General features: G+C 35.8%; 1 protein-coding gene across 1 annotated transcript; it reads right to left on the reverse strand.

Annotated features, from left to right (window-relative positions):
• Nucleotides 1-957: 957 nt before the first annotated feature.
• SYT10 (synaptotagmin 10) lies at nucleotides 958-70,401 on the reverse strand. Its single transcript, XM_001503215.4, has 7 exons — nucleotides 69,526-70,401; nucleotides 52,275-52,632; nucleotides 36,654-37,221; nucleotides 16,344-16,464; nucleotides 13,288-13,459; nucleotides 10,133-10,262; nucleotides 958-7,268 (listed from the first exon to the last, which is right to left on the reverse strand). Exons 1-7 carry the CDS (start codon nucleotides 69,674-69,676, stop codon nucleotides 7,197-7,199), a joined length of 1,572 nt encoding a protein of 523 aa, XP_001503265.1. The 5' UTR covers nucleotides 69,677-70,401; the 3' UTR covers nucleotides 958-7,196.
• Nucleotides 70,402-144,179: the final 73,778 nt, after the last annotated feature.

The raw sequence follows: 144,179 nt of genomic DNA on the forward strand, positions 1-144,179 counted from the left end.
AAATCCAAATTGCCAATCAATATATGAAAAGTGATCAAGACCACTAGATGAAAAAAATTAAAACATTCATAAGATAGCATTTTTTGTAACGTTCAAAATGGCAAAGATTCCAATAATCACGATGCCAAGCGTCAGCTAGGGTACTTGAAAACTCTCATATATTGTACCCGGGAATAATAAATTTTAAACCAGTGTGAATATAAATATGAACACTTTCTGGGGAGATATTTGGAAATACAAATAAAACATCTTTAAAGGTACCATTTCACTGCTTTTTTTCAGAAGCAACTTAGATTTCATTCAGGCTTCCCACACTTTTAGGATGTGGGGACTTAGAAAAGGCCAAAAGAGTCAAATCATCGACTTCTCTTTATCCTGCATTCTATGCAGAGGCATAGACTTATTTACTGGCTGTTTCTTCTGAGTTGTATTTTTTTTAAACAATGACTCTAGGTACAGACATCTGGTTTGTCAATGATTGTGATTTCCTTTGAGTCAGTGCGGTGTTGACTGCCTAAAACTAGTTGCTACACTTACACTCCTCATGAAAATCTTTTTGAAAATTTGAGGCAAATCAGAAAGAAACAAAATAACTGGCCTATCCCAACCACTGAATGACCCGCTAAGGTATTTACAGGGACCTTTTGCAGATGAAACAAATGTGGTTAATATGTGTAAGTGGCACTTTCCTCTTTTAACACTTGACTAATGATTGTTTCATTATTCCTTAGTGGGAGTAATCCAGGACCTTAAATTGATAATTTTGTGAAAAAAAGGTATGCATTAAATGCGGTTTTTAAGATATATTCAGTTGCTCGAATTATTGAATTGTTGATAAATAAATTACCCTGCTCTCTAATGAGTGCCATAAATAACGACTATTAAAGAAAAACTTCACAACATAAAGTTCTCAAAATTAAATCTGTAAAAGCTATTGTCTTCAAAGACAGACAAAAGTAATTTATAATCACTTTATTTATTTTTCAAAATACATATGAAACAGTAAAATTATATTTCAAGTGCTTTTCCATTTTCTTTTACAAAAGTAATCATAAACTGTACACTTCATAACAGCATTGAGGTTTCATTGTTACATAATTCATCTGAACCTGACAAATATGTTCACACGTTCTAAAGAAGACATTGTAAAAATACTGAAATGTGTAACATCTTTTAAAGGTGGCTGCAAAACATTTGTTCTAAGTAATACAATTATATGCTGTCAAGTTTCACAAATGGCTGGTTACCATGTACAAAAGCCAGAAACACGAATTTCAAAAGATTGTAAAACTTTTGTTCTATAATACGGAAGTCAAAGATATTGATTTGAACAATGGCTATGTATTACATCACAAACTTCATTCAAAAAGTCACCTTATGAACAATGACCGAAGGATACAAAAGAAGATCGAATATGATGGATCCAAATTATTCAATATCATGTATGAAATGAAAAATTTTGGTGGTTTCTGCCAGTTTAGAACAATTGGCAAATATCTTGGACTACTTGTTAGCGGAATCACCACATTTACAGTGTGAGGCTGTTCTTTTCTATCTTGTCTTCTTCATTCTGAAATGAAAGTCTTGCTTCATGGTGTCCATAATTTATCCACATTTTGCAGGTGGACCCGATCACTTCTCTCAGTTGGAAGGGTCAATAAGAAGTTAATGTGAATGACTTGAACTTGGATTGGACTTTTGGTTTTTAAAAAACTATAAATCAAATATTTTGTATATTAGAGTTGGTATACCTGCTTCTTTCTTATAATTTATGAAGCTATTCACACTGGAGATTACTGTGTTTTTTACATGAGAGGCTTAAATGGCCTTTCCAAAGAAAAAATAAAAAAATAATAAAACCCACAAAACAATCTATATAGACATAAATAGAATAAACCATGCAATTTTTATAGAGAATGATTCTGTGACCATTTTGTATACAGCCTTAGGGATTTTAGCTTTTTATTTTGGTTCACAAACTTTATTCTACAGCAAAATCATAACCAGACATAATTCCCTGTGTTGATGTTCAGACTGGGAAAATAAAAACCAATTTTGAAAGAGATAACAAAAACAAAAATCCACTGCATTAAGCTTCCAACATTGAGACTTAACTTCTCTTAATTTTTGACCCATTTTTATAATATGCATTGTTATCCAATAAATTGTTCTTGAGGGAACAAAAACATGAAATTGAATAATTGAAGTCCACCACCCTGTACAGTAAATGAGGATTCTGTGCACAGCAGATGCAAATCACAACAAAATTTCCAAAGAAATGGCCAATTTTTACCCTTTCATGACAAGATCAGGCATGATTTTCTCTCTGGAGAGGGCTCTCATGACACAAGTGAGCTTAGAAAAAATTATTGCCAGTTTGAGATGGAAACATTTCCATATAAATACCTTCTGCATCGCTAGCTCTATCAATAGCAAGTCATTTCCGGTGTCTCAGTATAGACAAAAAATAGGATTATCAATTCTTCCCTGCAGGAGTTTATTTAAATCATTTCAGGCATGAAGCAGCTTATCTTTTCTCTTAAACATCTTATTTTTTCAATCACCATTTCTAGCATTCAAAATGTTTGCATTCAATAAATCCTTAAGTCCCACCTCAGCTCTTAATTTAGAGCTTTCTTTTTGAAGTCTCTATAACATGATAGAGACTTTTTAGGTCATCAAGTCAAACCCTGCTTACCTAGCTTCATGATGAACAGGGTGAAAAGGAAAACAAGGTTTTACTTTGATGAGAAAACACTTGAACTGAATATTAGTTAACTGCCACTGTTCAAATATACATCTTTTTGTTTAACTGTTAATGGCAGATGACAAATATTACCAAGGCATCTTTTATTAAATTACCATTCACTTTAATTAACACAAGATGGAATCAAAGTAGGAAAAGTCTTCTAATGAAATAGGAAATTCTTACCTTAAAGAGTTCACTGAATAACACATTGGAAACAGCATTTAGTTTAATTAGCTCTATTTCCCATGTAAAATATAAACTCACTATTTTCTTTTAAATAATGGGTTTTAATAGGTTCAGATGAATCTTATCCTGAGCCATGTCATTGGGTAAGTACTAAAATGCTGTGTCATGGGTTCTTTATTAGAGAATTTAGTTTCCACTAAAAGTTAAAACACAAAGGAGTTCTTTTTAAATTTTGCATCCAATATCTGTATTTCCATATGTTTTAACATCTCTTTTTGACTACCATTTAGTTACGTAGATTCTTACTTTAAATTATTTTACTTTTCTGTGTTTTTGTATCATTTCTTATTGGCAGCAATAAATTCTTAGCCTAAAAGCTATAGAAGTTTAGATCAATTTAAGTACATCAGGACAACCAGAGTTGCTTTAAGACCAAATTGTGAAGGAAACAGGTCTCCAAATTTTCTTTAGATTTAGTAGAAGTTGAATGACTTTCTTAAATCCTTATCAACTTTAGCTTTTTTTTTTTTTAAATAATCAAGTAATTAAATTACCTGGTCTTAATTGCAACTAAGGTGGCAAGAAATATCAGCTGGAGCTCCCTGAAAACAGACGTTCTGAGATAATATCAAGTGTTCTTTTTAAAGGAGTAAAGAAATGCTCATACGTTCGATGTTGAGATTTTGTGTCCTTTTATTTGTAATAGTCTTTGGCTCTTTTGCTAACTCATTCTGAAATACGTTACATTTTGTTTTATGAATGGTGAAAGTTGAGAAAGGAGTGGAAGTTTGGCTTTTTCATTTTTGAAGTGATTAATCATTAAATAAAAGCCTTATGAAATGGATACTCCTTTATGGAGTCTGCAAAGTTTAAAATAATAAATATTTTAGGAGAATAAACACAGGTGAAAATGTCAGTTAAATATCACAACCAAACAGGTTCAAATATATTTGCTTTTATCGAAAACCTGAGCGAGTATTGATGGGTCTGGTCTCCCTGCAGTAACTGGAACACACACACGCTCCCCAAAACTGTGTGGGGAAGGGTGCGCTCGCCTCTGGGTGCCCATCTCTAGTTCCCTGACATAGTCCTCATGATATCTTTTACGGGACTGTGAAAATCACGAGTTTTGCATGTAAAGTTAAGTACCAGAAACAGGGCTGGCCTGACAAAGAAAATTAAAATGGTCAAGAAAAATACTAGTCAGAAACCAGTGTAAAAACAGCATCAACCGTTCAGATTTTTGTGAGAAGATGATATACTTCACAAACACAAATGTTCTTTCTAAATTCAGTTTCCTCATTCCCCTGATTACTTAGAGAATCGTGTAAAATAAAAATGTTAATTAATTAATTAATTAAAAAACCCAAAAGAACACCAGTGTTATTATGCTAATGAGTCAACACTGGCTCCTTTTTCCTAGACTAATGTTTGGCAAGTCCCTGGATAAGTCCCTGAAATTAGGTATTCACTAGATACCTAAGCTGCGACTTCATGATGTGCCAGTGCTGTCATTAAAATGTGGTGTCCCACACAATGAATGGAGGAGATCTATAACATTAAACCTTATTTTAAAGACTGAAGTAAAAACATTCCACCTTCAATCACAAGTAGAAAGAGGATCAGTCATGCTTGTATGGATGTGTGGCTGTGTAGAGTGAGGGTGTGTTGTACTGAAAGTGGTAGGATTCCCTTTTTATAACATGAACTATTGTTTTAAATCATCATGCTTTATCAATATGAAGGTAAATGTCCCTCATGTATTGCATGAAAGATGAGTGGTGGTGAATTTTCTCTCCTTGATCTCTCTCACAGGATTAACAAATACTCTTGTGTAATGAGTTTATTCTAATCCCTAGGAAACTTTTTTTTTTTTTGAGGAAGATTAGCCCTGAGCTAACATCTGCTGCCAGTCTTCCTCTTTTTGCTGAGGAAGACTGGCCCTGAGCTTATATCCCTGCCCATCTTCCTCTACTTTATATGTGGGACACCTGCCACAGCATGGCATGCCTAGTGGTGCAATGTCCACACCCGGGATCAGAATCGGCGACCCCTGGGCCGCTGAATCGGAACATGTGAAGTCAACTGCTGTGCCACCGGTCAGGCCCCCCTGGGAAACATTTTTAAAAAATTACCTTAAAAACTTACTTTAATCTACAATCCCCGTATTAAAATCTCCTGGCTGGCTAGTCATTGCATTTTTTCATCACATATTGGCTTTTTCTCCATAGGAGGCAAAGAAAACACGAGGTTCTAAGAATGAATAAAAAGTCCTTAAAATATGTTTTCAGGTGAAAATAATTATTATACTCACTTAGGAAACATAGTTGCTAATGAAATATAACCTGCAGCTATATCTACTAATAAAACAATTGACTCCAATAATGCCATTTTATTAAGAGTATAACTTTTGTCTTCCCATTTGACAATTTTTATTTCCCAGTAAAACAAAGAATTCCAAAATAGAAGTGTTATCTGAAGTCACTCTGTCTACAGTAAATGGTTCTTCTAGGCTTGATAAGGTAGCCAGGTATTTTCAAACAGTTTTCTTCTATTATTTTTAAATTAGAAAATGTTAGCTAGAAATACTTGTTTTCATTAGGATGGTACAAGCATTTTTGAAAAATTTTAGGGAATTGTGTTGCTTTTAAAATATTAATGTGGAAAATATTTACATCTTAATTAACAGTAATGCCATCATTATGAGAGAGGCCAGCAAACTAAATGTCAAGGCTTTTAAAACGTTTTTTTTTAATATTTAGAAATAAGAGATATTACTAAAATCAAAATTTTATAATTGTTGATAAAATTTTCTCATTCTGATGAATGTGTTTTTATAGTCTAAGTGCATATTTTCTTGCCTTTCTTTGGTTCTTTTAACCTCTTATCTTGGAATAAGCTTGAAATATGCACTATCCATAATACACATCTCAAAAGTAAGGTTGGGGTCATTCAATATAGTTTAGATATAGATATAGGGCCCGGAAATGAGACAATAAAAAGTTCACCTGATTTAAAAGAAAGTTCCGTCATGTAAAAACATTTGCATAGTTTTTAGGACTAGCGGCCTGATCCTTGATCCTTATGAAGGGAAATGCCTTTCATGAAAGGACTGTGGGTCTGGGCCTTTAGAATTCTTTGTTTATTTTTATTAAATGTTGAAGTTATATTATTTATGGTATATTTCTATAATTTGCTGAAAAATAAGTCATCCTTTCTTGAAGAAAATACCTAATTCTAATGATTAACTTCTGATTTGGTTTAAAGGTCACCATTACTGTGTACAATCTAAATGACAATGAGCACAGACATTTATTGTACCTTTGGTGTCTATTAGTATCATCTATCAGAAATACAAGATCTACGTCATAGCTTCATGTCACAAAATATATGCCACAGTACTTAACCTTACGAACACTTAAAAAAATGAATGACTTCTGACTCTATTCTTTCAGGAATACTAATGCTACATTTGAGATTAAGATTATTAGAATTTTAAAAATGTCAGTAAAACAGTGCAACAGATGTTTGAACTAATGTAACATTAAGACAGTATAAAATGGTAGCCCAAATGGCTCAACCTCCATTTTCCAGCTACTAAATATTACTTCTTAAATTTATATTCAAAATGGTTCTTTAAATTATAGTTCCATCTGTATGTTTTAAAGAACAAGCTTGAGAGACAAAGTTTTGAGTTTGGCAGAGCCAAGCCTTACCAAGAAAAGAATTTGCTGAGAATGAAAGAATATATTATCAGATGGGTAACATTAATTTGATAGCACAAATATTTTAATGTTGTGTAAGTTAAGTCTGAAATTTCTGTTAAAGTTTTTATAGAACCATGTGCACACCTAGAAATAAACATCATTGTAACAAAATCAAAACCATACATATGTGACATGTGCCCCTGTATACAATAGCAGCATACACTATATTCAATTTCAGATTAGTATGGGTTCTTTCTAAAAAACATATTTCTTTGCTTATGAAAACAATTACAACTTATTAAAACACTCTGTGCTAATAGGCATATGACACGAAGAATAAAATGCCTTCTATAAGTAAGGACTATTTGTATTCAAGTAAAATATATCAAGATGTCCAAAGTTAATAAACAGACAAAAAAAGTAAATGAAAATTGCACAAGTTTGTTCATTATCAAGATGTATTTTAAATGAGGAAATCAAACCGTCCACTTTTTTTCTGATCTGATGAGCACATGATCCTGGGTCCTGATTATAATGGTCTTATTTTGGAGGCATTATGGTGTGGGAGGTGGTTTGGGAGATGGACAGGATCCTTGACTATCAAAACTGGTCGCCCGGCCAGGTAGCTGAAAGACAGTAATTTCATAACGTATGATCTAGTGTAAAAAAAATAATAAAGAAGGTAATTGTTCCTACTTTTTACTAGTGAATATTCACCCACAATATGTAAGTCTCTGAAGAAAAGATAAATGTAACTCTTCCTGCCCTTCAAAACTCACCTTCTTAGGTAGCATGAGGGGGCACAGACATGTCGGCAGAGCACGGTACACAGATGGCATGCAGAGCGGCACTGTACAGGTAACGATTCATGACTGCAGATTCATGTCACATTGTAGGAGAGGCTTTAGTTCTTACCATAGTGGGAGGAATTACTTGGTAAAGGCAATAAGAGGTTCTAGACACAAGAGAACGCATTCCACTTACTCTAAGACAGGAGGTGATTTTTATAGGAGCAATTAATGAGACGAGAGGGGCTGAATTTGGCAAATGGGAGCCAGAAATGATGAAGAATAATTTCTCACAGTCCCTAAATATTATTAGTATTTAAAAAATTTAATTACAACAGAATAAACTTTTGATTATTTAGGTAGAAGTAATAAGATTTTCTAAATGATGCTTCAGTCTCTGTCCCACTAATTTACCCAGCTCTTGAATAATTGTTCCCTTCTCATTTTAATCCCTTCTCTGGCAACAAAACACATAATTACACACCCATCACTTTCCTACAATGCAAACTCCACCCAGTTCTTAGGTCTCCAGTCCACATGTTCCGTTTGACCAACGAGTGTAGGTGCAAGAGTTGGAAAAAAGGAGCTATTTGCTGAGGAAAGCACATTTACATAATCTTTTAGTCCCACTTGTCCTCAGATACCTAGCTGCTAGAAAAATACCTGTAATCTTCTTCTGACATTCATATTGTAGCTTATTCTTCCTTTAGATCCTATAATGACTGAAAAATGTTCACATATTCTCAGACACAAACACATGGCTATTCTAACGCTTCCTTTTATCAGATAAATGTGTAACTGCTTATTAAACAGAGTCATAAGTATTTATAATATGGTTTGGGTCATATAACCCTTGCCCTTTCATTAGTTACAAGTCCTAGCACACATTGTCTCATTTTCCCCTATATATCACTCCTATATATCCCTATATATCACGCATTTCTATTTTCATTAAATATGGACAAATGTAGCTATAGACAGAGTAAGTGGTCTGCCCAGGATTAGACAGCCAGAGGAGCAAGAATTAGAACCCACGTCTCCCTTCAGTGTGGTTCTCTGCCCAGCAAACTTTACTCTCATTTTCTAGATTCTTAGAATTAATATTCACTTTTCAAAGTTTAAAGAAAAACAAAGATGAGAACCAGGAAAAGGATAGTAATTGATTAATAGGCAGTAGAGTATACTTCATAATTCAGACAATACACACTATTGAAATGAAAGACAACCTTCCCAAGGCTCGTTGAACTGTTTAGAGAATACACCTGTCTATACTGCTGAAGCACTCGAGGGGGAAGTGCTGTGTGAATGTGCATTGCGTATGTGTCTGTCTTTTATGATCCACAGTAAATGATGAAGTGAGGTAAAGATTTGGAACATGAATATATATATACACACACATATGTGTATATGTGTGTGCATATATATATACAAGCAGATATCTTCTCTCTGATGACAGTTCATCTCTGTTGTCTGAGCATGCAATATTTATCCAATGTTCACCAAATTTTCCCTGTAACATTCTGAGTAACACAGACAGGTCACATTTTTGTCACTAAGCTAAGATTAGAACCTGGGCCCACTAACATTTAGTTATTTACACTGTACCGTGTCTTCCACTCAACCCAGTGCCTGGTGCCAGAACAAGAAGGAGATCTTACCCGTGGAGAGACAGCAATGTATCATCACTTACTATGTGGTTATCTTAACTATTTTTTTATTGCATTGCATCCTCTACTACACATCCTTTTGTCAACCCGCATTACCTCTCAATTAGTCAAGTCCTATGAATGATCTACTTTGTGACTCTTCAAGGGGCTCCAGCAATTGTCTTTGGGAAAGAACTCATTCCATCTAGCAACATTCAGTGTATCGAGTAGACTACAACTACATCATGGCTAAAAATGCTGATAGAAACTGGTATTGATGCTTCTTCTGGTTACTACAAGCATTAATATTAGTTTAATGAGAGCTAACATTGTGCCACACTCTGTGCTAAGCACTTAATATTCAGCACTTTATTTAGTTTTACTCTATGGGTTTACTCTGAATACAGAGTAATAGCAGACATTTAGAGAGATGAAAGCAACCTGCGCAAGGGTCTCCACTATGTAGTCAGATGGCAGAGCCAGGCTTCAAACTCAGGCAAGCTGATGCCGCAATATTTTAAAAATCTGTGAGCACTGTACTTCCTGACCAGAGTTGGGGGAGATTCACTTGTCCCCTTACATAGATGAGTTATATTAGGTGACAGTGCCTCTATTTAGATATTCTGGGGAACTTCAGGTGATGTGGCTGTTTTCACAAAAGACAGGCATCAAAATTTAGTTTCCAGTTAGTAGTAGATTTGCTCAATTTCTCCAGCACCCATTGATGTACGTTTTCAGGCTATGCAAAGAAAATAATAGACTTGCAGTTTTTATGGGCTTATTGTCCATAAAATCCATTTCCCTAAAATTGTCTGGGTGACAAATGCTCAATGGTATCTACCAGAAACCCAGAAAGTTTATGGGTTTTTAAAATCTAACAAGGCACACAGAACTTTGAATACTGGGTGACAGAATCTGCGGGACAAAACCAAGAGAAATGTCTGTCTTAAAAAAATAGGTGAACACGTAAAACGCCAGAGAAATGTTAGCAGACAAATAGCATCTAACCAAAAGAGATAAAAAAGAGAGCAGATGTCAGGGAACCACAGAGCTTACCTCCAGCAAGGGGTGCCAGTGTGTTATTGGTTTTCGGTGGTAGGCCAGCATTTCATTCCAGTGGTCTCGCCCAAGACCCTCAGCATCCAGGCCTGTTCTACACACTCCAATGACCTCATTGTGTCCTACCCTATGATTAGGAGAATATTATACTTTCATTCCACCATTCAAAGAAAAATGGGGTTTCACGCATCTTAGCAGAACTTTAAGCATATGATTAAAACACTAGACTTTGTGACAGGTTCGAGATGATCCTGCAGATTCAACTACTTCAGGTCAAATGAAAAACCTTAGTAAACTAAGATTTATTAAACAGGAGCAGCATTCAAAAATGAATCTGTAAAAGGAGCACACACAAAACATTTCAGTGCTCTGTCACTTGAGCACATTTCACAATCATAAGAATAGTGTGAATGAGAAATGACCTATATGATGAGTTTCTTTCTTGGAAGCAGTCTTAAGTTTAAGTGATGTAAATCCAATCTTGTTCTTTCCACAGGGCTTCATGTTTTATAGTGATGCTCACATTTCTCACCAAGAGCTCAATACCCACTTTCTTGTATAAATGACCACATTTAATTGACTCTAAATGGTACGTCAGTGAACATTACTTCTTGCACTGCAATTAAACCGGGGAGGGCTATGTTCAGTACCTTGGCATCTGATTTATTATCGCATAGCACCAGAGTACACTGAACAACATTCCCATTTTCTCTTCATGGCCTGTTTTCACAGCAACAAATCAAAATAATAATGATAGTTAATATTTTTGAGAGCTTATCATCTACCAGACAGTGTTCTAACTAATTTAAATGTATTGAGTCACGTAATCCTCACACCATGACCATGAGCATCATTATCATCTCATTTTACAGATAAAGAATTTAAACACCCAAAAGTTAAGGGACCCGCCTGCCTTGATACGCTTAATAAGAAGCTGAAGCAGGATTTGAATCAAGACAGCTGACTAAAACGCACATGTGGTAAATTGCTTCTGAAAAAGGAAATGTAATTTAAAGGCATTTCTATAGGTTATTTTGATAGACATCTCTAAGGAGACTTTTGAGGTGATTTTGGGACATTTCATTACTTTCTTCCTGTCACTGATGTAGATATGTATGTTTAGTATCATTTTTCTCTATATGAAGTTTCCCAAACAAGCATATTTTTAGAAATAAGTGGGGCATTTTTTGTTGCTTATTTGTACCTTCCTGTTTTATATATTATCAGAATCCATTTCCCTAAAATTGTCTGGGTGACAAATGCTCAATGGTATCTCCCAGTCACTCATGGGAGAAATCAACAGGAGTAATTTTTGGCAAAGACAACAAGGGCTTCTGATGAAAACATTACAACAGTTTTAGAGTTTGAAATTTGAACTAATTTACCATTTCTTTCTCTCTGGACAGCGACAGCTTTTTTTTTTTTTTTTTAAATTGTGATATACACTAATTTCAAATAGATGGTACAAATCACTTTATTTTTTACTGCTTCATTTTGCTAGCTCTGAGCCAGAGGATAGCATATTAATTTCTCTAGGTTATACAATCCTGGTTACTACCACTCTATGATACTATAAAATGGACACTCTTTGATTATTTGTATATGTATGTTCTGTACCACTTGTATTACCACTAGAACAAAAAATGTGGTAAGGCACTGTTGACTTTGTTGACAATTTTGCAGGTTAAACATACAGTATTCCTTTCCAAAAAGTTTATAAATATAAAAAGCAAAAACTAACAAGAAGAGTTTAGCAAGGATCAAATAAGAGATATGAACCTTTAGCAGGACAAGAGTTCAGATGAAGAGGTTGGTTAGCTGAGAAAGACACAGAGTGTTAACTTGAGCAGGGCTGTAAAGCATGGTTGGGATGAGATACACAGAGCAGGCAGACAGCGTGACAGACAAGGGAAGAGTGGGAGGGTACAGGTAGGAGCTGCAGCAGTAAGAACTTTCCAAGCTGCACTTGGGAGCTGGCAATTAATTTTATGAAAGAAGTGATTCAAAGTGTGTGCGCTGGAAGAACAATCCACAAAGCAATGTTTAAAGATCGATGTGAAAGCATAAAGGCTGCGTCCCTACGGCCACTATTCACCTTCCACTCTTAACACTCAACTGTTCACAGTTCCATATCATGTCAGTATTTTACCAATGGGAAAAGCGAATCCCAAAAAGATTACATACCTTGCCCTTTCACACAGCTAGTTGATGACAGAGCTTGGATAAGAATCATGGTATCATATTCTATCCCAGTTGGGAAAACAAACTCTGTTGATTGTAATTTCAGTTGTTACTCTAAAGACTTCACAGTAGTGCTTTCTCTAATACATTCCATACTACTTCTGCACCCATCCTTTTACCATCCCCAGGGGTCCTGTCCTTCAACTTAAGAATGACTTCTTGGGGCTGGCTTGGTGGCACAAAGGTTAAGTGCGCACATTCCGCTTTGGCGGCCCCGGGGTTTGCCAGTTTGGATCCCTGGTGTGGACATGACATCACTTGGCAAGCCATGCTGTGGTAGGCGTCCCACATATAAAGCAGAGGAAGATGGGCATGGATGTTAGCTCAGGGCCAGTCTTCCTCAGCAAAAAAGAGGAGGACTGGCAGTAGTTAGCTCAGGGCTAATCTTCCTCCAAAAAAAGAGGAGGATTGGCAGCAGTTAGCTCAGGGCTAATCTTCCTCAGGAGAGAAAAAAAAAAGAATGACTTCTTTTGGAAAATAAATAATAAATATTATCACATGGAAAAAAATGAATTTTGAACGAATAATTCTTCCCTCTTATAATTCACTCTTTTTTTCTTTTTGCAGGGGAAGATTTGCCCTAAGCTAACATCTATGGCCAATCTTCCTCCTTTTTTCTCCTTTCTCCCCCAAATCCCCAGTACGTAGTTGTGTGTAAGTTCTTCTGGGTCTTCTCTGTGAACTACTGCCACAGCACGACTACTGACAGACAAGTGGTGTGGTTTTGTGCCCAGGAACTGAATCCATGCCGTTGGAGTGGAGTGTGCTGAACTTTAACCACTAGGCCATCAGGTCTGGCTCTTCCCTCTTCTGATTTAAATTGCTGTAGCAGTAAACAACCTAAAAAGCTAAATTTGGTCTGCAAATGACTAAACATGGCTGCTCTTCAGTGAGTAGAGAGATACACATACCTATCATAATCCATGACGGCAATGGAGAGGCTGACCTGGTCCACATTCTCCGGAGGGATGTCAAAAATAATGGCCTCATTGTACACAGGGTTTAGAGTGTTTTTCTTTGTAGTTGTTTTCCTCTTTTTTAATCTTCGACCCTCACACATCAGAGACACTTTGACATAAGGATCTAGGAGCGGGAAGGTAATTTATTCAAATGAAAGCAACAGTAAAAAGCATAAACAAAACTGTAGTGAATTGTTACTAAGTAAGAAAAGCGGTATATTAAGCCCTTTAGTAGTACCAGTTTTAAATTCAAATGACTTATCTGAGGGAATAGACTGTCTAAGACTTCTCGCTTTAAAAGGAAGCACTTACCTTCAAGGAACTAGACAGGAATTAACTTGATCCCACTGTTTTTAATACAACGGAGAAAACTCACTAGTTTATCATGAGCCAGTCCAGAACTATAATGTGTCTTTTAGTCACAGCTATTTGAGGACACATTTTGTTAGAAGTGATTTCTAGGGAATGTCAACCCAACAAGCCAGAATAATTGTACTAAAGTTAATTTCTTTCAAAATGATTTAGAATAAGAAGACTAAAACTTGTGAAAGAGCAACACCGAATATGAACAAGTATACATAACCACAGTGAGTAGAAATTAGAAAGCAAAAACTATGCTAGAATTTTCTTCAGTTGTTGGAAAGGTACCAAATGAGATGTTTCATTTTATAGTCACAGCATCAGCATTGATTCTCGATCAAGAGCTCAGACTAAAGAAATGATCACTACAAATAATTTATTAAACGCTCAACAGTATACAATAAAAAAGGCAATATTTGGCTTAAAGATGGCCACAAAGAAGTTTCCTGATATGACACTGTCTATATGATGCCAATGGAAAGAGAAAATTTAGTTGGGCTATATTTTCATGGGTAAAAGGGATCAAGTAATTGTGAACAAGTTCTGCCCCACCTGACTGATCTCTACTGCCTTAAGTAGGAAAAGTGTTAGAGTATTACAGAAAATTACATAGTATTATACAAAAGTTTCTTAAAGCCTTATTTTTTGTACCTTTATTAAAAAGGAGGCATAGCTTTGGGAGGGGGTGTTAGCATTGGGGTGAGTATGGTAGACGGTTAAAACAATCAGTGTCTGCTCCATCCTCATTCATTTTTTTTTTTTCTCATTCTGGTCACCCTCCAACTCTAGCACCACTCCCTCTTTCTCTCTCTTTCCATTGATGTAGTAATAAATCTATTTCTTTAGAATAAGCCAAAATCATGGCAATATTGATTTCTTTGAGCAAATGAATGCTTTTTAAGCTCTAGAAAAATGTATCTGTATATTTCATGAGCATTTCCACCAAGGGGCAAAAACATATTTTGTGGGTAGGAAGAGGGTATGGACAGGAAAACAAGGTGAAAAGGCAATGTGCAATGGCTGTTTCTCATTTATTTTTCAATTTTTTAAGAATAGAAAGTATGTTCTAAGGAAGAAGCTCACTTTTGTGATCCATCTTTGTGTATGAGCCCCAGGTCTAGGTCCCTTATTAACAATGGGAATGAGGCCTGCTTTATCCTTTGCTGCCCCCATCTTGTCTCTCAGGACATCTCTCTTCTCGTGACAAGGATAATTTACGAGCCTGTTGTGAGAATTAATGAGGCAGTGTTCTCAAAGCATGCACTCCTCTGATGAAAAGTTTGATATAAATAAAAAGTAATCTTGCACTTAATTACAACTTTGATGCTGTTTCCTTGTCTCAAAATCTGATCTCTTTTGGTACATGGTAGGAAGAGTAGAATAAACAATAATTTGCAGAGTACACTGTTTATCTTAATTTCTTCAACATTGTTGACCCAAGACTTTTTCACCAACATAAATGTGGAATTTACTTGCTTTCTTTCCACCTTTATATATCAACTATGTATTGCAAATTTTAAAAAAATGAATTGGTAAAACATGACAGAGTTCAAGAATTGAGATGGTAAAGATGTAGAATGAGAAGTCTCCCTCCCATCTGTTCCTATACTGCTCCACTCTTTAGTTTTTGCATATCACTCCAGTATTTCTTTATGCGAATATTAGCAACATAAACACGTATTCTAAAAATCCCCATTCTTACACAGAAGGGAACATGATATCTATACTTATTTTTGTACCGCATTTTCTTGTTCATTTAGTATATCCTGAAGCTCTCTCCACACTGGAACTTAGAGTTGTCTGATGTTTTTTGTAATACAAATTTAGTTTATTATTTTTTTTGTTCCAAAGAACCACAAAATTACAGATGGTAGCCATGTCATCCTTTACTATACCTCCACTATTTCTTATTTCTGTTTAATTCAACAAATGTTTACTGACCTCTTGACTCTGCCCTCATCATTTTTTCTTCCACAGAGCTACGCCAAAGTGCACATACTAAGTTATAATCATTCAGAACTGTAGTGATTTAAATGAAGGGCTAAAAGAGCATGATGTGGCTTTATCTCTTTATCAAAGTTAGCACAAGAGGAATTTCCTTCGAGAATGTCTTTAAGAAACTTTAGGAAGCATTCATTTACTTTATTATTTCTTTCAGTCCCTAGAGTTGGCCCAATGAAAGGTGGCAAGAATGTAAGTGCAAATGGTGATGTTAGAACATGGATGGTTCTCTGCAGATTAGGTGAGAAAAATAAATTCAGTCTAAATATATCTTCATACGGCCCTCACACGTAGAGTAATGCAAGTTTGAAGTGAATGGCTTAAAGTCCAAAAATCTTCCTTTATAAGCAACAGACTACATAGCAATAGAGAAGTGGATGGAAAATTATACATTTTTGAGAAAGAAAGAAATCTGTAGAGAAAGAAAGAAAAACCCAAGTTCAGAGTCAATCTATTTGACACATTACATGATAATGTAAATAAAAGAGGTGATCTAAAGAACTTCAGTTGGCAATCTCTTTTTCTACTTTTATTGTACCCCACTACAGACAAATGAACTCAAGAATTCAGTAGCCAAATAATCTTGGAGACATGGAATATTTTATTTGGGAATGTATTCTTGACACACTAGCGAATTGTGCACATACCTGATGAGCCAGTAATATCCATAGCCTTCAGATTTCTGCACTTGATGACTGTCAAGGTCATACGTCCAGCAGTTGGCAAATAACAAAGGGAAAACATGATTTCACCCAGGTCTATGCTTTCCTAGAAAGGCAATTGGTAATTTAGTAATTTCAAGTATCAGATAGTTAAAACAAAATATAATTGAAGATGAGTGAAAAAATCACTTTAATAGAGTATTTGAATGTCATTTTTAAATTGTTTTATTGAGGATAAAGATAATGTTGCAAGAAAGCTGTTCTAAACAGAGTAAGAAAAAGAGAATATATCCCAGCTGCTTATTTGACGTCTCCACTTGTATTTCTAACAAGAATCTCAAACTTAATATAAGCACCAGACTGCTGATTCCACTCATTCCCCATCATCTTCCAAAACCAATTCCTTTGTCAGTCTTTCCAAAATCAGCAAATGGTATCATAATTCACTCAGAGGATGGAGCAAAAACCTAGCAGTCACTTTTACTCTTCTCTTGCCCTCACCCCTACATTGAACCCTTATTTTGTCTATACTCTCTACGAAATATATCCCAACTTAGTCACCTTCTCTTTAGCTCTATTATTATCATTCAAGCCACTATCATCTCCTGCCAAGATTTCTTCATTAGCCTCTAAAAATGATCTCCCATCTCAGAAGCAGCCAAAGTGATGGTTTATGAAATGCAGATCAAGTTATTTCATTCTCCTGCTTAAAACCATCTAAGGGCTCACAATTATACTGGAATAAAATGCAAACTTTTTACCCTGGCCTATAAGTGGGGTAACTATAAATTCTGGTGTATCTGGAAAATTCCAGATTTATATCTATTGTCCTGGTGAATTACTAAGAACATTTCCTTCCATTCTTAAATATGTCCTTTGGACAACACATTACAAGGTTGTACATATAAGACCCCACATGATCTTGACCCTACCTATTTCTCTAACTTTATGTCTTGCCTCTCCCCTTCAGCTCATCAGATGCAGACACAAAAAAGCCTTTTTTCTGTTATTCAAACAAGTGAAATTTGTTCTTGCGTTTGGCCTTTGCATTTTCTTTCTTCTCTTATCTCTTTACATGGCTGACTCCTTGTCACCATGCAGCACTCAGCTAAAACAGTACTTCCTCAGTGACGCCTTCCCCCGTCCTATCTTACTCCACTTACAGAGCCTTCACATTTTTTCATAGGACTTATCATTGTCAGAAATTATCTTTCAAATTTATTTTTTGCTTCCCTGACTCCCATATATAAGGCCCAGAAGAGCAGGCTTTTTGTCTTATTTTTACATCCTCCTGAAGTGTCTGGTACATAGCTGGCTCTCAGCGCATATTTTTTAAGGAACAAAAAGATTATTAATTAATCTGAATAAAAGCTGACCTGATTTGATTCACTTGTAAAGTTGAACCCTTCATAGTGCCCTGATATAGATATACTTGCTGTCATTGGCTCCATAGATGGTAGACAAATGAAAATAACTGTGAACAAGGCAGATTTAAAATGCTTCTCAAAGAGTTGTTTACAGGATTCAATCAAATCATTCCTGGTAAGACAATCTGTGGTAGATTTAATTTGGGGGGAAATAAGTTGAAGTCTGTAGGACTAGATTCTTAAAAATTCTTCATAACGAACTAACATTTATTGGACTTACTCTTACAACTCATATTCCGATTATGTAATTCCCCTTTCTTGATTGATGGTCTAAAAGTAATAGAGCCTGGTAATTCAGAGTACAAACTTTAGAGCCAGTTAGGCTTGGCTTTGACTACTGTTTTCTACTCACTAGCTATGAGATCCTAGGAAATTTAATTAAGCTTTGAATCTCTCAAACTTTATTATCAAGTTGAGGAAAATAGCCACTTCACAGGAGTTGTAAGTAAGCATTAAGTGAGATAACGTAAATAAATCCCAAGGCACTTAACACAGTGTCGGGCATACGATAAAGGATGCTGTTTTGTTCATTGCTGTATTCTAGCACATGGAGCAGTGGCTTACACATATCAGGTGCTCAGTAAGTACTGGATAAATGAAAAAAGCAATCAAGGGAAGCAATTACTATTTTTCAAGAAAATTTAGAAAAAAATAAATATTTTAGAACAAATGTACATCCAACTGAGTCTCCTCTGGGTTACCGGATTGCTGCAGACACAAAATAGTGAGCAAGATTCAACAAGAGAGGCCAGAGGAAAAACAGGAAGAGCACAAACTCCTACTAAGGATTCCTTCTTTTCCCTACCACACAATTATTGAGTATTATTTGCTGGGTGCGGTGGTAGTACTGCAGACCTGGGGGTAGACATGGCATGAGTCTGCCTTTGAAGATCTAGGTTGAGAAGGAAGATAGTAGGCTGTCAAGAGCTAAGAAAGTAAGTCTGAATCCCACATTTATTGATGATTTTTTCCTTGTTTCTCTTTCTATCACTTTTTCCAAGTGCTTCTTTAGGCTCAGTCTATGAGCTGAAGTTTTCTGTCTGGCAGCCATCCCCCATTCCCTCACGGGGAGCTATCAATAAGAGTATGTGTATTTTGATGCCAGCTGGTAAAAATTAAGAAATCCTTGGGGCCGGCCCAGTGGTGTTGCGGTTAAGTTTGTGCACTCTGCTTCAGTGGCCTGAGGTTCACCAGTTTGGATCCCGGGCGTGGACCTACACACTGCTTATCAAACCGTGCTGTGGCAGGCATCCCACATATAAAATAGAAGATGATGGGCACAGATGTTAGCTCAGGGACATTCTTCCTTAGCAAAAAGAGCAGGATTGGTGGCAGATGTTAACTCAGGGCTAATCTTTCTCAAAAAAAAAAAATTAAGAAATCCTTTTATGAACGTAGAACAAGATACCAAGTTCCACCAAGAAACATAGTAGGGGTGGTGATGGAGAAGGTAGGGAAAAGATAGGAGACAGCATTTCAGGCATGAAATGCTTAGAATCCAACAGGAACTGCAACACATGCAAACAAAAAAAGTACACAAACAGGCAGGTAAAGGGATTAGGCAATAAAACATACTTTCGTTTGTCTGACTAATATGGTTTTACTTCACACATCAAGAATCTCTGGAAGGAATTTTTCTGCTTCTCTAAACACATCACACGCTTCCTGGCTGGGACAAAGAAAGCTTCCTGTTTGGTCCCATCTCTCAAAGACCCTTTCTGCGGATCCAGTTGCAACATAATTTTGACCATCTGTTATTAATATTTACTGGTAAATATAAAGAGGCTAAACTGAGGAGTTAACTAAAGTGCTAGATCAAATAAAACTGAAAGCAAAGAACATGTTTAAAGGACATTTCGGAGCAGCTCTGAATGACACGCTAGTTGCCATAGGCTTTTTGCCTATTGCAGCAGTAAAAAAATCTACTTAAATATTCACACTCTGTGTAGTCAGGAATTTTAAGGAAACGGGAAGAACTAGGGGGTGAAAATAATGTATAGTATGCATGCGTAATAACCGCACAAAAGTTTGATTCTTCATTAGACTAAATTTTTCCTTTAGGCAGTACGAATGTGAAAGAATTAAAACTGCCTACATACTGAAAAGGGCAGGATACTCTCTAAGGTAAATACCAATATTCTTCAACTTTTTAAATCTGGAAGCGATCTAAGAGATAGCCATGAGAAATGAACTTAATGAAGGTAAATGGCTGTATGACCTTAAAATAGGTCCTATAACAGATGTAACAGCAGAACTCTAGGTTTTGGCTGCGATGCTCTGTGCGACATTGTACACTAATTCTCGTTACCCACCACGGAGTCTGTCCCTGTATTGATGGCCCAACTCCAGGGGGCAGGTTGAGTTTTAATTGCTGCCTCTTCTCTGTCTGCCCCAGACCACTGCAGTTTATAAGACCACACTCAGCCTCCATAATCTGAACTCTCTGGTGCCCGTGAAAGAACCAGGAAATAAGCTGAAAGGTCTCTGGACATCCAGAATAAATATTAAAAGTCATGCAGTAAAATTCTCTTATATAAGGAGACTACATCATATCTTATTAACACCCATTTACTATTATTTTAGACAAAATTCTAACAAGAATATTTACTTGGTACATCAATCTACAGCAGGTCGAGACTCACACATGACATGTGGAGATGGGGAAACTGACAGCAGCAGATCTAGTGAAGGCTCTAATAAACGATAGCTGCAAAGACACGACATACGAAAAAGAAGCAAATATTCTAAAAAGGACAGCAGTCTAGAACCTTTCTGTACTAAGAGGAACTGACACTAATAATGTCTCAGTAACTTAAAAACTTATTTTATTACGGACTTGAACAGTAATTAATATTCTTTTTTTTTTCTGCTTTATCTCCCCAAACCCCGCCTGTACATAGTTGTATATCCTAGTTGCAGGTCTAATTAATATTCAAAATGATGACTCTGAGTCATCAAGATAAGGAAAAATATCCTGTATGTTCTTTTTAAGAAGGTAGAGAAGCGTACACTATGTTTTAGAGTTATTTTCATTCAAAATACTTACAATGTTTGAAGTGGTAATTTTGGCTTAAAATGAGAATGGCTTTGAGTTTTTGAAAATTTTATTGATTTTCAGAGACTGCACATTTGATTTCTTCATCCTGGCTCCACTGACAGAGTTGGATAGATAAAGATCATTTTCTGATGACTGGGTATTGTCAACAGTTATAAAGTTTTTTCCAGGTATTGTTTCTCCAAAATAAAAATAAAAGTCCTTGGAAAGATAAATTGATATGCATTAGTTGCATAGCACATTCTATTTCAGGACTAACTGAACCAGTAGTAAATCAAGCCATAGAAACTGAGTGTAAGCGATGGAGAGGAGGCAGATTAGAGGTTCTATAACTAGAGGGTAGGATAACCAAGGGAAGGACTCCTGGATGAAATAATCATTACATTGGGGCTTGAAGGACTAAAGAAACGTGATTTCACAGGGAAGAAGAGGAATAACACAAGTGAGCACTATGATTAATACTCAGATATAAGAATGAGCAGTTTATGTTGAGAAATATGGAGCTGGTGACTGTTGGAGGAGGTTTAAGGCCAAGTGTAGTTTTTTTGGCGGCTTCTATGGGCAATAGGGATCCAAAGGTGTTGGTGACATGAAGAGTGGAAGCTTGGCAGAGTGCCAAGGGCATAGGTTTCTGGATCAGAAAAATCGGAGTTAAAATCCTAAATCTTCCATGTACTAGTTCCCAAGTACATGGCAAAGATATGTGATCTCCTTGAACTTCAATTTAATCACAAGTAAAATGGAGATAACCACAGCTACTTTGCAAGGTAAGTATCATGCATGTAAAGTGCCTGGCCTAATCAGATATTCAAATAATGATAATGATGGCAATGAAAAGAATATTTGAAAAACATTTCTTTATTTTGAGTAGGCTAGATAAGCATGGAATAAAAAGAAGAAAGAGACCAATGAAGTAAACAGGTGTGGGAAGGTGTTGGCTGAAGAAAGGTTTGAATTCAGAGATACATTAGGAAGTAAGAATCATTAAGACTTATTGAAAAAAAATTTAAACAAACAATTGGTTGCCATGGTGACAGCAGTCATCACATCCACTTCACACCCTAAAGGCAGCCCGTATTCCACATTTCCTGGTTGGTAAGAAAACGGATGGTTCTCCTCACACTGTTAAAAGACGTGTTACTCGATCCAATGATTTTCTTCATCAAGTTACTAGTCTTTCATCCATCTGTTCACAAAACAAAGCTACAGTGAAATGCAGACCCAGAGTGGGTCTACTAGATTCAAATTGTCATAAAATGTTTATTTTTCTCTAACCCATACCTCCCATTCAGCTGAGAAAATCATGGAATGTAACCTTGAGCAATCCACTTAACCTCAATGGGCCTCAGTTTCTTTGATATAACATGAGGGTGTTCAAAGAGATGAACTAGTTTATTTTCTAGCTCTAAAGTTTTGTAATTTTAAGCACCAATAAAATGAGGACTAAATACTATGCATAGTTCAGGCATGTTCAGGAATGGATGGACAGGCTCTTTTAGGCCTTGTTTGCTACAGAGCTGGCAGAGCTTCATTGGAAAGACCACAAAAGATCAATTGGTGCCAATAGCTCCATTTCAGGTTCGAGAACAAGTGGTCTTAAAAGATGGCTATCACTTAAATTTCCAGACAATGTGCTAGGTGAGGAAGGATGCAATCCTTAAGGCAGAGAGCATCAAGGTTGATCTGTTGGGGATTCATGAGGAAAGACCATATAGGATGATGAACGTGCATTGTCATTTCTATTGTCCCCTGGATCTGCTAAAAATCTCAAGGTGATTGTGTTTGACTCTCTGATACATGTTGGACACACGGGGCCTAAAATATAGACTCCATACTCCTCAACATGACACATATGGTCCCTAAAAATCTGGTTCCTAAATTTTGTCCTGCTTTCATCTTACAAATTTCTCGTTATCCTCCCACAACCCTAACGCTCTGCACTCCAGCTGTATTAAATACCTTGTCAATCTCTAAATGGTCATTCACTTGTTAGCATGCTCGTGCTTACTGAAAACATCCCAAATGCCAGGCCCTCTACTGGTCACTGGGGCAACACTGATGACTAAGACAAAATTTTTCTTCTCATAGGACTTATATGTGATTTTGGACAAGTCACCCAACCTCTCAGATCATCACACTATTAATTAGGAGACAAGCTGGAATACAAACATAGGTCTGCATAATTTTAAAGCACATGCTCATTTTTTTGGATCCAGTGTTGTAAATGCTTTCTAGAGGGAATCTTGGGTTTTAATTGTAGGAATAGAGAAGAAAAGTACCTTATTCTTCCCAGGAGGGTTTAGAGGACTTCAGAGATGTGTGACATTTAATCTGAATATTGAAGAATAAGTAAAAGTAAAGAGAATTAAAAACAGAGGGAGATGCATATAAAGAGGCTGTGGGGTGAGGCTTGGAGTGTCTAACTATGACCAGCAGGTAAACAGAGACCACTGGCTCTGGTAATGCAAGAGGATAATTTGAATGTCAACACACTGACCTTATTCTCAATAACCCCTCCTCAGGAATACTTACTCAGATCAAGCCTGGTTATAGTCTGACACATAATAGATGCTCCAAAATATACTATTTTTTTTCTGGTTCATAACAATTTTTCTGGGGTCAGTCAACTGGCATAAGGTTGATGCTCAATAAAAAGCTTATTAAATGAATAAGTCATGAAAGCATCAGGTTAGGTCATGACTTCTGTGGCAGCAGGGACATCTACTGTACGAAGGAACGAAGACCACTCCTCAACGAAAGATTAAGTGAGCAAATTGCAACATTTTTTTGATGTTGTGGGTTTTGTGGGTGGAACCTCCTATAGCTGTGCAAGGGCACGTCCATATATGGTGGCCCTGAGAGTACAATAAACTACTATCCGAACAGTTTGAGCCATTTAAAGATACACTAAGAGTCTGGAGAGCTAAAGTTAGAAGTTGCTTATCTATGTTTTATTGAACTTTATTTTTAGATCTCTAGAGATCCCTCTAGTCTAGTGTGATCTGGGACCACATTTGCTATAATTCTATAGCACATCGGCATTTCATAATCAAACGTATCTCTAAGGTGTATATATTGCTTTTTTCTTTGCACATCTGGTCATCTCCTGCAACTTGCCAGCATAAGCAGTCTAGTGGCTCTGGGAGACAAACAAGGAGGAAGAAGCTGTTTGATAGAATACAATTAGGAAATGTAATTAACCTATAACCCTTCTCCAGTTTCTTAGCACATTTCCCTCCTTTTCTTTCAAAGAACCACAATTTTCACATAGCACTTCTTCCCTGCCCTTCCTCGTTATCCCTGGAATTCTGATTAAACCAGATTTCATCATGTTCAATGAAGGTGGGGAGGGAATGGGGAAAAGAGGGTTCTACCACAAAGCCTAGTTAGATTGCTGGATTCTTATGTCACATTTTCGTTATTGATTCTTTCCCACCATCTCCACTTGAAGACAGAGAAAATGCTCACTAGATGCCTTTTAGCTGGACCTGCTTACATTTCTACAAGAAGGAAGGAATGCACTTTGTATTAAGCAGATAATATTAAGCATTATGCTTGGCCATGGCACAAAGTCCAGGTGAAACTTTGCTAAAATCAGGGCAGAAACAGGCAGAGAACACGGTAGTGTTGGAGATGTGATAATTACAAACCCCACTGAGCATTAGGTGATTAAAGGTCACAACCCAAAGCTACTGCCAGGGATGCTATTTAACAGTGTCATGTTTTTGTTCAGTTAGAGAACCATTTTCAGCTCCCAATCCAAGTGGGAAATAAGTCCACCTGCCAGAAGGGTTTAGCTCTTATCCCATCCAACACAGCCATAGACTTAGCGACCAGGAGGCAGGAAGTGCTCATTTTATAGAGGCAGAGCTGAGGCCGTAAAACAGCCTTTCCTGGATTTAACGAATCAAGTCTCACAACTACCTGTGTAGTAAGGACCCTGACGCAAAGAGGGCATAGCCCAATATAGACACTAGGACAGGAGTAACCTGGGATGTAAGAAAAGGATACGAATTTGGTTAGAACTCTTCTCTTTATCATACTCATTAAGAGAAATCTTAAGGTTCTTGGTAAGAAGAACGGGAGACTTATTCTCAAACCTTAATCATTATTTATAGCTAGAGTCTAGAAACTTGTGTAATAATCTGTATACCCCTCTCCTTAGCGTGTTTGATGCTTTTAAATATCTTTACACATTTCCTAATTAAAAGAATCCCTCTCTGTAGTGCTGTAGGTAGACACTTGGATGGGATGACCTTGGCTTCACTATTTTAGGGTCTACTTTAAATTGGTTTATATGTTTTACCCCTGACCCCCAAAGTCTATTCTCCACATAGTAGCCAGAGATCTTATTGATACTAAGTGAGACCATGGCTCACTTCTGATCAAAAGCCATCAGTGGTCTCACATGTCACTCAGAATAAAACTCAAAGCCCCTTCCATGGCTTAAAGGTTCTAGAGGATCTGACCCTCAGCTGTCTCTCTGATCTTGTCTCCTATCAGGCTCGTCAGAAGGGCCTTATCTGACCTCCCTATCTAGGGTGGTCCCATCCCACTGCCACTTCTTATCCCTTACCCTGCCTCATGTTTCATATAACACTTGTCTTTATTGGATATATTATATATTTCCTTTGTTATTGCCTGTCTCCCTTTTCTACAAAGTAGGCCTTATAGAGTGGAGACATTTAAAGTCCTAAAACATCAGAAGAGTGCTTGGTAAATAGGAGAAATAAATAGAAGTTGGTTGAATTGATGGATTTAAGATCCCTGGTCTACGAGTGGGCACAGCAGGTAACTCTATAACAAAATTTTATCCTAGTTATTATTTTTTTTTGGATGGGCAATATATCACAATTGCTCTGCTATACATAATTAGATTATAAATTAAAATGTGTAGTCTACTTGGTATGACAACAGCCTGTTTGTGCATAATTTTCTGTTTCCGGTTATCCTAGTTCTTCCGTAGACCGGTATTTATTTGATAGGTGCCTGCACTTGTAAAGCATCCCTTTACTTCCCATGGGGTGTGGGATTGTGCATAGAGTACTTAAGAATTTAGAAGCACTCCAAAAACAGGAATAAAATTGATATTAAGTCAGCAAGATCTCTGGTTTAGTGAGTTAAATTTATGGAAAGACAATGCAATATACGCCATGGCATAGTATTTTATAGCATTGTCATATTTCATTCAATTTCAAGATGGAGGAAAAGAATTAAGAATAAGTATCTCTAATTCACTGTTATAAAAATATGAGGGTCAGGCCAGCCTGGTGGTGTAGTGGTTAAGTTCACACGCTACGCTTCGGTAGCCCAGGGTTTGCAGGTTCGGATCCCGGATGCGGAAATACACACCACTCGTCAGGCCATGCTGTGGTGGCGTCCCACATTCAAAATAGAGGAATATTGGCACAGATCTTAGCTCAGGGACAATCTTCCTCACACACAAAAAGATGAGGGTTATATATTTAAGAAATTGAAATATTAGGGTAAGAAGTTTAGGACATGAAAAGAAATGGGATTTCCATAATCGAGTGGATAACAGTTGTTTTCTTTGTGTGCAAGACTATAGTGTGATGGGGATAACCAAGGCTTGACAACTTTAAATTTTACAAGAACTTCACATTTATTATTTTATTTTATTTTCAAAATATTCCTATGGGGTAGCTATTTTCATAAAGCTCTTTTTGTGGATGAGGAAACAAGTTCAGAAACGTTAAGCAACTTACTCAGAGTGATAGAGCTGGAAGGTAGCAAAGCCAAGATTCTAATTAAGGGATACTCACTTTGTATCCTGTAGTTTTCAGCATTTCTCTGTGACTTTCCCTAGTGGAAATATTGTTTCACATTTTACCAGCCAGAAAAACAAACTTAAATTGTTTTCATGGCCTCAGATTTCAAAGCTAGCAGAGGAAATACCATATTTCTTTGAAAAAATTTTCTAGAAATGAGAAAATCATTTACCTGATTCATAGGAAATTGTTTAATGCTGTCTATTATAGAGCAGGAGGAGAACATTTTGAAAATTCACATTTAAAAATCAACTGCATATTCTTTTCACTATATAAGAGCATGTTAATAATTAATAATTAAATTAGTTAAATGCAAGAAAGAAAGCAACAACTTTAACTCAGCAGCATCTTTAGAACTAAATTCCTAAAACTTACAACAGATCCAGATATATTGCTAGAACATCGTGGGGCTAAAAAGCTTCTCCTTATCTCCTACAACCTCCAAATTAAAATACAGAAAGACACAAATGATACAATTTAAATTATACTTCGATATGGAATTTTCACCAATTACATCCAAGAGAAAAATTGCTTAGAAATTTCCTGAAATAACACTGATTCTGACCACCCTTTTGAATAAAGTTAAGAGAGTCACTGCTTAGTTCTTCATGCATTTTGATAAAAGTTGTTAAAAAGATAGAATTGACAGGACTATAAACTTTAAAGGACGTATACATATATTTTTTGTCATAAGTACCATATGAAAAATTTCTTTAATTTAAACTATATAAGCATTTTGAGATTTCAACTCTGTAAGCCAAAAGTTGAACTTCCATGTTAAAAAAAATCAATTCTTTTCAGTATATTCTGAGTTGAGCATGGTAATACTCTAATGTAATTCAAGGCAAACAGCACTGAACTAAGAGTTAATTAAAGATTTAAAATCTAGTTCTGCGTCTTCTATTAATCAGCTATGTGAATTTAAGTGATTTTCTTAACATCACTGGGTCTCCATTTTCTAACCCATAAAATGAAAGCATCACCCTTGAGCTCTCTATCAAGTCTAAAATAATATGATCATATGCTCTAGACATGAGAGTTCTCAAAATTCTACTGAAAACACACTCATTAACTTTGAAGTTAAATGAGAAGACTTCTGACCTATTACAAGTTCATGCACTTTACTCTCAGAATGAGATCTTAGGTCATTATTTAAAAGTTATTGATTTTATTTATATACAATTCTTCCAACTTAGGTATTTTATTATACAATCTAAAAGCAACAAATTGGAGAGGTAAGGAATGCAGGGAGCAGGTATACTTATAATGGTGATGAAATGGCATAATAGAAGAGCAATGGACAGAAATAAATAGCTGCTTTTTAAACGTGTTATAAAAATTATTGATCATAAAGATCACCACTATTTACAAAAGGCTCAGTTATCTTCAGTAGATTCTACTGAAAAAGCACGGACAGGTATAATATTTTATAAATGTTTCTATTTTAAACTTCTAAAGTAAGAAATTAGGCACATAAATATATGTTTTGAAACCTAAAATTAACAGTTATTTTTCCAGATTATTCTAAATAAACGATACATTGTTCCTGTTTGAAATCCTGATTTTTAAGAGGCAGAAATTCTGACTTTTTCAATTGCGATGAACAATTTAAGGAGTTCCTTTGAAATTCTCTGTGTAACAGATTAGAAAATTTTAGCAATAGTCATGGTTCTTTCTCACTTTCTGTGGTTGAAGCCCTCGTCTTATTATCAAGCTTTTAAAGGACAAATTTGCCTCCTCCAAAGCTAATGAACATCTCAGACACATGGCGTGGTCCAAGAAGGTTACAGGAAATTAACCTGTTTATAGTCAGGAATCATTTTCTTTCTTTAGGATATCAGTGAAGGATCCAGAAGGAAACAGATGGCACACACGAATTAGAGTAATTCCAGAGGGCTTAATCAAGGAACTATCTACAGAGATGTAAGCAGGGAGTAGGAAAACCACGAGAGATGGACCAGAGGCTGTAAGACCTCTAGGTCTAAAAAGGCAAGAGATGGTGGATAGTTACCTGGATTCAGAAGGAAAGCGTCAAGAAGAAAAGCCTGCTTTGAGAGGACTGTACCCTCAGGTGAAGGACACAGCCAGCCTGAGGCAATCTTGCAGAGAAAGATCTAAAGAGAATATATATCCAAATGTCATCCTCCTCCTGCCCTAACATCTCTTGCCAGAACGCAGAGAGTAGAGAGTGTGTGAACAAATAGGCCAGCCTCTTGATGCATCAAACAGGGTGGAGAATAGTGGAGAGTGAACCAAAAGAACACACAGAAGATATCCAGCACCTTTAGCTCCTGAAGTTTTGTAAGATGCACTTTATAAGTATATGTACAGGTTGGTGAGGGAACAAAGAGGAGGATCTGCCCAGCGGAGAGGGAAAAGTCAAGTCAAATGGGAGATGAAGGGCGTGCTCGGTGACATTACGCATACACACGTCATAAAAAGAAAAAGTAGTATCTACTCACGGAATCATAGCATACAGTAACTAAAAAGATTTAAATCATCTCTCACACAAAACTTTCCAACCTAAATAGAAAAACATCCTCCCTAAAACTATCTCCTACCATAATAACAGGACATAGCCCTTTCTTTTTTTTGAGGAAGATTAGCCCTGAGCTAACATCTGCAGGCAAGCCTCCTCTTTTTGCTGAGGAAGACTGGCCCTGAGCTAACATCCGTGTCCATCTTCCTCTGCTTTATATGGGGGATGCCTACCATAGCATGGCTTGCCAAGAGGTGCCATGTCTACACCCGGGATCTGAACTGGTGAACCCCGGGCCACCGAAGCAGAATGTGTGCACTTAACCACTGTGCCACAGGGCCGGCCCCAAGACACAGCCATTTTTAACACCAAGATCTTTATTCTTATTTAATATGTAAGCTACATCAACAACAACCAAAACCATATCCTGATGATATCATTCTGCTAAAACTTCTTGGCAGCTAACATATATCGAGCATTTACAAACAGCTATCTCTGTGCTATGCACTTATCTTACTTAGTCTATTCAACAAACTATGGTTCCCCTTCTCATAATCTTCATTTTACATTTTAAACGTGACATAATTAAGGCTTAGAGAGACTTAGTAACTTGCTGAAAGCTATACAGATAAGTGACACAGAAGAAATGTAAACCCTGTTAGTTTGTTAAGTTCTTTAGTGATTAGGCTACACTGTCTTTGAACTATAGCCAGAAAGAGAGAGAGACAGAGAGACAGAGAGACAAAGACAGACAGAGACAGAAACAGAGAGAGACTCAGGGATGACAGAGAAGCTAGATGCCAATTATAATCTGTACAACAGTGTAGGAATTTAAATCAGAAATTATGTGGGTGCAATGAATCAATGAATTTAGGCAAAAAATCATCTTGATTTTCAAACATCCCAAATATTATGATTAAAATACGGTTGGTAGACATTCCTCAAGTGGCTGCTTTGAGTAATGATTTTTGAGTGATAGTTTTTCAATGAATCAAAATATCATACTATGTTTACCCAACAATTCTGTCTTTATTAAAAGAGTGTGGCATCTGTGTTGAATTAAGTCTAAAACTGGTGGCACACATTTAAGTTTTAGATATGCATCAACTTTGATTTCTTATTTTGTGAAACAGAATGCCGTAATCAATATTGCAAGAACCTACTGTGTAAACTGCTAACAAAAGGCCAATGCAATCATTGCTGTGGGCTATTTTAAAGGCAATTTACCTGCAATCTTTCACATGAAGTGCAAAGGTGATCAAAATAGACTGATTAGACACTGAAGCTTTGTCCTTTAAATGTACATAGATGTGATTTAACCATAAAAATTATGCAATAAACCATGGTGATTTATTGAATACCAAATATTTATGTGACAAAGGTCCTTTTAACAGTCTGCTGTTAAAAGTTGGGCAGGTGTTAAGGCCAAGAAGCATCATGCTTTGGGAATGTTCAGAGCCTTGTGATAGCCCATGACAGACTCTACTATTTTCAACTTAATTTTAATTTAATTTTATATTGCAACATACATGTTTTCTATCAATTCTTGCAAAATGACCAAAAGACCTTACGGGGAGGTTCATGGAATTTATTTGCATCATTTGAGTTAATGGCAGCCGATTAGCACATGTGATATCTGTGACACTCCAGGGTCAAGTTTACTGCAGAGATGAAACAGAAAATTAGGAGGGCTAAAAGAAGAGCAGATGTGGGTTCACTGCCCCAGTCTGCAGGCCTATGGTGACAACACTGCTGTCACTGCTGCATCCCAGGAGATCTAGCAAGACAGTCCTTGTCCAAAAAGGTTTATTCCCTACTGCCCCATCTTCCACCACATCTTTTTTCTTATATTGAGATTGGAATTTTGCCACTCTTTAAAATGTAATTCGCTAACACATTATTCCATAGTTAACAAACTTTAGAAGAGAATTCATTGATAGCTAAATGCAAATAAATACAGTATTTTTCCGATCCTGGGATAGATCCAGGACGGTTGGGGGTATAATTAAAAATATATTACTAGGAATAAGAAAACAAATTGAAAATTCTTTTAAACATTTAAAGAAATTTTAGTAATGTGTAATGAAATACATTACTTCAAACCAAAGCTCAGCTTAGTACATTCAGTACATGTACACGATCCTTCTGCATGGTTGGTACAATGAACACAACAGTTTCTTTGTATTTGTCATGTCAAGGCTTACTCTTTCAAATAATACTTGACAGGTCCTTAGAAAATAATAGATTCAAGCACTTTATAGTTGTAAACCTGGTCAGTGTGGTTATGCACACACCCTCTCCTTTCCTGTGAGAATTCCTAAGTGTCTAGAACATGGTTAGTGCTGAAAAAATGTTCATTGAATAGATGAGTAAATAAATAAGCATGCAAAATGAAGTTGGTTTTGTTCAAAAAAAGGAAAGCGTCTCTTTATCTACTTATACTTTCAATGGCCTCTTGAAAGAGCATGAGAAAACTACATTAATATTGAAAATATTTTAGTCTTTATAATGATTGACTTTTTAAAAAAGTTAATTAAAATTTGAATAATATACATGTACGGTTTAGAAATAAAATGTATATAGAGTAATATGTTGCAAATCACTCCTTTTCCATAGTCATCCTGTTTCTACCATTGTTGCTAATAGGTAACTACTAATATTAAATTCTTGTGTGTCCTTCCATAGACTTTTTTGGTATGTATACGAATGAAAATATATTTCTCCTTCCCATTACAGAAATAGTGGCATCGGGTACACAGTGCTTTTCAGTGTGAACTCTCCCTACGCTGGAGATATTTCTATGTTAGTGCAAGAGGTGACTGGCTTGCAATATTTCTGATATATAGTTGGATGATTTCTTAAGGGAAAATATTTTTTGCACAGAATAAAGACACATCTTTATTGTTTCCCTTGTCATTCAAGCTCAAGTTTTTAAAAAGCTTGCTAATTCCTGATAAAAATATTAATCCTTTTTGTATAGATATAATTTATTAATAATAAAATTCTGAATGCAAAATATGTAGTTCTTGTTTCAACCTGATAAGATTTTTGACAATAAATTTAAAATATTTCTGATTTATTTTACATATTAACTTGTGCTATACACTGAAAAATTAGCTCCTTCAAATTCCCATTGCTACCAGCTTCTATCAGACTTTATCTCTAGACTCCTGTGTTAGACCCCTACCTGGCCCCGTACATTTTCCAATTCCCCACTCCTATCCACTGTACAAACTAAATTGTCATATGAGATAATAGCTCCAGTAGTTTCACTTTTCCGATAAAGACAAAATAAATATAAACCTCTACAGCATTAAAGGTCCTACTGATTGTAGTTTAAATATAACATTCTGCTTTGGATTTCCGTTAGTCTCTTCTTCATGTCATATTCCCATTCACAAGTCTACTCTTTTCCCCTAAAAACATTCTAGTTTTGATTTATCTCCTTTTTCCTCATGCTGTTTTCTCAAGAAACATCCAAATCCTCTTTTCAGAATTCTATCACTATCCAAAGATGATTGCAAATACTATTTTATATGAAATACAATTTGTACCAAAAAGTGTGAAAAAGTATGTGTATGTGAAGACAAGACTACATTTGTGGAGGTTATCAGGAAAATATTATATAGTATTACTTATATGCTGGCATATTCTTTATTTCCTTGTTTACTCGTTTCTTCCATTAGACTAAAGTTCTTGACTAAAGCTTGTATCTTACTAGTCTTTCTTTCCACTTTAGAATGAAGTATAAACTTTGTACTAGAAAGTTCTCAGGAAATATTTATGTAATCAAACTGAAGCTATTTGAACCAAACGCTGGAAAAAAGTGATAGAAATCAAATAATAGAAAAAAAAATCCATTTCATTTACAAAACTGGCCTAGGAAGACTTTTTGAATAAGGCCTTCGACGGGCCTTTGGACATATGAAAAAATGTGACAGAGACTCTATGACAAAAATTTGTTGGAATGAGACACCTCAAACAACTAAAGACAACAATCACAAAAAAGCAGCAACTCTGATTTCCATAGAAATCGACCATATTAAGATATAACTGGCCTGAAGAAAGAAAAAGAGTTCCATGGCACTTATATCAATATGACTGTAAAGTAGACAATGACACTACAGAGATTCATTAAAAATTAAGGATATATCAACTATTGCTTTTCAAATTGATAAAACGTTCTTTTTTCCACTAAATTTTGGGTTAAAGTAAACTGGAGATTTGCAATATATAAAGGCACTCATTAAAACTCATAAATATTTTAAATGAGAATCTTAAATTATAAGAATAGTTTTTCGAGGTCTATGCTTAACTAGCTAGTTATTTATCTCTACTTGTCATCAGTGTCTCCTAATATAAAGATGGCTAATAGATGTTTTATCTGTTACATAAACGCTTTTATGTTGATGTCTGCATAGCTGGGTCACCTTCGCTGGTTTCTACAGGATTTGGGTGAGTGAGGACATATGACTACATTTCTTTCTATTCCTTTCCTCCTTCTTTCTAGAAAACTCTATATTTATACATGAAATTATTTAAAATTAAAGATAGATGAATAGGAAGAGAAAGTTTCTTAAGCAAATTTCAACCCACATCATTTTCTTTTCATTAATCTGAAAATACAAAATTGCTTAAAGATTTTTCAAAAGCTGAAGAGAAGTTTTAATTAAATACTACACTAACCATAAAGATGATACTAGTGTGTACTATGAACTCTGGTCCCAGAGTCAAGAAATTTAGGTTTCATTACTATCTTCCCAACAAAAAAGCCATATGCAGTATATAACTTTCAGATGTACATCATAATATATTTCAAATTCTGTGTAGATTACATCATGTTCACCACCCAAAGACTAATTATAATCCATCACCACACATGTGTGCCTAATCACCCCTTTCACCCTCCTCCTTCCCCGCTTCCCCTCTGGTAACCACCAATCCAATCTCTGTTTCTATGTATTTGTTTGTCGCTGTTTTCATCTTCTACTTATGAGTGATGCCTACTTCTTTTTATATCCAGAATAATGAAATGAAAATATCTACAGGTGTGGTAGGCAGAACAAAGGCGCCCCCAAAGATGGCCATGGCTTAATTCCTGGAATCTGTGAGTATGTTACTTACATGGCAAAAGGGACTTCACAGATGGGAATCAGATCACAAACCTTGAGATGAGGACATTATCCTAGATTACCCACTGAGGCCCAATATAAACCAAGGAATGCTGTGGCCTCTAGAAGATGGAAAAGGCAAGGAAATGTATCTCCCCTACAGCCTCCAGAAAGGAACACAGGCCTGCCAACACCTTGATTTTAGTCCAATAAGACCAACATTGGACTTCTTACCTACAGAACTGTAAGGTGACAAATTTTTGCTGTTTTAAGACACTAAATTTGTGGTAATTTTTACAGCAGAAACAGAAAATTAATACTTCAGGCACATGGGAGAATTGAAAATAAAACGGAAGAACTTATTAATATTTACCAAAAATCAAGTACATATTTTTAGCAGTCAAAATTTGAAGTTTCCACAGGAATTCCTACTTTTTTGAAGGACCAATTCGGAACACAAAAATTTATGAATATAAAAAAAAATCCACTGTCAATATGCTAGAAAATTATACTAGTTTTTAGACTTCACTTAGGGTTACTTATCTCTGAACCCAAATATATGAACAGAACATGCTTCAAAACAATTTTTCACAGCAATGTTTTTGTTGCATCCCTAGTACTGAGAGCATGCAAAACACACAGTAGGCGCTCAGCAAATATTTGAGGAATGAATAAAAGAAGAAATAATACAAGACTGAGAAATCAAGAGAAATAACCTAACAATTAATTATTACATGCATTTATAGAATTCTATAACGTGGAAGGTATAAGGTGGAAGATAGAAGATACCACATTTTTTAAGACAGTAAAACTCATTGCTCACTAATTTTTTTCCCACTAGGAATATAAGTAATAAGTTGAAAAACAATATGAAATCAAAAGAACCCCAATATGCCTTTAAAACATGATCCCGTTGCAGAATTTCTTCTTTGTTCCCTTATAGATATATCACAATGGAGACCATGAAATAAAAATCCAACAACTGAACATATTGTGATGACACAATGCAATAAATTGGTGGTATAAATTTTTAAATTAACTTATTGACACAATTTATAATGAATATATAAGGACCTCCTCAAACTGATTGTAATTAGTGAAACATTGACAAGGGTAAAAATACAAAAGGAGCTACTTTGAATTAAAAAGCAATTTTCTAATTCTTTAAATAATCCCTTGTCTCTATTCAAAACTTCAACATTTTAAGCTTATAAATTTTGGTAAAACTTAGACAAAAGATGGTAAATACATAAAGACAACCTGGTGGTAAAAAATTAAATGCCTCCATTTGAAAACTAATAAATCAAAACAATTTAGCAATCTCACCTAGGAGACCAGTTCTGTAATCCCACTTCTATATTTCTATCCTGGACAAATAAACTTAAATAATAAAAATACCCCATAATTTTTGGTATAACAAAATTTATGCCTAACTAAAATGTCCAACAATAAGGAATGGTTAGGTAGATGGATCATATATTTATTTATTTATTTATTTATTGAGGAATATTAGTCCTGAGCTAACTACTGCCAATCCTCCTCTTTTTGCTGAGGAAGACTTGGCCTGAGCTAACATCCACGCCCATCTTCCTCTACTTTATATGTGGGACGCCTACCACAGCATGGTGTGCCAAGTGGTGCCATGTCTGCACCCGGGATCTGAACAGGCGAACCCCGGGCCACCGAAGTGGAACGTGCGCACTTAACCACTACACCGCTGGGCTGGCCAAGATCATATATTTAAATATCATATCATGCACCAAAACAAATATAGCATGAAAGGAAATCAGTGTGAAAAAATTTTAAATTTAGTATGACATTATTTTAAAATATGCATAGAAAAAAATTAGAAAGCAATATGCCAAGATATTACAGATAATTGGTAGCATTATAGATTATTTTAATTATGTTTTTTACTGTTTTCCAAATTTTCAACATTAAAATTATTTTATAATCAGAAAAAGCATTTTGTAATGAAAATGAAAAGTTCTGATGTAAACAGTCACTTCTTGATCGTTTAGCATTTCAAATACTGTAATTGTACCTATTCCATGAAAACTTCTGAAGGAATGGGTTGTTTTAGACCAAACCAAGGACTTTACCAAATAGCATCAAAATACATTTTAAGTTTGATCTGAAGAATGAAGCGACCAGAAATAATGAAAGTCAATATTAACTGTGAGGAAATTGAGTATTGAGAATAGATTAGAGACAAATATTTCACAAGAGAAAAGACCATTTATGGTAACTTAGAAGAGTTAGTTCTTTATTTTACAATCTCTAGTGCTATCTATATAGTCTTAGGTGTCTGAATTATTATTACATACATAATCAAATTCTACATTTGCAGGCTCCAATAAGCTGGGTAATAATTAATTTCAGATACAACTTCAGGTCAAAGAAAAAGCAATATATTGGTGGAATTGTTACTTACTGTGGTAGCACAATGAATATCTTTCCATATTGTGGCTTCCCTGGAGAGATCGGAGACTTCAAACAAATTGTCAAGAATCACTTCTCCAATCATGTCATGTCTAGAAAATCTGTCAAAATCATATACACTGAAATGTAGTTTTCGGTTGCTTAGTTGATCGTATGCTACAGGAAACTGAAAAGTTTCATCAAATAGAGGATTTAAAGTCTTTCTGTGGACGCGGGTCTGAAATTTCTTTTTCCTGTCTGGAAGAAGATACATCTTCACATAAGGGTCTGAAGTTCCTGTGAAGTCTTTAGCAGGGAGATCTAAGGCTTTGATAATTTTAACAACTAGAAGTTCATTTTCGTAATCATACTGGAGGGTAAAGTTAAATTTCCCACAGGTTTTGACGTCTTCTTTCGTGTTGCCCTCAGAGTCAACTGATTTCTGTTTGTAGAGCTCTGGTTTTATCCTGCCAATGCTGGTTGTTGTTTCTCCTCTTTGTAAAACAGGTTCTGTGCCCGTGCTAAAATCAACACTGGAAATCTGCATTTGCCTTGGTAGGTGTCTCCTGAAGGAATTGTGGCTGTACACACACATATACACAAAAATCATTTAGGTAGATCATATCCATGACGATGCTATATATACAGTGGCTGTCCCCTCCCCCCGGGGTGATGAAATCATTATATCAATAGACAAACACACACACACACACACAATCAAAGAGCTACACTTGAAAAATCAGAAGTGCAATATTCAAAGGAAAATTCTCCTAAAATTATAAAAACACTTGAAACACACAAATGTGCATTTCTATGAGCTTTTGGAATTTTGTACACTCAATCTTAAACACATAATTAAATACAATTATAAAGAAATATGACTACCAACAAAGTTCAATATTCCACAAAGTAGTATGAATGTTATCAATCATCTGGGTATATCTAGATGTAAGCATTATGTAGACAAATCATTTAGATGGCTGGTTTCTTTTCATCTGGATATTTGGGTCTCGTGAATTTCATGTTTTAGTGACTACAGCATTAAAATAAAAAACGTAAGTCCACATATTCTTATACTGTGTTAATTATTTCCAATACTTAAGATAACTAAATGAATATTTACTTTTAAAAAGAACATATAGTTGTGACAGCCAAAATGAGTACATTTTCCTTTTTTCAACATGGAGTGGGTTCAGAAACCCTAAGGATAAAAAAAAATGTAGAATTTTAGAATTTGGGACCAAAATAATAGGGTTTTTAAAATTCAAACAATTTCCTAAAGTCACTGTTACTATTCATCTAGTCAGCATGTCCAGAACATTAGACATATCAGCTTACTAGTGTCTTATATACGTGACATCATTAAGATCTTCTCTTACACTTCCTCTATAAGTTCTGGCATGATCTGTCAACTTAAACGTCCCTTCAAGGCTTAGTACTAGGTCTTATGATCTTTCCTCTCCTCAGTCTCTCCATCAGGCCAATCATCAATTCTTGGACTATAATTATTATCTTGAATCTGATGGTTCCCTAGATATATCTCAGATACATAAACTTCTGGTCCCACATTTCTATATCTATCTCCAAGGAAGACTTCTGAATGGATGTCCTAACTTTGCCATTAGTTTGTCTCTTTTCCTTTCAAATCAGTTATCTCTGCCACAATCTCTGACAATAGCTCTAACATTTTTATCAGCCGTTCATGCTTGGAAATCTGCAGTATGCTTTGAATCACCTTTCCTTTAGCCACAGGATTTACTCAGTTTTCTAAATCCTGGTGATGTTTGCTTTGAAACATCTCATATAATTGTCCATTCTGCTCCATTTCTATTGCTACTCAGTCCAGATCCTCATCACCTCCTACTTTGCTTTCTACACTACCCTTCAGCTGACTTTTCTTTCTTTCAGCTCTCTCTGAAAATTAATTTCTATCCAGCCCTTACTTCAAAATTCTTTGCTCACTTCTGTGTCTGTTACATCAGGTCTACATCTTTTACAGCACTAAGTAATACTGAGGGCATTGCTTAATTAATACTTGATTTATAGATACACATATAAGATTGATGTAAGAGGTATAAAAAGTTAGTGAATATCCAGAAGTGATATTCAGAATAGATACCTAGGGATGGTACCATATGAGAAGCAGTTAGAGGAACTGAGGATGTTGAACCTACAAAGGAGGGGAAGAAGCTGGGGCAAAGAGCAAAGATGGATTAATGCTAGCTGTCTTCTAATATCTGAGGGACTGTCATGACATAGTTAATAAAAAGTTATAAAAGTTATAGATAGATAGACTTCAGCTTAATATAAGGGAATGTTTAGAAATATCTAGAGCTGTCTAATGTGGTGAAGTAATGAACTTCTCAAACAGGAAGTGTAGAAACAAAGGTTAGATGCTGAAGAAGAAGACTCTGCCTCAGATGAGATGCCAGACCTCTAAGTGTTTTCTAACACTTAATTTCTATGATTCTCTGCCATTCTACAGTTCTTTGATAATTTCGTGGGTCTAAAAATACAAGATATCATTATTATGTGTGTTAATAAAGTGGAATTTGTTAAAATCAGAATTATAATCTTAGGTGTTCCAAGTTCACTCTTACATTTAATTGGCTTACTTTCTGTAAATGGATTGAAATACTGAACAATTATTTAAACACCATAAAAAATGCTTAGAGCTGTACTGAAAGTAATTCAGCCTCTCTGTAGTCTCCTTTTATACAAATAAGGAAGACAAACCAAAATGAGCTGTGAAAGCATCAGTAACTCTTTGCCTGTTACTGTATTACTTACAGACTTCCCAAACACTTTTTAAAAGCCAACATAGTTCAGTTTATATATTGCAAATCAAAATAAAGGTTGAGCCTGGGGAAGTGGCAGAACAGTATCACAGGGGAAAATACACTGTGGCATTTTTGGATGATCTCTTCCTTAACATTCTGCTTAACCTCAGGACCCAAAAGAGAGGCTGTCAGTGTGAGGTCATAGAGAATTATATGGAAGAAGGGAGAAGGCTTGGGGAAAAATGATATTCCAGTCTCAGATTAGTGCTAAAGAACATCAAGAACGAGAATGGGAGAAAATGATATCCAATGACAATTTGGAATGAGATAAAAGGAGAATAATAAAAGACAGGGAAAAAAATGAAGAAAATTTCACAATAAAACATTAAAAGTGTGACCTTCTTCTTCAGATTTTGCTAGAAAAGGCTAATATATTGAGTGCTTACTATGTGGCAGGTACAGTTGTAAATTCTTCGTCTTCTCACCCGATCCTCATGTAACCCTATGAGATACTTACCATTATGTTCCCAATTTTACAAATGAGAACACTGAAGCACAAGAGGTAACTTATTCAAAAGTCATATAACTAGGCAGGCGCTAAAAGTGAAGTATGACCAAGGCAGTCTGGGTCCAGTGTCTCCACTCTTTTTCGTTTTCTTTTTTTTTTTGAGGAAGATTAGCACTGAGCTAACATTTGCCATCAATCCTCCTCTTTTTGCTGAGGAAGACTGGCCCTGAGCTAACATCCCTGCCCATCTTCTTTAACTTTATATGTGGGATGTCTGCCACAGCATCGCTTGACAAGCGGTGTGTAGGTCTGCAACCAGGATCCGAACTGGCGAACCCCAGGCCGCTGAAGTGGAATGTGCGAACTTAACCACTGTTCCACTGGGCCGGCCCCTAGTGTCTCCACTCTTTACCACCATGCTATTCTGCCATATTTGATTAAATTATTCCCAAGTTTAATCATTCCAGTAAGTAACCATATAAAATATTTAAAAATTATTTATATATGCTTTTATACAACTTTTTCCACTTAAACATTATAAATAACATAATTATATAATCCACTAAGATCCAAAGTTTACTTGGTTGAAAGAGCTTGAAATATATTTTTAGAGATCTTTTTAACTTCTTTGGCTAGTTACCAGGAATTAAAAGGGAGCAAGGATGCTTAAGTTGTAAGTAAAATTATGATCAGACACGTACAGAATTCTTATAAAGTCTACAGTTATGGTACATTTTATAACCAATAATGTGTTTTGAAAATACTATGTAGCAAAGTGAAATTTGCTAGGCAATTTATGCAATATATTTTCAAAATGATTAAGTTAAAATTTGTTTATAATCAAAAAGCTATTTCTATGTAAAGAAACATACTAGGACTACTTTATCTCAGATGAAGGAATTAGCTGCTAATTAAAACTACACCGAATTTGACCCAATATTTTAGCTTCTGTGTCTAAGGGAGGATATATGTAAAAATCTATATTAATTTAAAGCTTGAAGTGAACTGTTTCCTAGGTCAATTCCATTTTCATGCATTGAGAACACTCTGAAATGCATTTTGACGCTGAATTTATGCCAGATATACAGGATCAGGGTTTTAAATTAGACTCAGAGAACTGTCAGAGAGCATTTATGAAAAGAAGAAGAATAAAGAAAAGAATACAAGTAGCATATGTTGTTGTGAATTATGAAAGGTGTCTAGTATAATCCAGTTTATATATTCAAAGTTTCTAAGAGATTTAGAATATTTTATTAAATCATCTAATGTTTCTGCCAAAATTACTTTCACTTATGCAACGATTTTTCAGTTTTTGATTTTTGTGAGCAAAATCCCCTGAGAAGTTAATTCCTTATTTTTTATAGATTGATTCGATAATTTCCCACTCACTTATGCCTTTCAATATAATAAATTTTAAATCTTCTATCCTTCTCCTAAAAATCAGTAATTTCTTTCTCATGCCTCTGAATATAATCGTGCAGCTGTAAAGCCCCTTCTAAGAGGAATCAAAGAGTAGTAACGTTTTGTTTGAGTAAGCCAGTGCCCTAATTACAGGGTAAATAGTGCATATTCTAAGTCACAGTTTAGCTCGTCAGTTAAGAGAAGCTTTAATTATTACAATGTTAAACTATTGCCATGACAACACAGATCTTTTTCTTCTTGCTTTTTTTCCTTCTTCCTTTTCTCTTTTGGAATGACAGTGATAAATGGCTATTTAGTCTCACACAAATATCCAACTAGTCAAAGTACAGGCCACCTGACTATTACTGATCCCATTCTTGTCCTTCCAACCTAGAAGGGCACCACCCAGTACTCTTCCAGATGGAGAAGGGAAAACTTTCCCCATCTTACCTGGAACAGTTGAGTAATACTCCATATTACTTGATGCCACAGGAATAAAATGTATTCATATAGAGATTTTCAAATATTTATCACCAACAGAACCTTCTTTCAAGCAAAATCAGAGGCCACAGTTGAACGTGTGAACACAGAGCTACTGTGGTTGATGTGTGGGTAGAGTCCTGGAATCTCACTGGAAAATAAGACAATTTTTTCCCACCACTGAGAAGAAAGTGCTTGAAGATCACGACATCGAGATGAGGTGGAAAAAGTACTGGACTGGGATCAGCCCGCAGATTGGCCCCAGCTTCCCTGCATATTGAGGGCCACTTTGGGCAAGTGACCTAACTTGTTTGAGCTCTGCTTTCCTCATCTATAAAACAGTTCTTTCACAGTTGTGAAGATCAAATGAGCTATTACAGAGATGACTTGGAAACCTACAATTTTTCATACTGATATTAGTTATTATCATTAGAATTCAGGACACAAGGAGCTGAAGGGCAAATGCTATAATGAGCTCTCTGATTCTGACAATCTCAAAGCTGGGTTGGCTGAGTTTGGGATGCACAGGTGACATAAAGTCATCCCTGCGTAAGTGTGCCCTAGACTACCACCCTGGACAACAGAGACCCTCTGAGTAGCTCACTTCCAAGCACCCAGCAGTTTTCTTCTCCTTTAGGGGGAAACTATATCGCCCTACCAGTGTCTTCACCATCTATTAAATTTACCTTAAATATTGCCTGAGAAATCAGATAGGAATAGCAAAAAAAACACTTAGCAGAATTTTACTGATTTATTCAATATTTTTAAAAGGAATTCATCTCTCCTTGTTCTAAAATTGAAATTGGTATCAGAAACTATCACCCTATATTAAAAGTTATAGCCCAGTTTCACAGGTAAGGAGGCTCAAATAGGAAGACTAAATCAATTTTCTGGTAAACAAAGCTTTCATCTTTATTTGTTTCCTATTTTCTTCCATTTGATTTGAAACAAGGACAAGAGTGATTCATTCAGTACACAAATATCTGAGCATGTACCATGCAAGGCACTATAAATCTGAAGGCAGACTGATTTGCATAATATACCATGATGAATTTTTAAAAATAATTCATTCTCTAATGTCTATATTCTGAATCTCTGTATCCTGAATCTCTTCTTAGAATGTTCTTCTCACTTTATTGCTCAGTGGAAACTTGGCTCTTCCCCAAGGATACTTCTGGGCCCTTCTCATATGGTGGCTGATATTTCCCCCACAGTCCTTGTTTCACTGGGCCTGGAGGTGGAGTATTTGTCTATTTCTCTTGTCATCCATTACCAATTTCACAACATTCACCCTTACTGCACCACTCCCAGAAGCTCAAATCGACACATCATATCTACACTACTACTTATTGTTAGTCATCCACTGATACCCAAATCACTTCCTTTAAAGTCTTCATTATTTAAACCTCTTGGTTCACTAACACTCTTTCTGACAATGTTTTTGTTCCGATTCCTCGCAATGCACATGTTTCTTTCAACCAACTGTCCTCCAAATTCCTTAAACTCCTCTCCTCCAATGATGTCCTTTACTTACCTCAGATACTACTAAAATGTGCATAGCCAGATTTTGTCATCATCATTAACTTCAAACTTGCCACAACCCCAACTTCATGCATGCCTCTGTCTGATCAACATCTTTTATCTTTCTAACTCAGACTCTTTCAAATTCCAACTCAGGCAACCTTTCCAACTCACCAGAACCTCCAATCCACAGATTCTATCACCATTTCATAATCCTTAATTCCTTGAGATCATTTTTCCCTCTTTACCCATGGTTAATCATTTCCCTCTTTACTCAACCATGGTTAATCATTAAAGCCACTCTCATACATACATCCTCAACTCCCTTGCTGCTCTCCATCTTCTTAGTTGCAGGGGAAACCACAGGCCTCGTTGAATTCAACTCTCCATCATCTCTACACCAGCACATGTGCAAGTGCATACAACTGGAGAGAAACATAAAACAACTCTCACTGTTTCACTTTAAATTCATGACCACATTCCTCAGGCCCAATTCATGACCACATTCCTCAGCCCCAATACTGCACAGTAATCCATTCTCCCTCTCAGTCTCCTGGATTCACAAGACTATTTCACACCTCCTCACTTTTCTTCAAACCTCTATCACCTTCTTCCTCATTACCAATCTCAGTTAATGAATTTACTTCCCATTTCACTAAGCAAATTGAAGCAAAGAGCAGAAAGCTCCCCAAGACTGCCATCAACTCATCACCATCCTGTCAGCATCTGTACCCATATATTTTTGTCTTCCTGATTGATATTAGGTTAACTACCCATGCTCCTATCCCTCTAAAGCCAGTCCCTCCACTTATAAACTAAATCCCATTTTCTCTCATGTCACCTTCAAGCATGCTCCTCCCTGATTCCTGCATTGTTAACCCTTCCTCTTTGCTGGATCATTACCATCAGTGTAAGAGCACACTCTTATTTCTCCTGTCTTAAAGGAAACTTCTATTCATCCCACTTCCTCTCTGTGTACTGCTCTGTTTCTCTAACACATTTGCAGCAAAACTCCTTGAAAGAGTTGAGGACAGTATGTTTCCTGTGCAATTTATCTCCTCCCATTTTATTTAAACTCACTCTAATTAGCTTCTCACATACCCAACTCCAGCATAACCACTCTTGAAAATGTCAACAATGTCTCCCCTACATTGCTAAGCTCACAGATCAATCCATGCTCCTCATCCCATCTGACCTTATCAGAGTCACTTGACGGTTAATCACTCCTGGTTGTTTATGTACTCTCTTCTCTTGGCTTCCAGATTATACCCTCCTGGCTTTCCTCCTGCTTTACTAGTCTCTGCTTCTCAGTCTACCATGCTATTCCTGATGTCTTAATGCTAGAGCATCTCAGGGATTCATCTCTGCTTTTCTCTTTCCTATCTACACTCACCTCTTTGATGATATCATCTCCTGGCTTTGGACACCACCTATATGTGGAACCCAAATTTATATATATAACACAGATTCTCTCCAGAATTCCAGAGTCATTATCCACTTGCCTACTCGACTTCTCCACTTAGATTTCTAATAGAAACCTTAACAACAACAGGTCCAGATCTCCTCTTCTCACCTCTTAAACTCATTCCATTCACAGTCTCATCTATCTCAACTTGATCTTTCCAGATGCTTAGGCCAAAACCTTGGAGTCATCCTTGACTCCTCTCTTTTTACTCATATGCTCCAGCTAACCTGTCAGGATATTCTGTTTGTTCTACCTTCAAAGCATATCTTGAATCCAGCCAGTTCTCACCATCATTAACTACCATCTCCTGAGTCTGAACCACCATCACCTCTGGCCTGGAGTATAACCTCCTTTAGTGGTCTTTCTGCTTCTATCCTTGTGCCTCCCTCAATGTTCATTCTCAAAATAACAGACAGAGTAGTCTTTTCAAAATGTAAGTCAGATCGTGCCACTCCTCTGATTAAAAACCCTCCAGAGGCTTCCCATGTTACTCAGAGTTAAAGTCAAAAATGGTTTAGCCCCTGATACCTCTCAGATTTTCCCCCTACTATTCTCCACCTTGCTCTCTTTGCTACAGCCACTCTGGCCTCCTTGCTGCAGTTGGAACACAAAAAGCAGGTTCTGGCTCCAGGGCCGTTGCAGTGGCTGCCTTCTCTACATGGAAAGCTCTCCCTCGACACCCTCATGGCTCACCCTTCCACCTCTTCAAGTTTTCTCTCAAATGTTATCTTCTCAGCAAGCTTTAACCTGAATATCATAACTAAAATTCCAACTCTGCCCCACATTCAGACCTACCAATCCTTCTATTTTGCACTGTTATTTTCTATAGAACTTATTAGCTTCTAGTATATCATGTAATTTACTTAGTTACGTCGTCTGGTTCCTCTCCACAGAATGCAGGTGGGGATTTTTTGATAGTTTCAGTTCCTAATGTATACCAAATGTCTAGAAAAATGCCCGACACATAAAAAGTGTTCAATAAATAATGTTGAATAAATAATTATCTTTCCCTGAAAAATTTAGCCATATGATTAACTAACAATCCAATAATAGTAAAAGCTGTGTGGAGGAAAAAACTAGTTCTTTTCTCAATTGTGTAATGTAATGGTCGAAATTCATTTAAGTAATTTATCTTTATTCTGTTCAAAGAATTTACAGGCAACTTGCTCCTTAACAAAAATTAAAGAAATAAATGTTAGACTATTCTGAAAATATTTTTCCCTTGACTTTTTCCCATGTTAAAAAAAAAGTCTAAAAGTCATAACAAGGGCTGATAAGCAATTGCTTTTGATCCAGCACATATTTGAAGGAATGCATAAGAAGTAATTAGGTTGGAAAATATTTTTTGGTGCTGTTGATCTACATGTAAATTTCCGAGGACATAATATTTTATATTACAAGAAAAGAAGTGATACAGAACGAAACCTTAAATATTAAAAAAAAATCTTTCAATAAATTTGTCAAAATAATCAACCCAAGAACATTCTATTTAGTACTACTAGAACCCTGTAAGATCTTTTGATCTTAGTTTTGCATTCTAGCTCTAAATTTCTATGCTCAATGTGTTATTTAGGTCTTCCCTGACTTGGGAGTATGTTGCTGGCTATCATGAGCCCACCTCTTTGTTCACCTACCATCTTGAGTGACTCTTCTCCTGCGTCTCCATATCTCCTTGAGCATACTGCAAATAGTGTACTGAAATTACCTGTTCTTAGATCTGTCTTCCATCCCTCAGCCCTTTTACTAGATTGTAGTCTTTATAATGGCAGAGATTAAGTATTATTCACCTCTTTAAGAATTTCATAACAAACACATGCTGGGATTCGGATGTTGGAGTTTGTATGAAAATAAATTTATCCTAAGATTCCTGTGACTAATAGAATCAAACTTCCCAGGCATTATTGGTATTATGAAGAAGGAAGTTAATCAATTTATAATTAGTACTTGTAAAGAGGAGATAATATTTCTCAGTACTAGAAAACAAACTCTCCAAGTGTGAAACTATTTTGCAAAGTTTTCTCTCTGACCTTGGTTCAAAGATTCATCCATTTCGGAAAAGAATTTAGTGTATATACCAAATACATAAGCTTCATGCAGGGGATTATTTAACCCCTCAAGCACTTGCACAGCATGTTCTATGAACTTTTATTCCAAGGAGACAGACCTCAGGACCTCCTGTTGTTCTGGGCAAACACTACTTTTTGTATACGAGCTGGCTACACATCTTTAAAACTCTCCCTACGTGTAACATCTTGCTTTCCATTCCTTTTAGTATCCTGAATGGATAACTGCCACCTTTGCTATCTTTTGAGAGGAATTTAATTAAATTAAAAAAATATCTTAAAGAAACACTATGCAATCCAGTATTAGGTATTTTTACATAATTCTTCATTTCTCCTATAACAGTGTACATTGAGTGTTCTTTCTGACATTTTCTGTGATGATTTGGAGTTACTTTTCTAAGAAACCATAGCTAATTGTAAATCCATCAGCACACATGAGTCAACGATTACCTCGCATGTACATTTTCCTGCTTTTGCTCATGTTCAACTAGATCTGCCATTAGATTTCCTAACTATTTTTTAGGAGGTACTTAGAATCCTCTCCAAAAGTGGCCAGCCTATACAATGCCTCATCCTCAATAAATTACTTTGCCACTTATGATTCACCTCGTTTTTACACCACTAATGAATGCACAGAAAATTGGTCCTCATACTCATCCCCGGGAGGATACCATCATTAACCTCTTTCTAATATGAGCACAGTTTATCTCTCCACCTGATGCTGTCTTTGAAAGAGCAAAGTGAAGAGGGGAGATGATCAATCAATCAAAAGTATTCACTTGATGCTTACTATGCACCTACACAGTGATGGAAATGACGAGTGACGGAATTACTAAAATAGGTTACACGGCCTTGTTCTTGAGAACTTAGCATCTAGTTTGCCAAACAGCTCGAGCTCACTATTAAGACAATACATAATTAATTGCTAGACTGTAATCTTGTCTTTAAATAATAAAGGATAATAGCTTATAATTGGGCAGAGAAAGTAGACTGTCATATGCATTTTCTTTAAATATCTTCTAGTAGATAAAAAAGAGGTCATTATTCTGCACAAGGGAAACAGCATGAGCAAAAGCATTGAGGCTGAGAGCTGAGGTCAACAGAAGGGGGATAAAAAGACCAGGAACTCGCCTAGTGGGCACCCATGAAATATCCATTCGGATAGATAAGATGAGGTCATTAAATTTACTTATTGATTTTTTTAATTCAATAAATAAACTCTGAGTTCCTATAGTGTTTTGTCTAGGTGTCAAGAGCAATACGGAAGTGACCTCGGCAGATTTTCTTTAGCAGCATAGAGCTATATGCGTGTGTTGGGGAGGGTATGGACCCAAATGCTTTAATGGTAGCTTGGTATATGAGACTGTAACAGTTTGAATGTCAGCTTTTAAGAGCTTTGGACTAGACTTGGAATGGCTGAAGTGTAACCTAATGTTTTTTTTATAAGGGATCTTAGATTCTTCTTTTATAGCTTTTCTCAGGTTTCTGCCTTTTTGCTGTTGTCTCCTACTTCCTGATTTTTATCATACCTGAACTACTATCTTAGTTTCAAAATAGATGTCTCTTTCTACAGTCTTGTCCTATAAACTGTTGCCAAATAACTGTTGCAAATTAATTTGTCGTTCTTACAACATAGCTCTTTATTCAAGTGACTCTTCTGTTGCAAACATTTTTGACAGGACAGACCTTGAATATCTTGGCCATGATTTCAAGGCCTCTCCATACTTTAAGTCCAGCTGACTGTAGCTTCCATTATTCCTCCACTGAACTCTATTTTCTGATCAAGGTAACTTACAGCTGTATTCATAGCAAGATTTCCTGTTCTATGTCTTTTCACATAAAATGTTTCCATTTGGGATGTACATCTTCTCCCAGTGGCCATTTATGTGAATTCCTAGTTTCCTTTAGCCTCAGCTGGAAATAATTTTTCTCTTCTCTGAATTCTGCATTCTCCCCCTCACAGTTTGCACTTGTAATTCCTTATATTGCAGTTGGTATTACATGTCTTATCTCTGCATTATGTTGTAAATTTTCTTCCAGCTGCCTACAGTTTGCAGACTAAACACACTGACTACACTGATAAGTAAATATCTACTGAATAAGGCTATTGGATGAATGAACAATCAATCAAGATAGATCCTAGAAGAATGTTAGTAATGAAGAAATACAAGATGTCTGCTGGCTTGTTTGGTTGTTTGGCAGGCTGGTGGGGCCAAATGTCCAGGTAGTTGAAAAGGGAGATGAGAACTTAAGGAAATGTGGCAGTTCCCAGAAATATTAACTTCTGGACCAATCAGGATGTTATTTAAGTACAGAGACAAATAAAACTTGAAAGAGTATGGGGTTTGTCATCTATTGTCTGAGCCAAATAAAAGGGAGTTCCAACAGCAGTCTAGAGCTGGGCTATCCTAACAGGGTGGGGATACCAAGCATTAAAGTTAAATTCGGTGTGTGTGTGTGTGGTTTGATTTTGCTACATCTCAGTGAAAAGTCAGCATTTGAGCAGAATAATCGGATTTATAATAATGTACCCTGGATCTATGTGCCCAAGTGGACCGCATAATAAACTCAGCAATTTCATCTTCCTCTCCATATAAAGGTAATTTCTAGTATGATGAAGTAATTAATGTAGATGAGGGTTTTTGAGAACTAGGAATAATCAAGTTTTTTTCAAGGAATTCATTCCAAGACCAAACAGATTAAAATCATGACTCTAGTCATTCACAAGAACCAAATATAATTCCAGATTTCTAACTGAGTAGAACGAGCAGGAAGATGCCCCCATTCTGCAACCTCTAAATTACCTGCCCTCAGCAGACTTGTAACCAACATGTGTGACTGCAAAAACTATATCCCCTGGCTCTCTCTAATACTTAAAATGTGTTCCATCAATCTGGATAAATTTCACTTCTAACTCTAGCCAGCTGCATGATTTTAGGCAAATTTTTTAATCTCTCTGGGCTTCAGTTAACTCACAAGTAATGGAGATAATTAATAATACTTACTTCATGCAGGTTGGCAGAGAATTAGCAGGAAGGTGCCTGGCATAGTGACTAAACTGCAAGCTAAATTGCAAGCTGTTAAGAAATACTTTTTTTCTTCCTTCCCCAGCCACTCATGTAAACAAGGAAATTCAAAGAAGGAGATGAAATGATGCCAACTTCTAGCAAAACTTCGAATTTGTATTCCACTTTTTCTGTTAGAAAACATGAAATATGGGGGCCAGCCTGGTGGGGTAGTGGTTAAGTTCCACAATCTGCTTTGGCAGCCCGGCATTGGTGGGTTTGGATCCCAGGCACGGACCTACACACTACTTGTCAAGCTGTGGCAGTGTCCCACATACAAAATATAGGAAGATTGGCAGAGATGTTAGCTCAGTGACAATGTTCCTCAAGCAAAAAGAGGCAGCTTGGCAAGAGATGTTAGCTCAGGGCCAATCTTCCTCACCAAAAGAAAAAAAAAGAGAGAGAGAAGTTCAATGCTATTTTTAGGTTTTTTAAGTGGAGAGAAAAAGTTTTTCCTGATTTATTCAACTTTACATAAATACTGAGAAATCCAGGGCTAGAATGATGTGTCTTTATTCCTATTGTAGATTATTTCTAGAAACAAATTCTGCATCCAAAACCAAGTCTTCACACATGTGTTCTCAGTATGCATTTTTTCATTCTCCTGTGCTAGATAAGCAGCCTTTTTACATTCAACAGATAATATTTTATTTTTCTGAGTCCTCAAGGAAACATTCTGGCAGAGAAAGTTAAGCTATTTTCATAGCTTATCTCAGTTTGTCTTCATTAATTGAATGTCCTTTTGCAGGGTGCACTTATCAAATAAAAGAGTTGAATAATTCCAAATGCCAAGCTGATATATTTTCATAGCTGTTGTTAATATTTTAAAAATGTTTTCTAGATTAATGGAATATTTTTACCCTGAAATCTCTGAGTGTCTTAAGGCTTTATTAAATATCACATTGGCCACAGTTTGCTGTAATGATTGCAGTGATAATCCAGTGACTACATGAAATAATTTTAAAACACTTTTTCCTATAGATATAAAAAAAAGTGGCACATGGGATAATTATTTTATAGTTAAATATCCATAATAAATAAATTTAAATTAACATATATTGAGTCATATTACATAAAAATCATAAAAAATTTTAAATAGCCCAAATGCCACTGCTCAGGAAAACTTGTCAAAATAATAACCAAATATGAGGCATACCTGGCTTATAAAATTTAAATAGCACAGCAAAGTATGACACAGAAAAGATACTTCCATCCATCCTCTTATCCCATGTTCCTCATCCCCAAAGTAACAATTATTCTTACTTATCTCTCTGGAATTTATTTCAGAAATAAGAGGATTTATTTATAGATACAATCCTTTTTTATTTCATAAAAGATATGACTATTCTTTTAGTCCTAATAGCAAATATGACCCATGCATAGTTTTTGGAGTTACCTTTGATTTAGAGAGGCAGGAAGGTAAGATGAGGAAGTGAGTTAGTTAGCAGGAAACAACACTTACTTCCCAATACCACTGATTTTACCCTGCCCTAGGGTGAAACTTGTTGCCACTTCTGGGAACCAGAGGAAAACTGCTATTGTCACGTTGTCATTCATTTTAATGACTGAAGACCCTACTTAGTAGAAAAAAATGACTCTTCACAGGAATGCCTTTCCTTTACAGTTAACACAATTTGAAATACAAATAACAAATTATTTTCAATCAAGCAAACTTTTGCTGACTTTTCCAGGCTTAGTAAAATATATCTCCTTAAGGAGGTTCCCCTCTTCCTTCCTTTCGTGTATACTCCTTGGTATGCTCATGATATTGAGCAAAGCCCTTGCGGAACTTATCATACTCTGCCCAGTAGAAGAGTTTGGTTTATGTGAGTTCAAATAAGCAATGACATTTTCCAGCAGTTCCATATTTATGGTGTAGGTGCTAAACAACTGTAGACTAAAGATTAGTCTCTGTTACTTGGTTTTGATTGTGAACTTCTAGAAGATTTCATGAGATGCATTGCAAATGGTTGTTTTCTTGATATTTATTGGTTGAATTAAACTAAATTGAAAGACTGCAAGTAGCAGCTATCAACCAATGATACTTCAAGGGAAAGAGTCGATATAATAATCTGTAGTTAGATGATTTTCCTGAGACCTCAAATCCCACTAGGCCCCTTTCATGGTACTGCTTCCTATTTGGCTTCTTTGTCCTCAATTTCTTTCTTTGCCCCATTTACTCTGTCCTACTCATTCTCTCTTTATTCAGTTATCTCTTTCCTACATCTTTCCCATTTCTCCTGTTTGTCTTTTCTGCTTTCCCATCTCAGTTTTTCTCCCTTATGAAATCACACAACACACACACACACCACGCAAACATCAATAGCTTTATATATTTGATCTTTCCTTACCGGGATGAAGACGTAGGCTCAGTAGTTTGTCTTTGCACACGTGCATGTTTAATTAAATGTTCTTTTAAAGCATTCTGGACTTCTGCTGGGATATCAGGGGAAGTGTGGCTGATTTTTATCGCAGGCTCAAGAGCTTTCAGTGCTGGCTTTGCATTTTCTTTAACCTCCTTTTTCTCTTCAGTCTCAAAAACTTCAGTAGGAGCACTTGACATGCTCTGTGGAATGGTACTAACGTTGGGAGTCACGGGTTTGCTCTTCCAGCAAGGCCAGCACAACTTCCAGAAGACAAAAAGTGAGACAACCAACAAGGCCAGGCCACAAAAGCTGACAACGACTGCTAACAAGCTGACTGAAATATCTGGAAAAAATTACAATGCAAAGAAATATTAATTCTTGTAGTGTATGTAAAAGAGCAGAAATGTGAGATAATTTTACATTTTGATTATTATTAATAGCTTCCTGATTTAGCGTTTCAAAAATTACTTTTAAGTTATCTTTGTAGGGAGGAAGATTAATAATTACAACTGGAAATTCTCAAAGGAGATATTTGAAAAATTCCACTCCAGGAAAAGTTTCCAGTTGCATAAAGGAAAAGCATGACATATGCATATCATTTCCAAGGACACTACGAGGGGTCCAAGAGTTTCCAAAATTAAGGTTGGCAACTTGCAATGTGCCATGAAGTCATAAAGCTTAAGAAACTCAGAAACTGAAAATATAGGAAAGGCTTCTGTTTGCTTCGTCTTTGATCTAAAAATGCAAGCTTCTCGTTCTCTAAACAGGGAATAATGTCAAATATTTGTATAAGCCACTTTCTATAGTCTAAATGAGAGTAACATCTTACTGAGAAAATGGGTACACTATCAACTATAGTTTCAAACTCCATAAGTCTTTTCTGATAATCTTGCATGACTCTAATTTCTAAAGTCCAAAATTAGTTAATGATTTGTTATCTAAGTATCTCTAAAATATTATTTCAAAATAATTACTAAATTAATATATATATAATTAATGTAAAATGATTTAAAAATATAGTAAAATAGTTAATAAGATTGAATAAATAAATAAATGGGAGAGAAGGAAAAATCTCCCAGCCAGAAAAATTCCAAACAATGTGCAGATTCTCTGCCCTCAAGGAGGTGGAACACAGCTCCCCACTCCTTAAATGTGTGCTGCGCATGGTAACTTTGTTCCAAAGAGTACAGTACAGAAAGGGGTATAAAGGGGGTAACTTTACAGTGGAGAAACCTCACCCCAGTGTTCAAGGGGAACATCAACAGTGATGAAGCGTGTTGATGGTATGTACCCTTGATATGATGTGATGAAAACGGCACTTGACCCCTGTGGTCTTCCTCCCCTAAACCCGTAATCCAAGTCTAATCATGAGACAAACATAAGACAAATTCCAGTAGAAGGGCATTCTACAAAATACCTGACCAGTACTCTTCAAAACTGTCAAGGTCATCAAAAAAAAGAAAGTCTGAGACACTGTCACAGCCAAAAGGAGACTAAGGAGACATGACAACTAAATGTAATGTGGTACCCAAGATGGAATCCTAGAATAGAAAAAGGATATTAGGTAAAAACTAAGGAAATCTGAATGAAGTATGGATTTTAGTTAACAATGTAACAATACTGGTTCATTAATTATAACAAATGTCCCATATTAATGTAAAACATTACTAATAGAAGAAATTGGGTGTGGAGTATATGACAACTCTGTACTATCTTCCCAATTTTTATGTATATCTAAAACTGTTCTAAATAGGAAAGTCTATAAAAAAAGCTAATAATATGCCTTATGCACTTCCATTTTCACCTTCCTAGGATAACCAATGCTAGCAATCTGGTGTTATAGCACTCTTTAAGTTTTGAAAAGCAAATAGATTTCCTGTGAAGGGAAATTTTTCTAGATTTAAATAACCTTGTAATTTTCTTTTAATATTTTGTTTGTCAATGTCAAATATGTCATCCAATGTCTTTTGTTTGTTTTAAATAAAAATGTTAGGAACACGTTATAGGCTGATTTATGTCTGTCCTTCCAAATTCATATTTTGAAGTCCTAACTTCCAATTTCATGCCTCAGAATGTGACTGTATTTGGAGACAGGGCCTTTAAATTAGTAATTAAGGCAAGTGAGGCACAGGGATGGGCCCTAGTCCAGTATGACTGGCGTCCTTATAAGAAGAGATTAGGCAAGGACACTCACAGAGGGAAAACCATGTAAAGACACAGGGAGAAGGCGGCCATCTATAAGCCAAAGGGGGGTGGTCTCAGAAGAAACCAACCTTCATGACACCCTGATCTCAGTCTTCTAGCTTCCACAACTGTGAGGAAATAAGTTTCTGTGGTTTGAGCCCCCCAGTTGCTTTGTTAGGGCAGACCTAGCAAACTCATACAGAATAAATCTAATTTCCTTTAACCCCCACTGTAGGTGGTCCCATCCCTCCCCAGAAGCAACCAGTAATCCCAGGTTGGTATGTATCTGTCCAGGTCAAGCACTAATAAACAAAAATATCTCTTAAAATATCATAAAAATGTAGAATTGTTTATAATACAATAAATAATACAAAATAATGTACTTTTTTATATAAATGGCTTACAGTATATTTCTTTCTTCAATTTGCCTTATTTTTGTATTCAACAACACTTCATGTCATGTAGAATTCCACAATACTTCATCATGATGGATATTTAGATTATCCCCAATGTTCTGCTATTACAACATAGCTACAATGGGCATCCTTGCACCCTTCTCCTTGTGCATATTTGTGAATGCTTCTCTAAGGTAAATATCTAGAAATAGAATTGCAGAGTCATAGGTTATGCACATATTTAGTTTTACTAGATATTTTCAAAATGAATCCCAGAGTGGCTGTAACAATAACATCATATGAGTTTACCAGTTCCTGCAATCTCAGAGAAATATTGTTGTACTTTAATTTTCACTGGTTTCTTGGGGAAATGATACCTTGTTTTAATTTACATTTCCCTGATTAGTAAGCTAAAATGATTGTGTTTAAACTCCAAATTTGTAGCTAATGGAAATTCATTCATAAACTGAAATAATTCCAAGTATTTATTGCTAATTAATTATAAGAATAAAAATTAATTTTGACATGCTTTGATACATAGACATTAATATTTTCCTTCTTATTCCAGTTGCTTACTAAAGCAACCATCGAATATATTTCTCATTAATATTCCATTGGTGAGGAATTGTGACCATATTTTATAGTTTGTGCTTTACTTTTTTTATTGTTCATAAGCACCATAACTTGAGGAAAAGAAAAAAGGATAAAATTAATGTGTGTCCTGATTAGTAACTATGGTTTTAAAATGGAGAAATAAATACTACAATTATGGCTTCATAATCTTCATGCATTTTCAGCTCCATTTACACTATATTCTTCTGGATATTTTAACTCAATTAACTTCTTCAACAGGCTGACTTCTACCCAGCTGGGCCCTAAAACCAAGATACAAGGAAACTGCAGGACAAAGTGAGGTGAGGAAAGGATGGGAGTAATTTTCAGTTCATAACTGAAAACACCTCCCTTTGTAACAATGCGGGTCAGGCATTAGAGAACTTTTTATACTCTATCCACAAAGATTTTCTGAAATTCTTTTATGCCACTGCTTCTAAGTGATGAGCTTTTGCATGCATAAGGTTGTTCTGATCTTAGGAAAAAGCCCTGTGGAAATCTTTGACCCTAGTTCCATTTTCCCACTGCCGACAATTTCTTTTTAAAATCAACATCTGGTTGTATCATTTAGTGGACCATAAAATATTCCATCCAAACCAAGTCACTTTTGAAAGCAAAAGGTTGCGTTATCAATAATGCCAGGGTAGCAGGAAGAAACCAAATCATGTCCTGGCAACTGAGATGTATGCTCACTGTCCCTCTCTTAGCCTAACATCCCTCCAGGCCACCCCTTAGCCATCTGGGGCAAACCCAAAATTTGCAAGGCATTCCACAGCATCTCTGTGATTTGACCTCTAGCTATTGATCCAACTTCATTCTCCAGCCACTCTCCTACCTATTACTCCATCCCCTGACCACACATTATTCTCTCATGATTTTGTTCAGGCTGTCTCATGTAGCTTTAATGCATTTTCTCCTCCCATTTGGCTCTCTGGCAAATTTGTACTCATCCTTCAGTAATCAGACGCAATAGTAGCTCTTCCCTGAAGCTCTCTCTGCCTCTTCTATTCTTAAGGGCTTTTAATGCACACCCACCACTGTAACACGGCTACTGTAATAATTGGTCTATAATCCTTTACCCCAAACTCTCAGGACATGATGTGTTTCAAAATTTTTTATTATTTTCTTTTGGATATTACAAAAGTAATATGGTACACATTACCTAGGATAACATTCAGCAACCAAACACATTAATATATCTGTAATGAAATGTATGAATTAGTCACATCAGGTGGGATTATTGAAGGCCATAAGTAACTTAATGCCAATTCAGGTAAGGTGTTGGCACCAAATTGCCACAATTTTAAAATAATTTTCAGTTTTCAGAGGTTCTGAGGTTTAATGGTGGGTAAGGGATTGTGGATCTGTACTTATTTTGCTTCTCCAAATGTTCCCACCCAATCAATACACTCACTCCCTGATCCTTCAAAGCAGAAACCAAATTTATTCACGTTTTTATTTTTAGCATCTAGGATATATCAAATGGTCAAAAAATGTTTATGGAGCTAATAAATACATACTTTGAGAGTTATCTGAAAAGGTACTCAAATGTCTGTGAATTTCCAGGTGGCTGAGTGACTAAAAGTTGAGTGATTTGGAGAGAATATACAGAAAACCTTCTACTAGGAAGAAAGTATAATATAGTTTTACTGTGGAACCATTTAGATCTGGGTTGAAATGTCAACTGCACCACTATGTGACCAGGCAAGTTGTTTAGGCTTTAAGAACCTCTGTAAAACAGAGGTATTTATATTTATTTCATAGGAATGCTGTGAGGTTTAAATAAGAAAACTTATGTAAAGTATTTAGCATTGTAACTTGCATAATAAGTGCAAGAATGGGTTTCTATCATTATCAACTATTTATTTTTCTTTAAACAAGAGTACATAGGGGGAAAGGAAAAGGTATGAATTGGGTGTGAATTGAATGGTAGTTCACAGATTAGTAAGGAGAGGAGAAACTCATCTTCTGATGATATTTGGCACTGAAAGGAGTGAATTTGTTTATAATAGAGACAAAAATTTCTAAGTAAATATTAATGCTTCAGGAAGCTAATAAAAAACATTACCTTTTCCTACTCATTTGTGCTTAGAACAACTGAGAGGCAGACACAGTGTTCAAGCAGGTGGCAATTAAAATACTAGGGAATATCAGCTCAGGTCTATCAGAGAGTGGAGGTGCCAATATATCACCTTGAATTAATCAGACCTGCCCACCTAGTCACAAGCCTGGCTGGACAACCACAGGTATTCCTCATGGGGACCTGACCCTGTGAACTTTACCACATGGGAGAGTAGAGAATATTTGTTTTCTGAGGATATGAGGCTACCCCACAAAGAAGGGGGAAACACGTGAGTCATTTCTCAGGGATGCGGACAGGCTATGATTTCGTGATTATTCCTATCTTGTATCTCCTTCCATTAAGAGACATAAAGCAAGGGGGAAGGGGATAGTCCCCTAATGGCAAAAAGTGAAAGAAGTTGGATTAATTAGAATTTTATCCTGAAAAGTTACGAGACAAGTTTATTGTATTTTATATATTTTTACATTGTTGACTATTATAATTATGACTAATTATTAAAAGTATCAAAAAACAAAATCAAGTGCTTAATACTTAGGTCTCTACGACTTTTTTTCAACAAAATTTACAAAATAAAAAAGAATCTATCAAAAGATTAAGGGAGGATCTGGAAGAATTTATAAAGTCATTTAAGTGTTTTAAGTGATTCTTTATGATTGTGATTCAATATTTAACCATGACATGATGGATATTAAGAGTTTGAACTTACTTCAAACAAAAATAAGTAGCCCCAGAAACATTTTTAAGTCAAGGTTTTGAAATGGTTGGATATGCATTTCAGAAATAACACTCTGGCTAGGGAGAAGGTAAGAGAGGAGGCTAGATGAGAAGAGGAAAAACTAGTTAACAGATTACAATAGTCATCCACATGAGAGATTCTAGTGGTTCTGAATGACAGGTGCTGAAATGGGAAAAAGAGTAGATTGAGGAGATAATTGGGAAGTTAACGCTCTAATGAAGAAGTCTCCAGACTGAAGGACAAGAATGCCAACTAGACTTTTGATGGTGAGCACAATGCAGTCTATGAAGAAGCTGAAATATAATGATGCATACCAGAAATTTATATAATGTTATAAACCAACATTACCTCAACAAAAAATTAATTTAAAAAAATGTGACACATTGGGAGACCAACAGGGTGACGAAGTAAGGAAACCATGACTTCAGCCTTGGTCACACTGAGTTTGAAGTACTTGTGGTCATGCAAGTAGAAATTTTGAGTAAGCTATTGGTCATGCATGACTGCAACTTAAGAGTAAACTGAAGGACTTCCTTAAATTGTGGAATTTGAATCCACGAAAGAGAAGATAAAAGCTCCTTAACAGAATCCTGAGTACACCAATATTGAAAGAAAGGGAACTTTAAAGAACAAACAGCCTGCATGCATAGAAGACTAAGAAAGAGTAGAAGGAGAAGTATGAAGAAAAATTAAGTCAATGTGTTTTCATACAAGTTTGGAGAAGAACATTTCAGGAAGTGGTCAATACTGTAAAAAATCAAAACACAATAAGCTCAGTTAATACAAGGGTTGACAAGTAACTATTAACTTTAACAAGCAGGTCTTTAGTGAATTCAGTGAGCGAATTCTTCACTTCAACTACTGAAGAAGCAGCTATATTAACTAGATTAATATGGTTTAATAAATTAATGGAAGTGAGGGAGTGGATTCTATGAGTAGATAATTCCTTCAGAAAACTGGATTTAGGAAAGGAGGAGAGAGACAGCAATAACTAGAGCAGCACATGGAGTTTATAAAGGTGTTTTTATTGTATTAATATTATTTATTAATTACATTATAATTAATATTAATTTTATTTTACTAGGATGTGCAATACACAAGTAAGTCTTAAAACTTACAGGAAGCAATCAGCAGATAGAAGAGATAGAAAATTAAACAGAGTAAAAAACTAATAGTGAAGTCCCATAAAACATGACGATGGATGGGGTCTGAAGCAAAGGTAAGAGGACTGGATTACATCTTCCTTTGTGAAAAAAAAAAAGAGGATGATTCTGGAATCACGTAAGTTTATAGGTCTTTGCACAGGAAGTCAAGTGAATTCTTGTTTATAAATACTACTTTTCTCTCCAAAGTGGAAGTTAGGGTCAACTGTCAGTTGCTTTTGGATATTTGTGAATAGTTTGGAATATTTAAGTAGAGTGGGAAACATTTGACATAGGAACTGTAGAGAACAGCAGAAAATTGAATAGGAAAACATCAGATGTCTGGTCAGAATTGAGGGTTCTTTTGAAAATACTAATAGAGTAATACTAGTCTGCCTGGTTTTAAAATCTCCTAAATATTCTGTTGCTTTGGTGTGGGGACAGACAAACAGTTGAATTTATCCATGAATGAGGTCTCCTCCACAATGTGCCCCTTGCCACGCAGGAGGATGTAATAAACCTCAAAGGAAAAAGTGATTGCAATGATGAAATGATGCATCATAAAGGTGACACCATATTTTTTTGACAAGAAAATTCACAGAGAAGTGGAAATGTGAATGGATTGGAGTTTCCAAAGGAGAAAGATGAAAGCATAGGAGCTTTTGGTTGGGGATTAGGAAGGTAGGGTGGGGAAGAGGAGACGATCACTGAGGGAAAGGAGCCAACCATAGGAGACCAGGGTGGCGAATACGAATGACTTGCCTTCTCCACACAGACTCTGAAGTAACCCATTGCAGTGGGCCAACTTGATGAGTAGGATAGGATCTCTCTAGCTCAAACTTTCAATGTCTCTGGATAACTGAAAAGAATCCATTATATGGCATTACGTCTTGGTAAGACCAGGAGTTAATGAAACTTACAGAAATTAGATTAGGCTCTGAGATAATCAGGTTTAACATTGCTCAAACTCCAGTTTGATTACATACGTATCCATAACCATTGCTCTACTCTATCTACTATCTGTATGTCTGACTGTATATTTCTGACTCATTTTTGCTATAAAGATTTTACTATTTTATCATGTCTTAATATCTCAAAATAAAGTGCCACAGTTCTGAAAAACCGAGAAAAGACAACTCTCATTAGAAAACAGAGTAAGCCAAAAAATGCTAGCTCTTCAGAAACTTTTAGTAAAGCAGAACTTTGCTAAAGTCTATGTAACCAGACCATAACATTTGCACAGTCCTCTTCACTAAGGGTTGTGAATACTGTTAGGTCTAATTACCTCCTACCCATGCAGATGGCTATGATTAGAGAAAAGCATAGACCGACTGGCATGTTCTCAATGCCAATTACCAGTGTCTTAGTTGATTTATCTGTCTTTCTGTATCATTATTTTAAATTTAAAGATTCTAGTTAATTTTCAAAATGTACAAAAATGTGATTTCTTATAATTAATCAGAAATTACAATTTACTTCATAGATATAAGTCTTTTGTTTCTTTGGTTGCTCGTCATTGTTGTCTGACCACAGACTGTTTATGGCATCATTCTGTAGAGAAAGAAGAGGAATAACACTGAGATCAGCAACTCTTATTCACAGAAAGTTGTGGCCACTTCCTCAGGAAAGTTGAGGAAAGCTACCTCTGAGACGAACGTTTGGAATTATCTTTGAAGTTAACCTATTTATACTATTCACATGGTATAACTATTCTAATAGGGCATAATTCTGATCTCCCTAAGAAGAAACCAAATTATTAGTGACTTAAATAAGACAGAAGTTTATTTCTGTCTCATGTACACAACTGTCTCAGCATAAGCAGGTCAGGACAGATACATCAACTTCAAGGTGTCTAGAATCCTGGTTTCTTCTATATTTTTGCTTTGCTATTCAAAAGTTTTTGTCTTCTCCTTATAAAGTCCAAGACGGCAAGCTACCATGTCCACATTCCAGGCAGCTGGATGGAGGAAGAATACCGAGGGAAAAGGGAAGGTGAGGGTATGTCCTTTCATTTAAGGGCACAACCTGGAAATAGCGCACATCACTGCTGCCAACACTCCAGGGCTCAGAACCTAGTCATGTGGCTGCACCAGTCGGCAAGGGAGGCTGAGAAAGGTTGTCCTTTTAATAAATTGTAATGCTGCCACATACCCAGCTAAAAATAGAGAAAAGCAGGGGGAAAGGAATACTGGGCAACAACTAGCAGTCTCTCCCTCATCTATAAATCCAATATATAATGGTTCAACCTACTTATCCTTGTAACAATGCCTGTTATAATTTCCATTTTAATTGTACTAACTTTTGCCTATCTCTTGAATTTCAGTAATCGATAAAAAAATTTATATTAATACCATATTTAATCAATTATAAAATACATATTTTTAAGTATTTTCATTTTCTGAAATCAGAATGTAGCTTTGTGTTGATGGCTGGTTACCGTCACTGACAGGCAGGAAATAACTGTGTTATAGTTTTCTCTGTCTGTGAATGCTCTAAAGCAAAAGCATCAGCACTGAAAGTCCTAGAATGAGTCGAAGTGGCTTGGAAGAAAATAGCGAAGCTCACCCTTAACCCTTAAAGCCCAAACTTTTGTTGGAAGTAGGTGGGGGAAGGTAATGAGTCAGAAGAGTTTGGCAAAATTGCCAACATTCCACACTGAACAGCTAGCTTTAGAGCACAACACTAATGCCCTTTATATCTTTTATGAATTCTTCTAAGGAAAAAGAATGCATCATTCACACTCTTGACAGCAATCTTGATGGCATAAAGTCCAATAATAAGTGGAAAAACAAAGGCACCACCAATTCTTAATTAAAGCCATTCAGAAGAACCAGACTCAGAACTTTAATTTTAAAATTATTTCAACCCTTTTATGTCTTTTATATTTTCCTTTTTATGTCTGTACAAGAGTGACATATGACTCAAAAAATCTATGCCTAAGTTTTAAAAGAAGTCTTTCCGTAAATATGAAATAAAAATTCTATGTGATGGGGCTGGCCCCGTGGCCGAGTGGTTAGGTTCGCGCGCTCTGCTGCAGGCGGCCCAGTGTTTCGTTGGTTCGAATCCTGGGCGCGGACATGGCACTGCTCATCGGACCACGCTGAGGCAGCGTCCCACATGCCACAACTGGAAGAACCCACAACGAAGAATACACAACTATGTACCGGGGGGCTTTGGGAAGAAAAAGGAAAAAATAAAATCTTTAAAAAAAAAAAAAAAATTCTATGTGATAAGAAAGCATCATCATAATTTAATTAGCAACATTCATTTTCCTTTTTTGGTACCATATAAAATAATTGTGCATCTTATAATCCATAGCATCTTAGAGTCAATGAAATATAGTACCAAATAATCTATTAAAATATACAAATTTATTTAAAAAATCTTTACCTGCGTTCATAATTGAGTAAATAATTTACAAACATGATTGTATACTAATTCTACATTTACATTAACTTAAATTATGCACAGCATTTAATTAATGGTACCAGTACATTTTAATGTCAGGCACAATGGCTCTCACATAGTATAGTGCTCAATAAATATTTGTTGAATAAAAGCATAATGCTAAAAACACCTCAGATATAATAACAACTCACACTGTACCATATTAGAAATGATAATAAGCTTCTCAATATTGTTTTGTCCATTATTCTTGTAAATCTATGACTACTGAAACAGAACCAAAAGAATAATAAAGACTGGAGGGAAAACAACAGTCCTCACAATTTGATTAAAATAATTCTGCATTATGAACAAATTGACATTTATAAGGTTTTTTAAATTGACTGTAATGTTCTCTATTCAATAAGAGAATGTTAAATTAAACAGTAGATCATAACACACTTCAGGATCCACCTGAATTTTTTTTTAAAAGTTAGTATCAGTTCCTTTTTCCTTCATGCCCCATAGTATATACACAGACATATATATATATATATATATATATGTCTATATATATATAGTGTTTTGTTTTCTGATACTCTACCTAAGCCATGCTAATATCAGCTCCTACAGCTTCAGTGGACATTTAGGATATTTAACATTATGAGGAAAAAGAAAACTACCTTATTATATAATAACAAGAAGCCATCTCTTCAGTCAATGGATTCTGTTTCCAAACTTGGCCAGTATTGGATATTTCACAAACAGAAGAAATTGATATTGTACAAATTAGAAACAAGAAAAATACTTGATTGACCTTTAATAATAACACTCCTTATTAGGAAGTCTAGTTTTAACACATTCATACTAATTATACTTTAGGGTCTTTGAATAGATGACTCTCAGCTTTTTTCCACTGTAATATTTTGTCTCCAATGCCTCATAGTACTGAATTTTAATAAAAATATGAACTGTTCATTACTTAGATACCCAAAATATGGTATGCAATTTTTCTAATTGCAAAACAACCTCCCAATTTAAGTGGTAATTTAATATGTTTCACTGTAGACTTATTTATGAACATATAAAAGGAATTATATTTATAATTATATGAGTGCAAGATTGTGCATTTCTAGCACACTAAAATCTTTTACATGATTGTACTGTTGAAACAAATCAATTATATTTGGCCAAAAGTATGAGTAAACAGTTACTTGTGCACACTTAATTGCACATGCATGCATATACTCAAGTAAGAAAAATGAACATCGTGTCTTATATTTGGACGACAGAAAATCTAATAAAAAGAAAGTTTGGGATTTGGGTCATAATCACACACTGAGAAATCTTACTGATACCTTCCAATATGTCACTAATTATAGCCAAGAGTATAATAATAGTTAAGAGCCTATCTTTACAAACACGGGTTTAGAGCCCTTTAGCACCAAGGATGCCCCAGGATCTTCTTATTCTTACTGTTTCTTGAACCTAAGATAGGCTCTAAGGAGCCCTGGGTTCTTATCCTAGCTCTATCACTAACTAGTGATTTGAGAGGAAGCGGCTAACTTTTCCTGCCTTAGCTTCCACGACTGCAAAATGATGCTTTCTAGTTCTAACCGAAATTATTAACAGCAATTTTAATACTGATACGATTATTTCTCATGTTACTATCTACTTAAGCAAACTAACAGGCTTTCCTTTTACCATCGTAAATGGACATATTAAACAGATATTCCCACTTTTCTAGAACTTCAACAAACTCAATACATTTATTATGCAACACTTACAAATTTAGCCATTGGATCATAGCTCTACCTGAACACACTGAGGAAAGTCAATGGACATCCATGTGATGTTCAATTGCTTTTTCATGAGTATGTGACTCATTATATTCAAGCTTTTAAGTGCTTCAAGTGCTCTAATTTCTGTCATTACCATAAACTAAATATTTTGTATGCCTATCTACATAAGATACTGTATTGGACACTGGAGGCAGAAAGACACAAATATATACAACTTAGTTTCAGCAGGGATTTGGAGATTATTAAATAGCACTCATCATTTTACAAATAAGGAAATTGAGGCTTCTTGAGAATATATTCATTAATTCAATTATTCATTCTTTTGTTCATTCAGCAACTATTTATTGAGACTCTAGTAGGAGGCACAGATTTTTCTAGGCACTAATGATAAAACAGTAAACCACTGCCCTTAAAGAGCTTACATTCTATTAACTTAACATGTGCACCATTAGTAGAATACAATGTAGATCAGGAAGAACACAATTACATTTCCAAAATGTAGATCATTTGACTTGGCACTAGAGATCCCATCAAACATTTATGATAATGTTTATCTTTTGCCAGAATTTTGTACAAAAAAAGCTTGTAAATGAAGGCAGATGCATCCAAAATAATGACCAATTTTTTTCACAAAACAAAATTACAATGATGATTAGCTTTTAAAGAAAATGGGATTTGAATGAAAATCCCTATGTACTTTGTATATAAAGTTTATGCTTTATATACTTTGTATATAAAATCACTCTTGTAAGAATCAGATTTCAGAGATTCACAGCTCATATAAAGAGCAAATACAGATCTTAATTCGTCTGAAGAAAACAAATGTTACGTAAAAAGAAAAAAATCCTGTCCATACCGCCAAAATATCGATGTCTCAGAATTAGGAAAAATAGATGTTTGCTGAGGTCTGCTTGGCCTTTGAAGATCCATTTCCCTTTGGAGCAAATGAGATCAAGCACAATATGTATTGATGATTATGTAAAAATGCGACTAGAAATAGTAGAACCTGGCCATTTTTAAGTGGAGTAACAATACGGAGGAAGGAGAAAAATCCTTTCTTATATTCTTCTTTAAGCAGGCTTATAGCTCTGAATTCATTGTGTCAATAATTCTTTTTCAGACGTACAAGTCTCAAGGAAAAATTACCACTATGTTTCTAAATTGTTAATTCTTTACACAATCATTAGAATGTGTAAAACTCAGCAGTATAGTGATATAAAAATTATACCTAAATTAATTGAGTAATCATTTGCTTTGTGTCTGTAGGGAAAACCTATGAAGTCCTCTTACTCATTTTAAGCCCTAAGGATAGACTTACAATGCCCTAATATAAGAAGAAAATCATGATGCAACTTTTAAAATTTTACTTAGCCATCTCTTTTCTTATTTGTCAAGTGACTTCTTTGCCATATACCTACTTGTCCCCACATCTAAGAAAGTCAAGAACACATGCATGAATTTAGAAGAATTTGTTTAAAATTGATTTTAGAATTTTCAGAACAAAAATAAAAGTGTAAAAAGCTCAAAATGAAAACATTGATGAATTAAATGTTTATTTAAAGTACTTAAATTGAAGTTAGGTCTATACAATTGTGATGTGACTGTGAGCTTAAGTGGGTTTTATCAGTTATGATTTATGAAGTCTACCTTTCAAGCAACATAGTTTCCTAAAACCTCATAAGCCTTTGGCTATAGAGCAGCAATTAAAGACTGACCAGAGATGAACCTAAATCCAGTTTAAAAACCATTATGTATAGTCAGTCACAGTATAACTGAAAACAACACTTAAGGCCAATGTATTGTTTTGTACTTTCCCTAAGAATTCTAGTATTAAATCATATTGTGCATTAAAATGAATTTAGTGGGTGACATCTATTCGGGGGAGGGGAAGAATAAGTGGTAAAAAGACTGAAGAAATCTGATTTTCTAAAAATTGCACATGATGAACTTTCTAATGGGCTAGTATTGTTGACATCAATAACATCTCTAAGAAACTATTTCAAAAGAGTAAGTTAACTAGTGCTGGCCACTGCAGTCTAAGTCTCCACAAATTTTACGAAAATAGCGTATTGGTCCACTTGATCAGCAGATCCTGAATGTCAATCACACTGCTCCTGCTGTTATGGTAAAAAGGATGGTGAAGGTTGCTCTTTATGGGCATTTAAAAAATCAGTAGGGTAATATCTTATTTACTTATGTGATTCATAACTTTAATGCAGAATCACTTTAATTGGGATTACCTGAATTTCTCTCCCTCTACCCCTATGTGAAGGAATCTAAAAATATACATAATCTGGAAGCTTGCAACTGTCACTGCAACCTGAGAACAACTAACACCATCTGGGCAGTGCTCATTAACATTCAAAGTAAATCACCACCATACCATTCAACATCGATGTCCTTCTGCCAATAATGTGCTTCTCCCTAAACAAACAGTGAGTAGAAAGATTGTCTGCTGGAAGTATTTTTATTAAGGGATCTATAATAAAAGGTACAAGTGCATAACTCATTAGAAAATCTACTTTAAAGAACAATGTGAAGCTGAGTGGCTCATTAATATAAAGATTGGTTAAATAATCTTTGAATCCATTTCATAGATATCTATCATATTTGGGAGTTTGAGAATTAAAGTATTTTACTACTAATTGTTACATAGATCTGCAATGGGAAATGGAAAGAAATCTTGTGCATCTTTGTATCTCATACCAACCTAGTAGAATGTCTTCTCTCGTGTTAGTCATTCAATATATATTCATATATTAAACCAAATATCCTATTTGAAATAGTATATGCTTTCCTTTAAGGGGAGAAAAATATCCATATAATCGTTTTAGATTATTTCCCTCACACTTTTTGTTCCCAAGGGAAAGTGCAAAAGGAATTAGGATTACCACTACTTCTTGTAGTGCTTAGAACAAGCTCAGAGCCCTTATTCATATACTGTTTTACCTTAAGCTCATGTAGTTGTGTATTTAGAAAGATTTAGAAGCAATTTTCCTCATTACTAGCCAATCTGTGACCTAGGAAACTACTACTTCGTGTATGATCACCGAGGTGGGGGAGGGAAGGTGGGAAATTAGTAGTTTTATCCACAGCATCAATTGTTAAATGACTAAAATATAGGTCTTTAAACTTAAATACTTTCATTTCTTCCACCGTCCCCCCTTCTCTGAGTCTTCTCTCTAGCATGTGTCTCATTAAAGACATTTCAGAAGAGCTTAGCCAATATCACACAAAGGATTGTAAGGTCATACTATTTTGAGTGTTTATCTCCTGCTTAGCAGCCATACACATGACAGGCATACGGACCGGATGTTCACCCAGTGCCATCCACTATTAGTTGAGTTTCCTACATTCCCTGGAGTTTAACATCTCCTGGACAAACGGAAAAGCCTCTGCTGTGTTTATACAGTCACAGAATCTCTAAGTTTCCAGCATGTGGACAGCAGCAATTATGCATCACTCTGCTCCCTGGGCCAAGTAGCAGCATCTCCTCAGGTTCTGCAGGTGCAGACACAAGCCTCTCTGGTTCCTGTTGCCATGACCAGAGAATTCCAAAATCCTGCAGATATCCCATTTACATAATGGCATGTAAAAGCTAAAGCACATCTATTCCCACCTCCATCCCCTCTCCCTTTGTCTTCGGTGGTAGGGGGTGGGAATTCACCAAGCGTGCCCTCCTTGCCTCCTCCCCAGCACGCAGGGCTGTCTACCGTCGTGCTGCGCTCAGAGCACAGCGGTCCATCTCCTGTTGCCCTGGCTACCCTCAACCCAGGAAGCCCCACCAGGAGGCACAAATGATGGGAAAGCAAAGGGAAAGAAACAAGACCCTACAGAGGGAATGGCAACCTTTCTTCCAGCCTGATGCCCCCAATCCCGAAACCAGTGTTTGTCTCCCAAAGCAACAAGTGACCCTCACAAGGGACTCTGGAAACCACGCGGCTGCAACTCCGGGAGTCCATCTCGTGCGCGTGAACAGCACCACAGGCTGCACAAACCAACCACTGCGCAGGTGGTTAAAACCCTTTACCCCAAGCGGGAGCAAAACAGTGGTTCTAGTTCTGATACGCCCCCCCATCCCGAGAAAAATCTGTCACCTGAGACTTCTTTCCACCTCCAGATTTCTGGCGGTGGATGTCCTTCTCCATCTCCCACCTCCATTTCTTTCCAAATTTCCTGAAGGGGTAGGGAGGATGCCTGTGTGTTAGGGCGCGTATGAGAACGCGTGTGTGGAAGGGATTTATGACCTTTTTCATCTCTTCCACTTATTCTGTACGTGCCCTGAGCCTTCGCTGTCGCCTCCAAAAACTGGGATCTATAATCCTTGCTGTTTTGCCAACGTTGTCATGAAGCCCTGGAAAATCATACCTATTGAAGGGCTTTGGACACTAAAGTGCTCGACAGGTTGCGGCTGCGGGTCACCGCTACCGGGACCCTTTCTGCTCTCGGAGGCTAAGGCAGCCCCATTTGCGCTCAAGCACAGATTCTCCAGACCGGCCTCTTCCCCAAACTCGCGACTCGCCACCCGCGGGACGAGCGAGGGCAGGCGGGCGTCTCGCGGGCAGCCTCTCCCCTCCGGGAGCGAGCCCGGAGGCGTGGGAGAGCGCGGAGAGAGGGGGCGCGGGCGCCAGGGAGCGAGACACGGCGCCTGCGGGCGAGCAGCAGCCCAGAGAAGTGGGAGAAACCTGGCAGGTGCACACGAGGAGACCAAACCCGAACAAACAGACCGCGCTCGAAGTCACCTGCAGCCGAACGGAAGGAGGGAGCGAGGTAGGCAGGCGCGGCGTCCCAAAGATGCCCCTGGTGCCGCGCGGGAGGCGCAGAACCGGGCGCTTGAAGCTGAGCGCGCGGGGTCCCGGCTGAGCGCGAGGACGCGAACGGAGCCCTCCCCTGGTTACCTGTGCTGCCTCCTCCCTGGCTGCCCCTGTCCGCGGGGAAGATGCCCGAGCACTTCTCCCACTCCACCTGGCCCGCGAAGCACAGCTCGGTGACGATGTGCAGCGCCTTCTGGCACAGGCTGCTCACTCCGTCCTCCTTGTGGAAACTCATCGTTTGGTCTCTTTTTCCCCAGTTAGCCGTCCTTTCCCCTTCTCGTTATCTCCAGGCTAGCCCCTTGTGCGCCCTAAGCCATAGCCCGCCCGCGGGGACTTTGGCCGGAGAGCGCGTTGCTAAGAAGCGGCAACTCCTAGGAGCCCCAAGTTGGCCCCATGGCGGGAGCGGCGGGCGCAGGGAAAGGTGGCGAGGCTGGGGCGGGAGCCCGCGCGAGGCGGCGGCGGCGAGGTTTGCGCCAACTCTCCGGGCGCGCGAGCGAGCCCAGGCGAGCTGGAGAGACAGAGCCGGCATGGAGCGCGCCGGGGAGGGGGAGACGTACAAAAGCCGAAGCCCTCGACTCGCAGGAACGCCCCCCCCTTCCCAGAGCGTTCACGCTTCTGGCGGGTGCCTGGCGGCGGCGCGTCCAATCGCAGCCCGGCGCGGCCCCGGACGACCCGCGGCGGAACGCGCAGCCCCGCTCCCCACGCGGCTGGGGAGGGGGTTGGCACCGCAGGAGGGGCGGCCTGGCACCCGCGCTGGCCCCCCTGGTGAGGCCGGGGTGCTCATCTCGGCGCGCAGCGGGGCGGAGAAATCTCCTTTTTCTCTGTAGTTCTCCCAGCCTCAGACCCCCGCCCCCATCCCCTTGTCTCTCCAACTTTACTCCAGATGTGTGCTACTCTCTGTGCTAGATCCGGTGCTACTTTTCGGAAAAGTCACTCCAACTGAAGGCAAACTGGAAAAGTTAAATTTAAAAAAACGAGTAGATGAATAATCAAAGCAGACGTGTATAGAAAGAAGAAAGACGTCCCTAGAAAGCATTTTAAAAATAATTTCTAACCATGATCATTTAGAGAGAGAATATTTAACCCGAGAGGTCTTTTTATTACTACTAGTGAAATTCACCATAAGGTACATTTACTGTTTCCCCAGGCAGTTTTCCTTTCTTTCTATACTTACTTATAAATACTGTGAATAGGCAAATTTAAGTTTATTGCCTTTTTTTTTCTTTTTCAACCGTCTTAGGAGATCACAAAAGGAAATATGTTATTTGTATTAATATTCGGTTAGTATTCTGTCGATTATTCCGTAATTGGCAATTGAGAATGCACAACTTGACTCTACCACGTTTGCAAGTGACTTAAATGCTGAAAAAGACAAGGAAGGCATGGGTATTAAAGAGGAGGAGGGTTAAGTTCAAATCTGTCACACACACCTCTGCTTAACCTTGAAGAAATTGCTTTCAGGTCTTTATCTCAGTCTGTAAAATGAGGCACGTGGACTCCCTTGTTCTCATAATTCTCCGGGTGCGAATCGTTGATGGAGCTAAAGCTACGAAATAATGTTAATTAACAGGTGCCACAAGGTTACAGTAAATGGGTTTACAATGTTTTAAAATTGTTTTCAGGCAGAGTTTGATCCCGTATTATAACCTGAGGATTGATTTAACCTTTATTATGTGGAGAGTCATTTTTTGGAGTGGAATATCCTGAACTTGTTAGCATATTTGAACTAGTAGAATAGGTAGTCTTATTTTAAACTGCTAGACAGTTCATGATAAATTGCTTCCTCTGTAAGGACACTATGGTAAAGCTTGCTATAAATATTAGGCATAGCATCTCAGTAGGTAAGCATTCATTAGTTGAATCATTTTGACCTGATTCATCGGACAATTGGTATCACTAGGACTATTTTTATCATGAATTAAGACAAACTAAAATCTGCAGGCTTCATTTGCTTTTTGTTTTTATGCGCATTGATTTGGGTGGCTTTTAGATCAGATTGGCTAAAGAAATAACTTCACTATCAATTAAGAAATACTGAATACTGTATGTTTGAAGTGAAGTAACACACTTTAATAAGGCCCTTTCAATTGTCCTTGCCCTGGAGCCCTCCACCATCTAGACAGACAGACCCATATCAAACAACCTGCAATGCAATGCTGTGCTTTCATATTTGCTGTAGGAACAAACTGTTGTTTGGGAGGACCAAATGAGTAATGTATCTTTATGCTACTTACTGACTCTGATTGCTTAAGTGGAGTAATGCAGAACGTCTCTCTAATGACCCTCTTAGGTTTGATTTCGGTGTTAAATATTATTAAGTAAACAAATTCTGAAAATAACTTTCCTGGTGTTTGTTTACGCTGTTCCTGGCTCCTTGCTGGCCCTCTTACTGCTGTGTTTCCACAACAAGCAGAGTTAATTTCACTTGGATATTCATTTTTCTGAATTCATTTGTCTGAAGTATTTTTGCTTTCATCTAAAATTAATACCATAAGGTTTTGATTTTTTTTTCTTTGTTCTTTAGACCATCTCACAGCTCATTAGCAGGTGAATCAAACCAGTTTTTCTTGTCACTTATTAACAGCTCCAGTAAGAGTCTTGGGGAAAGCAGAAACTGCATTCAGGGTCACTTTTGTTTTCAATGCTGAAGGATAAAATGACAAGAATTTTAATTCACAATGTTTAAAAATTTTTTTTACAACTATTTCAACTAACAGGAGCATAGCAAGTAAACCACACAATACAGATTTGCATATACTCCCCCACCCACACTCCGAAGGAGTTGCTGAAACCCTAAAGGAGGGGCGAGCAGGTTAGACTGAAATTTACTGAGCACCATTTGCTGTGTGAAGTGCTATACGAGGCATTGATAGTCAAAAAATACAGGCTGTAAGGGTCTCTGTCACAGCTTCCTTCTGATGACCTCTGCATTGAGTAGAGGAGGAACTGGTTTGGAGGTGAAGAGCATGACAGTTCTCGTGTGAGCTAAGCCAGCCTCTTGAGGGATTGTTTTGAACCTTCTACACTCTGCTTTTCTTGTTTGCTCAACCCTCTTCCACGTCTTTCCTTTCCCTTTCCCATTCCTCTTTCAAAATCTGGAGGGGAGAGAGTTATCTTTTTAGGCAGAGATCCCCCTAAGGTAAGTGGAATTTGGGAATAATTCCTGAGACTACAATTTCAAATATTACTTGACCCCCAAGACAGGAGCTAAGAGGATGGGTAAATGAGGAAATCTCAGAACAGCTGAGGTCAATCTGAATGAAGATCAGAGACAAATAATAAATTTTAACTTACTTAAAGCTTTCCTACCTTCCTTTTCTGTGTTCTACAGGTAGCTCAGATTCCTAAGAGCTCAATTCTAACTTCTTGTACAGCCTTGGGCCTGCTCCTGTGTTCCTTCATTCAGACAGTGGCGTCACCACTCACTCCCAATGGGGATGATGATGACCAGACTTCTGGGTCGGAAGGATGGGTATTGCTATTGAGAAGTCCAGTTCTATTCTGACTCCAGATCCTTTTAATCAACTTGATTCATCACTCTGGAAGGTTTGGTGTCTTCTCTTTTTCCATTGTGTTTACTTTGGTCATTCATCCTGACAGATACTCAGCATTTCAAACAGAGACTCAGTTTTGAGTCCATCAATTTTGAGAGATTCTATTGATTTATTCCTTCAATAATTCTCTGCCTTCCATTTTTCCATGTAGTCCCTCTCTGGGACTCCATTATGTTGGATTTTTGACCACTAGGATTGAATCTCCAATTTTTGGTTTTCTTCTGTTTTCCGTCTCTACCACTCCCAACTCCTTGTCCTCAAATTTTTTGGAGATTTCTTTGACTTTCTCTTCTGAGCCTTCTGTTAAATTACTACAGTATTAGCTATTATAGTTTTAAGATGTGCATACTTTTTTGTTTACTGTTTTTGTTTCTTATTTCATGGATACAAGGTGCTTATTTCTCTGACCATATTAATTATGTCCTATTTTTATTGTTTAGTTGTTGTTCCTCATGTTGTAGGATTTTCTCAGGTGTCTGCTGACGTAAATGACTAAACAGAAATGCTCTTCATTCATATTTAAGAGCACTCAATATGGACTTGAAGCCCCAACTGAGTTAGTAAGGCGTATAACCAGCAGCTTCTGGGAAGGGTGATTCTGAGTATTTTGAATTGGAGCACCTCCAAATATCAGAAGGGACTATCTAATCTTTCATCAGGGATGTGGAGAAATAATGAAAGTCTGCCTGCTTTTACTTAACCCTCCTGTTTCAATCTGGGGCCTCATTCTGACTTCTTGTAGTTCTGGTGTTTCGGTCTGGAGCCCTTCTAGTTTAATATTTCCAGGGAAAAACTCTTTGGTTTGCAACTTTGAGGAAGGGTAATAACCTAACCACAAGAGTTTGTGGTGGAGACTTGAGCCCCAAGATACTTTAAGAATTACACTAACTCCCAAATTTGCCGTTTTTAGCCTTTCACTCTACCCCCATCTTCTGCAGAATCAGTACAAGGTACTTGCATTTCTGTTTTGTTTTGTGAGGCTCTGTGAGGTGAAGCACTCGCTTCTCATTGCTGTCGGCCTCTGGAGGTTTAAGTTCCCTTTGCTCAGCAAGGCAGTTACCGCTGCATCACCTGCTTCCATCTCGTAAACCTATTGACATTTTTTGTCCCTTTGACATCTTCTGTGTCCTCTCCTGTTCTTTTCGTCCTCTTCGATTTATAGCTTTTTATTGCTCTGTTGTCATTTCGGTGTCATTTCAGGAGAGGCAGCAACACATGCACGTCTTCCATCCATCATGTTTAAATGTTTAAAAAGGCAGTCTCATTGTGTCACTCCCTTTAGAGACATCGAATACTGTGAATGTGGCCTGTAAAACTCTACCTGACCAGGCCTATGCTTATTTTCTTTGTTCTTTTCTGAATTCTTCAACTTTATGCTTTCTTTTCAATCACTGTTTCTCTTTCATATAGCACATACCATAATTTAAATCAAGTAATTCATTTGATATAAACTCTGGTAGGTAGAGAGGCTTTCTTTCTTTGTCACTGCTGTTTTCCAGGTGCCTGGCACTGTGCCAGTGGTAACAGTCAGTCAATAAATATTTGCTGAATAAATAATTTAAGGTATGTCATTTGTTAACCCTATCTTTTCCCCTCTAGTTATCAGCAATAAAAGACTTTACTTGTTTTAGAAACACCAGGATATAGTAGAAAATGATAAACTCTTCTATTCCAGGGAAGTTGGGAGAAGAGCAAGTGATAGTAATGGAGTATGCCCTTTGAGAAGGAAGAAGATGGTCATTTGTATCTCAGGCACAGACACTAACTTTTGAGCACCTGCTTTGTGTAAGGTCTGTTACGTTTTATAGATATGTTTTAATAATAATGATAATTTGTATTTGCTATACAAAACTAACTACTTTGTAAGCTAACTGTTATAGTAATGCATATATTAAGTCATTTAGAAGACTGATAGGCATAGGTCGAAGCTTTTTACATGTGTTAGCTCACTTAATTCTCACAACAAACTTGTGAGACAGGTACTATTATTTTCCCATGTTACTGGTGAGAAAATGGAGCCAGAGAGCGGTGAAGTAGCCTTTCTTAGGCCATACTTAGCCATTGGTAGTAGAACCTGGATCTGGAGTAAGGCTTTAAGGTTGGAGAATTTGGGTTTTTAACTATTGCAGCATGCTGCTGCTTCCCATGTGTTCTTCTGAGATGCTTATAGGGTAGGCAGAACGAGATTGCAGGGCTGTTCAGCCAGGCAGCTGTAATTGATAAAAGCATATAATGATCAAAGTTTGGCCTCTATCTGTTTCTCTGTTCATGTTAGCAACCAATCCCTGCCTCTAATAGTAATGCCATTTAAGAACTGAGCAGGCATCTTGTCATAGTCTTCTTTTCTCTCATGTAATTAAGCATATGGATAAACGTGTATATAAATAGGTGTTGTTCTGTCACTGTCTATTTTCCAAAAAGGTACAGTTCCTACCCAAGTGTAATTAATGAAAATCCTTCCAGTTCAACTGAATAACTTTAACTACTCATTTTAAATGACTATATATTTTTCGATGCGGTGATATACCATAATTTATTCAACTATCTTGCTATTGATGGGAATTCACTTTGTTTTAGTCATTTACCACTACAGATCCCCCTGTAGTGCAGTAGCACATGTTGTAGTAGTGAATAGTGCGTGTTATAGTAAACCTCCTTGTAATATTTACTTACATACTGAGAATTTTATTTATATGATCTAGATTCCCAAGGAAGAGAATTCTGCTATATGAAATCGTATATAAATTCACATATCTACCAGAAATATATAAGAATGTAACTTTCTCTTCATCCCCTGCTTACAAAAATAGATATTACTACTTTTAAATTCTTACCACTATTTTGAGTGCATTTTTTCAAAGATTACAATAAAAAACCATGAATAATATCATCACATTTATACATTTTTGTAAATGTTTACCTACATAATGTGTATGAGTATAAATTAAGTTAAAATTAAAGTTTAATCATATTTATTTTTAATAAAAAAACAAGGAATATGGGGCAGTCATTACTTATCTTTTAAATTAGTGATCTCAAACTTTAGCAGGTGTCAGGATCAGCTGGAGGGCTTGTTAAAACACGAACTCTGGGGCCCCACTCCCAAAGGTTCTGATTCAGTAGGTCTGAGGTGAGGTCTGAGAATTTGCCTTTCCAACAAGTTCCCAGGTGACAATGCTGCTGGTACAGGGACCATCGTTTGAGGGCCACTGTTCTATGTCACCTCTTTAAAACCAAGGAGTATTCCTAAGAATTTATACCAGAAGTAAGTTCCCCAACATTCATACCTGGTCACTTCAAGTAACCAATCTAAAATGATGAAAGATTGAGGGCATTAGTTAAATTAGCTAGAAAACTTTAGTTCTGGTCTAAGTTCCATCATTTTCCAGCTGTGTGATATATGACTTCCTCAAACTCTTTGAACTTAGTTTTCCTTTTTTAGTATTAGAATAATATTGTTTTTTCACTTTCATCAAAAGATTGTCCTGAGGCTCAAAAGAGGCAATGAATATGAAAGAGCTGAAAAACCTATCAAACACTATGCAAATACGAATGATCATCAGCATTCTTTGGATTAGGATTATTCGCTATGTAAACCAGTCATAACTCAGCCTTATTACTCCTCCTGTCAAGACTTTTCTCAAATTGACGTCTCATTCATAAGTAAAGCAACTGAAACTCACAAAAACCTTAAAAAGTAACAATGTACCTTTCTCAAGAGACAAATGATGAATTACCTCTCCCAGCATATCATTAACCTCCCTAAAATTCCTCTTTAGACAGTGTACTCTAATTTCCACTAGTTGAGGAGGTTCCAGTTGTTCTAAGTTATATTAGAATATTCTATTATCTTTATAGGACTAGCCTCTCTCTGAAATTGTGTTGCTTGTTTATGGGTTTACAATCTATCTTCCCCATGCTAGAGGACAAACTCTGTGAGAGCTGGATCTCACCGACTTTTCCACCTTCTGTATCCCCAGAACTGAGAACAATGATGGGCATAGAGTAGGAATGAAACAATTTAGCGTTTTAGTGACTACATGAAACTGTGGAATAGTTTATAAGTAGAGTTTATCTGGGACTGATCAGCTTAGAATGTACTATGCCAGTTTTTAAACATCAAAAAATTTAAACATTACTGGTTATTTTGGGAAGTTCCGTAGGGAGAATGTATTGATCAAATGCTTTGTAAATCATTATGATTACAATTTATTCGTTCGTTGAACAAATATTCATGGAATTTATATATGACACAATAAACAATATGTAAGTTTCAACAGCTTTTTAATTCCAAGTTCCATTCTTGGAAGAAAGCTAGCCTAGAAAAAAGTAATTCTAACTTGGCAGACTAGAACCAATTCTCCTATTATTAAGTGCACTTTTCCCATCAGAAGAGATGATAAAGTTGTTGTGTCTACTCTTTAAAGCACAACCAGGATAAATGGTGTAAATTCCAGGAAGGCAACTTTGACTTAATATGAGAAACAGCTTTCTGATAATGGTTATTATTCTCACAATATTTCAATTTTTATTTGTTGAGGAAGTTTTCTGCCGAAGCATTTGTAAGATTTTTGGCTCCAAACATTAAAGAGTAAGTGCTAGAACATAGAATGTGCCTGTAAAATAAGGAGTCTATCGTTTTTGCAAATAGTTGTTTTTATAGGATTACCACTGATTTCCATAACGTTACATTTACTCAAAATATTTTTGGCATTGCTTCTTTTGGAATTGACTTCAAAGTCAATTCACATGCTACCAAGAAAACCAGAGAACTTCAAGATAACGCCAATTTTTGAAATCTAAATCATAATAGTGTAATTTGATTCAATATTTTATTTATTTGTCTTGCATACTGGCTGCTAAATCTTGTCTTTAAAAACAAGTAGATCCAAAATCCTTTCATGATAAAAATATTCAATAAACTAGGAATGGGAGGGGACTTCCTCAACCTGATAAGGGACATCTATGGAAAACCCCAGCTAACATCATACTTGATGGTGAAAAGACTGAAAATTTTCCTCCTAAGATCAGGAAAAGATAAGAAGCCCACTCTTGCCATTTCTGTTCAGCATTGTACTGGAGGTTCTAGCCAGAGAAATTAGGTAAGAAAATGAAATAAAAGGCATCCAGATTGGAAGGGAAGAAGAAAAACTATGCCTGTTTGCAAAGGACATGATCTTATATAGAGAGAATTCTAAGGAATCCGTATCAAAACTATTACAGCTAATAAACAAGTTCAGCAAGTTTGCAGGATAGAAGACCAATATTTAAAAGATTGTGTTGCTATACACTGGTAATGAGCAATCCAAAATGAAATTTAAGTAAAAAGTTCCATTAATAATAGCATCAAAAGAATAAAATACCTAAGAATAAAGTTGACAAAAGAAGTACATGACTTGATCCCTGAAAACTACATAACATTGTTGAAAGAATTTAAAAACCTTAAAAAATGAAAAGTATCCCATGTTCGTGAGTCAAAAAATTGATCTGCAGATTTAATGCATTCCATATAAAAATCACTGCTGCTTTTTTTGCAGAAATTGATGGGATGATCCTAAATTCATATGGAAATGTAAGATACTCCGAAAAACCAAAACGATTTTGAAAAGGAAGAAAGTTGGAGGACGCATACTTCCCATTTTCAAAGTTACTACAGAGCTCTACAGTAATTCAGACAATGAAGTACGGGTATAGGGATAAAAATAGAGATTAGAGGAATTGAATTGAGATTCCGGAAATTAATTCTTACCACAAACAAAACCATCGAGAAAGTGGAAAGGCAACCCACACATTTGGAGAATATATCGCAAAACACATATATAATGAGGAACTTTTATCCAGAAAATATAAAGAACTCTTACAAGTCAACGATAAAAAGATGGATAATACAATTTAAAAGTGGGCAAAGGATTTGAATAGATATTTCTCCAAAGAAGACACACAAATGGTCACTACATATAGGAAAAGATGCTCAACATTATTAGTCACTAGTAAAATGTAAATTAAAATCACAATAACATACTACTTCAAATTAAGTAAGACAGTTATTACTAAAAAGACAAACATAGCATGTTGGAGACAATGTGGACTAATTAGAACTCTCACACATTTCTGGTAGGAATATAATGGTGCAGCCACTTTGGAAAACAGTTTGGAACTTCCTGGCAGGTATCTACTAATTCACTACTTGGTATCCGCTCAAGAGACTTAGAAAGATATTATTCACACAAAAAATTGTACACTGGTGTTCATAGCAGCAGTGTTCCTAATAGCCAAAAACTGGTAATATCCATCAATTGATGAATGGATAAACAAAATGTGGTGTATTCATACAATGGAATATTATTTGGCAATAAAAAGGAATAAATTATTGATATATGCTACAATGTGGATGAACCCTGAAAAGATTGTGTTAAATGAAAGAAGCCAGTCACAAAGAATATATATTGTGTGATCTCATTTATATGAAATGTCCAGAACACAAAGACATAGAAGCAGAAAGTAGATGAGTGGCTTCCAGGGTCTGGATGGGTGGAGAGAACTGGGGAATGGAGAGCGGCTATTTAGAGATGAGGTTTCGTTGTGGAGTGATGAAAATGTTCCAAAATTATATAGTGATGATGTTTGCACAACTCTAAAACCCATTGAATTATACATTTTAAAAGAGTGACTATTATGGTATGCAAATTATATCTCACTGAAGCGGTTATGTTAAAAACAATGCTGATTTATCAACATAGAGTTCATTTAATTTTGAATGCCTTAAACATTTAAAATTAATTAGAAAATGAAAATTCCTTTTAGAGAATTTTGAATTGTAAAAACTGAAACCATAACATACAGAAGGAAAATATACTGGAAAGACACCATAAAAATTAAACTGAGAAAAATATAGCATATATGCAAAAAAAGGCTAATAACAATATCTTAATAATAAAAGATCTTACTAATTAATTATAACAAAAGCCAAATTTTAATAATGAAGTAGGAAGCATGAATTTTTCAAAAATGAACACGTGACAAGTATATAAAAATAACCTCATTAATAGTCAAGTAGCTTCAAATTTTAACAATATGATAATCTTTTCAAAGAATAATAAGACCCAGTGTAGGCCAGATTTGGGGGGAGACTGGGTAATTGTGTACACTGCTGGTAAGAAAATAGATTGATACTATATTTCTCTAAAGATTTAACAGCATTACGGTTTTGCATACTTTACTTAGAAATTCACTTCTAACAGTTTATCCTAAGGAAGATATCAAAATATCATAAACATATTCATTGATTTAGCAACAAAAATATTTATTGGAACATTTGTAATATTAAAAATGTTAGAACAATCTGCATTTACAAAATGGGGGATTTATTAGATCAATTGTGGTATATCTATAAAATGGAACACCACTCAGCTATTCAATAAAAAATAATCAGATTATACAGAAGTAGGTACAAACTTATTGATTTATAAATCATAAGAAAAAGCACCAAATGCTCACAGTGGTTATGTCAGATGTTGGGCTTAGTAGCTGTGACGGCTGGTGCTCGGCCACTCTTCCAACCTCTTCGCAGATGCTTTCCTATACTGTAGAGACTAGAGAGTTAGAAATTCCATTTCTTAAACTCCATTACAGCGTTGGTTCTGAATCTAACATCAATGAACCCCATGTCATTGCAGGAGATTTGGAAGGTGCAAGTGAGACAGAAGCTATACTTTTGTTACTCCTGCCATTTCTGCTGGCAAGCATAGTCATAGAAGCATTTGATTTTTCACTGCAGCATCATTAGGGGTCCCAGTGTGGAGTCACTTGTAATGTGATTGTCATGAAGCTGTGCATGGGACATCCGTTTTGCTGTTGTGTAGTAGAGCAGGCACAGAGTAGATTGTGGAGCAGTTTCCTAGGATTGGTAGTGATGGCATGATTTTGAATCCTAACTTCTAATCATTGAAGAATCAGTAGTGATAACAGCTGGGGAATTCGCTTCTGAAAGCACAACCTAGAATCTCTCTCTTCACCCTTTACAATAATTATGTAAGGCATTTAGTGCTTAGTAAAATCTCCTTTGGTGTACACTGGTGGAAAGGATTCTGCCCTCTGCAACTGAACACTGATACAATTGGATTATTTTAATTTCATTTTTTGGCTCATTTGTGTTGTCTAAATTTTCTACAACCACCAGGTATAACTATTGTAATATGAAAAAATTATTTATATAATAATAATATTGTTCGAGATAAATCTAAAGTTTACAAAGATGCGTCTTTTAAATTTACAAGTTTTGGAACGAGGTATTATAGTTTAGTAGTTAAGAGTTTCGCATCTGGAAACATCGTAGGTTTAAGTTCCAACACTGCCACTTCCTCCCTGAGCATTCTTAAGCAATAGCCTTTCTAAAACGTCAGGGTCATTTTCTATAAACTGAGGATTATAACACTTTATGTATGATGTGAAGATTAAATAAGATAATGTATGTAAAGCTGAGATCCCAATGCTTAGTATTTTACAAGGATTCAATAATGGTGGCAGCCTCGTGGTTTCCCTTAAACTTTGAAGGGCTCACATTTCTTCATCTTGATCATAAGAATATCTATGAATATCTTTCTTGAATGCTTTGAACTGCATTTCATTATACTACATCGAAATAAATTTAGATAAATGTCCTAATCTCATTTAAATTAGATGCAAGAAACATCATGAGACTATTAAATGAAAATTATTTTTCCATGTGAGCTTCGATTTCGTTATCATTGACGTTACTTAAGAAAACAAATTCTACTTTAGATTTAAGTGAGTTTAGGATTCTTTCAGCTCACTGATTGTTTCAAATTGAAACAAGTGCAAGCCTGGTGTTCAGAATACAGCAACAAATCAATGTCTGATAATTAAGGAGTCTGTGCTTCCTTGGATTCAAATGCATAACTCTTAGCAGAGTTAATAGCAAATGAGGGAACACGATGAATTTTCTAGGAATTTAAAATAAGAACATGCTTCCGAATTGTTTTTAACTTAAAAGTGTCCAGAGTACATGGGGTAAATATTACTCTTATCTATACACCTGAATATTGTGTGATTACAGATACATCTTTCAAACTGTCAGCAGACTCAAAGCCCCTCATCTAGTAGAGCTATCGCTTTCTGCTCATGCAGTTACCATCACTTTATTCTTTTGCAATGCTAAGTTGCGTAGGGAGAGGAATGCAGTATGTGGCCACTGCATAAACAAATAGAAAACCACCTTTTATGGGGTTCAAACTTATCACCTTGGTTTCAGTGGCATATTTACTAACCAACTTAGCTTATCTGCTAAGTTTTAATTATGAATAAATCATGATACATCTCTGTCAGTTACTTTGAATGTGCAATTCCTGTATTCTTGAGAAAAATGATGTTCGTGGGGACTGTTCCTTGAGAGGTGTGCTCCTGAGTTGTGGATAACTGAGATTCCTTTCTGCTTTAACTAAAGAGAGTGAGATTAGGAATGCCTTCTTACAACCTCTTCTTTTAAATAAGTGCTTGGTGCTAATTTGTTGTAGTGAGAATTTGTTAGTAAGTACGAGAACTCTATTTGTTCATTCATTCATTCAATAAATATATATTTTTGAGACCTTCGAGGCAATGTTCTAAGTGCTGGAGATACAACAGTGAACAAAATAAGCAAGGAATATAAATGGAGCAGCCGCTTTAGAAAACAGTTTGGAAGTTTCTCAAAACGTTTAACATAGGGTTACCGTATGACCAGAAATTCCACTCCTAGGAGTCTACCAAAAGAATTGGAAGCATACGTTCTCACAGTAAAATTGTACACTAATATTTATAGCATCATTATTCCTAGTAGCCAAACACTGGTAACCTCCACCAGCTGATGAATGGATAAACAAATGTGGTATACCCTTATACTGGAATATATTCGGCAATAAAATGAATGAAATGTTGATAAATACTACAGCATGGATGAACTCTGTAACATTGTCCTAAGTGAAAGAAGCCAGTCACAAAAGACCACATGTTGTGTGGTTCCACATATATGAAATGTCCAGAGTACACAAATCCATAGAGGCAGAAAGTGAATTAGTGGCTCTAAGAGTCTTGTGAGAGGAGAAAATAAAGGAATGGGGAACAGTTGCTAATGGATATGGGGTTTATTTTTGGTGTGACAAAAATGTTCTAAAGTTATATAGTGGTGATGTTTGCACAACTCTGTGACTATACCAAAAAACTCTACTGAATTATACTCTTTAAAAATTAAGGAGTGAATATTATGGTATGTGAATTATATCTCATAAAGTTGTTATATTAAAAAATTGAATAATTAATTATGAATCCTTTTTATGCCAGGTAATGTCTCAGAATCTTTGCATACTGCAGGTGTCAAAAAGTATAATTCTGCAGGGGCCGGCCCGGTGGCACAGCAGTTAAGTTCTCGCGTGCTGCTTTGGTGGCCCAGGGTTCGCTGGTTTGGATCCTGGGTGCAGACCTACGTACCACTTGTCAAGCCATGCTGTGGCAGGCATCCCACATATAAAGTAGAGGAAGATGGGCACTCAGGGCCAGTCTTCCTCAGCAAAAAAGAGGAGGATTGGTGGCAGATGTTAGCTCAGGGCTAATCTTCCTAAAAAAAAAAACTATAATTCTGCAGTCACAGTTTTAACCATTTTTCAATAAATGTTTGTTGAAATTGAAAGACCATGCTCTGTTTGAACAGAGGTTTATCCTAAATGAAATTATTACTGGATTTTATAGTTGGAGGACTACTATATAGAAGGGGTAGGATTCTTCCTCTTAAAATATTAGGTAAGGAGCTCAAAATAATCAGGATAAGTTGGAGCATGGCACAAATTATTACAAAAGAGATGGAGCATACTCTCCATTTAGGATGAAGTTTAAAACACCTATGAGCTTTTAGAAGCATATTTTCCTATACTTCTACATCAGAATTTCATGGAAGGTGGCTGTAACCTATAGGAAATTTTAGGAGGTGACAGTAATTAATATCACTTTGTGTCTATCCTCATATTGAAATATCAGTGTACTTACTGATGCCATTGTCTTGAGGTGTTTGTTTTGGAATAAAATGACCAACCAGTAGTGATTTTCATAAAATATGACTGTGGGAAAAGAGATGTAAATATTAATCATAGATTAGAGGTAACATAAAAGATAATTTAAACAGAATGATAATTATATGCAAAGAATTACATAATATTACATAATAAGGAAGACATAGGCCTCACAAAGACATTCAGGTTGATTTATGGTTTACCAGAAGTTGCTATTATCATTTCCATATAGGGAGGTCTGCAGTGGTTAGTTTTACATGTCAATTTGTCTAGGCTGTAGTACCCAGTTATTTAATTAAACACTAATCTAGTGTTGCTGTGAAGGTCTTATTGTAGATGTTAACATCTACAGTCAGTTGACATTAAGTACAGGAGATTATCCTCTATAGTCTGGTGTTGCCTCATCCAATCAGTTGAAAAGCCTTAAGAGCAAAATGCAGGTTTCCCTGAGGAGAGAGGAATTTCACCAAGGGACCACAACTTCAGCTCCTGCCCAAGAGTTTCCAGGCTGCCATCCGTCTTTACAGATTTGAGACTTGCTAGCCCCCACAATTGTGTAACCTAATCCCTTGAAATAAATCTCTTTCTCTCCTCTATTCTTTATCTATCTATCTATCTATCTATCTATCTATCTATCTATCTATCTATCTCTGTGTCTATCTACATCTATCTATACTATTGGTACTATTTCCCTCTTAGAATCATGACTAATACAGATTTTGGTACCAAGAGTTATTCTAGAAGAAGAGAATTTTAGGATGAGTTTTTAAAATCAGTTCTGGGTTTTCTGGAATTGGTTCTGTAGTCTCATCAAATTTAAAGGCCTTAATGATTCTGTTTTGAGCAGTAAAGAGAATGTTGCAGCCCATGGCATGATGCGGCTATAGAGAAATGCAAAATATTGCCATTGGGTGCTCCAAATAAAATACTTACAAAAGGCAAGGTTCTGGGTGACCTTGCACTTGATAACTTAGAACGTTTTAGTCAAACTAAGGCGTATAATGAGATTGAATGATTGTTCCTAGCTGCACTGGGGAAAGTGAGAAAGGAAAAGGATGAGCTCAGAGTTTTAAATTCCCAAGTCAGTTCCATCTAAATGATCTGAAAGTTTCTGTCTCTGCTCTGAAAGAAACCTTGAACTCCTATAGTCACAGGGTTGAGATTTCTGAAAACCAAACATGGAGTTTCATCTCATGAGTGGCTGGATTACAACACAAATAGAATTCCCAATCTTGGAAGTGTTCTTTATTAAAGTGAAAATATTGATGAGGAAGGAGTGGAATCTTGATAATTGGAATGAGGATATATAGAAAGATCTCAAAGAAGCTCCGAACATTGAGTCTTAAAATTTTTCTGAGTCTTCTTTTCCAGTAGAAGCAGCCCTTCCACCCGTCTGGGGATGTTTACTCTCCTTTGCCTGAAGAACCTGTAATGACCTCCCCTGATGTAGTTGCCTTATGAGACACCACTGATTCTCCTCTGGATCCACCCCCACTATGCCTTTGCTTGTAGAACTGTAACTACCTGCAAGTCCCAGCAGGGCCCAAAGTGTGAAGTGCAAAGTGTGACCCACAAGGAGATGCACAAAAGAACTGCATGATTTTTCCAATTTATATGGACAAATCTGGAGAATGTGTGCAGAAATGAATACTAAAGGTGTGGGATGAGGTTGGAAGCAAAATAAAGTTAGATCAGGCCATATTTATTGGTATGGACACACAAAGAAGTGATTCTGGATTTAATGTTTAAAAGGTTAGAAAGGCCTCTCACAGTTTGTTTATTTGATTGGTTGAAATATGGACCAAAATATGGCATATAGTAAATGAGATTGAAATGCCAAACTGCCTTGTTACACTGTAGAGGAAGGTACCCAAAAATTTAGGGAGATTGAAATATTAGAGCAGATTTGTTAGGTAAGACCTGCTCAAACACCAGAGAGGTGGGAGAACACACCTTTTACTATGACTGTGAGAAATAAATTTGGGAGGAGAGCCTCAGCATCCTTGAAGAGCTCTATGCTCATTCTTCTCTGGAGAGAAGGTCAGAACGTAGAGTGGAAACTGCTGCTACTGAACAGGAATCTCTAAATGCAATGGAGGTAATTGGATTCTGGAGTGGCAGAGGCCAAATGATGGCACTTAATCATCAAAGACAAGGTGAACATAGTTATTGTAAAGAAGAGCAGAGTCCAATCAGTAATCCTAATAGTCTCGTAGAGACCTATCATGTTGGCTAGTAGATCATGATGTCTCTACTAAAGAGAAAGACGAACAATACTAAATTCTGAATCAACCTGTATAAGTGGAAGAGTTCAAGGCTGAGTAAACAAAATTAACGCGAATCACCAAAACAGAGTTATGGCCCCTCAATTAATTCCCAGACTTGAGTGAGTTTATAGACCCAGACTCTTCGAATGAAGGGAAGGCTGGGTACTCTTGAGGAAGGACCTCACTAATTGCCAAAAATTTATTCTGTTACTTTCTCCCAGCCTTCCCATAGGAACCTATAGTCTTTTACTGGGTGACTGTGCCCTGGGGAAAAGGAAATAATCAGACTTTTTAGAGATTAGTGAACACATGACCCCAATTCCAGGAGATACAAAATGTTATTGTGTTCTACCAGTCGGAGTAGGGGCTTATGGTCAGATAGGGTCAGGTGATCAATAGAATTTTAGCTCAGGTCTGTCTCACAGCAAGTCAATTAACCCATTCCAGTTCTGGAATGCATAATTGGGATAGCTGTACTCAGCAACGGGTAGAATCCCCATATTATTTGTCTGACCTGTGGAATAAAGCCTATTGTGGTAAGAAAGGCCAAGTGGAAGCCAGTAGAACTGCTTCTGTCTGAGAAAAATAGTAAGCCAAAAGCATTATGTCATTTCTGGAGGGACTGCAGAACTTAGAGCCACCATCGAGAATTTGAAAGATGTGGGAGCGGTGATTCCTACCACCTGCCACATTCACCTACTTGGCCAGTGCAGAAAACAGATGTATCTTGTGAAATAGAGGCACAGAGAGGTTATGCAACTTGCCCTTTGCCCAAAGTTGCCCAGCTAGGAAGTACTGGCGCTGGAATATAAATGTAGTTTATTCAGACTCTAAAACCTGTGAAGTTCCCACTGCATGAACAATAGTTCAGTCTTCTAAGAGTAATAGATGCTTGTAAACTTTCTTTGGAAATCATCTCTTCTTGGGTGAAGAAAGCCTGTAATAGTCTACTCAGAGACAGTGGCTGTTACTTCACCATTGCCTTGATGCCCTTCCAAGCTTTCCAGAATTAAGGTTGCCCTTTCGTCCCCAGAGTGGCTATACTCAAGGTGTTACCAAAGTCAAAACTCAGTTTTGTCATATTTATACTCTTATTTGTTATCAAGAGGAGTGAAGGTCCTGGTGCTTGTAATAACATTGTATGTACAGAGCAGGCTGTGAGAAAGGATGGACCAGACATTTTTGCTTCCATGTTAGAAATAACAGGAAATGAATTAGATGCACATCAAGTTTTATTTGACTTTCTAGGCAAAGACTCTGAGGTTGGGGCAGGCAAAATTGGTAGTTTACCTTGAGCCGTTAAGGAATTTTAGGGCTTGAAGAGATGCATTTTCTGTTCTGTAGGGCTATAAAATATCTCCCAGTTGTCAACTTTTTATTTGATCATTAAATAAAAATTTAAGTAGCCTGTGAAATAAATTTATTTAAATTCTTGCATCTGTTACCATTGAGGAGTCCCAAAAAGAGTAGAGATTAGAAATTTGCCTAAAAAATGAGTACAGATATATAAAAATATAGTTATATATATATATATGCATTAAACATTCAAACAGATGAATTAGTAGGTTGCACCCTTGGACATTCACCAGAGTTGCCCACAGAGCTTTCTAAAATATTCATGCCTGGATCATACCACAGACCCATGAATCAGAATCTCCAAGGGGAGATTCCAGAAGCCTGCATTTTTACAAAGTGCTGCAGGTGGCTTTGAATTCATGGCCAGGGTTGAAAAATACTGAGATAAGAAAAAAGAGACTTTAAAATTTGTGTCAGTTAATTGAATCGATTGATTTTCTACCCTGCTCCTGCTTTATGAGCTCAATCCCCCATTCCACACATATCTTCCTAATCATTTTTATTAGATTCATTTTGCCACCACTTTAATTTTGGACTTCCTGTTTAACTCTACCCCCCCCCCCGCCCCCCCAGGCTGACAGGGATATTTTCTTTAATTCTGGCTTCTTGTTTTGCTTAAGGACTTTGTAAAGCCCTGGCATGCATCAGTTCAATTCTGCTTTGGTAAATCTGTTCTTTTTTGTTTAATTGATTTTTTATTCATATATATGAGCATACAAATGGGTGAGCCCAGATTGTGTCCTTGAGTTAATTTGTTTGCTTGCATCCTTGGAGGAAAGGAACAAACAGCATTTTGAGAACAAATACAAATGGCTTATTTTCCATTAGCTGAATCCTGGAAGAGCATCAGAAATCAGTTGTGCAGAGCCACCGAACTGAAGAAACACACCTATTCTGAATGTTTTCATTTTAAACAAGAGTATAATTGGTTTTGCATTGTATTTTTATTTTGTTGTGGGTAATCAAATTCAAAGATGGACAACATGTCTCTCATTTTTTTTTGTAATGTGAGTGTTGGTAAATGGACAAAATTTTATTTGCTATATATGTGCAATTTTCTAGTTAATATTTGAATAGCACTATAAACAAAAATAGAATTAAGATTTTAAAAATTTAACACAAAATAAGTTCTCTTCTTAGGCTTATTTCTCATTTAAAATGAAATTAATATAGAGGAAAAAGAATTATCTGGTATGCTAGTCTGTGTAGTGTGATACCACTATTCCTCATGTGGGTTTCTCACATCCTCTGGGGAGCCCTATGATTTTTAAGGACAGGCCTTAGATATTTACAATCACGTATAGCCTAAAAATTTTAAGATATTCAGTCTTGATCTAACTAGATAAAAGCTTGCATTTATAATTATATTAAAAGAAAATGGTAAATCCCTTTAAAATTTCCTTGCAATGTCTATATAATTGAATTTTTCTTGAATGTTTATGTAATACTATTTCCTTGAATTCCAATAAAATGTGCTAGAATACACAAGATTTCTTTAAAAGACATCTGCTTAAGAAATTTTACTACTTTTAAATACTACTGAATAGATTTTCAGAAAACATAATGGCCATTATTAAAAGAGCATGCATGGAAAATAAGTCGATTACATTATAAGATTCAAAAGTTAGCAAAACTTGTCAATCATCTAGATCCTATAGGAAATATGTTCATAAGTAAGTTATGAATACAAATAAGATAATTATTTCCATTTTTACTTCATGAATTCTGTCTTAACAATTTGTTCCCCTCTTTTGTACAAAACATTTAAAAAATACACTTCAAGGGGCTGGCCCCGTGGCCGAGTGGTTAAGTTTGCGCGCTCCGCTGCAGGCGGCCCAGTGTTTCGTTAGTTCGAATCCTGGGCGCGGACATGGCACTGCTCATCAGACCACGCTGAGGCAGCGTCCCACATGCCACAACTAGAAGAACCCACAACGAAGAATACACAACTATGTACCGGGGGGCTTTGGGGATAAAAAGGAAAAAATAAAATCTTTAAAAAAAAAAAAAAAAAAAATACACTTCAAGAGTGACAACATGGAAAATGGCAGAGTAGGGAGCTTGCTTCACTGAAACAACCATTAAGCTGGCAAAAACTGACATCATAAAGATTTCAGAACTCTTGAATCTAATGAAAAACTTAAAGCAGACAGGGAAGTGCTTAATGAGGAATAAGGCTGCTAAATTTCAGCATTTAAGGAAGTCTCTGTCAGGTCACTGGCTGAATGCTGAGATAACGGAACAGAGTTTAGTGACTACACACAACAAGGAAAACAATTTTTGCTAAAATAGTTTGGAGAAATCACTAAACAAGTGGAAAACTGCAACTCTCCAAAAGCAACAACAGCAAACCTTGAGGAGGAAGCAGACTTCAATTTCCAGAGTTCCCACATTATATTACTCAAAATGTCAAGTTTTCAACAAAAAACTACAAGACATACAAAGAAACAAGAAGGTATGGCCCATTCACAGGAAGAAATAAATAAATGGACAGAAACAACCACTGAGGAAGCCCAGACATTGGACTTAGCAGACAATACTTTAAATAAACTGTCTTAAATATTCTCAAAGAGCTAAAAGAAACCATGGACAAAGAGCTAAATGAAACCAGGAATGGATGTCTCATGAAATAAAGAATATCAATAAGGACATAGAAATTGTAAAAAGGAGCCACATAGAAATTCTGAAGGTGAAAAAACCACAATAGCTAAAATGAAAGATTCATAGTGGGGATAAACAGTATATTTGAGTAGGTAGAAAATAGAATCAATAAACTCAAAAATACAACATTGAAATTATCCACTCTGAGGAGTAGAGGGGAAATAAAAATGAAGTGAAATGAATAGAGCCTAAGGAATACTAAGATAGCATAGTGTACTAACATAACATTATGGCAGCTCTAGAAGGAGAAGAGCAAGATAAAGAGGAACAAAGAATATATGAAGAAATAATGGCTGAAAACCCTACAAATCTGATGATGAAATTTGCGAATCTACAAATCCAAGTGGTTCAGCAAACTCCTAGTAGGATAAACTCAAAGAGATTCACACCGAGATGCATTATAATCAAACTGTCAAAAGCCAAAGACAAGGAGAGAATCTTGAAAGTAGCAAGAAAGAAGTGAGTCATCACCTGCAAGTGATCTTCAATAAGATTAATAACTGATTTCCCATGAAATTTCATATAAGCCAGAAGACAGTGGGGTGACATATTTAAGGTGCTGAAAGAAAAAAAGCTGTCAACCAGGAATCTTATATCTGGTAAAACTATCCTTCAAAAATAAAAGAAATTAAGATATTCATAAAGAAACAAAAGCTGTAGACTGGCCCTACAAGAAATGTTAAAGGGATTCCTTTATGTTGAAATGAAAAGGTATTAGATAGTAACTTGAAGGCACACACAGAAATAAAGAACTCCGGTAAAGATAACTACATAAGTAAATATAAAGCAGATATTATTGTATTTTTGGTTTGTAATACCTTTTTTAAAAAAATATATGATTTGAAAGATAAATGTATAAAACAATAGTTGTGTTTATATACAAGAGCAATTAACAATCTGAAAGGAAATTAAGAAAATGATTCCATTTACGATATTACCCAAAGAATAAAACATCTACAAATAAAGTTAACTAATATGGTGAAAAACTTATACACTAAAAATTACAAAATATTGCTAAAGAAATTAAAGAAGACCTAAATAAATGGAAAGATATCCTTTGTTCATGGACTGGAACACCATATTGTGAAGATGGTAATATTACCCTAAATGGTCTACAGATTCAATGCAATCCCTATCAAAATTATAATATGTTTTTTGCAGAATTTTGAAATACCAATTCTCAAATTCGTATGGAACTGCAAGGAGCCCTGAAAAACCAAAACAATAGTGAAAAAGAAGAAAAAACCTGGAGGACTCACATTTTCTGGTTTTAAAACTTAGTACAAAGCTATGGTTAATAAAAGCAGTGAACACCAACAGAAGAATAGATATATAGACAGAAGGAATACAATGAAAGTTGAGAAGTAAACCCATATGTATGAGTCCAATTTATTTTAAACAAGGGTGCCAAATCATTCAATGGGGCAAATAATAGTCTCTTCAACAAATGGTGCTGGCACAACTGGATATCCACATGGAAAAGAATGAAGTTGATGCTTGCCTTCCACTGTATACAAAAATTAACTCACAATAGATCAATGACCTAAATATAAGGGCTAAAATTCTAAAACTTCACAAGAAAACGTAGGAAGAAATATTCATGACATTGGATTTTTCAATGGATTCTTCAATATAACACCAAAATACAAGGAACACAAGGAAAAGTAGATAAATTAGACGACACAAAAATGCAAAACTTTTGTGCATCAAAAGACATTATCAAAAAAGCAAACAGACAACCTACACAATGGGAGAAAATATTTGTAAATCATGTATCTTATAAAGGTCTGTTATTCAGAATATATAAAGAACACTTCCAAATCAACAACTTAAAAATGGGCACCAACTTAAAAATGGGCAAAAGACTCGAAGAGATATTTCTCCAGAGCAGATATACACGTGGCCAACAAGCACACAAGATGCTCAACATCATTTTTCATTAGGAAAATGTGAATTAGAACCACAATGAGATATTGCAGCACACCCACTAGGATGGCTATAATAAAAAAAGGAAAACAGCAGATGAGAAGAATGTGGAAAAACTTGAACTCTCATACATTGCTGGTGTGGATGTAGTGCAGCCACTGTGGACAACAGTTTGGTGGTTCCTCAAAGAGTTAAAGAGAGAATTACCGTAAGGCCCAGAATTTTCTCTCCTAAGCGTATACCCGAAAGAACTGAAAACAAGTACTCATACCAATACTTGTACATGAATATTCATAGCTGCACTATTCACAATAGCTAAAAGATACAAATAACCCAAATGTCTTTCACTGCATGAATAGATAAGCAAATGTGGTATATTCATAGAATGGAATGTTACTCAGCTTAGAAAGGAATGAAGTACTGATACATGCTACAGTGTGGATGGAGCTTGAAGACATTATGAGAATGAAGCAAGGCACAAAAGATCACATATTATGTGGTTGCATTTATATGAAATAATTAGAATAGGTAAACCTATAAAGACAGAAAGCAGATAGGTGATTACTAGAGGCTGAAGCAAAACGGAGATGGGGAGTGACCACTTAATGAGTATGGGATTTTCTTTTGGGGGGTGACGGAAATGATTTGAAACTAGATAGAGGTAGGTGGTGTTTGAATAACATTGTGAATGTATTAAATGCACTGAATTACATACTTTAAATGGTTAATTTTATATTAAGTAAATTTCACCTCAATAAGAAAATATGTGAAGAACTCACTACATTCTGGTAAGTATAAAGAAACTGATGGGATGAAAGTGAAAATTGTACTAGTCAGGGTCCAATCAAGAGACAGAAACCACACAGTAATTTCAACAGGGAAGGTTTAATATAAAAAATTATTAATTATAACAGATTACCTGTTAATGGGAAACGAACTCTGAAGAATACAAGAAGAGCAGACATAGTGAGGAGCTCCTATCATTTAGGCTGAGACAGGGGACCCAAGGAAGGAACAATATGGGAGAACCTTCATCCTAAGGCTGAGACTCTAATCTTGTTCAAGAGGGTATGGCGGTGGCCCATAGGATGGCAGAAATGTTCACTGAGTTCCTCTGCTGTGGAACTTACTGGTAATCCTCCGGCAAGGATGATGACCTGGGATGCTGCCTTCTGGGGAACATATTCAAGGGGAAGTGCTATTGGCTGCTGTGCACTGCAGGAGTTTACCAAGAGGAGTGCCTTGAAACCAAGAAGACAAGACCCTTCCTCCTATTGGGTCTCTCCCGCACTCAACACTAACAAAGCTTAGCCTAGTGCCAACTGGCAAAGAAGAACTGTTTATATGGCTACATTATTATTTCCATTATTGCACAGCAGGAAATGAAAGAGGGTTTTCAGCTGGGAAACAAAAGATTGATACTGGCACAAAATTATTTTAACCAAGTCAATTCAGCTAAAATAAGTTACACAAAGGTCTCTAACTTTGGCAATAGCCTCCAATATTAATTTATGAGTCATGTAATAACCCATCTGTGATTACTTAGTTGTCATCTGAGTTTGTGATATTACCTCCCATCATCTGGTGGAAAGATATATTCCTTAGGAAAAAATGTAAGTCAATTAAAATAAGCATATTAAACTATAATGTTCAAATGAAGGTAGATAAAAATGTAACAATGAATTTAAAAACATTATCAATAGTGTTTATTATGCCCTTATTGATAATAAAGGGCATAATCTGCCATTTAGACTCTCAAATGCTAATCATTATTTTTAAGTAGAGTTTTTGCAAGGTACCTGTATAATAATAAGATGATAACTAGTTGTACTGGAAAATACACTAAAATAAACATTTCTAAATTGTTAAAAATTCAAACAGTCAGATTCTGATCAAGTTGAATAACTATAACATAGAATGTGATAACAAATAACTGTTAAGACACAATTATAGCTTCCCTATTACAAAACAATTACATTTTTCTGGCATTTTTTTAGAGCAAGGTATAATGTATCAGAAATAAATTATTGCAATAGAACGTTATTTAAAGGTTATTATTTTATGGGCTGAAAATCCCCGTCTCAACTTTGACATTTGTTTTTGAAAAATGGGCTTCTCTTCAACATTTATATAGCAGCAGGAGACCATTATCTTGTGACAACACTTCAGTGCATTGACATTATCTGTTAATTATCTTTGCCACCACTAATTTCTAACCTGGTGTGCTGTGTATGCTGGCTCTTGCCAGTTGTGTGATTGCTCTTTCCTTCCTCGTTGATGAGTCTGGAAAATATACAAACTTTAACTAAAAGTGAAACTCACGTTATACTGACAAAGGTTATACTTTGCACAAATATTTCTGGCAACACTGTGATCATACAGAGTCATTCAAAAATAATCTTCACGTATTCAAAATTGCCTCTGATACACACTATCTATATTGGTATGGCCATGATGGCCTCTACAATTCCTCTCTCCTGTGTACATCCAACTCTTTCAAACAACGTCTCAGTGCAATTCCACAGTGTCTTTACGTAAATGTCTCGGACTTCATGAATATCCTGTATGGATATTTAATAAGCAGTTACTCTGTAAAAGCATAATCAATGGTACATCCTTTGTAGGACAACAGAAGGAGTAAGCAGAAGACCACATTAAAAATAGAAAAATGAATAAACAAGATTCTCTTCTCAGGCAAATTATGGTCTTGTAGAAGACATACACCTTTTCCAAACTATGTAAATAAATGTACATTTTCTTTAGAACTGTCATCTTGTTTCTGAAGGACTCTGCTTTCGTCTTCCTGTCTTATAGAGAGATTTCATAGAGTTCCCCAGCCTGTTAACTCAGATCTTGTGCTCCTTAGGAGAGGATACATTAACTCCTTTCACCAGTTGTGCTGTCCAAAATAGATTATGTTGTACTGTGCTCCTAGATTTTCTCCCTTAACCACTGCCTTTCCTATTCCTCTCTTCCTTAGATGGCCATTCTTGGTCTCCAGCTCCTAACTAAAGGACAGGAACGTAGTTCGGAGCCCCAGCCATCTTGCCTGTCTCTGTATCCTGTTCTCCATGTTCACATGGTTGTCTCCTTATAGTTCCGTCTCAGTTCAAATGTCCCTTCTTGGAAGAGGCATTATCTAAACATCCCATCTTAAGTAGCCTCCTTTCTCAACTCCAAAATGTCAGTTACCCTGGATCCTGTTATTCTGATTTACATTCTTCATAACATTTATGATTCTCTGAAATGATAATGTTTTTATGTTTTTTTCAAATATTTACTGCTTAATGTCTGTGTCCCTCCATTATGATGTTGGTATCACAAAGTTGAGTACATTTTTAGTTGACTTCTCTATTCTCACCACCTAGAACAGTACCTGGTATATGGTAAAAACTCAAAAAATATGTCAAATGTATGAATTAGTGAACCTCATCCAATCTCTTCTAAGGGAAATGCTTCAAATTTGGAACTAATCTGAAGTCCCAAATCTGAAGGAAGGGTGACTTTGCTCTCTCTCTGAGCTGGCACATCTGACACCTATCTTCTCCTCCCCTTGGACATCAGCACTCCTGATTCTCAGGCCTTCAGACTCGGACTGAATTACACCACTGACTTTCCTGGGTCTCAACTTGCAGATAGCAGGTTGTGGAACTTCTCAGCCTCCATAAACATACGAGCCAATTCTTATAATAAATCTCTCTCTCTTCCTCAATAACCTATATATATACATATATACATACATGTATATATATTTGTTAAGTGTATGAAAAAATACAATTGTATCTCTCTTTTATGTATGTAAATGAGAGAGATAAAAATGTATTTGTGTGTATATGGGGGCGGGGGAGAGACAGATCCATTAGTTCTGTTTCTCTTCCATACCTACCATCTGTGGACCTGTGGACTTACAGAATGCCTTTTCCACCGTTCTGGTATTCAACACAACATTGCTTCTGATCATGGATTTCACTTCACAGCAAAAGAAGTGCAGCAATGGGTCCTTGCTCATGGAATTCACTGGTCATATCATGTTCCCCACCATCCTGAAGCAGCTGGCTTGATAGAATGGGGTTTCTGTAGGAAAGGCAAAGCAGGGCAGAGTAAAACAGTTTAGGACTGGCTAGTTTGAATAACTTTGGTGGGCTTTGGGCCATAGGGGTAGTCTCTAGTTGCCTGCTGCCTGGCCCTGGGATGATTTAGGGCAGGGGAAATATTGGCTTGGTGTGTGAAAGTGAGATATGAGGGTGTTTGGGGCTGTAGATTAACATTGGCTGGTTTGTGTAGGAAATTTGGGCTCCTGGCTGTCTCTAAAAATTGACTAGCCCCAAGAGAATTAGAAGAAAAGCCATAGACTGGGATAAAATATTTGGAAAGAACTCAAATGCAACAGTAAGAAAACAAACAACCCAGTTAAAAAAATGGGACAAAGATAGTACCTTAACAAACACCTCACCAAAGAAGATACACAGATGGAAAATTAGCATATGAAAAGATGTGCACATCATATGTCATTAGAGAAATGCAAATTAAAACAACAATAAGGGACTGCTACAAACCTATTAGAATGGCCAAAATCCAGAACACTGACAACACCACATGATGCTGAGGGTGTGATGTGGGACAACAGAAACTTTCATTCATTGCTGGTGGGAATGCAAAATGGTATGTCTACTTTGGAAGACAGTATGGTGATTTCTTACCAAACTGTACAAGCTCTTACACATGATCCAGCAATTGCGCCCCTTGGTGTTTACCCAAAGGAGTTGAAAGCTTATGTCCACACAAAAAACCTACACATGGATGTTCATAGCAGCTTTATTCATAAATTACCAAAACTTGGCAGCAACCAAGATTTCCTTTAGTAGGTGAATGGATAAACTGAGGTACATCCAGACAATGGGATATTATCCAGCACAAAAAGAAATGAGCTGTCAAGCTGTGAAAAGAAATGGAGGAAACTTAAATGCATTTACTAAATGAACCAAGGCAATGAAAAGGCTATATACTGTATGATTCCAACTATATGACATTTTGGAAAAGGTGAAACTATGGAGACAGTAAAACGATCAGAGTTGCCAAGGATTTAGGGGGAAGGAGAGATGAATAAGTAGAACAGAGAGGATTTTTAGGGCAATGAAAATACTCTGTATGATACTATAATGATGGATACATGTTATTAAACGTTTGCCCAAACCCCTGGAATTTACAAGACCAAGAGTGAACCCTAAGGTAAACTATGGATTTGGGGTGATTATGATGTGTCAATGTGGTTTTATCCTTGGTAAAAATTGTACCACTCTGGTGGAGGATGTTGTTAATGGGAGAGGCTCTGCAGCTGTGGGGGCAAGAGCTATTTGGGAAGTCTCTGTACCTTGCTCTCAAATTTGTTGTAAACCTGAAGCTGCTCTAAAAATAATATAAAATCTTAAAAACGAAGCTGACTAGCCTTGAGAGGGAGAGTCTTTCCCAGACAGCAAGTTTTGACAAAATGTTATAGAATAAAGAAAATAAAAAACAGTATAGTCTAATAATTAATTTTTTTATTTAATACAGACTCGGTTCTTACCTGTTTCTAATATTACAAAGTGCTCTTCTGAGCTGCATGGACATTTTAAATCTGAAACTAAAGTATAAGGGAGAACATTTAATTACTGATATACAAAAGCATTTAGCAAAGGGGGAAAATTCTGTAAATACATTAATGAAACAGAAACAGATGAGTGGTGTAAAAGGAGATTTATTTTTGTAGACAAGTAGATCGATAAAATCCTGGCAATAAGCCCATCAGTTACTGTTATTATTAAATTGCTCTTTTATCAGTGTCCTCCTTACTTGGAAACATTTTTTAAAGAGATAGTTCTTAGTTCTGTCCGTGTATGTGTATGTGTGTGTGTGTACAATTTTTTTTGCTTCGTTTAGGAAACAAGTTACCTATCGAAGGCTTACTTTTTCCCCTTATTGATTCGCATCTTTAATATAGTAGTACACAATTTCGCTTTTTTTTTTTTAACTTACACAGGCTTCCCCTCTGCCTCTCAGGAAAACAAAAGAATGTATCTCATAAATTTATAACACTAAATAGCAACTTAGAACACCGATTGATATTACTGTGTTCTTTTAAAGACGGGGAAATTGGGGAAAAGGAAACATCAAATAACCTGCCCAAGTGTACACACTTATTGAGATTATACATATACAATGCATAATTCAGTGTCTGATACATGGTAAATAACCAACAGATCATAGCTGTTATTGAAAATAATCAAATTTATACAAATCTACTGAATATTTGGCCACAAATGTGAAATATTCTCTGATATTTAATCAAAATTCAAATGGATCTTTTTTTTGCTGTTTTGAGATATTTTTAATGGTGTTTTTGTGTGTGTCTTACTCTGTGTGTGTCTATTTCTGTCATTTCCTACATAAATATTCTTTGGCTCAATACCAAGGTGGAAGATACAAAAGCGTGACATTTGAGGAAATAATATTTTCAATGGGAAATATTCTGTTTTCTACTCTTAAATAAAACACAGGCATAGTATCTCCTAATCAGGCTTTATATAAGACTTGAACTGATGAATAAGATGGGAATAAGTTAATACCACTTAAAATTATCTGTTTTTACTCATTAAAAGAATATTTGTATCACTATGTCAATATAAAATCCATTCTAAAGCAAAAGCTGTTAAGAAAAGGTCAAAATATAAATTTCAGCAGGTTGAGGCCTCAATTAACATAATTTACTTCTTAACATTAAATTTCTAAAAGCATAATCTCAGAATGTATGAAAAAAATTTAAATAACTGTAAACCTTGGTGAGCAAATTAACCATCATCATGTGAGATTTCAACATACCTATCTAAATAATTGACAGATCAAGCACATATTAATAAGGATATAGAATAAAATTAATAAGCTTGATAAAGTGGATAAAATGCAATTAAAAATTAAACAAATCATATCCTTCTTAAACATTCATGGAATATTTACCAAAATAGAACAATCAATATGCCATAAATTACGTCTCAGAATTTTCAAATAACTGGTAATCATACAGGTAATATACTCTGACTACAATTCAGTTAATCATAAATTAATATGTTAAAGATAATATATTTCTAAATGCCTTGCAGAGTAAAGAACTTTTAATGCACATGATAATATATGCAAGAAGTATATTGAAAGTACCACTGACTAAAACGTGTACATAGCCAAAATAGTACAATGAAGGAAATATGTAGTCTTAAATGCATATAAAAGACAAGAAGAAATATTCAAAATCTGTGAGGGAAACATCTAATCTAAGTAGTTAGAAAAAGAAAACACAACAAATAGAATAAATAGAAGAAAAAAGAAAGAAAAGGGAAGAATAAAATGTGATGAATGAGGGAATTTCCACTTGTGGCATGTTATAATAACTGGTATTAGACTTGTCTTCCTATTGGAAAAAAAGAAAAACTGATATAAAATATGTGAAACAGCTGTTTTCAGACATTGGGCAGTAAGCATCAAAGGACTATTCTCTCTCAGAGAAGGGAGAGAAATGAGATGAGCCCTACAAAATACCCTGTGTTTCTGTCTGAAGATACATTCTGAACCTTGGCCCCCAAAGGGTCAAATTTTATAGTAAGGCTAAAGAGAGCCCAGAGGACATACAACTCCCCTATGCTCTCTCTAGCAAAGCTAAAAAGACAATCTTGAAAGGGTCAAGCTTAATTTAACTGTCTGATAAAGAAAGTTCAATATTATTTACACGATCAAAAAATCCAGAAATTCAAAATATACCATGTAATCCAAAAATTACTATACATTCCATAGAATTTAAAAAGTGGAAGCACTCACATATTCATTTTACAAACCTAGTATGACCTTGCTACAAAAACTATATACAGAGATATAAGAAGTGAAAATTGTAGGCCAAAATTAATCATTAAGGTAGATCTGATTATCCAAAGGAATATATAAGCAAATCAGCAATAGTTTTAAAAAGAAATACTCAATGGGACCAAATTGAATTTGTTTTAGGAATGTAAGAATGATTTAACATTAGGAAAAACAATATATTAATGTAATTCCACACAATAATAGATTAAAGAGAAAAACAGTATGATTTTTCCCAGTAAAAAAAGAAATGGTATTTGGAAAATATCACTCCAGAGAATTCACCTTATCGGAACTCTGGAAGACAGTCAAAGATTTACAGCAGCCAAGCCTATGCTTTTGAGTGCTTAACCCAGAGAGACAAAAGCTTGGTGAGTTTGTTACAAGTAGACCTGCTCTTTAGGAAATGCTAAAGCGAGTTCTGCAGGCTGTTATGAAAGGACACTGGTCATAAAAAGAAATAAAGAACACTGGTAAAGCTAACTACATAGGTAAATACAAAGCTAGTGTTATTGTACTTTTGGTTGTAACTTCTCTCTTTGTTTCCATGTGATTTAAAAGACCAATTCTTAAAATAATAGTTATAAATCTATGATAATGGACACACAATGTATATATATAATCTGTGACAAAATATAAAAGAAGAGAGATGGAGATGTATGGGGCAGAATTTTAGTATACTAGTGAAACTAAGTTGGTATCAATTCAAAATAGGTTGTTTTAAGTATAAAATTTCAATTGTCATCCACAAGATAACCACTAGGAAAATACTACCTGCTTATTACTCCTAAAGTTGAACCTGCAGTCTAGACTTTTTCACTGAACTTCAGACTCACATATCCAGGTATCTAGTTGGCAGTTCCACTTGTCTATATCACAGACATCTCAAAATTAACCTGTCAATACTGAATTCCTAGTCATCACACAAACATCAGTTTTCTTTTAACAGCTTTCCTCATCTTGGTTGATGGCAACTCCATATTTCCATCTGCTCATATCAAAAACATTGGAGGAATCCTATTCACCTCTCTTTCTTCAATTCCATACCCAATCTGTCAGCAAGTCCTATTGGATCTACTTTCCAAATATATTCCAAAAGTATTCAGAATTCTACGATGTGACTACTACTCATAGCCCTTACTATTGGTCCAGGTAATCATCATCTCTTGACTGAATTATTAAAGTTGCCTCTGAACTCATCTCCATTTCTTCCCTTGCCACCTAGAATCTATCTCAAAGAAGCAGCTAGCATGATCCTTGTAAGTCACTCCATTGCTCAACCCTCCCATTTTCAAATTCTTTGCAGTGGACTAAGAGACTCTTCATGGTCTGCTGCCCCTCTCCTCTCTGCTTCATGTTCCACTAAGCTACCCCATGCTCATTCTACTCCACAGACACTTTCTCTTCCCTATTCCTTGAGCATCCTAATCTTGCCCCCAAGTGGGAGCCTTTGCACCAGCTCTTCCTTCTATCTAGAATTATCTTCCACCAAGTATCTATGTGGCTTACTACTTCTAGTCTTTCCCTTTTACCTGCTCCACAACAAAACCTGCTCTCTCAATATTGCTTACGCTGCTTTATTTTCCCATGGCACTTATAACCTCCTAATATACTAAAATAATTGAATTATGCATCATGCCTATTTTCTGTTTTGTTCACTGATATTCCCTCAGAATAGATCTTCAATAAAACTACTGCTGGAACACTCAAAAAGTCAATAGAGCCTCATGATTGAAAATAATTTTTTAGCAAACTAGGAATAGAAATGAGCTTTCATGGAAAAAATGAAAATTTAGATTTAAAATTTGGAATGAGAAGGAAGTCTGCATTTACCACTTCCATTTAATATTGCAATAGATGTGCTAGACAATAAGACAAGTAAAAGATAAAGAAAAGGTATAAAGATTGAAAAGAAGTATCTACTATTAGCTACAATATGATTGTCTTGAAGAAAACCTGTAAGAGATGAACAAATTATGAGTCAATAAAGAGTTCATCAAAGTTGTTGATTCTAACATGCAAGACAACATAAGTATGATGACTAAAATTATGGAGCCAGGCTTCCTTGGTTTAAACACCTCCCACCCTTGAGAGATAGAAATATATATTTAAAATACATATATATTTTATGGCTTTGGCAAAATTATTTAAACTCTCTGAGCCAATTTTGTGATTGAAAAAGAAGGATAGATAATGGTGTTATAAATTTCACTGAATTATTGTGAGATTTAAATAATTTGAGTAAAGAATATAGAATGGTACCTGCACATAGTAAGCATTATGTAGATGTTAACTATTTTTATTATGTAAAAACAGTGTAAAAGATCTTTGACATTACTACATAAAGAAGTAAAGAACGATAAAAAATTTAAAATTTAAAATATACCAATAATATATATAAGATATTTAGGAATAAACCTAACAAAACTTGTGAAATGTTTAATAAAATAATTATGAAATCTTATTGGCAAATAGTCTAGAAGACTTAATTACATGTAAAAATATACCATGTTCATGGATTGGAAGACCTGTAAAACATCAAATTTGCCCAAAAGAAACAAAATTTAACCAATTTTATTTAAAATCCAGACAAGTGTGTGTGTGTCTCTGTGTGTGTGGGGGGGTCAAATTTCTCACGATGAATCATTCTAATGATGATTCTGATGGAATAGTAAAGAACAAGATAGGGAGACAGGAAAAAGATTTGTTCTGAAGATTTCAGGACTTGTTTTAAACATATAGCAGTGTTACTCATACATGAATAGAAAACTGATCCAATAACACAGAATAGGTACCCTGTAGCAACAGACCTATGCATATATGGAAATTTAATATATGACAGCGGTAGCATTGCACATTGTACACAAAAGGTGAACTTTCCATAAATAGCATTGCAACAATATTTGAAAAAAATTCAATGTTTGGTGGATTAAAATATGAGTGACAAGCAAAGCTTTTAAACTTTTATAAGAAAACAGTGGAAAGCACCTCCATGGCCTTGGAGTAGGGAAAGGATATCTCACAAAGGCATAAAACCTTAAATAAATATTTGATAAATTTTATTACATTGAAAATAAAAACATATTTATCAAAAGACACTATTAAGAAGTAACTAAACAAAAATCTAAACTGGAAAGCAGATAATTTCAACATAAAAATATGACATATTTTAATGCATTATATAAAATATTACAATATGAAAATATGAAAACATGACTAAGCTTTTGAACAGATATGTCACTGAAGAAATCACATAAATGGCCAATAAAATATGAAAAAAATGCCTTACATCTTACTACTCAGAGAAATGCAAATTTATTTATTTATTTATTTAAAGATTGGCATCTGAGCTAACATCTGTTGCCAATCTTCTTTGTTTATTTCCATCTTTTTCTTCTTCTCCCCAAAACCCCCCAGTACATACTTGTATATTCTAGTTGTAGGTCCTTCTGGTTGTGCTATGTGGGACGCCGCCTCAGCATGGCCTGATGAGCAGTGCGATGTCTGCACTCAGGATCTGAACCAGTGAAACCCTGAGCCACTGAAGTGGAGTGCACAAACTTAACCACTGGGCCATGGGGCACATCCCAGAGAAATGCAAATTTAAACCACAATGAGTTTACATTTCAGATGCATCATGTCAGCAAAAGTTAAAAATATCTGTTAATACCAAATGTAGTTCAAAATGGGGAGCAAGAAAAATTCTTATACACTTTTGGCATAAATTTGAAAACATTTCTTCCAATCTTGGGTGAGTATAGCGGATGTCTATATAGCTTTTTCCAGAGTGTAGCTATAATGAACCTATGAATATGGAACATTTCATCATATATATATTGACTTTTTTACAACACAACTATAATACCCTAAAATATAGAATAACATAAAATTCTGTCTGTAAGGCATTTTGGTTAGTATAATTTATTGTATATTTAAATTATTTCTCTCCTAAAATTATGATATTTATTGTATAAACTAAAGCTAATTTATAATTTAATTTCTTTGAGTATGGTTCTAATAAGGTATGTGTCTTTTGGAAAAGATACTTAATGACCAAGTAGACAGAATGATGAAGTTTGTTGAATTCAGTTGAGTCTGTTGAATTTAGTCTTCATTATCAGTTACTTTATATCTGGCAATGTGGGCACATGAACAGAGTGGCCACAGTAGAAGAGTTGGAGATTATGTAGGGATCCAACAGCATGGATTCCCATTTACAAAGATCAATCAACCTCTGAATATTCAACCTGTTGGCAAGAGAGATCATCTCTGATATGGCACTATAACTGAAGAGATTGAACCAGTCACCTGGGACAAATTGACTATACGGTCCCTTCCCTTCTACAAAGATCAGCAATTTATCCTCTCAGGGATAAATGCCTATACCAAGTATGGGTTTTCCTTTTCCTACCCAGAAAACCTCAGCCAGCTCCATTTCTGGGGTGTATGGAATGCCTAATCCACAGATACTTAATCTCATGCAGTATACCAACCAATCAGGGTACCCACTTCACCGTGAAAGAGGTATGGCAGTGGACCCATGACCATGGGTTCCATTGTTCATATCACATTACCGTACTATCCAGAAGCAGCTAGCCTCATAAAATTCTGGAAAAGCCTGTTAAAGACACAGCTGAAAGACCACTTGAAGGCAACACACTTAAGGAAGGGGATGTTATCCTTTCGAAGGTAGTACATGAATTGAATCAGAGGCTTCTAATATGATCCTGTGGTCCCAATACATGGGTCCAGAAAACAAGGAGTGGAAGCAGGACTGGTCCCATTTACCATCACTCTCAATGATAAGAGTGATTGGAGGCCACTTTGCTTTCCATCCCTGTTGCCCTGGGCTCCTCAGGGTTGGAGGTACTGGTTCCTAAAGAGGACACATACCAGTAAAGAGCAAGTATCCCATTTAGCTACAAACTGTTACTTCCCAGGGAACTTTGGACTTTTTGTATCCTTTGAACAGTAGGCAAGAAGAGGAGTCACCATACTCAAAGGGGTAGTTGACTCTGATAAATTTAATAGAGCAGTGGAGGAAAGGGTGTCAGTTACATCTCCAGGGTTAACTGCAATAATCAGGATTATAGTTCATCCTTCCAACCTCCCTCTTCAAAGTTGTCTGTTAGGTTGAGAGCCCCAGAGCAACATGGAAGAGTGAGGAGTTATGCGCAGCCTTACTGAGGGCAGAGTGTCTACTATCTTCCAAATTATTTGGAATCTTCTGTATGGGAAGAATACTTATGTATGGGAGATTTGTCTTTTCTCTTCCATTTATCTATTTATTTAATCATTTATTTATATCGATATGGACTCATGGGGATTTATTTTATACTTTGATTATAACCCAAAACTACTTTATTTTGTTGCTGAAATTGTTCCAGCTTTGGCCACTGGGAGCTCTTTTATTTGATTCCAATGTCCCTTTGACATATTACCATCATTGTGTTTTTCTACTCATTTTCAAATAAAATTTTTCCTGGATATTGAATTTTGGCTTGGTCATTTTTCCCCCAGCATTTTCATGATATCACCATCTTGTCTTTTGTCTCCCACTGTTGCTTTCCTGAATGTAATAGGTCTTTTCTTGTTTCAGTTTATCTTTGTTTTATCAGCAGCCTGATACTGATCATATGTGTGGTTTGAATGTGTGTTTTTTTATCCCGTTACACATTTGCTGAGTTTCTTGAAGCTTTGAATTGGCATCAGTTTGGAAAATATTCAGTCATTATTTCTTCTGGTATTTCTTCTGTTTTGTTCTTCCTCATCTTTTTCTTCTGGGTCTCTAATTATATCAGACTCTGATATTGTTGCACTGATCTCTGGTGTTCTGTTCTCTTTTTTATTCCTTTTTCTCTTTGTGCTTTGTTTTGGATAATTTCTATTTAAGCTTTTTGAGTTCACTGGTCCTTATTTCTGCTGTGTGTATTCAGCCTTTAATGTAGCCAATGAATTAAAAAATTAAATTATATTTTGATGCAATCTAAAGCTTACAAAAATTATAACAGCATAATGAACTTTTTTGAATTATTTTGGAGTATATTGCCCACATGATGCCCTATCATGCCCAAATACTGTAGTATGTGTTTCCTATACAAGGGACATTCCCCTACAAAAACGCAATACAACCATGTAAAGTCAGAAAAATAATATTCGCTCACTACTACTATCTAATTCTTTGTTCTCATTCAACTTTTGCTAATTACTTCAATTTTGTTTATAACAAAGGATCCAGTCCAGACTCATGTATTGTGCTTAGTTGCCACGTTTCTTTAATCTCCTTCAATCTCTAACAGTTTAGTCTTGACTTTATTTTCATCATCTTTACAATTTTGGAGAGATTACATGTCAATTATTTGATAGACTGTCTCTCAATTTGGATTTGCCTGGTGATTATCATTGGATTCAGGTTATCTACTACGGGCAGTAATACCACAAGAATAATGTCAGTTCTTCTCATTGAATGCTAATAAGTGCCGCAGAATTTTAATTTATTTTATTATTTGTGAGATTCACCTTAATCATTTGATTAAGGTAATATTTGTCAGGCTCTAAAGTACCATTTCCCCCTCTTTGTAATTAATAAAGTATTTTGGGGAAATATACTTCGGGCTTTGTAAGTATCCTATTCAATGATTCTCATCAAACTTCCAATGTACTCTTTTACTTGTTTGTATCAGTATGGACTCATGTATTACTTTTTTTGTCCAACAGGTTATAGTGAAATGGAATTGTCATTTATTTTGATTTGATTAAATTTCCCAGACCTGCCTAATGAATGTGCTTTGAAACTACATTCTGTGTTTTTTTGTCATCTCCCCATTACTCTTTGAGCACTTCCTTACTTTCTGGCTCAGCAAGACACTCCAAAGTTATCCTGTTTCTCTCCCCCATTCCTGGAATTAGCCATTTCTTACAAGGAGTCCTGTTCCCTTTTAGTGGAGAAATGGTTTTTAGAAACCAAAATCTGGACACTGTGTATTGTCACTGTTATTGGAGAGTAACTGCTTCTGGGCTCTCTCACTAGATGCATTAATGATTATATTTGTATAAACACACACATTTACATCTATATTTACTTCTATATCTATTAATATATACCCCTTGTCCAGGAATAGAGATCTTTCCCCCCTGCACCCTAGTCTCTTCTCTATCTGCCACAGATATCTTCCAGAATTTCCAGTCTATAACCTTCATGCTCCCTTTCCAACCAAAATTGGATTTCACCAGTGTCCTCTGGTTACATTCCTCCTCTCTACCTATTAGGCCTTTTGTTTCACAGGGGACAAGGTCTGGGCAGATTCACATTGTCTGCTTTTCTTCTTTCTCAACCAGCACCGCCAGAGAGCTTTCTCTGGTTTCTCCCTATTCTTCCCTGTGAGAGCCTGGTGGAGTCCTTAGAGGAAAACTCCACCTAAGTGTAAGAACCCCTGTATAACTGCAGCCCTCAGGAGCTTGTAATGCTTATGTTAGCCTACTCTTGATCTCCAGCATTTCATCCTAGTTTATAGTTTATGTTCTTACCAGCTTCTATGGCATTTGGTGGCTTCTGACACAGGTAAGCAAATGCATTCTGTGTCTCCCTGCAGGTTCCTGTCTTTCTAAATTACAGGATGGTGATTTGCCCTGCAACCTCAGTTCTCTGATAGATCTAAGAAAAGTCGTTGATTTTCTGTTTTTCTCCAGAGTTTTCTTGTTATACAGTAGAGAATGACAATTTCTTGTCTTTTTACAGATCTTTGAAACCAGAAGTCCAGTTAACCGATTTTAATATTTTAGTCATAGAAAGTCCATCTGGTTTTTTTAGAGATTCTACTTCTTTGCTGAAATTTTTCATCTTTCCATATATGTAATATATATTTCCTTTATATTTAAAAATATATTTGTAGCAATTATTTTAAAGTCTGTGTCTGTTAATATAGCTTCTAAGTCATCTAAGTGTCTGTTTCTATTGTTTTGTCTTTCCTCTTTATCATGGGGTGCATTTTCCTGATCTTTCACATGGTTAATGACATACATATTTCATAACATATACCAAATATTATGTTTATGAGAATCATAGAAATGAGAATAACTATTTTCACTCAGGACATGTCTTTCTTTTTTTGTCAGACAGCTAGGATGAGGGACAGAGCAAAATGATCCAGTCGGGAGTTGAGCTGAGTCAATGCTAGTGACAGATTTAGTTAACTTCAGTTCATTTTTAGTTTCAAATATGTTAAGGGTGAAATCTCTCCTGTGTGTATTGAAATGTCCTTCTTCTAGCAGTACTTTGGCCTCTAGGCACCATGAGAATTAGAGACCTGTCTCTACTTTTCAGCCAAGCCCTAAACCGTCTATGCTATCACATCCTTAGCAAAATTGCTTTGGAGGAGAATCAGAGGGGTGGTGGAACGAGCTTTGTATTTTGAGTTTCTACAGATTTCAAGTCATCCTACCAATTCACCCTGTCCTTAAAATGTCTGCTAGTTAATCCTTAATTTGGTAGAGTACCTCAGTTTATGGGAACATCAAGTCTCTGCTCTACATAACAGATAAATATTCCCAGTAATGGATGTGGTTATTAAATTCTAGTCATCTAGGAAGAGCTGTCTCTCTTTAGAATGGAGTTTCTTGAGATTTCTTTGTTTATGCAATATTTTTTTCTAAAAATACTGCCATTTCTTTAGTTTAGTTGTTACTGTGGAAGCAATGGTTTGTCATATCCTATATTTTCCCAAAAGTAAAATCTGTGCATGTATGAATTGCTTTTCTATTCTTTTTTTTCTTTTGAATTGATTGTGTAATTTTTCTTGTCATTTTTATTCTTTAACCAGTTTTGAAGTCACATGTTTTGCTGTTATTGTTTTATTAACTATGATAGAAATTAAGAGATACATACTTGTTAAAATCTAAACATTCTCCCTTTCTCTCTGCTGAAAGGATAAAGTTAATTATTCCATTACCTCCTATCAAATGTTGTATTATTGTCGGTATACATCTTAATTAGATATTTTTAACCCCCCAAAATATTATTGAATTACACAGTCAATGATCGTTTAGATTTGCTTACATATATGTGTCTCTGTGTGTGTGTGTGTGTGTGTGTGTGTGTGTGTGTATATGTATGTAACTTTCTAAATTTTCAGTCTTTCTTGCAGCTCAGACCCTCTTCTGTTAGCCCTTTCTTTCTGGCTGATGTACACTCTTAAGAATTTCCTTTAGTGAGTCCTTTGGTGGCAAATTGTCATGTTGGAAAATTCTCATGGCTTTATTCTTATTGAGGTATAATTAACATGCTATGAAATTTATCACCTTTAGTTTACAATTCTGTGAGTTTTTATAAACACATACTTTCATGTTACCACCACTAATATCAAGATATGGAATAGCTCCAACACCCCAAAGAATTCCCTTTTGCCACTTTATAGTCAATCCCTCCCTCTGCTCCAGCCCCTGGAAACTGTTGATCTGTTTTCTGTTCCTATAGTTTAGCCATTTCTGGAATGATAGTAGGTAATTTTTTTGAATCTGGCTTCGTTCATGTAGCATAATGCATTTGTGATCCATCCATGCTGTAGGGTGTAGTTCATTCCTTTTTTACTGCTGAGTAGTATTCCATTGAATGTAGGTGCCATGGTTTGTTTATCTATTCACTAGTTGAAGGACATTTGGGTTGTTTATAAGTTTTGGCAGTTGATAATATAACGGTTGTAAACATTTCACATATAGGTTTTTGCATGAACATAAATTTCATTTCACTTGGATAAATACCTAAGACTGGTATTGCAAGGTCAAAATGTAAGGATATGATTAACTTTATAAGAATTGCCAAACTGCTTCCATTCAGCTATACCATTTTGCATTACCATCCACAGTATATGAAAGTTCCAGTTGTTCAGCACTTTTATCATTTTAGCCATTCTAATAAATGTATAGGGTATCTTGTGATTTTAATTTGCTTTTCCCTGATGATTAATGATGTTCAGCATCTTTACATGTGCTTACTTACCATCCATGTAGCATCTTTGGTTGTGTATGTACTCTAACTTATTTTTCAATTGTTTGCTTGTTTTTTAATTATTGAATTTTGAGTTTCTATGTGTTCTGGATAAAATCCTTTATCAGATATGTTTTGCAAGTATTTTCTGCCCATCTGTGGCTTGACTTTTGATTTTCTTAATGGTGTCTTTCAAAGAGTAGAAGATTTTAAATTTGATGAAATTCAATCATTTCATTTTTTAAGTGGATTGTGCTTTTGTTGTCATAGCTAAGAAACGTTTGTCTAATCCAAGGTCTGGAAGATTTTCTCCTATTTGTTTTTCTAGATGATTTATAGTTTTAGGTTCATATTTATGTCTGTGTTCCATTTTGAGTTAATTTTTGTTTATGTGGAGAGGTATAAATTGAGGCTTTATTTATTTACTGCATATGTATATCCAATTGTTTCAGTACTTTATTTTTTTGGAAAGACTATATTTCTCCATTGAAATGCCTTCGCTCTTTTGTTTAAAATTAATTAACATATATGTGTGACTCTATTTATGGAATCTCAGTTCAGTTTCATTCATCTATCTCTTTACTTTGATTTATAGCTTTATAGTAAGAGGTGAAATTAGAAGTGCATCCACATGCTTCTCTTCACCCCCAGGAGACTTTGGGAAAGGATTATCTTGTTTTGAGCAGAGTAGGGTGTTGATCAAATGAGGCAAATATCAAGGCAGTACACATATCAGGTCTAGAATAGTGTTCAGTTGCCAAAGCTCATAGAGAATAGAATAGTAGCAAATACGCAGGTTCTTTCTATCCATTGCATTCAGGAGCAGTCACAGTGATATAGCTGTGCAGTATGCTAGGCTATTCAGAGAGGGACTCTGATCCTTGTAACATGAAATGTAAAAGCTGAATCAATTGGGAAGCAATAGCACCTTCCCTGGTATAGTTAAGGGCCCTGAATTATGTCTCCTTTGCTCCATGAGGTCACTGAAACCAAAGCTCAAGTTTTCCTGAGGCTGAGGAATCTGTCCTTGATCTTGAATCAGGAAAAAATCTAGGTCAATGTTTCAGAAGAATTGTTGTTAATTCTTCTTTAAATGTTTGGTAGAATTCACTAGTGAAACCATTTAGTCCTGGGCTTTTCTTTGTTGGGAGGTTTTAGGTTAGTGATTTAATCTCCTTACTAGTAAATGGTCTGTTCATATGTTCTATTTCTTCATGATTCAGTCTTGGTAGGTTGTCTGTTTCTAGAAATTTATCCATTTCTTCTAGGTAGTCCAATTTGTTGGCATGTTATTGTTTATACTAGTCTCTCACGATCTTTGTATTTGTGTGGTATTAGTTGTAATGTCTCCTCTTACATTTCTAATTTTATTTATTTGAGTACTCTCAATTTTTTTCTTGATGAGTCTAGCTAAAGGTTTGTCTATTTTGTTTATCTTTTCAAAAAGCCAATTCCTGTTTTCCTTGATCTTTTCTATCGTCTTTTTAGTCTCCATTCATTTGTTTCTGCTCTGATCTTTGTCATTTCCTTTCTTCTACTAACCTTGGGCTTTATTTGTTCTTCATTTTCTAGTTCCTCGAGGTGTAAAGTTAGGGTTTTCATTTGAGCTCATTTTTCTTGATCTAGGTATTTATTGCTATGAACTTACCTCTTAGAACAGCTTTACTGCATGCCTTCTGTTTTGGTATGTTGTATTTCCATTTTCTTTTGTCTCAAGATATTTTTTAATTTCTCTTTTGATTTCTTCCAAGTTCACTTTACAAAATCAACATTCCCCTGATAACAAAACCAGACAAGGACACTACAAGAAAAGACAATTACAGTCCAATATTCCTGATGAACGTAGATATAAAAATCTTCAACAAAATATCAGCAACCCAAATTCAACAATACATTAAAAGGATCATACACCATGATCAAGTGAGATTTATTCCATTCAGGCAAGGATGGTTCAAATCTGTAAATCAATCGAGGTGATCCATCACATTAACAAAATGAAAGATAAAAATCATATGATCATCTAAATAGATGCAGAAAATGAATTTGACAAAATTTAACATCCATTCATGATAAAAGCTCTCAACAAACTGGGTATAGAGGGAATTTACCTGAATATAATAAAGCCATATATGACAAGCCCACAGCTAACATTATACTTAACAGTGAAATGTTGAAAGTTTTCTTCTAAGATTAGGAACAAGGTAAGGATGCTCTCTCCACCTTTATTCAACATAGTATTGAAAGTCCTAGCCAGAGCAGTTAGGCAAGAAAAAGAGATAAAAGGCTTTCAAATCAGAAAGGAAGAAGTAAAACTGTCTCTATTTGCAGATGACCTGATTATATATATAGAAAACTTTAAAGACTCCAACGAAAAAAAGTTAGAACTAATAAATGAATTCAGAAATTTGCAAGATACAAAATCAATATACAAAAATCAGTTGCATTTCTATACATTAACAATGAACTATCCAGAAAGAGAAATTAAGAAAATAATCTCATTTACAATTGCACTGAAAAAGAGTAAAATACCTAGGAATAAATTTAATCAAGGAGGTGAAAGATCTATACACTGAAAACGGTGAGACGTTGATGAATGAAACTGAAGAAGATGCAAATAAATGGAAAAAAAATTCTATGTTCATGGATTGGAAGAATTAATATTGTTAAAATGTCCATATTACCCAAAGCAATCTAAGGATTCAATGCAATCCTTATCAAACTTCCAATGGCATTTTTCACAGAAATAGAAAAAACAATCTTCAAATTCACATGGAACCACAAAAGACCCCAAATAGGCAAAGCAATCTTGAGAAAGAAGAACAAATCTGGAGTTATCATGCTTCCCAATTTCAAACTATATTACAATGCTATAGTAATCAAAACAGTATGGTATTGGTATAAAAACAGACACATAGATCAATGGAACTGAATAGAGACCCCAGAAATAAATCCACCGATATTTGATGAGTTGCTTTGTGACAAAGGAGCCAAGAATACACAATGGGGAAAGGATAGTCTCATCAATAAATGGTGTTCAGAATGTTGGACAGCCACATGCAAAAGAGTGAAACCCAGACCTCTACCTTACATCATTCCCCAAAATAAAAAAATCAACTCAAGATGGATTAACGATTTGAATGTAAGACTTGAAATCCTAAAACCTGTAGAAGAAAACATAGCTGGGAAGCTCCTTAACATTGGTTTTGGCAATGATTTTTTGGATTTGACACCAAAAGCAAAGGAAACAAAAACAAAAATAAAAAAGTGCAACTACATCAAATTGAAAAGCTTCTGCACAGCAAAAGAAATCATCAACAAAAAGAAAGGGCAAACTGTGGGATGGGGAAAATATTTGCAAATGATATATCTGATCAGTGGTTAATATCCAAAATATATAAAGAACTCATATAACTCAACAACAAAAAAGCAAACAATCCAAATGAAAAAGAGGAAAGCAACTGAATAGACATTTTTCCAAAGAAGACATACAAATGGCCAACAGGTACACGAAAAGGTGCTCACCATCACTAATTATCAGGAAAATGCAAATCAAAACCACAGGGAGATATTACCTCACACCTGTTAGAATGGCTATTATCAAAAAGACAAGAGATAACAAGTCTGGTGAGGATGTAGAGAAAAGGTAACTCTTACGCATCTTTGGTGGGAATGTAAATTGTTGCATCCACTATGGAGAACAGTATGGAGGTTCCTCAAAAGTTAAAAATAGAACTACCATATGATCCAGCAATTCCACTTGTCACTATATATTCAGAGGAGATAAAATCACTATCTCAAAAAGATATCTGTATCCCCATGTTCATTGGAGCACTATTTACAATAGCCAATACGTGGAAACAACCTAAGTGTCAATCAATGCATCAATGGATCAGGAAAATGTGGCACATCTATATGTCTAATGCAATATTATTCAGCCATAAAAAAGGAGGAAACCCTGCCATTTGCAACAACATGGATGGATGCTGAGGACCTTATACTAAGTGAAATAAGTCAGATAAAGACAAATAATGTATAATTTCTCTTATATGTGGAATCTAAAATCACTCAACTCATAGAAACAGAGAACTGATTGATGTTTGCTAAAGGTGGTGTCAGGGAAATGGACCAAGGTAGTCAAAAGGTATAAACTCCAGTTTTAAGGTAAATAAATTCTGGGCATGTAATGTACAGCATGGTGACTATAGCTGACAATACTGTATTGTATATTTGAAAGTTGTTAAAAGAGTATAAAAAATTCTCATCACACTCACAAAATTTGTAACTATGTGAGGTGATGAATATTAACTAAACTTACTCTGGTAAGCGTTTCACATTATACACATATATCAAGTTATTATGTAGTATGCCTTAAACTAATACAATGTTATATGTCAATTACCTCTCACTAAAACTGGAAAAAATGGTGTTTTTTCTAAATAATGGGATCGTCAGCTGTTTTTTATGAGACTATGATTCTCCTTTTTCTGATCAACATTTTGTAATTTTCCTATGAATATGTGGTGTATAAATAAGACATAATCGTGTCCAAGATTTGCCCATCCTTGAAGTCCCACAAAAAGCCACACTGTTGTAATATTCTGCAATTTCCTGCTCTCCACCCAAATTAGGAATTCATCACAATTTACTCTGAATTCCCACAGCATGTTATTTATTCCAATATTGTAGTGGTAAGAAAAGAAAAGAGTTTGGCGTCCCACATATAAAGTAGAGCAAGGTGAGCACGGATGTTAGCTCAGGGCCAGTCTTCCTCCGCAAAAAGAGGAGGATTGGCAGCAGCTGTTAGCTCAGGGCTAATCTTCCTCAAAAAGAAAAAAAAAGTGCCACTATTTTAGATTTTTAAAGGTTCATTTGAATGACAGATTATTCAATTTTAGAAATATGTGATGAAAACTAAGGTAACAAAGATAGTACAATCATATTTGTTATATTTGAAATACTTTGTCCTAGATTTCTATAATTTAAAAATATTTATTAATTATATTGTAGAAGTTTGAGTCATTATGTAATAAAATATATTTCCAAGTCATGTAGTTTGGCCTATATAAGTTCTAAACTGAATACTTCTGACAGATCCTATACAATAGGTTAACCACATTGGTACACATGAAAATTTTCCTGTATTACTATTTCTGCAAATTTGTTTGGTCTTAATTGCTAAGAAGTGTCGGTCAAAACTTTGCTGAATGGTTACCTATTATCTCTCCATTCCAAATCCACGTTTTATTTTCTCTTCTGTGGGTCTGGAGCAGGAACTGCAAACTATACTACTCAGACCCATTTGCTGGAAAGCTTCTGCCAATAAGAGGCATTGGGGCAGTTGTTCTCATCCTTGGCTGCGTACTGCAACCACCTGGGGAATTTTACAGACTATTAATGCCTAATTTCCATGTCCAGAGATTCAGATTTCATTGTTTGCAAGTGAAAACTGGGTATTAGGGTTTTAAAAATTAAGTGATTCTAATGAGCAGCTAGGATTAAGAACCATTACACTATAAGATAGCAGTCAGGAAGAAGGTCTTTCCTCCTGTTTTTGATCCTCTTCACCGCCACCGGAACAGCAGCATTCACCCAGGGAGGGGAGGGGAAGTTCCAACCTTTCTCAGGCACTTCCAGAATCACTCTCACGTGTCCCCTCAAGGATACCAGCAAGAGCTTGGTGGTATCACTATCCATTCCTCAGAGGCCTGAGAACTCTCCTTCAAGCTCTTAAGTATTAGTAGCACCCAAGACGCTTCTCTCCTTCAAGACTCTGAACACACATTTCAGAAAGCCTCACCTCTGAACTCCTAAATTCTGAGGACAACAATCTTTCCTTTTATTCCACCAGCTTTGGGGTGTTAGCTGGTTTCTACAGTTATTATCTTAGTTTCATTAGCATCTCTCTTTTGTTTTTTTGACACTCCAAAACTTATGTAACCAATTTTCTATATTAAACCTCTTTAGTGAAAATATGGAAATGTTTCCTGTTTCTCTGGCTGGACCCAACTGCATGGAAAGTTTTTCTTAACTATTTCAATGATATGGCTCTAATAGTCATAGATTAAGTGGGAAATTGGAAGATATTAACAATTGTCCTTGAATTACTAAATCAGAATTATGGGGAAATTTTCTCCAGCCTCTATCTCTGTCTCTGTCTCTGTCTCTGTGGAAGTAGATGAAATTCACAAGGAGAAACTTAGCTTTGGAATTTAATTGTAACTTGTAACATGGAGTACTGCTTATTGTGGTATGTAACCAGGAGGTATAAGTGGTGTCTTATTAATAAAAAATGACTACATTATTGTTCATTATTCTGCTTTGAAAAGAACAGTAAGAGATTGTTTAGGAGATGGACTACAATTAAGAATACTGTTTTTAAGACTAGCATTCAGGGAAATAATTTGTCAATGTTTTAAATGTTCTAATCTAGACATTATATTTAACTGTTAAGTAGATCAAAACAAGTTCACATGTATTTTCCATAAGAGAAATTACAATGACAGTTATTTTACCATTCCTTTTTTATATGTAGCTACTTAGGATTGATATAGAGAATAAGTGGACCAGTGCATTTTCAGCTTTCTTTGCTTTATGTCCAGTACAAATGTAATATGCCTGCAAACGACTGGTGTCCATGATAGATATCCAAAACAATAGCATTACCTCTTTCAAGAGAAATGGATAAGAGTATCCATTTATTACTGTAGTACTATGGTATAAATTATGACTTTTAAACTTTTAAAAAGTTACGCTTATCTCATTTTTTCCCCGAAGACCCCTCTGTGGTAGCTATGGCAGATATTCATGAACTCCATCCTTGCTTTGTAGCATGTGATATTAGAGACATTTTCTAGTTAGATGCAAAACTAAATAAAGCACATACATGTTTTATGTCTATTTTCTAGATGGAACATCAGAGTTTGCTTTTAAATAACCACCAAAATAAAAATACTCAGTATAGAGCTATTTGAAAAAGCAGTGCATTAAAAATACACATTTATATTGATGGATTCAGAGAATAGACACTAAAATATGTAAGAGTTTAAGAAGACCAATCTCTCTAAGCAAGATAATTTAAAGGTAATTTATAGTTTTATGAAAAACATACGTAGTTGCAAATTTTGTGCAGATGAGTCACAATATGTGAGTCACAAAGACACCAAATTCTTCTGGAGAAAAAGACAATAAAATAAATAAGTAAAACATATATATTAGATGGTGACAAGGGCTTCTTGTATGATGAATGCCACTTCCTTCCTAATAAAATTCCTAAAGGCACTAGCATTATTTGTATTGTTACCCATACAACAGACCTTGGAAAAAGCAATTTCCTATAAAAGTTATAATTTTTTATATTTTGAATGCATTTTACCACTGTATATTAAATAAATAGCAACTTCATCTTAGTTTTCAGCAGAGGGCACTGGAACACATCATGGAGTAGAATAATCTAATGGAAAAAAGTAGTCAACAGATGGAAAACAGTTTAAAAAATGGTCTGCATTTTAAATAAGACAATTATAAATGGACAACTGATAAACTTATCGACATTATTTAAAGCAAGTATTTTGTACCATAATGAATTTGTAGAAAATTCTATTTTTGTTGCAACCCTCCAGATGCTTACTTTGTTCTTTCACAGCATGATGCAACTAACCTATGACAATTTGGTGATAATGCAGCCTGCTCATTTATATGGATTAGGGATCTAGATATGATAAAAAATTTAACAGATCTTTAATAAACTAAGTCTTTCTGTTTCTACATATAATAAATGGATTTTCCAGGCCTCAGAAACTGACACTCTTTTTGTTCTGTACAAGTTCATTAAAATATATGTGATATGGAAGCATTCTAGTTTTGTTTCTGCCACAAGCCAGATGAAAAAGATACAGCTCTTTTATATCATTACACTTAATAGAGATAGCAAGACTTTTAATAGCATTAATATCAAGCTTTTATGAGTATTCAATAAAGGAGATAATCTTTTTACTTTAATAAAGCAGTTGTAATAGTTACATAGTATTATAAAATTGAGACTAAAGTTTTTTTGAACACTTCAGCTTCAAATCAAGACAAAATACATGATTATAAAAAGAAGACAACCGAAATAAGAATACCGAGTAATTATTGTGAATTTCTTACTTTTATAATTAACACATTTTAAATGAAAGAAAACTGTATGATTATTTTAACTATTCAATTTTGTATCAGTCTGTACTAGATATAAGCATTAGTGATCTTGTGAAATAATAATTTATAGTAGAAATTTTAGCATAGTTTCCTTTCTATTCTCAAGATTCTGCTGATGAAATGATACTTGAGTTCTAATTTTTGCTTATGTTGCAACACCAGTGTACATTTTATAATTTATTGTCCTTCAGTGGGGAAAGAGCATCTTTGATGCTCTCAGTGTTTGAAAAGAGGGGCATTTATAAATACAGAATGATGTCACACATTTAATTAAACTTCCTCAAATTTCTTTATATATTTAAAACTCAAGCAGACAATTTTCCTTATTGAAGAAATGATCCAATTTATGCAAAATGCACAGGAGGAAAAAGTATGCAGCATCAAGTTTTAAATGTTATTTTTGCTATGCATAATGGATGTACTATGATCAAAATAGAGCAAAACATAATATTAAGCCAGGCTGCTCATATATTTCTTACTTTACTCCAGGGGAACAAATTGCTGTCTGGAGAGCAAATAGAAAAGACAGAGCAGAAGAGGTAAATTTTTTTTAAAAAGTTACCAGCCAACACCAACCCAAGAACCCCACAATTATAGAATAGAAAAAAATGTATAACATAGTCTGATAAGACCGAAAAAGATGTTTCTGGCACTTTGAGTTACCATGGAAATAATCAAAGATATTCTTTTTTTTAATGACTACTTTTTTAGAGTAGTTTTAGGTTTACAGAAAAATTGAGAGGGAGGTACAGAGATTTCTCTTGTATCTTCTGCCCCTACACGTGCATAGCCTCCATCGTTATTACCATCACTCCCCAGAACGGTACATTTTTTACCAAGTTTAAATCTACATTGACACATCATAATCAACCAAAGTTCATAGTTTACCTTAGGGTTCACTGTTGGTGTTGTACATTCTATAGGTTTGGACAATTGTATAACATACATCCATCATATAATATCATACAGAGTAGTTTCGCTGCCCTAAAAATCCTCTGTGCTCTGCCTAGTCCTCTCTCCCCACCACCCTGCAACCACTTTTTACTGTCTCCATAGTATTACCTTTTCCAGAACGTAATATAGTTGCAAAAATATGTATGCAGCCTTTTCAGATTGGCTTATTTCACTTAATGACATGCATTTAAATTTCCTCCATGTCTTTTCATGGCTTTATACCTCATTTCTTTTTCATACTGAATAATGTTCCATTGTCTGGATGTACCACAGTTATCCATTTAAGTGATTCCTGGCCAGGAGACAAAAGCAGAATCGTCCCATTCCCCAGTGGATTCGAATGAAAACTGGTAATAAAATCAGGTACAACTCCAGGCAGAGACATTGGAGAAGAACCAAGCTGGGTCTATAAGGAATTGCAGATGAGATGGCACACATATTTATGCTGTATCAAAGTCACTTGCATCTTACCATATCACTCTGAAAACATCATTATCTGGACAGTTGAATATGTTTTATTCAGGAATTGATTTTTCTCTTTGTTTCTATGCTTCTGAACTAGTAGGCTGGTGCAGTAATAAATATGTGAGAACTTTCATTTTAAAAAAAAAGGACTGAAGGACATTTTGTTTTCTTCCAAGTTTTGGAAAATATGAATAAAACTACTATAACCATCCATATGTAGGCTTCCAACTTCTTTGGATAAATACCAAGCAATGCAATTACTGGATCATATGGTAAGAGTATATTTAGCTTTGTAAGAAATTGCCATATTGTCTTCCAAAGTGACTGTACCATTTTGCACCCCCACGAGCAATGTATAAGGGTTCCTGTTGCTTCACATCCTCACCAGCACTTGCTGTTGTCAATGTTCTGGATTTTGGCCATTCTAGTAGATGTGTAGTCAAACGTCATTATTTTAATTTGCATTTCCTTGATGACATGATGTGGAGCATCTTTTCATATGCTTTTTGCCATCAGTGTATATTCTTCTGTGAGGTATCTATTAAGGCCTTTGGCCCCTGTTTTAATTGGGTTGTTTGTTTTCTTATTGTTGAATTTTGAGATTTCTTTGTATATTTTGTATAACAGTCTTTTATTAGATGTATCTTTTGTAGATATTTTTTTCCCAGTATGTGGCTTGTTTTCTAATTCTCTTGATATTGTCTTTCACAGAGCAGAAGTTTTTAACTTTAATGAAATCCAGCCTCTAATTATTTCTTCATAGATGATATTTTTGGTGTTGTATTTAAAAAGACATCACCATACCCAAAGTCATCTATGTATTCTCCTATGTTATTTTCTAGGAGTTTTATAATTTTGTGTTTTACATTTAGATCTGTAGTCCATTTCAAGTTAATTTTTGCAAAGGCTGTTAGGTCTGTGTCTAGATTCGTTTTTTTACATGTGGATGTCCAGTTATTTTAGCCATATTTGTTGAAGAGACCATCTTTGCTCCATTGTATTGCCTTTGCTCCTTTGTCAAAGATCAGTTGACTGTATGTATGAGGGTATTATTTCTTGGCTCTCTGTTCTTTTCCGTTGATCTATTTGTCTATTATTTCCCCAATACCACACTGTCTTGATTACTGTAAATTTATTGTGAGTCTTGAAGTCAGGTAGTGTCAGTCCTCCAACTTTATTTTTCTCCTTCAATATTGTATTGGCTGTTCTGGATCTCTGCCTTTCCACTGTTTGTTGATGTCCATAAAATAACTTTCTGGGATTTTGATTGACATTGCATTGAATCTATTGATCAAGTTTGGAAGAACTGACATTTTAACAGTATTGAGTCTTCCTGTCCATGAACATGGGCTATTTCTCCGTTTATGTAGTTCTTCTTTGATTTCATTCATCAGAGTTTTGTAGTTTTCCTCATGTAGATATTATACTTATTTTGTTAGATTTATATCTAGGTAGTTCATTTTTCGGGTTCTAATGTAAATGGTATTATGTTTTTATTTTCAAAATCTGCTTGTTCATTGTGAGTATGTAAGAAAGCAATTAACCTTGTATCTTGCAATTTTTTTCTAATTACTTACTTCCAGCAGCTTTTTTTGTTGATTCTTCCAGTTTTTTCCACATACATGATCATGTCACCTGTGAATAAAGACAGTTCTATGTCTTCCTTCCTAATTTGTATGCATTTTCTTTTCTTGCCTCATTGAATTAGCAAGTAATTCCAGTACAATGTTGAAAAGTAGTGGTAAGAGGAGATATCTTTTTCTTGTGCCTAATCGTAGTGGGAAAGCTTTGATTTTCTCAACATTAAGTATGATTTTAGCTGTAGGTTTTTATGTGGACAGTCTTTGTCAAGCTGAGAAAGTTCCTTTCTATTCCTAGTTCCCTGAAAGTTTTTATAATCAATGAGTATTGGATTTTGTCAAACGCTTTTTCTGCATCAACTGATATGATCATGTGATTTTTTTTTAGTCTGTTGATATGATGGATTACATCAATTGATTTTTGAATGTTGAGCCAGTCATGCACACCTGGGATAAATCCCACTTTCTCATAATGTATAATTCTTCTTATACATTGTTGGATTCAATTTACTAATATTTTGTTGAGGATTTTTGCATCTACGTTCATGACAGGTGTTGATCTGTAGTTTTATTTTCTTGTAATATCTTTGTCTAGTTTTCGTCTTAAGGTAATGCTGACTTCATAGAATGAAAGATATTCTTAAAATTTACAATTGCATTAGAAATTCTTGGATTAGGCAAGATGATATCCTGGCAACTTTGACTCTTCTAACATCAGCTAAGCAGAGTTAATTCCCCCCCCCCCCCATATAAGTCATGTTTTCAAAACATTGGGTGTGAATAATTGTTAGTGGTATTATTCACGTTCATTTTCCTATTTGCTCAGATATTTTACTTGATGCAGGACATTTTAAATGCTTTTACAATATCCTTGTACAATAAAATGACATGCATTTTTTTTCACTTTTATAAATGTGGAAACTAAGGCATGAAAATCTTAGATGACAGAATAAATATCAGTGATAGGTCAATAACAGACTTAGAACTAGTTGGGTCCTTTGTTTCCTAACCTTGGTGACGAAAAAACCCCCAAAAACAATAACAAGAAGAATCTGTAGATGTAATTGAAGAGCAATAATATTCAACACAGATAATGCTATTGTTGCTTTAAAATTTTTAACCTGGCCTGAGATTGAGTTATCTTTGAAATAAGGCAAGGTTATTCCTGTAGTGAGACTATATCTCAGGTATATGGATAATAAATCTTTGACCTTTTTATAATTTCTCTTGCACAAGTAGCTATGTCAACATCTTTAAAAGAATGTACATATGCCTGGGAAAAAAGTTTTTACTTCTTCTCATTTCTAGCATTCCTTTCTTCTTCCCCAGCTCAATACACAGAAAGCTAAAAATTGCTTAGAGCCCTTAAATTCTGAGTTGTCTTCAAAACATAGAGCAACACAGAAAAAAATCAAGCCAAAATGAGATGGAAAAGAGAGCAACAAGGATTTTAATATTTCTCCTTAGGTCTGCTGACTCATTCTCATTAAGACTATCTTTTGATTCTTAATAAGACCCCTGCAATTTTCTTCTAAGCTCTGCTCAAGTGGTCCCATACTTATTTTTATAGCTAACGTTCAGTGTTCCTTTAATTGGACTCTCAAATCAGTTTTAAAATTAGTGGCAATTTACAAAATTTCAGGCATAGAGGAATACGAGAAAGAGGTCCAGAAATAGCTGGCAATGGCTGGAAATTGTCTGATTATAATTCTTTTATTAAAACTTAATTTCAGTAGAATCAAGGAGTGAGCAATATCAAAAGTGGATTGTTATTAAATTGTAAGCTCCTTCAGCACAATTTAATAGATTTATTTCTATCTTTGGGAAAATTCATTTCTTCCCAAGGTATAGATTTAGGTAGATAGATATAAAACAAATCAACAGTGTTTTTGCTTTCTTTACCTATTAAGCTTTCTTACTTAACTTTCCCAGTTACTTTCAAGTTAATTGGGTTATCATCATTAAATCAGAGAAGGATGAAAGTATTCAGGAATTTCAACAAGAATCGTCTTTACCTCCTGCCCGTATGTAGCACCCTCCCTCACCATTGTTCTACTCAAAGGAGAAACCCTTCTATTTTCAAACACCTTGGGAAGAAACAAATTCTTTCTTTGGCCACATGTGTGTCATATTGGCTAAGCACAAAGTAAGTGTAGGAGATATGGTATTGGTTCTCTGAGATCTTAGGTTTGAAAATTGTTATTATTAGAATGCAGTGTTAGGAACCATTCTTGTCTCTGTATACCCTTTTCCTCTTGATGTGTGCAGGATCAAATTAAGCTAATTACCAGACAGGAAATATAAAAGACACAGCTGCCTTAATAAAGAACTTGATGCACTGTCAAATTCCATTTGTGTTGATGGTTCTTCTCAACCCCTCAAGTCTTTTGTTGCATTGTTTCTCTTGACTTACCTGGCAGCTGACTTTCTTCTTGTTCAAGTAGAAAGTTCTTTCCTAACTTTTTCCTCCTTTACTTTTTTGCCTCTTTGTTCTTTTTTCTCCAAATCTCATCATGACTTCAGATGAAGAAGTATTTAAAGATAATTTAACTATTGGCACAATGTTTTTCAGTAGATCTCGAGAACTTATTAATCTTGCATAAGTGAAATTTTATACCCATTGAATAACAACTCCCTATTTCTGCTTGCCCCTAGCCCCTGGCAACTACTATTCTACTCTTTCTTCCTATGAGTTTGACTATTTTAGATACCTCATATACGTGGAATGACGCAGTATTTGTCCTTCTGTGACTGGCTTATTTCACTTAAAATAATGTCCTCAAGGTTCATCCCTTATATTTCCATTCGCCTTTCCATCCCTCAGGCTCCTTGGCTAATTGTTCTGATGATGTCTATAACTCCAACCTTTCAGATATCTGAAGGCTATTTTCAAACATTCACTCCCTCTTTTGATGTATGGTCATCATTGTGTGTCATTACTATTCCAAGACTTATTAACGGTCTCCCTTGTTAAGTCAGTGACTGGTATTCACTCTTCATTTTCTTTGACTCTGTGGTAACTGAAACTTCTACTACCCCATTCTTCTTGACACTACTTTATTGTGATTCTTAGCCCTCCATGACTGTGCCTTATTCTCTTCTCCATTCTCCTAACTATGGTTCTTTCAAGACCCCAGTCCTAAGCCCACTGCTTTCATTTCAGTCAGATTGTTTCTTCTGTGATCATTGAGATACTAGGGAACATCAAACTGTACTGGAAGGACTATTGGACTTAGGGTCAAATATTGAGAGTTCTAATTCAGGCTCCTTTGCTCACTACTTATGTCATCCTAGGCAAATCAATTAACCTAGCCTTATTTTTCTCATATTTTAAATTAAAATAATGGTAATAATATCTACCTGTTTTAATTTTTATGAAATTCATGTCAGTTGTTATGTGTAAAAAGGGTCAAAAGCTACGTTTTTGTATGTGTGTGAGGAAGATTGGCTCTGAGCTAACGTCTGTTGCCAATCTTCCTCTTTTTGCTTGAGGAAGATTGTCATTGAGCTAACATCTATGCCAATCCTCCTCTATTTTAAATGTGGGATGCTGCCAAAGCATGGCTTGATGAGCAGCTCCAGTTCTGTGCCTGGGATCTGAACCTGTAACCCCAGGCCGCTGAAGCAGAGTGCATTAACTTAACTACTATACCACTGAGCCAGCCACCTAAAAGTTATGTTGTTGAATGAGAGCTCTTTGAGGGTAGAGGTTATTATTTACTTTTTACAATAATGTGCCTAATGGACTACATTTGTTCAAGTAAGTAAATGATGAAGAAGTGAATAAATTTATTTATAAATGGACTTCTAATTTTAAATGCTAATTATTAAGACATTCTAAAACCCACCCACTTCATTTGCTAGACATTTATACAGTGGCGACTAGGTAAAATGTACTTAACCATGTATTGTAGATAATACAAGACAAATAAATATTCCAAGGGGCTCATTCTCATAAAAATCACAGAAAACCCAAAGAGACCTCAGAGACCTTCTACCCCCTCATTCTACATACCTGAGAAATGAGAAATATGGAGGTTAAGTAACTTCCACAAGGTGGAAAAGCTATTAAGTAGAGAAGCCTGGACTTCAAACTATGAAATACAGTAGAAAGACAAGCCCAGGTACAAATAACTTAAGTACATGGCAGATGGTGAGATGTGCTATGGCAGAGACACAAACAACGCTTCATGATTTTATAGGACTCCATGTTGTACAATGAGAAGAGCTCTACTCGAAAAACCACCCCAGATTACCATTTACTATGTGACCTTGTGAAAGCTGTTTAAAGACTGTGACTATTTTCCTATTTGTAAAAATGGCAGCCTAATAAAGATGTTGCAATATCATGAGAGTTTTAGACACAAAATATGCACTTAATAGGAGTAATTATTATTTTTGTGATGAGAGTATAGCATTTCATAAATTTAAACAAATATTAAGTGAGATTTTATATCATAAGCCAAATGTATGTGTGTGTATGTATATGTACACAGACATATACATGTGTACATTTAGTATTAATTTCTTTCACACTTACAAAGTTCCATTTTGTGGACTGATATAGTAGGAATTTGACAAACCTAATAGCAGTTGAGATATTTGTGCTCCCTAAGAGTTACAAGGCAGCATGTTCATGACAGAGAAAATCCTAGGTCAGAGATCAAAAGCTAGACCTCAGTTTGGTAAGAAATGTGTGGTAGAAAGAAGGGAGATTGAAGTTGAAGTGTATGATTGTTCATTTCCTGTCTATCACCAGAAGTAAGTGTAATTCAATGCACTCCTAAGACTGAAGGGAAAAAATGAGCTGAATAACAAAGTAAAGAAAAAAATCAGCTAAATGAAGAATGAAATTGAGGTTATACCTCAAAATTACATAACTTCAATGGTACAGTTCAGAATCAGAGCACAGCTTCCTGAAATTTGGCAGTCATGTATCTTAGAGGCTTATGTAAACTGTATTACGAAGTATACTTTTATTATCCAAAGGATGACAAGTGGTAATTTATTCTTTTATGGAAAAACACCATCTTTTCTTCCTCCTACAATTTTTTATTCATATGGTTTGTAAGACATTAATTAAAATTATGCAGTTTTTAATTAAAGTGGAGAGGGAGGGATATGTAGATCCTTGCTGGCTTCAGGTTTGTAAACAAGAAGTAGGCAGGTCTGAGAGGGGGGATGTTAATTTTTCACAAGTCTTTTATAACTGAATAGTAAATTACTCCTAAGAAATCCAAGCTCTAGAATGGGTGCTTAATAAATTAAAACTAGCAAATGGTGATATGTAGGAGGTAAAATCATGAGGACTTGGTGATGCATTGCATAAAGTGTGTGTGAGAAGTGTCAAAGATGACCTCTGGGTGTTCAGTAAGTGACAGAGCCCTTCACTGCCTCTGGAAACACCAGAGAAGGAGTGAGTTTGAGTTTTGATATCACTAGATGCTTTCAAGACATCCACGTGGAACTGCCAATTACAGTGAAGGACACAGGCCTCTGGAACTCAGTGAAATGGAGAAAGAAGAGTATAGTTTAAATATAGAAGTTTAGAGATACCTACAAATTCCTTGACACTTGCACCTTTGAGAGGTCTATCTTTTCTCCTCGTAGATCTGGGTGGGCTCTCTGCTTTGACAAGTAGAATGTGTAGGAAGTGATTCTGCGACAGTTTCCAGACCCAGGCCTTGAGAAACTGTAGCTTCCAATTCCTGTCTCTTGGAATATTGTCTCTGGGGAACGACAGTTGCCACATAAGTCTGACTTACTGTGCTATGAAGAAGCCCAAGCTCACCATGTGGAAAAGCCATGAGGGGAGAGAATGATGCTCAACACCCCCTGCTATTGCAGCCACTCCAGTCCAGGTGCCCAACACGTGAGTGAAGAAGTCATCCAGGACATTCCTTGTTACGTAGTGGTAGAAAGTACAGTAAAACTGTCAGCTGAGGTAACGTGGAAAATAAGAATTTCACCTAATGAAATGATGGATCTGGCTAAGGAAATTTCCAGACAGAATATCAAAAGTGTCAGCTGGTTGCTTTTAGTTGCTAATCGTAAAATACAAATGGAGAGAGATGATGTAAAGAAGTAATTATTTACTCTTCATGAAGAATTTAAAGACAATATAAAGGACACAAGACTTGCTGGGTTAGAAAATAAAGCTATGTTTTTTTTTCTTACTCTCTTCTAGCAAAAGATTCTTAAAGAGAGAAAGGACATCAGGGCAATGATTAAATCCAGAGAGCTATCAGGAAAACATGGTTTACAGATAACGATGAACCCAAAAGTGTGATCAGCGTGATTGTGAAACACTTTGTTAAGAGCTCGGAAAGATGCACGGGCATGCCTTGCAGATATTCTTCATTAGGGAGGACGATTTCTAAGACTCTTAGAGGGCTGCTTGAGGGTCCTCTTCTCCGAACTAAATTTAGTACATACCATTTTTGAATGAATGAGCTAGAAGGTCAGAAACTTTATAGCAAAGTGCTTGGCAAATATTCTCCAACAAGAGGGAAGAGAGTCGCTATTTCATGAGGTGTAAAAAAAATCTAAGGAGGTGGGGAGTCCTATTGCTGTGAACAATGTCAAGCAGGAAGCTGGGTCTTTATGATTAATTAGAATGACTAACACTCTCAGAAGGCTGCTCTCAGCCTTGGCAGGGTTACAAGTGAAACTCTGGAAATGGGCAAAAATTTCTGGACACACAGGTGTGAGAATAGCCAGTATAACTTTTGATCTAAATGAGCTGAAGAACCATAGTTTTGGTGTCTGCACCTGAGCTAACTGAGGGCCTTCAGCCTCCCGGGTTAAAAGAGGTTTGCTACAGTGAGCTTTTAGTCAGAATCAATTGCCTGTGTTTAAGAAGAAGGCAGAAATGATCAGAACTAGTATCATTTATTGAATTCAGGATCAAATTCTTATTACTTTTTATAGCATAAAAGACCAATCATTTATTCAGCAAAAAATGTGGTTCACCTTTACTGTCTCATTGCCATATTTCTAAGAAAAGTATTAGAGGATTCAGAATCATGAAGCAAGAATTCTCTAGTATACTCATTAGATGCTCTCATATTAAGCTACATTTATTTCTTATTCCTAAGTCAGGGGTTGGCTCTCTATAGATCATGGCTAATGACCATCTTTAATTCTATCAAATATCTGAGGACTGAAACTGGTCTGATGTTATGTATGCAGGTTGGGGGGGGTGGGGTAAGAGATGCATATGGCCTGATACACGTAATTGGTTTTTTTTCCCTATATATGGTGGGTCAGGCTGCCCTTACTTGTTAACTTTGGGTATTTTCAGAATGAGTTTTCTTTATCCTTGGTGTAAATAATTGCTCCCTCATGTCTCTTTTCTTCCTAGAGATGAAACTATAGTATGGAAAACTGAGTAAACATGCTGATGCAAAAAGAAAAATACCACAAGCCTGATGTGGACAGTAAATGCAGAAAAAACATAGTTTAAAGTTTGCACTGTGTATCATTTTAAAGTATAACACATTTTAAAGCCATGTAAGAAAGCTCAGGGTTCATTACAGTTCCTTGTATGAAAGGATTTCTTTTAGGGCACACATCAATGATATGATAATTTTAACAGGAAAACCCAAGACAGCCAAACCCCATCACAGTCTCTCACTTCGTTACTTTTTTCTTTTCTGATCCTATTTCCCCTTTCCTTTTATCCAACAACATCTACTTTAACGTGGTCAGTCATTTCCCATGGACTAAAGCTTCAAAGAAATATACCCAGGCTCAGGTTTCGATCTGACCCCAAAGATGCCCTTTCTGAAATGAAAAGCAGTAGAGTTACTCTCTCCAGAGGTTACTGTACTGCTTCTATGCCCAGGATTAGGGAAAACCATCAGCTGCCCAAATTAAAAAGAAAATGCTATTTTTGGACAAGTGAGACTGTGCAGGAGGACTTAGAACAGGTCAGCACAAACATGTAATTTTTTTTCAATATATCAATTCATAATTACTATAAACCTCATTGAAGCTGGCCTCGTGGAGTTTAGGTCTGACGAAGTGGAACATTTAAAGACAAACGATCCAAATAAATAAAAAAGAATCTTAAGAGGGATCCCTTTTTTACTTCTTGGCATGCAGAATATTACAAGGAATTGTTTACAAACCCATTCTAGCAATATTTCTCATGCCTCACGCCAAAGAACTCCACTTCAGGTCATCACAGTTACAAGCACCGTTTCCCCAGATTCCTCCAAATACCGCATCCTGCTCTGAGGTCTTCGTTACAAAGACTGGCTTTTGGTAAATCACTTCCCTCCTCCCACCTATTATTATGATTTGTGTTTCTTACTTTTTAAATTTTGGTACATCAAAATTAGCTCCAGGTGTGACAGATGACTTTCCTGGGAGAGGAATTGAAAAGAGAATTGGGCTAGATTAAGGGAAATTCTTGGTCCAACCCCATATATATATAAATTGTATGCAATCATGAGAAATGTAATTTGTTTGGCATTTCACACTCTGGTTGTAGTAAAGTGGTCAGCAGCTTCAGGTGGAACTTTGAATCCCCCCAATATTTCCATTTTCAAAGCATTTAGGTGTAAGATCCAAGAGGCTTCTCCAAGCTTCTCTGTTTATGTGTGTGCTACGAGATAGGCTGTTTTGCTTTGTTCTCTAGTGTATTCCCGATTTCAAGTTTCCATCAAGGTGCCACCTATTAGCAGAATATCCTCTGAGCTGTGGAATGCTAAATCTGCTTGGAAACATTTTGACAAATCGTATTTCATGGCTCATTATTTTAACTAAAATGTCTCTACAGTTTTCATTTAATATTTTATCAAACATAAAGAAATCTTGATACAAAATCTTATCTATCCCTTGTAATCTGACTCAGTTTTCCTCCTCTTCCATACACCCTCCTTTATTACAGCTTGCGTCAAGTTATCACTCCTAAATATTAAGGAACTTATTTCTTGTGACCTTTGTATTTCCCATTTTATATTCATTTCTCAGCAGCAAGCATTGAGCGTCTACAATATGTAAGGCCTTCGGTGTGAAGTACTCTTTGCTAGACCTTGGAGAGAACACAGAGAGGAATAAGATGAAATAGTTTGCTTCAAACAGCCTCAAGTCTAGTAGGAAATAAAAACCAGAAAATCCATAATCATAATCCCCCAAAGATAAGGCAATGAGTATTAAAATGGAAATATGCTCTATTTTATTATGCTCTTTCCATAAATACCTTAGGGCAGTATTGGTTGGATTCAAAGCTCTCGAGACTTAAGTCCACTAAAACAGCAGAACAAGAGTAAGTGGATGGAGTGGTAATCCATTAGAATTGTGTATATTTATATTTGACTTGTTTCCTATGATTTAGAGAGCAGAGATTGTTTACGCAAAATTTAAGTGAATCAATTCCTTCCTGGGTGTTTCCTTTCAAATCTTAACATATATTTGGTGTCAGCAATATTTAAATGCTGTCTTGGTAACCCATTGGTTTTTAACGTGTAGTGCCTTTGTGGTTATAGATAAGAAACAGAAATTATAAGGGGTAGGTACTTCACGTTCATATTTAAATAAATATACTGCACGAAAATATGATGTTCTGACTCTAGGCACACTTTTCTAATGGCATTTTTGCCTTTGTGGCCTTTCTAATTCCCCCTTTTATACTATTTTCTCTCCCCTCTATGCCCTTTCATTCCTACCCAAAGGCGATCATTGCTTACCCAGCGTCTGTCATCAGTTCCTTCTTTCCTGGGACCCCCCCCCTCCCCCGCCATCTTTATTTTATTTTATTTTTTTAAAGATTTTATTTTTTTTTCCTTTTTCTCCCCAAAGCCCCCCGGTACATAGTTGTGTATTCTTTGTTGTGGGTCCTTCTAGTTGTGGCATGTGGGACGCTGCCTCAGCGTGGTCTGACGAGCAGTGCCATGTCCGCGCCCAGGATTCGAACCGACGAAACACTGGGCCGCCTGCAGCGGAGCGCGCGAACTTAACCACTCGGCCACGGGGCCAGCCCCCCTCCCCCGCCATCTTTAATACACATCTGTTCTCTGGCCCATTTCCTCAGAGACTGCTTCTGTCTCTGGGCTATGCTTGCCGGTTAGAATTTGGGGTCATGAAATCCTGAAGGTATCTTATGAAAACCGTGGATTCGCTCCCGCAGCAACAATGCTCTCACATGGACATTTTTTCCTTTTAACTTATCAGGTTCACAAACTTACTCAAGTCCATTTGAATCCCTCCTCAAAACAGAGTTTCTCGCCTTATTTGTCAAAAGCAAAAATCTCATGCACTGACAAGAGATCAGATAGAGGCTCCTCACAGGGCCACCTCTCTTGCCTTCCCTACTCCCATTCAAAAGCACATGGTTAAGGGTTCATGAACATCTTGTCACATCAAGTTTTAATGACTTAACTGCTTCATTTGATATATTTTTTTAGGCAACATATTTGTATCTTAATAGAACTTTAGCCAATTTACTCGGCAGTCACAACTTGCAAGGGTAAATGTAAGAAGGTTTTCTTTTTCCCAGCGCCTTGTCAAACCCCTCTGCATCTGAACAGGGTGCTCTCTTAAAAGCATGTCAGTCTGATTCCGTGACATTTCACATATTTTCAACTATTAGAACAATCTCACTTCAGTTAGGGTTTTAATTCTGTACATTTAAAACTTTGACCTCCAGTTGATTCAAATTTTTTGTTACTCCAAGCATAGGTAGACAGGTGACATTTGTGGCTTTGTGGCTATGAGATAGGGAGTCTAGGGGAAGCTGGTGAAGGGGTCTACTTTCACATGACCTCCCTGTCCCTCTTCTTAGCACACATCACCCTACTGTTAGGGTAGAGAAGAGGAAAAGCAAGGTGTATGGCTCCATATACGACTGCCCACAGTGAAGTTGCTATTGAGTCTTTGGTTAGTTTGACCCAGCTTGGCCCCCTTGTCTATGGGGCCTGTTGGAATTCCTATTGGCCCACATCTGGCCAATATGGATACAAACAAGATTCCAACTTTGAGATCTCAGGCAAATAATGGCTCATTTTCTGAACCAACTGGGAAGGAACTTAGAAGAGCAGCTTATGTCACCTTTCCCTGGCCATGTGTCCAGTGTTCTTTCTCCTGCTCCGCTGGCACAGATGTAGGTGAGCAAGCTCAGTAGCAAAGCAAGGATCCAATCTAACAACAAAATGTTCATCTTCCCTCACTTACGGGCTTTCTTCCTTGGTTTAAGGAAGTCAGGATCTGATCACACACAATCTGGCTCCAGAGCTCCTATGTGCAACTGCACTAGTATGTTTTACTTCTAAAGGTAGAAATAAATGTTTCTGAAAGAAATCAATTATGGTTTTTGATATTCTTTATTTACTATTTTTATTTTTACATATATTTATTGAGAAATAATTGACAGACAATAAACTTTACATGTTTAAGTGTATAATTTGATAAGTTTTGACACATGTATATACTAGTAATCCCATAAACACAATCAAGATAATGAACATATCCATCACCTGGAAAGTTTACTCCTGTTTCTTTTAATTCCTCCCCTTGTCCCTTCCTGACCCCCACCTAGGTCCACATAACCACTGATCTACTTTCTGTGACTTTAGCTTGCTTTGCATTTTCTAGGATTTAATACAAACAGAATCATACAGCATGTACTCTTTTTGTCTGGCTACTTTAACTTTACATAATTAATGATAATTAATTTGAGAGTCATCTAGGTTATTGTGTGTATTAATAGTCTCACCCTTGTAATTGTGTGTATTAATAATTATTGTGTGTACTGATAGTTCATTTCTTTTATTATTCAGCATTATGCCATTGTATGGATGCAGATAATTTCTTTATTTTCCTGTTGACTGTCTTTCAGGTTGTTTCCTATTGTTGGTTATTATAAATAAAGCTGCTATGAACATTTGTATGTAACTTTTTATGGTACTATGCCTTCATGTTTCTTGAATAAATATCCAGGCATATAATGACTAGAACTTATGGTGATGTATATTTAACTTTTGAGAAAATTTCAAACTTTTTTCCAAAGTGATTGTATTATTTTATGTTCTCACAGTGATTGAGAGTTTCTTGACCACACTTCATATGTTCTGCCTTTTCACTTTTAGCCATCCTTATAGGTATGTAGAGGTATCTAACTGTGGCTTTGATTTGCATTTCCCTAATGGATGGAGATGTTCAGCATCTTCTCATGTGCTTATTTTCTACCCAAATGACTTCTTTGGTGAAGTATCTGTTTAAACATTTTGCCTAATTTTAAAAGTTGAGTTGTTTGTTTTCTTATTATTGAGATTTAAGCATTGGTTTGGATACAATCTTTTATTAGATATATGATTTGCAAATATTCTTTTCAACTCTGTTGCTTGCCTTTTCATTCCCTTAACATTGTCTTTCAAAGAATTTTTTAATTTTGATGAAGTCCAATTTATCAGTTTTTTACTTTTACGTATCGTGCTATTGGTACTATATTTATATTTTTGCCGAATCCAAGATTACAAAGATTTTCTTCTATGTTTTCAGGAATGGATGTTGGATTTTATTGAATGTTTTTTCTTTATCTATTGAGAAAATTACACTTTTTTCTTTTTTAGTTTGCTAATATAGTGAATTGCATTGATAACTGTTTGAAGGTTAAATAAACCAAGTTTGCATTCAAAACATAAACCACAATTGGTCAGGATATATAATAAGTTTTATAAACTTTTTATTTGACTTACTAAAATTTTGTTAATGATTTTTGCACTTACATTCATGAGGACTGTTGTTTTGTCACCTTTTGGAACGTCTCTGGTTTTGGTATCAGGGTGATACAGGTCTCATAGAATGAGAAAAACAGTATTTATTCCTCTTCAACTTTCTGGAAATATTCATGTAAAATTAATATTACTTTTTCCTTTAATATTCATTGAAATTTACCAGTGAAGCCATTTGGCTCGGAGTTTTCTTTGTGGTAAGGTTTTTAACTATAAATGCAATTCCTTTATAGATACAGGACTATGCAGCATGTCTATTCCACATTAGTGAACTTTGGTAGTTTGTGCATTTCATGGTAATTGTCCATTTCATCTAAGTTGTTGAGTCGGTTGACATAATGTTGTTCATAATATTCCCTTATTATTCTTTTAATATTTGTAGAGTTCATAGTGATGCTACCTCTTGCATCTCTGATATGATTGATTTGTTTCTCTCTCTGTTTTTCCTCATCCCTTTGACTAGAGGTTTGCTAGTCTTATTGATCTTCTCAAAGACTCAGCTTTTGGTTTCATTTATATTCTCTAGTGTTTCTGCTTTCAATCTCATGATTTCTGCTCTGATTTTATTTCCTTTCATTTACTTACTTTGCATTTAATTTGCACTTCTTTCTAGGTTTTTCAAGGTAGAAGCTGAGGTGACTTTTTTTTCTAATTTAAGTATTCAGTGCAATAAATTTTACCTTCAGTACTGTTTAAGCTTCATAAGACAAAGTTTGATATGCTGTCTCTTTATTTTCATTCAGTTTGAAATATATTCTCATTTGCCTTTTGATTTCTGTTTTTACCCATGGGCTATTTAGAAATGTATTATTTAGTGTCGCATATTTGGGAATTTTCCAAATTTTTTTTTGTAATTGGTTTATATTTTAATGCCACTGTACTTAGAGAACATGATATATATTACTTGAAACCTTATAATTTTTTAATATTTATTTTATGTCCAGAATATGGTTTGCCAATATTAGCCTAGTAAATGTTCCCTGTACACATGAAAATAAGGTTTGTTATGTTGTTCTTGCATAGAGTTTTCTATAAATGTCAATTAGGTCTTTCTATTTGCATGGTTTCTAATGAGTAATCTGTTTTTATCTTTGTTCTACCTGTATGTAGTAGATGTATTTTCACTGGCTACTGAGAAACTAGACACATTACATACTAGTTTTGAGCAATTTGAATATCATGTTTCTTGATGTGGTTTTCTTTATGTTTCTTGTGCTTGAGTTCACTGAGCTTCTTGGGGTGGTTCATGTTTTTCATCAAGTTTGGAGAATATGTATTTTGAATATTAACCCTTTATTAAATATATGGTTTGCAAATATTTTCTCTCATTCTAAGGCCTGTCTTTTCATTTTGTTGTTACTTCCTTTGCTGTGCAAGAAACACACAACTTTGTACTTTTTTAGTTTGATGTAGTCCCACTTGTCTATTTTTGTTTTTGTTGCTTGTGCTTTTGGTGTCAAATCCAAGAAATCATTGCCCAGACCAATGTCAAGGAGATTTTCTCCTATGTTTTCTCCCAGGAGTTTTATAGTTTCAGGTCTTATGTTCAAGTCTTCAATTCACTTTGAGTTAATTTTTGTGTATACTTTTGCATATACTTTTGCATGTGGATGTCCAGTTTTCCCAGCACCATTTATTGAAGAGAGTATTTTTTCCCTATTGTGTATTCTTGGCAACTTTGTGGAAGATCAGTTGACCATATATGCATGGATTTATTTCTAGGCTCTCTATTCTGTTGCATTGGTCTGTATGTCTGTTTTATCCAAAGCATATAGGGAGCTCCTACAACTCAACAGCAAATCCCCAAATAATCCAATTAAAAAATGACCAAAGGAACTGAAAAGATATTTCCCTAAAGAAGACATACAAATGGTCAGCAGGTATATAAAAAGATGATTAACATCATGGGAAGCGCAAATCAAAACCACAATGAGATATCACCTCACACCAGTTAGGATGGCTATTATCAAAAAGACAAGAGATGGCAAGTAGTAGTGGGGATGTGGAGAAAAGAGAATCCTTGTACAGTGTTGGTGGGATTGTAAATTGGTGCAGCCACTATGGAAAACAGTATAGACGTTCCTCTATAAAATTAAAAATTAAAAATAAAACTACCATATGACCCAGCAATCCTGCTTCTGGGTATATATCCAAAGGAATTGAAATCAGAATCTCAAAGAGATATCTGCACATCCTTGTTCACTGCAGCATTATTTACAATAGCCAAGAGGTGGAAGAGACCTAAATGTCCATTGTTTGAAAAATGGATAAAAAAACATTGTATACACATATAATGGAATACTATTCAGCCTTAAAAAAGAAGGAAATCCTACCATTTCCATTCAACATGGATGAACTTGGAGGACATTATACTGATTGAATAAGCTAGACACAGAAGGACAAATACTACATGATTCCACTTATGTGAGAAATCTAAAATAGTCAAACACATAGAAGCAGAGAGTAGAGTGGTAGTTGCCAGGTGCTGGAGTGGGGGGACAGGGAAACAGGATGTATTAGTCAAAGGATACAAAGTGTTGATTGTACAAGATGGATAAGTCCTAGAGATCTACTGTATAGCATAGTACCTATAGTTGAAAATAGGGCATTGTATACCAAAAATTTTGGTAAGAGTATATATCTTATCACAAAAAATAACATGGAGATATATTTATCTCCAAATTCTTCAAGTTGAATACGTTAAATTCATACAGCTTTTTTTTTTTTTTTTTGCTGAGGACGATTAGCCCTGAGCTAAAATCTGTGCCAGTCTTCCTCCACTTTGTATGTGGGTTGCCAGCACAGCATGGCTGATGAGTGGAGTAGGTCTGCACCAGGGATCTGAGCTCGTGAAACCTGGGCTGCTAAAGTGGAGCATGTGGAACTTAACCACTACACCTGGGGGCCAGCCCCTGTGCAGCTGTTTGTATATGTCAATCGTAACTCAATAAAGTGATTTTAAAAAAGTTTGGAAAATATTTGTTCATTATTTCTTCAAATACCCTCTCCACCTCCTTGGGGACTCTAAGATCACATATATTAGGCCCACATAAATTGTTCCACTGTTTATGGATGTCCTGTTTCTCATTTTTTAAGGTTTTTTTCTTTTTTTGGCTGTTTCATTTTGGATAGTTTCCTTTGTTGAATCTTCAAGCTCCCTAATCTTTTCTTCTGCAGTATCTAATCTGCTGTTTATCACTTCTAGAATATTTGTCATCTCCGGTACTAGTTTTTATCTTCAGATAATATACATATGTATGTATGTGTATTATATTGTTCGCATATATATTCCATATCTCTTAACAAGTCCAATCTTTCCTCTAGTTTTTTGAACATATGGAATACAACTATAATAAGTATTTCATTGTTCTTGGCTAATTCTCTTATCTTTGTTAGTTCTAAGTTGGATTCTGTTGATTGGTTTATCTTCTCCTGGGTTATGATTTTTTTACTTCTTTGTGTGCTTGATAATTTTTTCTTGATACCGGACAATTTAAATTGTACCCTATTGGGTGCTGGATATTTTTGTATTCATGTTAATTTCTTGATTTTTGTTTTCAGACACAGTTTACCTTGAATAGTTCGATCTTTTCCTTCTTGCTTTTAAGATTTATTTTTAGAAATTGAGTAGCATTTAGTGTAGGGAAGGGATTCTCAACCAGCCATGATTGTGGCCTTCAGAGGACATTTGACAATTTCTGGAGAATTTTTTGATAGCTGCAATTAGGGGGAGGGTGCTACTCGCTTTTAATGAGTGGATGCCAGGGATGCTGTTCAGCATTCTACAAAGCACAGGGCAGCCCCAACAACAAAGAGTTATCCAGGTCAAAATGTCAGTATTGCTGAGGCTGGGAATCTCTGATGTCTAGTGCAGGATACTTTCAGACAAAGGCACTTCTGAGAAACCAACATATTTGCGTAAGAAACTTTAATTGATTTTCTTCTTTCCATTTTCCAGACTACTCTTCACTCAGAGTACTAAAACATGTGGATATTTTTCATTCCATTGTAGCATTTTAAGTTAGAACAACCACACAAAAATGATCCTATTCTATCATACTTTATTTAAAAGACTCAGATTGAACTAATCAAAAACACACATACAAAAATATATTCTTCTTGCCACTCATTTAAACTCCCTTTTACAGGGCCTCAACACACCTCTGGCTGCTCACTTATGCAGGCAAACAAGGCTTCACTAGATAGAATTTCAAGCTATTTATGACGAACTGGTGAAATGAGATATAACTTGGGAAGATGATATGGCTCAGATAGAAATCACTTTGCTCTCAGTCAGTTGTAGAAACTCAGATAATGGCACTCAGTGCCCATATTTTTTCACTTCAACAGAACTTCCTGTCACCAAAGTTCAAATGAAAGGGTAATGGTTCAACTGAAGCCAAAAACTATAATAAAGTGAAGATATAATTTGACAAATCCTTTACTCTTTAGCAATGTAGCCAAACCTGTGCTACTTTTACTTGCCAAATGTCTATAATTTTGTTTCCTAAATTTCATAAAAAATATCATTTCAACATTTAAGTAAGGAGCCAGTTTTTTTTCCTATTTTTTGCACAGACAGTATTAGGGTCTTGTGAGGTGACTTGCTCAGGATCAGGGAACAGAAATACAGAAATCATGACATTTACTATACTCTGTGCCTCTTCAGATATGTTTAAAATTTACTAAATTAGTTTTTTCTAAATTTCATTTATAAATTAATTGAAATAGAATTTTACATTCAATACTTATCTAATATAAACTATAGGAGGAGAAAATTTGTGAGCTATATATTACATATTATCTAAAGGGAGATGGAGGTGAGAATTCAAGTTACCATTTTTAAAATAGTCATGCTGCTATTTATACTTAAAAAAATTGAGAGCTCATTGGAGGCAGCATAATTTCTTTCATTTCTTTTTTTTATGTGTGAGGAAGATTGGCCCCAAGCTAACGTCTGTTGCCAATCTTCCTCTTTTTGCTTGAGGAAGATTGTCACTAAGCTAACATCTGTGCCAATGTTCCTCTATTTTACATAGGATGCTGCCACAGCATGGCTAGATGAGCTGTGCCAGGTCCCTGCCCGGGATCTGAACCCATGAACCCCAGGCCGCTGAAGCAGAATGCACCAACTTAACCACTATGCCACTGGGCTGTCCCTCTCTTTCATTTCTTTCTAAGTTTTAATTTTGTAGTTGAAAAGTACAGTATGTACATATGTGTACTCCATAAGAACTAGATCATTACCAATTCTGTTGCAAGAATCTATTGAATTTTATATTTTTCATACATAAAAAGAATTAAAATATTAATTTTAGAATACATGCATATATCTTTGAACAATATATTTAAAGTTTGCATCTAAGTTTTATAAAATTGTTTTGTAGTTCAAATAGTCTTCTGGGACTTGCTGTTCTCACTCAGCATGTTTTTAAGACTTATATATTGCTGTACATATTTGTCCTCATTCATTATCACCGTTATATCTCATTTAATAAATATAAACAATTCATGTATCTATCTTTTTCTCAATGTGTGGATATCTGAGTTATTTCCAATAATTTCAGATAGCAAAAATAAGTGTTGCTATGAACTTTCTGTGCATATCTCATTTACATCTTAATGGAATTACTTACAAGAAATTCTGTTCTGTGAAATGATGGTCCCACTTGCATTCTAGGCAGCAATGTTTAAGTATTGTATTATTCAACATTCTGGCCAATACCTGGCATTGACAAACTTAATTTCTGCATATGTAGTGGGTCTAAAATATTACATTATTATGGTCTGAGTTTCCATTTCCTCACATACTGTTGAAGTTAATAAATAATCACTATTTATGTGATTATGTGATAAAAATAAAATCACCATTTATGTCTTTTGCCTATTCTATATTGGTTGTAAGTCTTTTTTTCCAATATGTTTATCCAAGTGTCTCAGCATCTTTCTTTGCCCAGTCTTTCCATTCTTCAGTGATATCTGATGCAATAATGTATCATCTACCAAGTTTACATACATGGATGGTTATGTTTCTGGGATCTCAGAGCTATTCTCTGGGTCTATTTGTCTATTCCTGAGTCAATATCATACTAAGTTAGTGTCTATAGCTTTATATTAAGGCTTAATATCTAATAAGGAAAGTCTCCTCATTTTTTTATTCATTTTTGTTATGGAGTTACAGCTATGCTTGAGATTTTTCCCTTCCATATACATTTGAAAAGTTGCATGTAAAGTTCTTTTGCAAAACTCTGTAGTAATTTGCAAACTTGAGGTGTTCAATTTATAGGTAAACTTAGAAAATTGACATCCTTATGATGTTATTTTCCTGTGCAGGAGCCTAGTAAAAATGTTCATTACATTAGGACTTAAAGTTTTTAAATGTGTTTTACAATTTAATCTGTAAAGATTTAAAGATCTTTTGTGATACTTATTCCTGGGCATATTATATTTAAATTTCTTTTTCTAGCTGTATTTACCCCTGTATAAATATAAGTATAGTTTTGTGGAGTGATCTTATATTCAGAAAATTTACTAAATGTTATGAATAGTTCTAATGATGCATTTTTAAATTCTTGGAATTTTTAATGTCAATAATTGTATCATCCCTCAATTATAGTTTTTATTTCTTTAAAGTCCACACAACTTTTATTTCTTTTCCTTAACATATTGTAGTGGCTAGGCACTGCAATATAATGTTGAATAAGAAGGATGACAGTGCGTTTCCTTGCCTTTTTCCTGGATTAAAGTTGAATGGTTCATAATAAATGTAATTTTTGTAGTTGTAGATTACATTTATTGAGTAAAGACGTTTCAATCTATTAGTTTTGTGAGAATTTTCTTTAAATATCTTTTTAAAAATATATGAATGATTGTTGAAATTTAGTCAAAATTGTTATTACAGCTATTGAGATAAATATTCATTGTAGATTTCTCATATTAAACAAATCACGCATTCCTGGAATAAATTCAACTTAACTATGATGTGATTAGATTATTTTTTCTAAAAATTACATTTTGCCTTTCCATTTATATTCATAAGTAAGATTGGTCTGTAATTTTCCTTTTATGTTGTTGACCTTAAACAAATAGACAACAAGATATTTCTTCAGCCAAAATGAGTTTATCTGGGAGCAGCAAAGAATTGCAATTCTGAGTCTGCCATCACGGCGAGCCACCTGCAGGTCCTGAGCAACAAGGAGAAGAGAAACTGTTTTATAGAGTAAAAGAGGAAGTTGGGAGGGCTATTGTAAACAAAGAGTCCATTGGAGGAGACTGGAGTTTGAAATGTAGTGGCTTTTCATTGGCTGAATTGTGACAGTCTCTCATTGGCTGAGCTGTTGCTGGGCAAGAAGAGGAAGTCTTTCTTCTTCTTTGCCAGCTCTCCAATTGTCATAGAGCATGAAGGCTCCTCCTGCTGGCCTGCCAGCTCCAATTTAAATGAGGTTTCTGTTTATTAATTTTCATGATGTACAACCCTATTATGGTTTTAATGTCAACTTATTGAATGAGTATTTTTTTCTCTCTGTTTTCTTGAACAGTATGTATAAGACTTAAATAACCCATTCTTGAAACTTAGGAAGAAATCATCTGTAAAAACATTTGTGTTTAACATTTTCTCTGTGGATTTTTATTTGGTTTGATTTATTGTCTTTTATTGTTGAAGACTATTTGTTTTCCTATTTCTTCTTGAGATAGTTTTGGAAACATATTTGTTAAAGAATGCAACCATTTAATCTGAGATTTCAAATATATCGGCATGAATCTGGTCAATATTTTTTGTTCTCTTTTCAAAATTTGCCACATTTTTTTATTTCTAAGACTTTATATTTGTACATTTTCTATTTTTTCTGGATTTGTTTCACTATACTTTTATTTTATTAGCATTTTCCAAGAGTGAACTTTTAGATGAGTTGATGTTACCTTTTGAATGTTTTGCTATTTCAGTAGTATTTAGTCTTAACCATATCACCTTCCTCATCATAGTTTCTTTAGATATATTCTATAGTCAAGTTACTCACTTTTTCAGTTAGGTAGCAGCTCATTACTTTTCAACTGTTCTAATATAAGCATTAAAGGCTGTGCGTTCCCCTGTGAGTACTTCCTTAACTTCCTCCTACTAGCTTAGAGATGTGATTTAATTGTTTAACATGGCCCAATGTTGTAATTTTAGGTTCTCAGGTTCAGGGCCCAATATTGGAATCAATGTTAGTCTTATCCTAGTTTTTAAATGATATTTGTCCTTCAATTTCAATTTAATGTTCACTCTGTTCTTCCCATTCTGATTGTAGAATTTCCTTAAACTGGATATTTTTTTTCGTTGTTCTCTTTTATTCAGAAATGCCTTAAAACCACTGTACATTTTATTGATGATTTAGTTATATGGCGTAATTAAATACTAACAGAATGAGCCTTTGAAAGATCTTTTTGGCCCTCTGCTAAAAAGTTCTTAGTGGCAGTGACTTTTTCCATGTTTTATTTTTAATGCAATAGGGATAAGATAGAAGCACAGATCAGAATGTGATTAACCTACCTGGCAAGGGGGGATAGTGTCACAGATTTTAAATTTGAGTTGGCTTGGAAGCTTGAGTACAGGGTTTTTCCCAAAGGACTCTGGAAAAATACGTATTCTATGCAGAAAGAACAATTGGAGGTATGGCACAGCACACAGAGGACACAGTGGGAGAAAGAAAGTGAGTACTGTGGAGAGCTGTAGAGTTTGAGTCTGAAAATTACTAAATTTAATGCAATCTTGAAGGACTTTGAATGACTGGTAAGAACTTTGGACATTATTCTATAGGCATTGGGAGTATATAGAAAAATAAAATAGATATAGTATAACATTTATTTTATATTTTAGATATATTAATCTGGCAGCTATGAATTAAGTTCAAAGAATAGACAATAGAGGTAGATAAAATAAGAGGTGGCATTTATAGTAAATGTCTGGGAAGTGTTAAGACTGTAATAAAAGAACTATAGTTTAGGAAAAGATAATTTTATACATACACACATACACATATATGCATATACATGTACATATATATCATATTACAAAGAGAAGCTACAAAAATTGTTGAACAAATACATTGGAAGGTAGACCTGACATGGCTCTCAGAATTTTAGGTCCTGTAGATTGGTAGGAATGGTGGAGCCCTTAACAGAGCTAGGGAACTCTGGAGAAGAAGCAGGTTGGAGGGAGGTAATTTTTATTTTGAGAATGCTAAGTTTATAATGCGTGTAAAGGTCTACCTATTTTTTTTCACCCCAGAGAAGGAGTCACCCTGAGCTAACATCTGTTCCCAATCTTCCCCCTTTTTTTTTTCTTGTCCCCAAAACCCCTGCACAAGGCTGTGTATCACAGTTGTAAGTCATACTAGTTCTTTATGTGAGCCGCCACCACAACATGGCAACTGACAGTCGGGTGATGTGGTTCCACAACTGGGAAATGAAACTGGGCCTTGGGGGTAAGAACGTGGAACTTTAACCACTGGGCAATCAGGGCTGGCTCTGTAAATGTCTATCTAGAGATGCCCACTGAGTGTTTGGGAATGTGGATCTGTAGCTCAAAAGAAAATTCTAAGATGGAGAAAAGAAAAGAGAACTGGAGCTACAGATTTGAAAGTAATTGGTATATAGATGAAATGTGAAGCCATGAGCTGCCTTGGGTAGATCTTAGGCAGAAAAGAACTTGAACAGATGCTTGGGAACACTAGTATTTAGAGAGTGGAAGAGGCTGAAAAAGAGTGGATGGAAATAAGGGCAAAGTTAGAAGAAAATAGTGTCATGGAAGATAAGGAAATAAAATTTCAGAAGAAGACATAACCAAAAATATTCGATATTGAAGAGAGCTGAAATAGTCTATGTGATGAAGAGAGGCCGTTATAAACAGCAGTCGGAAATTAGGATGCCAGAGGTGACAAGATGAATAATTTCAGTGGCATGATGAGAGTAGAAACCACATGTGTACTAAGATTCAGATATGAGTGAGAACTTAAAAATCCAAACAGAATATAGGTGTATCTTTCAAAAAATATTGTGGAAGCTGAATGGAGAAAGATGGGGCCAGAGCTGGAGAAGGAAAGAGAATCAAGGGAAAGGTATTTAAGGACTATGAAGACTTGA

This window comes from Equus caballus, chromosome 6 (assembly GCF_041296265.1).
Source record: "Equus caballus isolate H_3958 breed thoroughbred chromosome 6, TB-T2T, whole genome shotgun sequence".
Classification (NCBI taxonomy): Eukaryota; Metazoa; Chordata; class Mammalia; order Perissodactyla; family Equidae; genus Equus; species Equus caballus.

Bases quoted from the DNA above. Each gene is read 5' to 3' on its own strand.
- SYT10 (XM_001503215.4), bottom strand. From the start codon at position 69,676: ATGAGTTTCCACAAGGAGGACGGAGTGAGCAGCCTGTGCCAGAAGGCG. The intron at 10,263-13,287 runs GTATGTGTATCT...TCCTAATCATAG, and splicing joins GCCGTCATGGATTATGATAG to GGTAGGACACAATGAGGTCA. The intron at 7,269-10,132 runs GTAAGCTCTGTG...ACTGTCTTTCAG, and splicing joins ACTGGCACCCCTTGCTGGAG to CTACCTGGCCGGGCGACCAG.